Source organism: Pseudophryne corroboree, chromosome 6, assembly GCF_028390025.1.
Source record: "Pseudophryne corroboree isolate aPseCor3 chromosome 6, aPseCor3.hap2, whole genome shotgun sequence".
Classification (NCBI taxonomy): Eukaryota; Metazoa; Chordata; class Amphibia; order Anura; family Myobatrachidae; genus Pseudophryne; species Pseudophryne corroboree.
The window spans coordinates 321,792,623-321,914,498 of record NC_086449.1 but is presented as its reverse complement, the minus strand read 5'-3'; the positions used below and the strand labels follow the sequence as shown (position 1 = coordinate 321,914,498).

At 46.3% G+C, this 121,876-nt stretch overlaps 1 protein-coding gene across 2 annotated transcripts; it reads right to left on the bottom strand.

The window, feature by feature from the left end:
• Positions 1-26,458: 26,458 nt before the first annotated feature.
• On the bottom strand, positions 26,459-92,418 carry LOC134935233 (uncharacterized). 2 transcript variants are annotated; one of them, XM_063930423.1, is made up of 9 exons: positions 92,400-92,418; positions 74,651-74,714; positions 73,517-73,620; positions 72,388-72,530; positions 61,700-61,888; positions 54,432-54,614; positions 38,397-38,556; positions 30,134-30,251; positions 26,459-26,776 (listed from the first exon to the last, which is right to left on the bottom strand). In XM_063930423.1, the coding sequence occupies exons 3-9, from the start codon at positions 73,617-73,619 to the stop codon at positions 26,674-26,676; spliced, it is 999 nt and encodes a 332-aa protein (XP_063786493.1). In that variant the 5' UTR covers position 73,620; positions 74,651-74,714; positions 92,400-92,418; the 3' UTR covers positions 26,459-26,673. The 2 variants fall into 2 exon arrangements, with proteins under 2 accessions (XP_063786493.1, XP_063786492.1); XM_063930422.1 differs by lacking the exon at positions 92,400-92,418 and adding an exon at positions 75,171-75,203.
• Between the last annotated feature and the right edge of the window lie 29,458 nt (positions 92,419-121,876).

The following is a 121,876-nucleotide window of genomic DNA, read 5'->3' as shown; positions in this document are numbered from 1 at the left end:
ACAGGATGGTGCTCCTCTGATAATCGGATCCAGCTGGGCTGAATAGTATGCCACTGGTCTTTGTTTTGGTCCGTATTTCTGGGTGAGCACCCCTAAAGAATGCCCTCTGTTTTCATGGCAGAATAGGTTAAAAGGCTTTTTGTAATCAGGCAATCCCAATGCTGGGGCTGTTAATATGGCTTGCTTTAGTTTTCTTACTGCTTCTTCAATGGTGTTCCTGTTTTCTGCTGACGCCTCCTTTTTTTTTTGTTAATTCATATAGGGGATGCATCAGTAATGAGGCTGAGGGTATCCATTCTCTGCAATAACCAATAAGGCCCAGGAAAGCTCTGATTTCTTTTAATGTTCTTGGGGTTTTTGCTTGAGTTATTGCTTTTGTTCTTTCATCAGTAAGATGCCTTGTTCCTTGGGATATGCAGTGTCCTAAAAAGATAACTCTTTTCTGTACTAGCTGTAGTTTGGCTTTTGACACTCTGCAATCTTCTTCTGCCAAAAAGATGAGTAGTGATGCTGTTTCCTTTTTGCATTTCTCTTCTGTCTGTGCAGCAATAAGCAGATCATCGACATATTGAACTAACTGGGTGTCTGTAAAGTGCGGTCTCCATTTCTGCAGGATTAATGCCATTGCCTCTGAGAAATCTGATGGACTGGTTGCTCCCCCTTGGGGTAATCGTGTCCAACAATATCGTTTACCTTCGTGAGTGAATGTTAGAAACTTCTGGCTTTCCCATTCATCAGTAGATAATCTGTTTTTCCCTCCTTTTGAATCTTGAGATTCAACACCTTTATTGATTAATGTTGGGAAAGGGTTGCTGAGTTGAGGGTAATACATCTTCTGATGGTTACTTGTCGCACTTTGGCAGTGCTACTTCATACATGGTCAGCCTTGCCACTGACAGGTGTTTGTTTCTTGCTTGTTGAAGCTTCTCTGTACCTGCATGTGGACCCTGGATGATAAGTTCATGATTCAGCACTATGCCTGTGCTCTTGTCCTCTTCTAGGACTACTGATTCAGCACTGTGTCTGTGCTCTTTGATTACTGCTGTCAAGCTTGCTTGAGTTGTAGGCCACTGGTCTTCACCTCAGTCCATGATTTTGCGTAAGGACTTCTATGTATGGCCTCTTTCTTTAATAGTCAGGTAGTTCTAGGGCTTGAGATGAGGCAACTGCTGTTTCCAATTGTTTAATTGCTTCATTCATCTGTTGCTGTATGTAGGATGCGGACCCTCCTCCCTTTCAGTGTTGTCATACAATGCTTGCATGTAGACTGGTGCTAGAGGTATCCATGTTCTGTAGTGTCCTACTAGGCCCAGGAATGATCATCTGACTTGCTTGACACTAGTTGGCATCTTAGCTTGCAGTATAAATCTTTTCCTTCTCACTTTTGTTAGATGTCGGGTACCTTGAGTGTCCTAGGAAGATTAACTCTTGCTTGACTAGCTGCAATTTCTCCTTCTGAGGCTCTGCAGTCTTGTTCTTCCAGAAACTTCACTAAGGACACTGCCCCTTCTTGGTACTTCTTTTAGTAGTGGTGGCAATCAGCAGTTCATTCACATCCTGTATTTAGCTGTGTGTTTTGTGGATAAATTACTTGGTGATATAGCCCCTCCACAGGGCTATCCTGGTCCAGTAGTATTGCTTACTTTCTTCTACAACTGGTACTGCAGGAATGAGTCAATACTGAACTTCTGTTCTAACTTGCTTCTAAATGGCTTTTTTTGTTCTTTCCTTTGATAAGTTTGCTAGAAAGTTAAACTTCTGCTGGTGTGTACTGTATTCTCCTTGGATAAGCTTTAGTACATTGTGCTTCAGCAAAGTCACTGGACATGTACTCCGAGGTCAAGAACTGGGCTGGTATTGGTGACTGTAGTTCTTGCATCTCCTGTCCTTTTAAGAATTTCTGATATCATCAGGTCTTGTGGTATCTCCCTCTGCTGTCTTCTGCGTGTGCTGGCTCCAGTATTCATTAGGCACAAACATATTTCTCCAGTGGGCAAGGTGACTGTAATCATACCTTCTGCTGTTTCCTCTGGAGACATTATGTTCACTGGGGAGTACCTGAAGAAGCTTGTACTTCATATTGGCAGAAGAAGCATCATTCATTTGTACTGTAGTTCTTTCTTTACTTGCATATTCTTTCTCACTGCTGCTGGCATGTCATCTTCTTAGTCCAAGTCCACCCAGGCTGGTGTTCAACATAATGATGTTCATGCTGGGAGTTGTTGTTCCTCTTTGTCTTACTTTTCCTGTGAGAGCTAGACTTGTATAGTAGCTTGTATTTCAGGTTACATCTTTGCTTTCTTGCAGGGGTAGGGCTTAACCTCCCAATCCAGTCGTTGCAATGGCCTGATCTGTAAGTAAACGTAGAGGAATCTGGTTGTGCATAAAAACAGCTCTTGAAACCCTTGTGTCTCCTGTGGGTAAAGTCACTTTTATCGAACTGCCAGTGGTGACTGAGTACACTGTTGCCGACACAGGAGTTGCACACCCTCATATTCTATCATCTTGTGTGTCGTATAGTGACTTTATCATAGTAAGTTCTGATGGACTCAGTCTTTTCCTGTTTCAAATCTGGGGCTGTTGGTGCCCTGAGTGTCTGTGCATGAGCATGGCGGTTCATGTAATGAAATCCAGTTTCCACAATTTGGGCAATGTTCATATCCTTCTGAAACGCAAAACTGACATACCAGACACAATCTTTCTGGAAAATATGTCAGTTTATTCTGTACATTATGCACCTGGGCATGAAAAGCTGTAGAGGCTGTGTCTTGATCCCTTGCTTCTCCTCTCCGCCTGATTTGCACCCTTTCGTCTATAGTTCCTGATTGTGGACTATTGTTTACTGGACTCATAGCTTGATTCCAGGTGTCCACCACTCGTTTAAACATGAGGGGAGCTTTAGGTGCCCAGTTTCTTTGGTTTGATCTTGTTGGGGTTTCTTGTGATAAAGTATCAGGACACTGGGGCATACTCTGTACACATAGCTCAGGTAAATCATTCGGGTTTTCAACCACAGATCCTTCCAAGATAGGGCTGATTATTCGCCACTCTTTTCCTGGTTCATCTCTTTTCAATTTCACTGTTAGTGAGCTTGCAGATGATTCAATTCTGTTCATACTAGGGGTACCTGGGTGTGCATGCATGTCTGGGTATAGGGGTGGGGTATAGTGTGGAGGTGCTGTTGCTGGAATCACAGGCAGTGAGTTTAACGCTGGTTGTGGTGCTATTGAGTAGCTTTCCTCCCCTCCCTGTTACTAACAATATCCACGGGTTTGAACCCATCCTGATGTGGTATTTTAGTAACCCCTTATGAGGGAATTAAAATCATCTCCTTTCAGAGCTTTCCTCCCCTCCCTGTTACTAACAATATCCATGGGTTTGTCGGGCCCTGACATCTTTACAGACCGCGCTCCCATGCCTGGGTGAACGTGCGCGGAACCCCTCCTGATGTGGTATTTTAGTAACTCCTTATGAGGGAATTAAAATCTCCTTTTGAGACGCTGACTCTGAAGAATCTCTTCTATCCTTGTACCTAAAGAGCTCCTTAAATCCGTCTGTGGACAAATGACTGGGGTTGTAGTGTTGCCCTTCCTCCCTGTATTGGTGGAAAATCTGTTAGTACTGCTCCCCAAGTGAGACCTGCATAATAGATAATTTCTTCTGGATCACTGAGATGCGTCCCTAATATTATTGTTAAGTCACTCCAAGGGTCTATCCCTCTGCATATATAGACTCCTGCTTGTGTGATAGCCGGGCAGCGGCAGATCCATCAGTCATTTTAAAACGCATTGCACACCAGGCCGTCTCATCACATAAGCAAGCAGTTTATTCACAGTTCAGACAGGGTTATCACGACAGTAACATTTAACTCCTTGTTCTCCTCTCCAGCGCAATATTCATATGGGTTACATCAAGTTACATCTCCTTTCATTTGCTTCACGGGCAATAACAGCATTTACAGTGATGTGACATCATTACAGTACAGTACATACCAGCGCAGTCTCTGGGAATCAGTAGTGCGGCTTTCGCAAACTGAAATTCATTTTAGTGTGCTCTCCCCCATTCGCTAGGGGCTCCATCTAAACGGGATCTCATGTACACGTTACTGGGGGCCTTCCGCCAAACGTGGTTCCTACCACTCACCCAGCTCGTCCTATCCCGCAGACTCACACCTCCCGTCCTGCTTCTTGGGTACCCCTGAAGGTCCTTTGTTCCTGGTTCCTTCCACTGTACTCTGCATACTGTGGCTCTCACACTGCACTCTCCATCTCTCGCTGAAGCTGCTGGCTCTCCTGTCACACTGCAGATATGGGCTCTCCCTCTCTTCATAGCAACACCCACACGCTGCTCTTCTTTCCATCATGCCAGGGACTGTGGAGTGCCATTCTTGTTCCACAGTCCCCAGCCTGCGTTTCTCCTGGACACTTAGCCTATGCCTTCCATCCTCAGTCCTCAGCTCACACTGCACTGTCCTGTGCTTTGTTCCTTTTTCTAAAATCCCCCTGCACTTCCTGTCCTAACCCCCTACATGTGGCAGGGTCTGCTAGAACTGGTTTGGGGCCATAAAACTCCCCCACTCACTGATAAGAATTAAAAGGCTTTTGGAACTTTCCAATATCTCTTGTCTACTAACATTCCAGTATGCCACATACACCCCTGCTAAAATCTTGCGTGTCCCCACGCAATATAACTATGAGCTTGCAAAAAGTCTCGCAAGGAACAGTCTCTTCCTGTATACTCTACAGCAAGGTCAAAACATAACACACAATAAACAAGCATAATTGCAGTATACATCACACACAGTATAACAATCACATGAGCAGAAAAACATGGCATGCAAACACACAATATAACAATCACATGAGCAGAAAAACATGGCATGCAAAACATCACATGAAATACAAATCACATATACTGCTGCCTATTTCTTGTGAATTACAGTCCTGGGTCACAGATGATCATGAATGTTCTAACATCTTCTGGCAATTGTGCCAAACACTTAGAACCTGCCCGTGCCGGCCCTTGTCTCCCCCAGTTTGCTGGGTCAAAAGAGATAGGTGGCTTTCATGGGCCCCTCCCAATAAAGTTTTCCCCAAATTGTCAAATAAATCTTCGGTACCAATCCTGTTCGCGGACGCCAAATTGTGATAGCCGGGCAGCGGCCGGTCCATCAGTCATTTTAAAAAAGCATTGCACACCAGGCCATGTCATCACATAAGCAAGCAGTTTATTCACAGTTCAGACAGGGTTATCACGACAGTAACATTTAACTCCTTGTTCTCCTCTCCAGTGCAATATTCATATGGGTTACATCAAGTTACATCTCCTTTCATTTGCTTCACGGGCAATAACAGCATTTACAGTGATGTGACATCATTACAGTACAGTACATACCAGCGCAGTCTCTGGGAATCAGTAGTGCGGCTTTCGCAAACTGAAATTCATTTTAGTGTGCTCTCCCCCATTCGCTAGGGGCTCCATCTAAACGGGATCTCATGTACACGTTACTGGGGGCCTTCCGCCAAACGTGGTTCCTACCACTCACCCAGCTCGTCCTATCCCGCAGACTCACACCTCCCGTCCTGCTTCTTGGGTACCCCTGAAGGTCCTTTGTTCCTGGTTCCTTCCACTGTACTCTGCATACTGTGGCTCTCACACTGCACTCTCCATCTCTCGCTGAAGCTGCTGGCTCTCCTGTCACACTGCAGATATGGGCTCTCCCTCTCTTCATAGCAACACCCACACGCTGCTCTTCTTTCCATCATGCCAGGGACTGTGGAGTGCCATTCTTGTTCCACAGTCCCCAGCCTGCGTTTCTCCTGGACACTTAGCCTATGCCTTCCATCCTCAGTCCTCAGCTCACACTGCACTGTCCTGTGCTTTGTTCCTTTTTCTAAAATCCCCCTGCACTTCCTGTCCTAACCCCCTACATGTGGCAGGGTCTGCTAGAACTGGTTTGGGGCCATAAAACTCCCCCACTCACTGATAAGAATTAAAAGGCTTTTGGAACTTTCCAATATCTCTTGTCTACTAACATTCCAGTATGCCACACTTGTACCAGTGCCCCTGTTGTTCCTTGTGTTCTTGGTAAACTCCCCACTATTCTTTGAATATGTTCACCTTGTGTCTCTTTCAGACAGTAGCTGTTCTTTATTACTGACCCAATCCTACCCCTTAACTGTCTTGCATAGGGACATACAATATATACAGTACAATGTGTGCAGGAGAATCTAGTTACTGACACTGGTTTCATTATTCAGCAGACACCCGACTCCCCCCCACCTTTTCAAAAGCATATTGACAGAGTACATACAACAGTGCAAAGATCCAAAAACAAGGATGACAGTAAATGCTATATCTGTTATCTGTGTGCACGGCACAGCTGTTTGAGGCTGCACGGGCAAATGGGTCTTAGACCTGGGATTATGTGGTTCCTAGGCCAATAGGTTATGATATTAGACCAATCATTCTCAATGTAATGTTCCAACAATTCCCTTTTTTTAAAATGACAACCTATTGTACAATAAAATTCATCATCATTTTCCACATAACCAAATGAGACTTCAGTGCTTGTAATTGCCACCAATCTCGGTGCTACAGACCCTTTGTATTTTCTTAACACAACAACACAGGTACAAGATTTGCATACACCTCTTTGGTTATTTATCAATTCAAACTGTTTATCAGCATTAGAATACACCTTGGCCATACGCCACCTTTTAAAAATGTAAAATTTTTCTGGATATTTGATTAATTCCCCCTGTACACTTGTGACAAATTAGCTGAAGATATTTACCCACAATTCAACAATATAACATAAATGTATGGTACCTTAAAAAATTTCTTCTGACTGACACTGGGCTCTTTAAGATATTCTCTGATCTTCCCGACTGGACTTCCCCAGATGTCAAGAAACGCTGATTCAAATGAGCAGGTAGAAATTTACACATTTCTCACTTACCGGTTTTTTTTTATCAGCGGTTCCTGAAAGATCAGAGGATTTGTTGCCAGTGGAGGAGATGCTGGAATATCCCGGACGAGCCCCCAAAATGTTAGGGTATGTTAACCTGTTCAGGTCTGGTCTATAAACTCTCTGCAGTCATCAGTCAGAATTCTGTTCAACCGGTTGGAGGTCAGTAAATGAAAAAAGGACACAGGATCATGTGTAACCTTAATCAAATCATAAATGACCTGCTAGGGGCCGTCATAGGTTTATTATTTATAGCTTAAACAAAATCACGCTTGCCAATACATTTTAGCCAATCAGAATACACCATGTATGTCTTGAAATACATCGATTGTCATACAATGTTCCAAGTGGCAACTAGAACAGCCTTGAAAATGGTTATTGTTTCGTTTATCAGTCTTTCGAACATAAACTCAAAAGATTTCTTTCAACATTCTTCTCAATTAGCCTTGGATATATCTGGTGTTGCTTTGTCCGCCTTGGATACATTTAATGTTGCATTGTCCTTGTACAAGTCATGCTTTAAAACAAGATATTTAGCAAATACAGTTTTTTGATTATCTGTGCAATATTTTTAAGGACACATGAACACATTTTGTGATTAACAGTAAATATCTTAATAAATGCGAAAAAGCGTGAATCAATATTTATTTGCTATATTGCGGAAGCTCCTACACCATCAACTGCATGTCTCCCAAGTATTAATCCTTCGACTCCGAAGGTTAAGAGTACCAACTTTCGTTCCTTTCCACCTCCAGGTAAAGCAAAGGGTCAGGCGTACACGAGACAAGCTCACGCTTCCAAAACCTCTAAGCCCAAACCTAAATGTTTTGGGCCGCCCACCAGCCTGCTTCCAAATCAGACAAGCCTGCTGCATGACAGGCCGGGCCTCCCCCTGGGGGACCCCAGGGTAGGAGGCCGACTTCTGCAGTTCACCCAGGTATGGTTACAGATCACTTCAGACGCCTGGGTGCGGGAAGTCGTCTCTCAAGGATATGCCATCTCTTTCAAGACACGTCCCCCTCGCCACTTGTGCTCGACGGTTATTCCTTCGGATCCGTTAAAAGCAAAAACTCTACATTTGGTTGTACAATCCCTCCTGGGCACAGGAGTGATAGTGCCGGTGCCTCAGTCTCAGAGAGGAATGGGGTACTATTCAACAATGTTCCTTGTTCCAAAAAGACGAATGGATCCTCCCGGCCCATTCTCAACCTCAAATCTTTGAACAAATTTGTGAAGGTATCCAAATTCTTCATGGAAACTCTTCGCTCTATTGTTCTAGCTTTGGAGCCCAAGAACTGTATGGTATCCCTGGACATACAGGATGCTTACCTGCACATACCTATTGCCATCAGCAATATATGCGGTTTGCTATTGGCAACCTACATTATCAATTCCAAGCCTTGCCTTTTGGACTGACTACAGCTCCTCGGATCTTCACCAAGGTCATGGCAGTCATGACGGCCATTCTCCATCATCAAGGCATCATGATCCTGCCGTATCGGGACGACTTGCTGATCCTGGTGAATTCCCCAGGGGTTCTCATCCGTCATCTGGAACTGATGGTCGAATTCCTACAAGCCCAAGAGTGGCTCATCAATTGGAAGAAATCCTTGCTGGTCCCTGCTCAAAGCATGGTGCACCCGGGGGCATTACTGGACACACACAACCAATGTTTGTTCTTGTCTCCAGAGAAGGTCCTGAAGCTTCAGGATAGGATAAGATGCTTCCTTTCTCGCCCACGAGTGTCGATACACTCGGCGATGCAAGTACTAGGCCTCATGGTGTCAGCTTTTGACATGGTAGAGTGTGCTCAATTTCACTCTCGCCCTCTGCAGAAGCTAATCCTTGCCAAGTGGGATGGTCTGCCTCACCGGATCAGATCTCACATGATCTCCTTGACTCCGGAGGTTTGTCTGTCACTGAGCTGGTGGCTACAGGACCAACAATTGAGCAGGGGTCGTCCCTCCTGGATCTCCAACTGGGTCCTCCTAATGACGGATGTCAGTCTGCGGGGTTGGGGTACAGTGTTTGTCGCAACACTCTCTTCAGGGTCGGTGGACCAGGGAGGAATCTCTCCTCCCGATAAATATTCTGGAGTTGCGGGCAATGATCAATGCTCTGAAACATGCTCTGCCTCTGGTACAGAAAAGGCCTGTTCAAGTACAGTTGGACAATGCCACCACGGTGGCGTCCATAAATCATCAAGACGGCACGCAAAGCCGCATGGCAATGTTGGAAGTGCCAAAGAATCTTCAATGGGCGGAACACCATCTGCCAGCCATATCGGCAGTGTTCATTCCGGGGGTCCCCAACTGGGAAGCAGACTTCCTCAGTCGTCAGGACATACACACCGGAGAGTGGAACCTTCATCCAACTCCTAGTGGACAGGTGGGGCCTGCCAGATGTAGACCTGATGGTGTCTCGACACAATCACAAGGTTCCGGTTTCGGAGAAAGGACAAGGAATCCTTGTGCAGTGTTCGTGGACGCACTGGCAATTCCATGGAACTTTCAGCTGCCGTACGTGTTCCCTCCGGTGTCACTCCTGCCCAGGGTAATAAAGAAGTTCAAGCAAGAAGGAGGAATACTACTCTAATCGCTCCAGCTGGGCCCAGACGGCATTGGCTCTCAGACCTGCTGGGTCTCTCGATGGAACATCCTCTTCTGCTTCCGCAACACCCAGACCTCCTCGTTCAGGGCCCTTGTGTCCACCAGGATCTGGCCCAACTGGCTTTGATGGCGTGGCTCTTGAAGCTTCACTCCTGAGGGCCAAAGTATTTTCTGAGGCGGTCATTCAAACTATGTTGAAAGCCCGTAAACTAGCTTCGGCTTGGATTTATTATAGGGTCTGGAATTCTTACTTCACCTGGTGTGCGGCTAAGAATTACGATGCATACAAGTTCAGTACCGCCAAACTTTTGGCTTTTCTGCAACAGGGCCTGGACTTAGGCCTTCGTCTGTCCTCCCACAAGGTTCATACATCTGCCTTGTCGGTGTGGTTTCAGAGAAAGATTGCGTCTCTTCTTGACTGTCACACTTTCACTCAGGGTGTTTTACGGATTCAACCTCCCTATGTCCCTCCTGTGGCTCCATGGGATTTGTCTGTTGTTCTGAATGCCCTAAAAGAGTCTCCATTTGAGCCTCTTGAGTCTGTGGACCTTAAATGGCTTACACTTAAGGTCTTATTTTTGCTGGCTATTGCCTCTGCTTGACGGGTTTCAGACTTGGGTGCCTTATCATGTCAATCACCCTTTCTGATTTTTCACCATGCCTTACGGTTCTTTGAACTCGCCCTGATTATCTACCTATGGTGGTGTCATCTTTCCACCTTAACCAAGAGATTGTGGTTCTGGCCTTTATCTCTCCTGGTTTGTCCTCCAAAGAGTGGTCTTTGGATGTGGTACGGGCTCTCCGTATCTATGTGAAGAAAACCGCCTCCCTTAATAGATCTGATTCTCTCTTTGTCCTTTTTTGGTTTTCGCAAACGTGGCTGGCCTGCAAATAAGCAGACTTTGGCCAGATGGATTAGAATGGTGATTGCACAAGCTTATGCGCAGACTGGACTTCGAGCTCCTGCTGCTATCAAGGCCCATTCTACTCAGTCTGTTGGACCTTCATGGGCGGCCCGCAGTGGCACGTCCCTAGAACAATTGTGCAAGGCAGCTACATGGTCCTCAGTGAACACGTTTATCAGGTTCTATGCCTTTGATACTTCCGCCTCCTAGGATGCCTCCTTTGGATGCCGGGTTCTTGTGCTTGCTACAGTGTGTCCCCTCCCATGAGGAACTGCTTTAGGACATCCCTGATGTTATTCCCTGTGGAATACCAGTGTACCCCGCTGCAGAAAAGGAGATTTATGGTAAGATGTACCATTGTTAAATCTCTTTCTGCGAGGTACACTGAATTCCACAGGGCGCCCACCCTGACGCACTTAGCTTCTTTGGGTTTGTATGGCATTAGCCGCTGGTACCTTCTCCTGTTGTGAGAATGTGGTTCTCTGTGGCTACTAACTACTATCGTCTCTTTTACCTGCTACTGCATTGGACTGGTTAACAAAACTGAGCTCCAGTGCCTGGACGCGGGGCTATAGAGGAGGCAGTGCAGTGCATCCTGAGAACGGTCAAAGCTTTACCCTGTTGGTGCCTTGAATCAAGATCCAACTCTACACCCCCGATGTTATTCCCTGTGGAATTCAATGTACCTCGCAGAAAGAGATTTAACAATGGTAAGTCTTACCATAAGTCTCCTTTTTTTATTCTTTATCCTTAAACATTCCATGTGTTAAAAACTGAGAGTACTTCATAATTAGGTGTCATACCCTTTTCAGACATGCATCAAAATCCCGGGTTGATGCATGTGAATGCACATCAACCTGGGATTTTGGTATGTCTGAATGCATACAACCCAGGACCAAGTCCCGAACCGCGACCCTTCTCCCGACCAGGGTCATGGAGATCAGACCCGGGAATTAGCCAGCGTGCTAGGCCTGCCAATTTCCCGGGTCTGATGTCTGTAATGGGTATAAGCGTTCTATTTACTAAGCCCAGAGCAGAGGTTCCCAAACCTGGTCCTTAAGGCATCCCAACAGTCCAGGATTTAGGCATAGCCATGGCTCAGCACAGATGGTTAAATCAAATTGACTTAGGTGCTAATTAAATCACCTGTGCCTTGAGGCCCGCGTTTGGGAACCTCTGGCCTAGGGGCTAAATTTACTAAGGATTCTAAAACAGATAATTGGTGATGCTGTCTATCATTTTCTAAAAGGGAATAGAGAACGAATAGACAGCATCGTATTGGTTGCTATGGGCAACATCACCAATTCTCTGTTTTAGAAGCTTTAGTAAATTTACCACTTAGAGAGAGATAAAGTGGACTAGGGATGGCCATTGACCATCGATGATTCAAAATCATTGATGGTCTATGACTGATGTCAAATACTTTTACCATCGATGGGGTAGAACCAGACGGATTCCCTGCCATCGATGGGTCAGTGGTACAGAATTTTTTTCCTCTCAAAATGTCAGGGCACGCAACTTAGCCACTCCCCCTGACACCGCAAAGTCATGCCACCAGGCTCTGATTGGCCCGCATTTCATTGTTCAGTAATGCAGGAGTGACTATTGATGGGTAAAACCATCGATGGATCCCTTCCAGATGGTTTTACACCATCGAGGTTATCCATCAATGGCACAATCGATGGTGATCATCGATGGATAACCCACCGATGGCCATCCCTAAAGTGGACAGAGATAAAGTACAAGCTAGTAAGCTCCTAGCTGCAATAGTGAATAGCTGTCACTGCTCACAGTGAATGTGGGAATGTGTGCTAAATGACGGGGGCCTGTCTATAGCCATGCTGCTTTCTACAAGATAGCGCGCCAATGTGTGGTGATGTGCTGTGCGCTCAGGTGGGGATCACCAGAGGGGTCGAGTTTTCACTACCGCCGCTCCGCAAAGAGATGTTCATACATTTCATTGGTTCACTTTCTGCTACACCTCGGTAAAGAAACAAAACAGGAAGCACGACACAATATGTGCTGCTTTAATACATCTCCCCCTCAGTACTGTAAATGACATACATTTCCAGGAATAACCTTTAAACTTGATGACTCTCCCTTTAAATTAGGTACTGTGCAGGCACAGTTGCAGACCCTCCAACATGACCCCTTCCATCACGTATAAAATGCTCTGCTCCTGGACATTTCTCTTAAATTATAATTGTTGTCACCTGTGTTGAACTAGCTAATTGGTAATAAAGGTGTTTCATTGCAGGTGACAACAATCATAAATTAAGAATAGGCTGCTTTCCATGATATCACTTTAATCCAGGACACCTATGATATAGGGCTGTAACACACTACCCCGTTTTCCCCAGATGGCAAAAAGCCGGACAAAGTTTGTCCGGCATTTTGCCATCCGGCAGAGTCTTTCACACACAACGGCTTTGAGCCTACAGTACCAGAAGGTCTTGGAGACCCCACATTTTTGGTACTCCGGTAGAAGAGACATTCCTCCTGTATCCTGTCCACTTCACTTCACAGTGAATCATGGCCCTCATTCCGAGTTGTTCGCTCACTAGCTGCTTTTAGCAGCATTGCACACGCTAAGCCGCCGCCTACTGGGAGTGTATCTTAGCATAGCAGAATTGCGAACGAAAGATTAGCAGAATTGCGAATAGAAAATTCTTAGCAGTTTTTGAGTAGCTCGAGACTTACTCCTACACTGCGATCAGTTCAGTCAGTTTCGTTCCTGGTTTGACGTCACAAACACACCCAGCGTTCGCCCAGACACTCCCCCGTTTCTTCAGACACTCCTGCGTTTTTCCCAGAAACGCCAGCGTTTTTCCCCACACTCCCATAAAACGGCAAGTATCCGCCCAGAAACACCCACTTCCTGTCAATCACACTCCGATCACCAGAACGATGAAAAATCCTCGTTAGGCCGTGAGTAAAATACCAAACTTTTGTGCTAATTTACTTGGCGCAGGCGCACTGCGAACATTGCGCATGCGCAGTTTGCGACTAATCACTCCGTAGCGAAAAAAAAGTAACGAGCGAACAACTCGGAATGACGCCCCTTGTCAACATGGCCCAACCCCCGCTGCTCGATGGCATGAATTGTAATACAGGTTGAGTATCCCATATCCAAATATTCCGAAATACGGAATATTCCAAAATACGGACTTTTTTGAGTGAGAGTGAGATAGTGAAACCTTTGTTTTTTGATGGCTCAATGTACACAAACTTTGTTTAATACACAAAGTTATTAAAAATATTGTATTAAATGACCTTCAGGCTGTGTGTATAAGGTGTATGTGAAACATAAATGAATTGTGTGAATGTACACACACTTTGTTTAATGCATAAAGTTATAAAAAATATTGGCTAAAATTACCTTCAGGCTGTGTGTATAAGGTGTATATGAAACATAAATGTATTCTGTGCTTAGATTTAGGTCCCATCACCATGATATCTCATTATGGTATGCAATTATTCCAAAATACCGAAAAATCCGATATCCAAAATACCTCTGGTCCCAAGCATTTTGGATAAGGGATACTCAACCTGTATTGCTCAGCAGAGCAAAAGGTCGACATGGACAAAAGGTCGACATATGAAAGGTTGAAACTGGAAAAGGTCAACAGGTTCAAAAGGTCAACGTGGAAATGGTCGACACTAAAAAGGTTTTGCATTTTTGGAGTTAGTTTTTTCATCTGGGGCCACCATTTGTAAAACATGTCCCCTCGCAGGCTCTCTTCACTCGCTGTGCTTCAAGCGCGGTGTCTCGCTCCGCTCCACTTTGCTTAGCACAAGGTTACTAAAGGTTATGATTTGTAACATAGTCAAGGATGGAAAAAGTAAAAACACATGAACCCCCCTCCCCCCCAAAATATAAAAAAAAGCGTTGATCATACGTGTGTTGAACATTGCCATGCTGATGATTTGAGCCATTGAACTATTTGAGCCATGCTGACCTTTTGCCCATGTCAACCTTTTGTCAATGTCGACCATATGACTGTTGAACTAGACATTGTAGAGCTATAGGTGGTCATTACGAGTTGATCGTTAGCTGCTTTCGTTCGCTGTGCAGTGATGAAGCAAAAAAAGTCACTTCTGCGCATGCGTATGCGGTGCAATGCGCATGCGCGTCGTACCATTACAACGGCCGAAGTAGTTTCACACAGGGTCTAGCGAAGCATTTCAGTCACACTGGTGGCCGCAGAGTGATTGACATGAAGTGGGCGTTTCTGGGTGTCAAGTGACCGTTTTCAGGGAGTGTACGGAAAAACGCAGGCGTGCCAGGAAAAATGCTGGCGTGGCTGGGCAAACGCAGGGCGTGTTTGTGACGTCAAATCCGGAACTGAACAGTCCGAAGTCATCGCAAGTGCTGAGTAGGTATTGAGCTACCCTAAAACTGCACAAAAAAACTTTGTAGCCGCTCTGCGATCCTTTCGTTCGCACTTCTGCTTAGCTAAAATACACTCCCAGTGGGAGGCGGCATAGCGTTTGCACGGCTGCTAAAAACTGCTAGCGAGTGAACAACTCGGAATGACCACCATAGTCCGGATCCCAACTGCAAGATAGAACACAATTGTGTATAAAATTCAGTCGCTGACTGGAAGACATTTTTTTTTCTTTATAAAAATTTGCATTTCAAATACTGTATAAAAACGAGTTTTATGGTAAGAACTTACCTTTGTTAAAACCCTTTCTGCGAGGTACACTGGGCTCCACAAGGATTAGACAATGGGGTGTAGAATAGGATCTTGATCCGAGGCACCAACAGGCAGGGCTGTTTCTAGCCAATTTGGCTCCCAGTGCGAGATTTAAAAATGCGCCCCCCATGACATAAAAAAATGTGCCCCCCCACACACACACACCTAGATAAAAAAAAAACTTGCGCGCTCAACCGACAAGGGGGCGTGGCCTCATCTAAATGGGTGTGGTCTCATTTAAATGGGCATGGCCTCGTCTGAAAAGACTACCTCACAATCCAGTTTTTGACCCTGCTCCAACAGATCACGACCACCACAGGAAAAAGAAATTCTACCATATTAAGCCCCACACAGTAATGCCCCCTGCACCATATTATGCCACACACCGCAATGCCCTTGATACATTAAATCCCCACACTACGGCAGGCAAGAGTCCCCATTTCACACATTACGGCAGGTGTCCCCATTTTACACATTGAGAGAAAGAGAGAGAGAATACTTACAGAGGCGATTACCGCTCTTCGGCCCGCCTCACCAGTCGCTCCTCGCGCCGGCCTTTCCCTCTTCCTAACTTGGATGCCCCTCTGTACCCCGCTTGGGGGGGGGAGTTTCGCGGAGTGACGGGGTTGCGTTGTGACATAACGACGCAAACGCGTCAATCCGTGAAACTCCGCCCTCCCCGAGCGGGTTACTCTGGGAGAAATAAGAGGGGGAAGCAGGGAGCCACAGTTAGTGCCACGGCGGGCTCCCAGTGCGGTTGCACTGCTCGCCTGCCCCAAGAAACTGCCCTGCCAACAGGCTCAAAGCTTTGACTGTTCCCAGAATGCACAGCGCCGCCTCCTATATCACCCCGCCTCCCAGCACAGGAGCTCAGTTTTTAGTTAACCAGCCCAATGCAGTAGCAGGAAAAGAGACGACAACGGTTAGTAGCCACATACACCACACTCTCACGACAGGAGAAGTGTCAGCGGCTAATGCCATACCAACCCAAAGAAGCTAAGTGCGTCAGGGTGGGCGCCTTGTGGAGCCCAGTGTACCTCGCAGAAAGAGTTTTAACAAAGGTAAGTTCTTACCATAAAACTCGTTTTCTGCTGCGGGGTACGCTGGGCTCCACAAGGATTGGACAATGGGGATGTCCTAAAGCAGTTCCTTATGGGAGGGGACGCACTGTAGTGGGCACAAGAACCCGGCCTCCAAAGGAAGCATCCTGGGAAGCGGCAGTATCGAAGGCATAGAACCTTATGAACGTGTTCCCTGAGGACCACGTAGCCGCCTTGCAAAATTAATCAAGAGTCGCACCAAGTTGGGCCGCCCAAGAAGGTCCAACAGACCGAGTAGAATGGGCCGTAATGTGAGCAGGAGCAGACAGACCAGCCCTCACATAAGCATGTGCAATCACCATTCTAATCCATCTGGCCAGGGTCTGCTTGTGAGCAGGCCAGCCACGTTTGTGAAATCCAAACAAAACAAAGAGAGAATCAGATTTTCGAATAGAAGCAATTCTCTTCACATAGATACGGAGAGCCCGTACAACATCTAAAGACCACTCTTTGGGAGACAAATCGGGGAGACAAAGGCCGGAACCACAATCTCCTGATTAAAGAAACCACCTTAGGTAAATATCCGGGACGAGTTCTAAGAACCGCCCGGTCACGGTGAAAAATCAGATATGGGGAACTACAAGACAGGGCACCCAGATCCGACACTCTCCTAGCAGAGGCAATAGCCAGCAAGAACACCACCTTAAGGGAAAGCCACTTAAGGTCAGCTGAACCAAGGGGTTCAAATGGAGGCTCCTGCAACGCCTCCAAAACCACCGACAAGTCCCAAGGAGCCACAGGTGGGACATAGGGAGGTTGGATATGCAACACAGCCTGAGTGAAAGTATGAACATCAGGTAAAGTCTAAATTTTTCTCTGAAACCACACTGACAAGGCAGAAATATGGACCTTGAGGGAGGCCAGACGCAGGCCGAAATCTAGGCCTTGCTGCAGAAAAGCCAAAAGTTTGGCTGTACTAAACTTGGAAGCGTCATAATTGTTAGATGCGCACCAAACAAAGTAGGAATGCCAGACCCTATGATAAATCCGAGCAGAAGCCGGTTTCCGGGCCCGCAACATAGTTTTAATGACCTCTTCAGAAAAACCCTTAGCCCTCAAGACGGAAGCTTCAAGAGCCACGCCGTCAAAGATAGCCGGGCTAGGTCCTGGTAGACACAGGGGCCCTGAACAAGGAGGTCTGGGCGTTGTGGAAGTAGAATTGGACAGTCCGACGATAGGCCTTGCAGGTCTGAGAACCAGTGCCGTCTGGGCCACGCCGGAGCTATGAGAAGCAGATTTCCTCTTTCTTGCTTGAACGTCCGAATTACCGTGGGCAGGAGTGACACCGGAGGGAACACGTATGGCAGCCGAAACCTCCACGGCACCGCCAGCGCATCCACGAATGCTGCTTGAGGATCCCTTGTCCTTGCTCCGAAGACCGGAACCTTGTGATTGTGTCGAGACGCCATCAGATCTTCATCTGGAAGACCCCACTTTTCCACTAGGAGTTGAAACACTTCTGGATGGAGGCCCCACTCGCCGGCATGTACGTCCTGACGACTGAGAAAGTCCGCTTCCCAATTCAGGACTCCCGGAATGAATATTGCCGATATGGCCGGTAGATGGCGTTTCGCCCAACGTAGAATCCGTGAGACTTCCTTCATTGCCAAACGGCTTCGAGTGCCGCCTTGATGATTTATGTAAGCCACTGTGGAGGCGTTTTCCGACTGTACTTGAACAGGACGGTTCTGAATTAAATGCTGGGCCAGGTTCGCATTGAAGACCGCCCGCAATTCCAGAATGTTGATTTAGAGGAGAGATTCCTCCTTGGTCCACTGACCCTGAAGGGAGTGCTGCTCCAGCACCGCGCCCCATCCTCTTAGACTGGCCTCTGTCGTCAACAGGACCCAGTTGGATATCCAGAACGGACGACCCCTGCACAATTGTTGGTCCCGGAGCCACCAAAGCAGCGACAGATGGACCTCCGGAGTCAATAAGATCATTTGAGATCTGATCCGGTGAGGCAGGCCGTCCCACTTGTCTAGAATCAGCCTCTAGAGGGGGCGAGAGTGAAATTGAGCATACTCCACCATGACGAATGCTGATACCATGAGGCCCAGCACCTGCATTGCCGAATGTATCGACACTTGCGGACGAGAAAGGAAGCAACGAATCCTGTCCTGAAGCTTCAGGACTTTCTCCTGAGAAAAGAACAACCTCTGGTTGTGAGTGTCCAACAGCGCTCCTAGGTGCACCATGCTCTGAGCAGGGACCAGGGAGGATTTCTTCCAGTTGATGAGCCACCCGTGGGCTTGTAGAAACCGGACCGTCATATCCAGATGACGCAGGAGAAGATCTGGGGAATTTGCCAGGATTAACAAGTCGTCCAGATACGGCAGTATCCTGACCTCTTGGCGGCGGAGTACCACCGTCATCACCGCCATAACTTTGGTGAAGACTCGCGGAGCCGTTGTTAAACCAAAAGGTAATGGCCGAAACTGGTAATGGATGTTGCCAATAGCAAACCTCAGGTATTGTTGATGTGACACTGCTATAGGAATATGCAGGTAAGCATCCTGTATGTCCAGGGAGACCATGTAGTCCCCAGGTTCCAAGGCCAGAACTATAGAGCGAAGAGTTTCCATACGGAACTTGGAAATCTTCACAAACCTGTTCAATGCCTTGAGGTTGAGAATGGGCCGGGAGGACCCATTCGGTTTCGGGACTAGAAACAGCAGAGAATAGTACCCCCGGCCCCTCTGAACAAGAGGCACTTGTACTACGACTCCTGTATCCAGGAGGGTCTGTACCACCAAGTGAAGAGTTTTTGCCTTTGTCTGGTCTAAAGGGACGTCTGTCTCGCAAAATCGATGAGGGGGTCGGTTTTTGAAGGCTATGGCGTAACCTCGAGTGACGACTTCCCGTACCCAGGCATCTGAAGTGGTCTTCAACCATTCCTGGGTATACCCTAGAAGCCGGCCCCCCACCCTGGGATCCCACAGGGGGAGGCCCGCCCCGTCATGCGGCAGGCTTATCGGTCTTGGCAGCTGGCTGACGAGCAGCCCAGGCTCTTTTGGGCTTCGGCTTGCCAGGTTTGGAAGTGCAGGCCTGCTTATGGTACGCCTGACCTTTTGCTTTACCTGAAGGACGAAAGGGGCGAAAGGACGTACCTTTAGCCTTCGACACAGAAGGAGCGGTATTAGGCAGACAGGCAGTTTTGGCAGTAGCCAAGTCAGCCACTATCTTATTTAAGTCCTCCTCAAACAGAATATCTCCCTTGAAAGGGAGTACCTCCAGGGTTTTTCTAGAGTCCAGATCCACAGACCAGGATCTCAGCCATAATATCCGGTGAGCCAGGACTGACGTAGTAGAGGCCTTGGCTGCTAGGATACCGGCATTAGAAGCCGCCTCTTCAATATATCGAGAAGCTGTGACAATATATGACAAGCATTGTCTAGCATGGTCATAGGAGATTTCAGCTTCTAACTCCAAGGCCCATGCTTCAATAGCCTCTGCAGCCCATGTAGCTGCAATAGTGGGCCTTTGTGCAGCACCCGTGAGGGTGTAAATCGCTTTCAGACAACCCTCCACACGTTTATCCATAGGCTCTTATAGAGACGTGACGGTAGTGACAGGTAGAGCTGAGGAAACCACCATCCTAGCCACATGTGAGTCCACTGGAGGAGGCGTTTCCCAAGTCTTAGACAGCTCTGGCGCGAGGGGATAGTGAGCCAGCAACTTCTTTTGAGGCACAAACTTCGTACCTGGGTTTTCGCAGGGTTCCTGACGTATATGCACTAGGTGATCAGAGTGAGGTAAAACTTGTTTAACCACCTTCTGACGCTTGAACCTATCTGGTTTCTTAGGAGGGACGGATGGCTCGGGATCATCCGTAATCTGCAGAATTAAGTTAATAGCCTCCAAAAGATCAGGAACATCCACATGTGAACTACCCTCCCCATCAGCCGTATCTGAGTCAGAACCTGTGGGGTCAGAATATGTGCCGTCTTCATCAGACGAGGTGTCAGTGACGGCAGTGGATTGTGAGGAGACAAGCGCTCGCTTAGAGGACCTCTTGGACTTAGGCGAGCGTTGGTCAGACTTTTTAGTAGTCAAGGACTGGTTCAACTTCTTTAATTGAGCAGATAAAGCATCCACCCACGGCGGGTTAGCTGCAGGGACCACATACGGATGTACCGGCATTGGGGGTCCCATAGGGGGTGTTAGTTTATGAACTAGCGTATGCAGAAGCGTGGAAAAAGCGGCCCACGGTGGGTCAGTATGTGCCTCCGCTGCCACAGCCCCACTGGGGGGCAAGGAGCCCCCAGAACCAGAGCCCACAGCTGCTATATTCTCCCCATATGTGCCTGTGGCTTCAGCAACACCAGCAGTGTGTTCCGCCCCAGAACCGTTACCCTCAGAAGCAGACATGATATAACTTGCAGTATGAGGTAACACAGTACAATTATCAGCAGCACTATACCTCTAAACCCAAACCCCTGCGCAGTGTAGTCAGCACTAGCAGAGATAAAGGAGAGATATGGTAACTAAATCACAGAGAAAAATACGTAATACAGTATATCCTTGTGAAAATCCTATATTAGATAACACCTGACGCACCAAGCCCCCTCAGGTTATGGAATATAGGGATAGCAAGATGAGTGAAAGACACGAAATGGACACCACTCAGCTATTAAATGCACACACAAATAGTCACAGTTTGTACAATGCAGAGGTTATTACTGACAATAATACTGCACTGGACTAGCTTACACAGCTATATAACAATAGATACTGTATAACAGTACACAGTAAGAACTGGATGTATATCACAGGGTAATTGTACTATAAAACCCTGACTAATTGCACTCTTTCTTAACTATCATTGTCTAAAAAGGCAGGTAGAATACTTAAGTGTCATGTAAAGGCACAGCGCTGACAACCAGGCGGCTTTACATAGGAGGATTTGCCCAAGCAGTCCCAGGAACAGTGAGCTGAGGGATAATGGCGCCGCAGACACTGACTGGGAGTGAGGAAAAGACAGATATGCAGCTACAGGGCGGGAACACTTGCTGGAAATGGCGCCCTGGGGCTGGGGGAGGGACTTCAGGTCTAAGCCTTATCCCCTCTGCTGGCAAAACCACCGGGTACTGTGGGTGATATAAGAATTGGTTTAGAGAGAAAACCTGACCTGCGCCCATGCCCTGGTGAGCTAGTGGGATCGCCTGTACTGCCACAGTGTCCACCGCCAGCGCGCGCGGCCCGCCTCCCACTGATCGCGCCGGATCGCGATAAAGATCGGGTCCCGCAAGCGGGACCCACTTACCACCTCCCAAAGCGCGGCCACGCGATCCTGGAGAGCCCCAGCCGACGCCGTGTGTGTCTAACGTGAAGAAAACCGGAGCCTCCGCTGTAGGTACCCGGCAATCAGGGCTCGGGAGTGTACAGCGCCGCTGGGGAGAGCTGGAGCTGCAGCAGTGAATGTCACAAGACATTTCCCACCGCTGCTGCCCTTGAAGTCTTCACTTTTTACCTCATAAAAAGCTTTTCTTAGTGCTGCTTGGAGCAGCCCCTCAGTTAAGTGCCTGCTTACTGCAGCACCAACTTACAAAACTGAACTCCTGGGCTGGGAGGCAGGGTGATATAGGAGGCGGCACTGTGCATTCTGGGAACATTCAAAGCTTTGAGCCTGTTGGTGCCTCGGATCAAGATCCTATTCTACACCCCATTATCCAATCCTTGTGGAGCCCAGTGTACCCCGCAGCAGAAAAATACATAATAACCAATTTCAGCAAATGTATCCTATTTCCTATGTCTTTGATGTCTCACTAGGCTCATTTAAGCTGTTTACACAATATAAACCATATTGTACAATATATATATAATTCTGACGAAGATTGGAACAATATATTGTGCACATCCTATTGTGTTTACCCCGGATCCATCATTTCAACCAATCATATTCTAACTTTTACTTTCTAGAAGGTGCTAGATAGAAGAGTAGTAGAATCTGGTTGCTATTGGCAACAACTCCACTTCTATAAACTTGCACCTTAGTAAATATACCCGAGTGCTCCATATGACAGGCAGCCTTGTTGCCTTGCTTTCTTAAGGTGCATACACACTGGGGGTAATTCCAAGTTGATCGCAGCAGGATTTTTGATAGCAATTGGGCAAAACCATGGGGGTCATTCCGAGTTGTTCGCTCGTTATTTTTTTCTCGCAACAAAGCGATTAGTCGCTAATGCGCATGCGCAATGTCCGCAGTGCGACTGCGCCAAGTAAATTTGCTATGCAGTTAGGTATTTTACTCACGGCATTACGAGGTTTTTTCTTCGTTCTGGTGATCGTAATGTGATTGACAGGAAGTGGGTGTTTCTGGGCGGAAACTGGCCGTTTTTTGGGTGTGTGTGAAAAAACGCTACAGTTTCTGGGAAAAACGCGGGAGTGGCTGGAGAAACGGAGGAGTGTCTGGGCGAACGCTGGGTGTGTTTGTGACGTCAAACCAGGAACGAAACTGACTGAACTGATCGCAGATGCCGAGTAAGTCTGGAGCTACTCAGAAACTGCTAAGAAGTGTCTATTCGCAATTCTGCTAATCTTTCGTTCGCAATTTTGATAAGCTAAGATTCACTCCCAGTAGGCGGCGGCTTAGCGTGTGCAAAGCTGCTAAAAGCAGCTTGCGAGCGAACAACTCGGAATGACCCCCCATGTGCACTGCAGGGGAGGCAGATATAACATGTGCAGAAAGAGTTAGATTTGGGTGGGTTATTTTATTTCTGTGCACGGTAAATACTGGCTGCTTTATTTTTACACTGCAAATTAGATTGCAGATTGAACACACCCCACCCAAATCTAATAGGCCCTACACACATGCCGATTTGTTTGAAAGATATGAACGATCTCGTTCATAAATGAACGAGATCTCGTTCATATCTTTCAGTGTGGAGGCTCCAGCGATGAACGATGTGCGGCCACGCGCTCGTTCATCGCTGGTTCCCCGTCGGCTGTGCATGCAGGCCAATATGGACGATCTCGTCCATATTTGCCTCCACTTCAATGGAGCCGGGTGACGCGGGGAGTGAAGAAACTTCACTCCCCCCGTCACTGCCCCCCCGCCGCCGGGTCGCCCGTCGGATGTATCCGCCGTCGGGCAGCTCGGCGGCGGATCGGCATGTCTGTAGGGCCCTTAACTCTCTCTGCACATGTTATATCTGCCTCCCCTGCAGTGCACATGGTTTTGCCCAATTGCTATCAAAAATCCTGCTGCGATCAACTTGGAATTACCCCCACTGTGCGATATTTTAGTCAATATCGCTCATTTTACCCCTTCTGAGCGATATTGACTAAAATATCGCACAGTGTGTATACCGCAAATGGCGGCTGATGCGTGTTCTTGGGAGTGGCTAACGACTTCCTCTGTTGGCTGCACATGCAGGTCAATTTTGGCTATCTCGGCCAAAACTGCATGTACGGGTCAGCCACGGTATGATGTCAGCCACGGTATGATGTCACTGAGTAATACCAATTTTGAACCTCACAGTCCAGAACAATGTCCTGTCTACCAATTTTGTACCTTGTCTGCATGACTGTTACCAATGTGGATGCTCTGAGTCTCCTTATTGGCAGGGCCGGTTCTACACCTTGTGGCGCCCAGTGCAAAAGTTTCCACTAGCCCCCTACCCCTAGTGGTAAAACAGTTAGTGTCAAAAAATAGGGGTGTGGCTTCATAGGGGAGGGGCATAGCCACAGTTATGCCCCCAGTAGAAATGCCCCAAGTAGTTGTGCCCCCAGTTGATTTGCCCCCAGTAGCTATGCCCCCAGTAGCTGTGCCCCAGTAGATTTGCCCCAGTAGTTGTGCCCCCTATAGCTATGCCCCCAGTAGATTTGCCCCAGATGTAAGCTGACTATAAGGGGTCATTCCAAGTTGATCGCTAGCTGCCGTTGTTCGCAGCGCAGCGTTCAAGCTAAAAATCTGCATTTCTGCGTATGTGTATGGGCCGCAATGCGCACGCGCATCGTACAGGTACTAAGTCCATTGTGGTTGTGCACAGGCTCTAGCGAAGTTTTCCTTTCGCACTGGCGGCCGCAAGAAGATTGACAGGAAAGGGGCGTTTCTGGGTGTCAACTGACCGTTTTCAGGGAGTGTTTGCAAAAACGCAGGCAAGTCTGAAAAAACACAGGCGTGGCTGGGCGGGTGTATGACGTCAAATCCGGACACGAATAGGCTGAAGTGATCGCAAGCGCTGAGTAGGTTCAGAGCTACTCTGAAACTGCATAATCTTTTTTTTGCAGAGCTCGGCCGCACATGCGTTCGCACTTCTGCTAAGGTAAAATACACTCCCCAGCATCTATCCTTGTGTATCAATACCTACTTCCCTATAGATTGTAAGCATGCGAGCAGGGCCTTCCTACCTCTATGTCTGTCTGTTATTACCCAGTTTTGTTTTATAACTGTTGTTTTCAATTGTAAAGCGCAACAGAATTTGCTGCGCTATATAAGAAACTGTAAATACATAAATAAATAAATAAATAAATAAATAATACTACACAACAAATACACTGTCTTTATCAAGAGTAGATTATTGGTGTTTGCATGTTTATGCAGAATAGTTTTTGTCCATAATATCTTATCTTTAGGACTTTAAATATTTTGCTGTGTTTTTGCTGGTTGTGTTTATAAATCACACCAATAAAACATATTAAGTTTTGTTATAGGAAATATCAACAATTTTCTTGTCCTTCTTTTCTTGTATATATACTTTGCAACTCAACATGCCAGGTTTTGCCTTTAAAAAATATGCTGTTTTAAATACAGCTGGCAAAATTGTTACTTAAAATATTAACCCATAGTTCAATAGAAGATACAACATAAACTCCTTTCACTCCTAAAGTTGAGGTTAATACCACTTTCACACTGCACAAATAACCCGCCATATTTCTGGGTCGACACGGGTCAGCATGCGGTGTGAAAGTGCCATGGTCGAATTCCCGGGTCACCTGAACCGGTAATTCAACTCGGGAATAAAGCAGTGTTATTCCCGGGTTGAATACCTGGTCAGTGGCAGCGTGAATGGGTTCCCCGGTCGATGTGACCCAGGACTGGTTCACTAGGGAAAGGTGGCATGAAGATGAGCTCATCTCCCAGCGCCGATTCCCGCCCCCACTGCTGGCTCCATCCCCCCGCCGCTATGGCAACCGACCCGGTATATTGCTGGATCGGGAAGCCTGGCGTTAGGGTCCAATGCCGGATCTCACCCGGGAAGGACCCGTTTCCAATTCCCGGGTGGGATCCGGCATTGGCGATGTGAAAGGGGTATAAGACACAAATGCAACATTGTTATTATAAGTGGGATCCCTGATACAATATTTTATCCAAATACAACTGTATTTCTCTCAGTACAATTTGTAGAGTGATATGAGTGGGAAGTAAACAGCATAGGCAGTTACATTAAATCTTAGGATTTAACTTTGGATCCATAGATCTAGCAAGACAAATTAAACTGCTGCTAATATAAAAATGACAGATCACATTGCTAGCGCATTGGTATTCAGTGAGGACACTGTGAAAAGGAATTTACAGATTTTTTTAAAAACTGTCTTATAGACTGCTGACGAAACTACCTTACGCATTGTATAATTTTATTTAACATAGGCAGAACATGACAATTGCACATTTAGGGGCCTTTATCAAATATTAAAGTTATGGTAAAATAGTAAGTATCTCCAAGGACCGCAGCAGATACTACAAATGCAGCCTCCCCATAGAAATCTATAGGGGCTGCTTTCTAGCCTACTATACCTGCGGTGTGTAGGAATTGAAGGAATCACATTTGAGACCCATTCATTTCTTTTCCAGGAGCTGTGCACACTACTGCACATGTGTTGTCTGCTGGCCAAGCATGCGCTAGTACAAAGTGCCACGGAGGGATGAAGAAGTGAAGGTATTGCTTAGCGCCCAACTGAGAATCAGCCCCATTAACTCACAGTAGCTGCTTACCGCCTACAGTATGCATGTGCGAGTAGAAATCAACTATCATTACAAGCATATGTGCAACACTAGCACATGGCTAATTGAACTAGCCCATAGATTTTACAACCAAAATACATTATGATAAAGCATTATGACTCTCCAGCTTCAGTTAACCAGTTTAAAACTGTGAATTCTGCATGTTATTCCAGCACTCCTACCCAATGATGGTGGTTAAAAAAATACATAATTAAAAATGCCAACTTTGCTTATATATGATTTTCTTTAATTAGAAACAGATTTTCAACCAATACATATAGCCATCAATTGATGGAGGTCATATAACTTTAATGACAAATCTATAGAAATAAACAAATACATACAGTATAGCCGTGGTAACAAGGAATTTCTTTATAAAATTGTGAGTTTTAGCACATTCATTGACTTTAATTGATTCTGTAATATAAGACACTAGGCAACTAGTGTACCAAATCCAGGGAGGCTGCCATCGATGTTATACCACACAGGTTCTCGTTCCGCTGCATCTTTATATAACCATTATCTCCCCACCCCTTGCCCCAGCTGTGTGAACAAAACATAAATGAAAAATGTATTATTTTTACATAGCACTTAACTAAACAAACAGACAGAGAGCAAATACAGAAATTCAGAATATGGGATCATATTTCTCAATCTAGAAGTGATCCTTATAGGTCCATAGTTTTTATTAACAATTTGCTGCAAGACTAGAAGCTGATTTTAGTGTTTATGTGACAGAATAGGGTATTTACACATGCAAATGGTGCTGAGGTGTCCTGTGAAAGCTCACCATCATGTGTATTTTATACTGCATAATTAAAGGTAATTGGTGCACGTCTGTAAATGAATCCTTTACTGAGATGATGGCTGGACTGTCGTTATGTTGCTAATTTCTCAGTGGTGAAATGACAGACTGCATGGTTTCCCTGTGCGTTATATCTGTGTATGCAATATCCTATATAATAAAAGGCTAACGTTGTTCCTCATGCTCCTCTATGGGGGGAATTCTAATGTTCTGCATGCCGGCGCCCACTAGATGGCACCCGATGAAACACTATTCATGTGTTGCTGCGTTCGGGCGCGCACAGCCGCTGGTACTGACATTACGGCTATGTTGTTCCGTCATTCTGAGGGGCTGGTCACTAGCATTGTTTATAATTCAAACCAGAAATATGTAAAATTGTTTCTTAACATCCTAAATTATATGTCTAATGACCCTTCTGTGCATGTACTGAAACAGTGTGCGAGTCCCTATGTGACTCTACCAGGAGCCTTTGTATATAAAATCTGCCTGACACTCAGTAAAGCATTCCACATTCCCTCTGACTAACCCTAACAACAGGACTATCTTATCTTAGCAACATTGCAGACCCTGGACAATGCAATGCACTGGGGGCCCTATGCACCCATTAACGGGAATACATTAAAAAACAAAATCATAACTTACCCCTTCTGCGGTCCCGCACCTTCTCTCCACATGCTTCCATATAGTGAATGTCAGTCAGTACTCTGATTGGTGGATAGCTCCAGCCATCTACCAATCAGCATTCACTGGCTAGCTGCAGGCTGACAGGTAGAGAATACTGACTTGCTGCTCAGATTGTGTATAATTCACATTCAGAGCGCTGGGCAGCATTCTCTACCTGACTCCCTTGGAGCACTGGAGACACCAGCCCCCCCCCTTCCCCCACACATAGCAGTTTGGAAAGCTAATAAGTTCATATTAGAATAAAAAACACACTGAGAGTAATAAGAATTGACCCTGATTTAACTGAACATCATATTGGTATCAATTATCCTGACCTTGTGTGAAGTAATCTGATTACATTCATTGTGGCCCCATAAATTGCTGCTCATTTAGGGGTATATTCAATTGAAGTCGAAAACTGACGTCTGTCGAAAAGACGGCAGTTTTTGACTTTTTAAGTCGAATCCAGATTCGACCTATTCAATATATCCGTAAATTTTTCGACAAGTAGATAAATTCGACGATCCACATGCTTGTGTCGAAAACGGGGCCAAAACAGACAGGTTTTGGCCCCCTTTTCGACCATCTCAGTCCGACATCAAAAGATGTCGGACTGAGGTGCGGATCCAGAGGAGGAGAGGGGGAAGAGCCGCAGGGAGATGGGTGGACAGCCGGCAGGCATACAGGGGAGATCAGCGCTATAGTAGCGCTGCAGCAGGATGTCACACAGCCGCGCCGCTCACCGCAGCTTCCACCCAGCTCCAGCACGCTTGCTGGAGCCGGATGGACACTGCCGTGAGGTCGGGCGGCTGTGTGACATCCTCCTGCAGCGCTACTGTAGCGCTGATCTCCCCTGTATGCCCGCTGGCTGTCCCCGCTGGTCTCGCTGCAGCTCGCCCCCCCTCTCCTCCTCTGCATCCCTCATCTCAATTCGACTTGAAAAAGTCGAATTGAGATGAGATTGAATAGGGGTTGTCGGATCCATTCCGACAAATACATGTCGGAATGGATCCGACTTTAATTGAATATACCCCTTAATGTGTGGAACAGCCAGATTTACCCAATTTAACCACATGTGTAGCCCAAATGATTCCAGGCACTCTTAGTCATGTCTGAGCAGATATCTGCAAGTCTATAGCCCCCTCTGATCTTACCCCTACAATACAATCTGCTTTTCCTGGTGTCAGCTTTTCTAGTCCCACCCACGGCTCCATGAGCTATGAGGTTCAGTCCGACTGTGGGGACTTGTGTGTGGGGTAATCCCCGCTAATTGAATACCTCTGGCATGGCAATTAGCCACGGGATAACCAACCCCCACCCCGGCTAACTGGTCTAAGAAGTATGTGATTTTAGATAAGAGTCAATTACAGAGCATACAAAACTCATAATTGGTGAAAAAACAGTTCTATATATAATATTGTTCCTCTGATATTACATTTTGGCTTTATATATAATAAGCATAAATAGTGTTAAATAGAATTAGCACAAATAGTGTATTTTTGTGTATGAAATGTATGCTTAGTAAGACATTTGTAGAAGAGATTTTAAATTATTTTGAGTGGTATGTATATAGTTGTCCTATATAAAAGGGGATACATTATATCAATTGTTAAATAATGTAGCTATTATGGTATGTACACACGGTGCGATGCGCTGTATGGCCTGACATTGACTATTCGATGTGGCCGGAGCCCAGCCGCACTGATATAGTCAATGTTTGGCTGCCTGCACAGTCTATTTTACCTTGCGATGCCGAACCCGCAGGACAGCGCATCGGCATCAGAAGGAATATACACACAGTGCGATATGCACTATATTTTCTTACGACTTTGACTATATAGTTTAAATCATAAGAAAAATCGCACCGTATACAGGAGCGTTTTAAGAGAGGAGGAGGCCAATGTGCAGCCTTCTACATCAGGGGCCCCCTCCTCTCTGACCGATGCCAAGGTTTTAATACTTACCTCTCTGGCGTCCCCCAGCGGTGCCATCCTTCCCCGCAGCGGCAATAGAGTCTGAGCACAGACTCTATTGCGCATGCGCAAACCTCCAGGAACACGGTGCAGTGGCCATTTTCTGGAAAATGTTCCTATTGTGCATACGCAAAACTCCGGAAAAATGGCCGGTGTTTTCAGCAGGCACAATAGAGTTTGTTCCCCCTAGTGTTCAGACTCTATTGCGCTGCTGAGAAGGGATGGCTCTGATGGGGGACTCCAGAGAGGTAATTATTAAACAAATGGGTGCAGTGTATGCGGGGTGGGCCCCTCTGGACCCCAGGGCCTGTGTGCCCCGCACACACTGCATTCATTATAGATACACCAATGATCGTGTGTACACACCTTTAGAGCTTTCATGTTGACTAGCTGTTCTATAACATTGCATATTTGCTCTAAGAAGAGCTAATATTCTGTAGTTAGCATTAAGATACATACCTGTTTCTTATGATCCAGTAATCTATATCCTTATTCTCCTTGTCATCGTGCTCTGTGCCATATCCCACAATAATGACTGCATGATTTGGATTTTCAGTACATTTACCAGTAAAAACACCTGGTATAACAATGTATATTATTTGGATTACTATGAATTATTACTGTTACAACATATACCACACTGCTGTACAAAATGAGAACAGAACAACATCATGCATATACTGTAAATTCTATTATCTTCTTTGTCTGCCAGAGGTTTCTGGCTACCTAGTTTGCCACTGCACAACTGATGTGTGATGAAACCGAATGCGTCCCTTTCTTATCTTTAATACACACTACAATGTATGCATTGTACACTTTATATTTGTAGAAATCATTTTAAGCATTTCTCTGTCTGACAAGGCAAATACAATGAAAACAACTCTGGATTTACTGGTAGAAAATATAAATGAGCATATGCAAAATGAGAGACAAACTCAAAGAACGTTCATGCAACAATCAGTTCTAGTGTAAGAAACATTATAGATGAGAAGTAATAACTCCTTTTGCTGCACAGTTGCGTAGTCTCTGGATTGGAGCCAGTAACATAGCTCTAGGAGGGTGGGGGTGCCCTGAGATTGGGGAGGGCAGTCTAGGGCACTGGTATTGGCTGTGCGCTGCCTATAGCTTTATAGAGATACCACACTGTGTGTGCCAGTCCTTCTCCACCCCCTCCTGCACTTGTGCTGATTTACAAGCTGGCATCAGGGCTTATGTTCTGTCATTGATTGAAGTTGTCAGTTTCACAAGCCACAGGCGTTTTAGAGGGTCAGGAAGAGGGTGGTGAATATATATACATAGTGTCACAATTGGGATTTAATATGTTTGTGTTGTCGGACTAGGGTTGGAGCTTGGGAGTTGATGGAGAAGCTGCATGAAGAAAATTGGGCAGTTTGATAAAGCTTTTGCACGTGTGCAGAGTCAGGAATACTATAGGTATACTAGCAGATGCTGTGAGCAAAAGTCCAGAGGAAACGAGGACTGAACACTGTGTTGGCACCAAATAGCGGATACTGTATTGATACTGTGGTACTGGAACTGGACGTTGGACAGGTACTAGAGATTCAGGGGACTGAACTGGTTACCGCAGTATAATGGATAAGCAGGTATTGGAGATACAGAGAGAGCTGTGACTGATATCTGGAGTAGTGCAGGTGGTTTGTAACAAAACACAGAATGGATGTCAACGAGACTACGGCCGAACACAGGCAGATGCCAACTGTACTGTAACTATACTGGTACTGGTTGGGCTTTGGCTAGCCACTGGGCTGGAACTGATTTTACTTGATCTGGAGTCACTGGACTAGTATCGGTGAAATTTTGGTTGGACACCAGACTGGACTGGTGAGACTGTTTCTGGACACTGGGCTGGTACCAGTGAGATTCTGGCTAGACACCAGGTTGGTACCAGTGAGACTGGAGGGACATCAGGATTGTACTGGTGAGACACTGCCTGGAACTGAGAACAGCAATACAAGGCTTGAAGCAAAGACAAGTATCTTTGGCAGAAATTACATTGTGAAGAAACTGAGGAGCACATTCACGCGCCTCATGCTGTGGACTGTGAGATTTGTTGAACTGGCAGTTTGCCAGCACTCCAGAAAGTCCTTTTATAGGAGCTAGAACCTGTGGATTGGCCAGAATCACTGGAGAGACCAGGCCCGGGTTCATATTGGCTGTGCTATGGTCAGCTGACACAGGTAAGATGACAGAGGCAGATCCCGAAAAAAATTACAGATGGGGCACTATAAGTGGTTGGGCTATCAAGGAGGGGTGGAGTTAGAAGTGGAGTAGGTGTGACCAAGTATCAGTGGGTTTGACCAATTGTGTGAGGGGGTGTGGTCAAGTGCTTAATGTGAATATCTGCAGGCACCCTGTTCACCCTCCTTCCCTCCATACACAAACAGTGCAGGCACCCCCCCTCCTCCCTCCATACACAGACCGCGCAGGAACCCCCCTCCCCCCACACACAGACAGTGCAGGTACCCCCCCCCCTCCCTCCACACAGTGCAGGCACCTTGATCCCCCATTCAACACCTCCCCAGCAGCAGTCTCCCCTCCAAAGCAGCAGCCTAGCTTCCAGCTACTTCTCACTGCAATAGACAGCTCAGCTCCTCGGTTCTCCCTCCCAAGCAGCACCCGGCCTCTGTCCTCACCACTTGAGACTCCCAGTCCCCACCTCAGCAGCATGCGGCTCCTAACTTCCTGGGCCTTCTACCCTCACACAGCGCTCACCAGACACTGACAAAGAGAGTAGGGCCAGGCTTCTTCTTGCTTGCTTGCCTGCATCTGGGCGTCCTTGTGGTGTCTGCCTGGCTGGGAGTACATTGTCCCAGACCCCTCAGTGCGTGATGTCCCGGACCCTCAGCGGTGGTGCACAGTAACTTGGTGAGCTGGCGGTGCGCTGTCCCTCATTGGCAGTGGTGCGCTCTCCCTCAGCGGCGCGATGTCCGGACCCTCGGCGGCGATGTGCTGTAACTGGATGGGCTGGCGGTGCGCTGTCCCTCAGGGGCGGCGGTGGGGCTGAATCTGGGATGCTCCTGCTCGGCTCCTCTGGACTGCACGGTACTGCATGTCACATGTCTCCACGGAGCCAATCAGGAGGGACACTGGCCTGGAAATCATGCAGCAAGGTGGAGAAGCTAACAGGAGAGGGATACCAGTGTCGGGCGGGTGGGCGGCCATTATCTAACTGCGCAGTGTAAAAACGTGCCTTGGTGCCCCCCCTCCTAAATCTGCCACTGTAAGATGAGTATACCCATGCACCGGTGGGAGAGTCAACATGGAGAACGCCAGCAACACCCCCACATCCAGGATGCAGAAGCCAGCGAGCAGATCGTACACTAGCAGCTAAGCAGCAGTGAGAGCGACCAGCTGCTAATGGAGACCCGACATTGCATGGACAGTTAAGCAACAAGGTCTGTGCCTGGGGTTTCTGGAAGCCGTGACGTGTAGGAACAAGCAAGCACAAACAGATCAAAGGGTAAATGTAATAGAGTACTAAATAAATAGTTCTAAAAAAGTGTGTGTTTAGCACTAAACTCGCACATGTAATAGGGTGCGAGAACATGTAAACTCACATGTTTCTCATACTCCTGCAACTCGCATGGCCGAACATCACATACAGATGTTTTTCACATGGAAAACATACGACTTGGCCAATGTAATAGGGTGTGAGTTATAAACCTGCACAAAATTTATTAAAAAAATAAAAAAAAATTTCAAAAAACAGTTTGACTGGCAAGATTGACAGAAGCCTGTACATATCAGCAAAATCCATGCATGCTTTTGTGTATGAAAGTTGAGAAATAGTTACAAGAAAAAAAAAAAGAAAAAAAAAGGAAAACTACCAGACTGAGCCATTTGGTCTACACTGGTTCATATAAATCATTTGAGACATTGTCAGAGGAGTCAGGCCTGACTAAAGTAGATTATTGGTTTTACCTACAGGTTCGTCATTTTGCCTCATCTTTAGGGGGACCTATTATACTGGGCAAGGATTTGACTCCATTTGAAAAGATTTGTTCTCAAACACATGTTATATCTGGCACATACCAGAATTCTCCTAATGGAACTCCTACAACCCGCACTTCCAAGAATCCTGGGAAAAAGAACTTGCTTCCAGGGGAATCCAGATTTATTGGGAAAATGCCAGTACAACCAGTATGGAAGTAGTGGAGACTCAATATAAAATACTGTTTGTCACGATCCGGGTATCTGGACGCCATTACTTGCCTTTCAGATGTCTCCTCAGGCTGGCTCAGCGTTCCAGGGCCGGATCTCATCTGTGTCTACACTCTGCATATCCCTCCTGTCACTCTGAGATGCTGTCATAGCGGCGCCATGTTTGAATCTAGCATGGCGTCTCCCGTCCTCCGCGGCCTCCGCCGCCGCTCCTGTGTTCCAGTATGCAGGTTGTCAGAGTGGTGCCCCATGCCTGCCGCGGCCTCTGCTGTCATCCATGTGTCTCAGTGTGCAGTTGTCAGTCTGACGTCTCCTGTCCTCCGCGGCCGGCGCCGCCATTGCTGCTGTATTTCCACATAGTTTTCCAAACCAACTTTCCCTCCAAGTACTAACATGGGCGCAGCCATGTTGGTTCCAGTCACGGGTTCAATCTCCACCAATCCGCTGCGCTGTGGAATCTGCATAATTGGTCAGCCAATGCCTGCCTTGCAGCAGGTATAAGTATCCTGTGCCTGAACCAGGAAATGGTCAGTGCTTTGATTGTCAAACCTAGTTCCAGTCTCTCTCTCCTGTGGTTGTTTCTCCAGGTTCCAGCTCCTGTCTCCAGCATCCACTACGAGACCCGCACCTGCCTTCCATCCTGCGGTGCAGCCTGACTCTGCAGTCCTCCGTGGCTATTCCAGCTTCCAGCTATTAACCCATCTGCTTCCAGCGGTCAGCTGCCAGCAGTATCCAGTTTCCTTAAAGTGCCGGTGTTGTTCCAGCGGATCCCTACTTCTAGCAGTATCCACAACCACCGGTAACCTCTTTTCAACTCTTCTGTTTCCACGCTCCCTAGCATCTTACAGTATCCACTCCGTGTCTTCATCACCTGGCTGGTTCTATCCAGCATCCACTCCGTGTCTTCATCACCTGGCTGATTCCATTCAGCATCCACTCCGTGTCTTTACCATCTGGCTGGTTCCATCCAGTATCTACAACAGTCTATTCAAGTTACCAGCTTTATCTAATACATCTACTGGCGTGTTCCTCGGCTACCTTCACTACTACAGCCAGGCATAGTAAGGTTATTCCATCAAAGGACTCTAACATCTGTTCCTCAACCTACCAGTGCTCTGTGATACCTTCTACGGTTATAGTGATCCAGGAACTGTATTATTTGCCACTGATTATTATCAACTGTGAATACTGTTGTTTGAATACGGAGCCTGTTAATAAAGCTTTTATTGACTTTTAACCTGGTTGTCATGGTCACACCTTCGGGTAATCCTTCTACACTTACATGTCCAGGGGTCTGATTAAACCTCCCAAGTTTAATTTAATTTCAGCCCCTACAACTGAGGCTTCCTCCTGTCAGCCTAAACCCTCAGTTGTGACACTGTTGAGATTGAACCAATGCCTAACTATTCTACATAAGTTCTATCAAGGCATGTCCCCTCTTTGCTGGAGATGCCGTCAGGAACAGGGCTCACTGCTTCATATTTGGTGGGATTGCCTTTTGATTTTACCATACTGGAATAGAATTAGACAATTAGCTGCAGAGTTATTGGGCTTACCTGTCCAGATGGGACCTAATGTTTGGTTATTATCCCATTCAGACATAATTGTATCTAAATATAAAAAGTCCTTACTAAGGCACATGAATAATGCAGCTAAAGCTGTACTTCCAGTGCGCTGGCGCCCGACTTCTCCACCTATTGGGTGGAATTGTTGCAAGCGTATGAACTTTTACATGGCTGTGGATGATATCTATTATCCTACCCCTGAGAAGCACACCACCTATGTGGCTGTATGGATCAGATTGTTGGAGTTTAAATTTACTTCCTCCTAGGAGGCCTTGGTACCCATAGACCCTGAATGATTGATATTGATAGCTTTTGATATTGTTTTGGATAGTGATGATGATATTCCTGTAAACTTTTTTTAATTCCAACTTTCATTGTTTTTTTTGACCGTTTTGAGAAATTCCAGCACTTAGGAACACCTGCCAGGTGGAAAATCCCTCTTCTTGTCTTCCTCCCGCTCTTTGACATCTCTTTAAGTAGGCCTTCCTTTAGGTAGATGTTCAATTGTTCCATTATGTCATTGTGCTTTTGACAGTAGTTTTTGTTGTTGTTGTTGATGTCTGTTTTGATTATTGTCTATGGGGGTCATTCCGACCCGTTCACACGCTGCTGTTTGTCGCAGCGGTGCGAACGGGTTGGTTCTGTTTATGCACTGCGGCCAGATTGCACAGGCGCATCGTTGCCCGGCGACAGCCATCGCCGGGCAGCGACACCGCTAACGACAAAAGCGGTCGCCGTAAGAAGATTGACAGGAGGAAGGCGTTCCGGGGCATCAACTGACCATTTTCCGGGAGTGGTTCGGCGAACGCAGGCGTGTCCAAGCGTTTGGACGGCGGATGTCTGACGTCAATTCCGGGACCTGCATCGCTGGAACGATCGCACAGGGTAAGTAACTCATACCCTGGTCTACTTCTGCACAAAACTTTTTTTTGCATAGCAGGGCTGCACAAGCGATCGCAGCCTTGCTATGCAAAAATCCACTCCCCCATAGGCAGCGTCTAGTTGATCGCACGGGCAGCAAAAAGTTGCTACGTGCGATCAACTCGGAATGACCCCCTATGTGATATGACATTCTTTCTTGTAATTTCTTTACATTATTTTCTATATTTGATCTGTGTACTGATTTTCTGTTCTGAAAACGATTCTTGAAAATAAAGAATTTATTAAAATCAAACAGAAAAAAACGACGTAGGGTCCCCCCAAAAAAGCATAACCAGCCCATGGCTGAAATATTCAGCACCCATAACTAGTCAGCCCAGGCCAGGGATTCCCGGGGAAGTTGGTACCTCCCAATAAAGGGGTCCCCCCTCCTCCAGGGCACCCAAGGCCTGGGCTGAAGCCTATCCCCGACACGCCTGGGCAGTGGGTGCTGACTGGATAGCATTCTGTTTATGTTAGATAAATATTGTCGAGTGACCTCAATTAACCTTGCGGTCAGCAGTAGACCACTGGTTCCCACCACAGACTTCAGTGGGGATTTTATCCCCATTATAGTCTATAAGCTCCGCTTGAGTGACAGGCCAGGAGCACACAGCCATGATGTGGTACTCCCTGATTGGCTGGTGGGTCTCCAAGTGACAGAAGTCTTGAGGAGGCCCGGTATTCGGGAAAAAGGGATCCATGTGTATACGTAAGTGTGCATGTATGTTTAATTAAAGCTATACTGTCACGGTGTGCATGTCTTGTCTTTATTGGAATATTTTTTTTACAGGTGGAACTACAGGTACCAGCAGGACCCTTAATCATACTTGCCAACCTGACCCTCTCCATGAGGGAGAAAATGCTCTGTTCCTGGACTTTCCTGGTAATGTATGATTGCTATCACCTGCGGTGAGCTAGTTAATTGATAAGAAAGGTGTTTCACCACAGGTGATGGCAATCATACATTACCAGGAAAGTCCAGGAACAGAGCATTTTCTCCCTCATGGAGAGGGTCAGGTAGGCAAGTATGCCCTTAATGCCCCCCATGCTGGTACTTGTGGTTCTACACGTACCAGCATGCGGAGGAGGCTTGCTGGGACCTGGAGTTCCACAAGTAAAGGACAATATTATTCTTAATTTATTTTACACATTGGCTATCAGACCAGCACCCACCAGCAACGGGTGCTGGGGACAGCCTCGAGCTTCAGCCTTAGCCCTTGGGTGCCTGGAGGGGGGGAGGAGCTTTATTGAGGGTCCCCTAGGGAACCACGGCCAGGGCTGACTAGTTAGGAGAGTGATGTGGGACCAATATAAATGTGTCCTCCGGCTGTGGCATTACCCCCCTTGCTAGTGGAGCCCGGTGCTGGTTTAAAAAATATAGGGGACCCCTACGTCTTTTTTTACCCGTGTTTTTGGAACCAGGACCGGTCCAAGAGCCCGGTGCTGGTTGTTAAAATACGAGTGACCCCTATTCAATTTTTTCCCTGTATTTTAGAAACTAGGACTGGCTCAAAGAGTCCTGGCTGGTTATGCTTTGGGGGAGGGGGAGCTGCATGTCTTTTTTTTTTTTTTTTAACTGTTTTAGTACTTTTACAGAAAGAAGCATGCACAGATCTCATGCTTCCATCAAACTCGCCAGCAGGAGGCTGGACTATTTATTGGAGAGATTTTGGCAATGTTTTAGGTGAGAATTATAAACTTGTACCCCATTACGTTGCCCGAGTTGTATATTTGCAATGGCAATACATCTGGATACAAGTTTTGCCATTGTGAGTTTTGAGATTGCCGGAAACATGCGAGTTTGCATGTTCCCGCACTCTTTTGTATTGGTCAAGGTTGCAAAATGTATGAGGTTAGCGCCAAATTTGCACATTGATACAAACTTACAACCTATTACATCCCGCCGCAAGTGTTGTTTACAGTGAAATTAAATAAAAAAATAGAACCTTCTCACAAGAGCCATAAGCATATGAATGGGCTTTTCTTGAGCCTCACAGAAGTAGGTCAACAAAGTAAATCAAGGGTATCATTTTCTCTTACACAATGTAACTTACCATTTTTGTACAAGTGAAACTGATCACTTGCATCAATTCCAACTACAATTGGTCCATCAAGTGCCACAGATGATGCCATACTGTCTTCCCCAGGCAAAGCGTAATACTTGGTCACATTAAACTTGATTGCATCATCTGGTTTGTATAGACAGTTGAATTGCTGAGTAAGATAACATGGAAAACACGTTTTTGATCAACTAACATATTTTCATCAAGATTTTTAGCTCTGTGGATTAATCCACAGAGATCAAACAGTTTGTGCATGAAAATAAGATGTCCAGCAATGGCAGATGTAGTACGTTTGCTTGAGAATGAAACTTTAGGGATCCTCTAACTACATAAAGTATATTTGTCCTGTAATGCCAACTGCATCATATTGTTATATACGTTATTTTATGTGTCAGGCTTTACTGGGTTAAAATTGCAAAACTAATACATGCAAAATCTACTAAAGTGGGTTTGGGAGGAATACGCACTAAAATACACTATAACCTTTGTCCATTATGAGACAAAATACTGTAAAAGAAAAAAGCCAGATTTTGTGATTTCCTCTCAATTCCAAAACCCTGGAGATAAAGCAACTGTTGGTTTCTACAGGAAATCATTCAAGGTATATTGTTAATTTTCTTATGTTTGTTAAAAACTCTGACACTTAATTTATGGAGTTTCTGCAAACACTACTTTTGTTCTATTCAGCAGCGACAGACAGACAGAGACAGACAGACAGAAACATCACCCCCAAATACTCACTATCTGTCACTCAATCTGCTTCCATATCCTCACTAACACTACCATCCTAAGGGGTCTATTCAGACCCGGATGCATCCGCGCTTTTGTATGCAGCGGCTGTTTCCAACGGTTTTGCGCACGAGCACCAACCACACTGCATTTGCGTGACCCTTCACCATGCGGCCGCAAGGTGATTGTTAGTGGTGGTCATGGGGGGGGACGTTGCCGCTGTGTTTTGCGGCCTTGCCCTATGCTAGGTGGCCCCCAGCATGTGCGTAGATGGACGTAGATCTTGCTGAATAACCCCCCAAATCCATTGCGGCACATGTGCAGTGCAATGATGCATACTCAGTAGAGAAAACATTGGCCTTTGTGAAAACGGGATCGGGTCTCTAGGTCGACAGTACCTAGGTCGACAGTGTCTAGGTCGACCACTATTGGTCAACAGTAACTAGGTCGACAGGGTTTCTAGGTCGACAGGGTCTCTAGGTAGACAGGGTCAAGGTCGACAGGTCAAAAGGTCGACATGAGTTTTTCACTATTTTTTTCTTTTTTTGAAGCTTTTCATACTTAACGATCCACGTGGACTACGACTGGAATGGTAATCTGTGCCGAGCGAAGCGGTAGCGGAGCGATGCTCCTTGCCTGAAGCATGGCGAGCGAAGCGAGCCATGTGAGGGGACACTGTGCACTAATTGGGGTTCCCGGTCACTCTACGAAGAAAACGACACAAACCCCCCATTAAAAACTTATGTCGACCTTTTGACCTGTCGACCTAGACTGTGTCGGCCTAAAGACCCTGTCGACATAGAGACCCTGTCGACCTAGTTACTGTCGACCAATAGTGGTCGACCTAGACACTGTTGACCTAGTTACTATCTACCTTCCATACCACACTCTGTGAAAACATGGCCATTACATACACCTCTGAATCAGGGACAGTACTTGGATGAATTTGCCTGTTACTTTTAGTGTTTTGTGTTTTTCGTGTTTTGTGTTTTGGTTTTGGATTCGGGTCCGCGGTCGTGTTTTGGATTTGGACGCGTTTTGGCAAAACCACCCTTTCGGGTTTTGGATTCGGATGCGTTTTGGATTTGGGTGATTTTTTTAAAAAAACTCAAAAACAGCTAAAATCATAGAATTGGGGGGTAATTTTGATCCTATAGTATTATTAAGCTCAATAACCATAATTTCCACTCATTTCCAGTCTATTCTGAACACCTCACAATATTAATTTTAGTCCTAAAATTTGCACCAAGGTCGCTGGATGACTAAGCCAAGCGACACAAGTGGGTGGCACAAACACCTGGCCCATCTAGGAGTAGCACTGCAGTGTCAGACAGGATGGCACTTAAAAAAATAGTCCCCATACAGCACATGATGCAAAGATAAATAAAAAAAGAGGTGCAAGATGGAATTGTCCTTGGGCCCTCCCACCCACCCTTATGTTGTATAAACAGGACATGCACACTTTAACAAACCAATCATTTCAGCGACAGGGTCTGCCACACGCCTGTGGCTGAAATGACTGGTTGGTTTGGGCCCCCACCAAAAAAGAAGCAATCAATCTCTCCTTGCACAAACTGGCTCTACAGAGGCAAGATGTCCACCTCATCCTCAGATTCCTCACCCCTTTCATCCTCCTCCTCACAGAGTATTAATTCGTCCCCACTGGAATCCACCATCACAGGTCCCTGTGTACTTTCTGGAAGCAATTGCTGGTAAATGTCTCCACGGAGGAATTTAAAATTAATTTTGATGAACATCATCTTCTCCACATTTTCTGGAAGTAACCTCCTACGCCGATCGCTGACAAGGTGACCGGCTGAACTAAACACTCTTTCGGAATACACACTGGAGGGGGGGGGGGGGCAACTTAGGTAAAATAAAGCCAGTTTGTGCAAGGGCCTCCAAATTGCCTCTTTTTCCTGGCAGTATATGTACGGACTGTCTGACATGCCTACTTGGATGCTGTCACTCATATAATCCTCCACCATTCTTTCAATGGTGACAGAATCATATGCAGTGACAGTAGACATGTCAGTAATCGTTGGCAGGTCCTTCAGTCCGGACCACATGTCAGCACTTGCTCCTGACTGCCCTGCATCAACGCCAGCAGGTGGTTTTGGAAATTTGATCCTTTTCCTGGCAGCTCCAGTGGCGGTAGAAAATGAAGGAGGAGCTGTTGGTGGGTCACGTTCCGCTTGACTTAACAATTGTCTCAACAGCAGGTCTTTAAACATCTGCAGACTTGTGTCTGCCGGAAAGAGAGATACAGCGTAGGCTTTAAACCTAGGATCGAGCACGGTGACCAAAATGTAGTGCTATGATTTCAGCAGATTGACCACCCGTGAATCCTGGTTAAGCGAATGAAGGGCTCCATCCACAAGTCCCACATGCCTAGCGGAATTGCTCCATTTTAGCTCCTACTTCAATCTCTCCAGCTGCTTCTGCAAAAGCCTGATGAGGGGAATGACCTGACTTAGGCTGGCAGTGTCTGAACTGACTTCACGTGTGGCAAGTTCAAAGGGTTGGAGAACATTGCACAACATGGAAATCATTCTCCACTGCGCTTGAGTCAGCTGCATTACCCCTCCTTTGCCTATATCGTAGGCAGATGTATAGGCTTGAAGGCCTTTTGCTGCTCCTCCATCCTCTGAAGCATATAGAGGGTTGAATTCCACCTCGTTACCACCTCTTGCTTCAGCTGATGGCAGGGCATGTTCAGGAGTGTTTGTTGGTGCTCCAGTCTTCGGCATGCGGTGGCTGAATGCCGAAAGTGGCCCACAATTTTTCGGGCCACCGACAGCATCTCCTGCACGCCCCTGTCGTTTTTCAAAAAATTATGCACCACCAAATTAATTGTATGTGCAAAACATGGGACGTGCTGGAATTTGTCCACATGTAATGCACGCACAATATTGGTGGCGTTGTCAGATATCACAAATCCCCAGGAGAGTCCAATTGGGGTAAGCCATTCTGCGATGATGTTCCTCAGTTTCCGTAAGAGGTTGTCAGCTGTGTGCCTCTTATGGAAAGCGGTGATACAAAGCGTAGCCTGCCTAGGAATGAGTTGGCGTTTGCGAGATGCTGCTACTGGTGCCGCCGCTGTTGTTGCTGCGGGAGGCCATACATCTACCCAGTGGGCTGTCACAGTCATATAGTCCTTAGTCTGCCCTGCTCCACTTGTCCACATATCCGTGGTTAAGTGGACAGTGGGTACAACTGCATTTTTTAGGACACTGAGGATACTTTTTCTGACGTCTGTGTACATTCTCAGTATTGCCTGCCTAGAGAAGTGGAACCTAGATGGGATTTGGTACCAGGGACACATTACCTCAAGCAATTCTCTAAGTCCCTGTGAACTAACGGTGGATACCGGACGAACGTCTAACACCACCATAGTTGTCAAGGCCTGAGTTATCCGCTTTGCAACAGGATGACTGCTGTGATATTTCATCTTCCTCGCAAAGGACTGTTGAACAGTCAATTGCTTAATGGAAGTAGTACAAGTGGTCTTCCGACTTCCCCTCTGGGATGACGATCGACTCCCAGCAGCAACAACAGCAGCGCCAGCAGCAGTAGGCGTTCCACTCAAGGATCCATCGGAGGAATCCCAGTTAGGAGAGGACTCGTCAGTCTTGCCAGTGACATGGCCTGCAGGACTATTGGCGTTCCTGTCTAAGGAGGAAATTGACATTGAGGGAGTTGGTGGTGTGGTTTGCAGGAGCTTGGGTACAAGAGGAAGAAGGGATTTAGTTGTCAGTAGTGATGAGCGGGTTCGGTTCCTCGGGATCCGAACCCTCCCGAACTTCATCCATTTTACACGGTTCTGAGGCAGACTCGAATCTTCCCGCCTTGCTCGGTTAAGCAGAACGCCCCCGAACGTCATCATCCCGCTGTCGGATTCTCGCGAGATTCGGATTCTATTTAAGGAGCCGCGCGTCGCTGCCATTTTCACTCGTGCTTTGGAGATGGTAGCGAGAGGACGTGGCTGCGTTCTCTCAGTTTCTGTGTTCAGTGTGCTGCAAATATCTGTGCTCAGTGTGCTGCAAATATCTGTGCTCAGTGTGCTTGCAAATATCTGTGCTCAGTGTGATGAAAATATCTACGTTCTCTGCCTGAAAAACGCTCCATATCTGTGCTGCATTGTAGTATATAGTAGGAGGACAGTGCAGAATTTTGCTGTGACCACCAGTATATATATAGCAGTACGGTACAGTAGTCCATTGCTCTACCTCTGTGTCGTCAAGTATACTATGCATCCATACCTGTGCTGCATTTTAGTTGTGCGCAGTATATAGTAAGAGGACAGTGCAGAATTTTGCTGTGACCACCAGTATATATATATAGCAGTATGGTACTGTAGTCCATTGCTCTACCTCTGTGTCATCACGTATACTATGCATCCATACCGGGTGGTCTTCTGTTTGCCGGCGGTCGGGCTCCCGGCGCTCAGTATACCGGCGCCGGGAGCCCGACAGCCGGCATACCGACACTTATTTTCCCTCGTGGGGGTCCACGACCCCCATAGAGGGAGAATAAAATAGTGTGGCGCGCGTAGCGCGCCACCGTGCCCGTAGCGTGGCGAGCGCAGCGAGCCCGCAAGGGGCTCATTTGCGCTCGCCAAGCTGTCGGTAAGCCGTCGGTCGGGCTCCCGGCGCCGCTATGCTGGTCGCCGGGAGCCCGACCGCCGGCCAGCCGTAGTGAACCCTCCATACCTGTGCTGCATTTTAGTTGTGCGCAGTATATAGTAGGAGGACAGTGCAGAATTTTGCTGTGACCACCAGTATATATATAGCAGTACGGTGCAGTAGTCCATTGCTCTACCTCTGTGTCGTCAAGTATACTATGCATCCATACCTGTGCTGCATTTTAGTTGTGCGCAGTATATAGTAGGAGGACAGTGCAGAATTTTGCTGACCACCAGTTTATATATAGCAGTACGGTACAGTAGTCCATTGCTCTACCTCTGTGTCGTCAAGTATACTATGCATCCATACCTGTGCTGCATTTTAGTTGTGCGCAGTATATATTAGGAGGACAGTGCAGAATTTTGCTGACCACTAGTATATATATAGCAGTACGGTACAGTAGTCCATTGCTCTACCTCTGTGTCGTCAAGTATACTATGCATCCGTAACTGTGCTGCATTTTAGTTGTGCGCAGTATATAGTAGGAGGACAGTGCAGAATTTTGCTGACCACCAGTATATATATAGCAGTACGGTACAGTAGTCCACTGCTCTACCTCTGTCGTCAAGTATACTATGCATCCATACCTGTGCTGCATTTTAGTTGTGCGCAGTATATTTTAGGAGGACAGTGCAGAATTTTGCTGACCACCAGTATATATATAGCAGTACGGTACAGTAGTCCATTGCTCTACCTCTGTGTCGTCAAGTATACTATGCATCCATACCTGTGCTGCATTTTAGTTGTGCGCAGTATATAGTAGGAGGACAGTGCAGAATTTTGCTGACCACCAGTATATATATAGCAGTATGGTACAGTAGTCCACTGCTCTACCTCTGTGTCATCAAGTATACTATGCATCCATACCTGTGCTGCATTTTAGTTGTGCGCAGTATATAGTAGGAGGACAGTGCAGAATTTTGCTGTGACCACCAGTATATATATAGCAGTACGGTACAGTAGTCCATTGCTCTACCTCTGTGTCATCAAGTATACTATGCATCCATACCTGTGCTGCATTTTAGTTGTGCGCAGTATATAGTAGGAGGACAGTGCAGAATTTTCCTGACCACTAGTATATATATAGCAGTATGGTACAGTAGTCCACTGCTCTACCTCTGTGTCGTCAAGTATACTATGCATCCATACCTGTGCTGCATTTTAGTTGTGCGCAGTATATAGTAGGAGGACAGTGCAGAATTTTGCTGACCACCAGTATATATATAGCAGTACGGTACAGTAGTCCATTGCTCTACCTCTGTGTCGTCAAGTATACTATGCATCCATACCTGTGCTGCATTTTAGTTGTGCGCAGTATATAGTAGGAGGACAGTGCAGAATTTTGCTGACCACCAGTATATATATAGCAGTACGGTACAGTAGTCCACTGCTCTACCTCTGTGTCGTCAAGTATACTATGTATCCATACCTGTGCTGCACTTTAGTTGTGCGCAGTATATAGTAGGAGGACAGTGCAGAATTTTGCTGTGACCACCAGTATATATATAGCAGTACGGTACAGTAGTCCATTGCTCTACCTCTGTGTCATCAAGTATACTATGCATCCATACCTGTGCTGCATTTTAGTTGTGCGCAGTATATAGTAGGAGGACAGTGCAGAATTTTGCTGACCACCAGTATATATATAGCAGTACGGTACAGTAGTCCACTGCTCTACCTCTGTGTCGTCAAGTATACTATGCATCCATACCTGTACTGCATTTTAGTTGTGCGCAGTATATAGTAGGAGGACAGTGCAGAATTTTGCTGTGACCACCAGTATATATATATAGCAGTATGGTACTGTAGTCCATTGCTCTACCTGTGTCGTCAAGTATACTATGCATCCATACCTGTGCTGCATTTTAGTTGTGCGCAGTATATAGTAGGAGGACAGTGCAGAATTCTGCTGACCACCAGTATATATATATAGCAGTACGGTACAGTAGTCCACTGCTCTACCTCTGTGTCATCAAGTATACTACAAAAGTTCAGTAAAATGACCCAAAAATCAAAATTAAAAGCATCTGATGAGAAGCGTAAACTTGCCAATATGCCATTTACGACACGGAGTGGCAAGGAACGGCTGAGGCCCTGGCCTATGTTCATGGCTAGTGGTTCAGATTCACATGAGGATGGAAGCACTCATCCTTTCGCTAGAAAACTGCAGTGCCACTCCTAGATGGGCCAGGTGTTTGTGTCGGCCACTTGGGTCGCTTAGCTTAGTCACACAGCTACCTCATTGCACCTCTTTTTTCTTTGCATCATGTGCTGTTTGGGGACTATTTTTTAAATCTGCCATCCTGTCTGACACTGCAGTGCTACTCCTAGATGGGCCTGGTGTTTGTGTCGGCCACTTGGGTCGCTTAGCTTAGTCACACAGCTTCCTCATTGCACCTCTTTTTTCTTTGCATCATGTGCTGTTTGGGGACTATTTTTTAAATCTGCCATCCTGTTTGACACTGCAGTGCCACTCCTAGATGGGCCAGGTGTTTGTGTCGGCCACTTGGGTCGCTTAGCTTAGTCACACAGCTACCTCATTGCACCTCTTTTTTTCTTTGCATCATGTGCTGTTTGGGGACTATTTTTTAAATCTGCCATCCTGTCTGACACTGCAGAGCCACTCCTAGATGGGCCAGGTGTTTGTGTCGGCCACTTGGGTCGCTTAGCTTAGCCATCCAGCGACCTTGGTGCACCTCTTTTTTTCTTTGCATCATGTGCTGTTTGGGGACTATTTTTTTTAAATCTGCCATCCTGTCTGACACTGCAGTGCCACTCCTAGATGGGCCAGGTGTTTGTGTCGGCCACTTGGGTCGCTTAGCTTAGCCATCCAGCGACCTTGGTGCACCTCTTTTTTTCTTTGCATCATGTGCTGTTTGGGGACTATTTTTTAAATCTGCCATCCTGTCTGACACTGCAGTGCCACTCCTAGATGGGCCAGGTGTTTGTGTCGGCCACTTGGGTCACTTAGCTTAGTCATCCAGCGACCTCGGTGCAAATTTTAGGATTAAAAATAATATTGTGAGGTGTTCAGAATAGACTGGAAATGAGTGGAAATTATGGTTATTGAGGTTAATAATACTATGGGATCAAAATGACCCCCAAATTCTATGATTTAAGCTGTTTTTGAGGGGTTTTTGTAAAAAAAAACACCCGAATCCAAAACACACCCGAATCCGACAAAAACATTTTCAGGGAGGTTTTGCCAAAATGCGTCCGAATCCAAAACACGGCCGCGGAACCGAATCCAAAACCAAAACACAAAACCCGAAAAATTTCCGGTGCACATCACTAGTTGTCATTGGACTGCTTCCGCTGTTAACCAAAGTTTTTGAACTTGTCAATGACTTCTGATGAATGCGCTCCAGGTGAGGTATAAAGGAGGATGTTCCTAGGTGGTTAACGTCCTTACCCCTACTTATTACGGCTTGACAAAGGCAACACACGGCTTGACACCTGTTGTCCGCATTTCTGTTGAAATAATTCCACACCGAAGAGGTGATTTTTTTTGTATTTTGACCAGGCATGTCAATGGCCTCATTCATCCCATGGACAACAGGTGTTCCCCCGGGTGCCTGACTTAAACAAACCACATCACCATCAGAATCCTCCTCGTCAACTTCCTCCTCAGCGCCAGCAACACCCATATCCTCATCCTGGTGTACTTCAACAGTGACATCTTCAATTTGAATATCAGGAACTGAACTATGAGTGCTCCTTCCAGCACTTGCAGGGGGCGTGCAAATGGTGGAAGGAGCCACCTCTTCCCGTCCAGTGTTGGGGAGGTCAGGCATCGCACCCGCCGAAACATTTGGACTCTCCTTGGGGATTTGTGATTTAGAACGCACAATTCTTTGCTGTGCTTTTGCCAGCTTAACTCTTTTCATTTTTCTAGCAGGAGGATGAGTGCTTCCATCGTCATGTGAAGCTGAACCACTAGTCATGAGGAACATAGGAGAGGGCCTTAGCCGTTCCTTGCCACTCTGTGTCGTAAATGGCATATTGGCAAGTTAACGCTTCTCCTCAGACGATTTTAATTTAGATTTTTGGGTCATTTTACTGAACTTTTGATTTTTGGATTTTACATGCTCTTTACTATGACATTGGGCATCGGCCTTGGCAGACGACGTTGATGGCATTTCATTGTCTCTGTCGTGACTAGTGGCAGCAGCTTCAGCACTAGGTGGAAGTGGATCTTGATCTTTCCCTATTTTACCGGTCAAATTTTTGTTCTACATTTTTTAATGTGTGGAATTATATGCCAGTAATATATCTGGAATTAGACGGCAGTAATGTCTGGAATTAGATACCACTAGATAGATACCAGATACCACTGTGACTGGAATGATGATGACCTATGCACAGTGACAGGACACTACCACAGCATCCTACAGCAGCAAGATGCAGCACAAGACACTGAACACTGACCAGTGATACTGAGCACTGATGATACTACTGAGCACTGATACTGAGCAGCAGGGGCGGATCCAGAAGAAAATGATAGGGGGGGCACCATGGAAGGGGCAAGTACATTTGCGTGCGGCTTCGGTGCATGTGAGGTGGCGCTTCTTATATAATGCCCACAGTTGTAGCGCTCATTATGCAATGTCCACTGTACTGGTAGGGCCCCTTATATAGACCCCATAGTAGTGGTGCCCCCTTATGCAATGCTCGTATTGCCCCCAGTAGTAATGTTGCCTGTAGTAATGCCCCCAGTCATTTAGCGCCCTAGTAGTTATGCCCCCAGTGGTAATGCCCCTGCAGTTATGACCCCAGTAGTTTACCCCCGCCCCCTTTAGTTTAGCCTCCCAGTGGTAATGCCCCCAGTAGTTTGCCTGCTTGTAGTTTAGCCACCAGTAGAAATTCCCCCCTGTAGTTTGCCCCATTGTAGTTTAGCCCCTGTAGTTATGCCCCCCTTGTAGTTTAGCCCCCAGTAGTAATGCCCCCAGTAGTTTGGCCCCTGTAGTTATCCCCCAGTAGTTTGGCCCCTGTAGTTATGCCCCCAGTAGTTTGGCCCCCCTGTAGTTTAGCCCCCAAGTAGTAATGCCCCTGTAGTTAAGCCGCCAGTAGTAATGCCCCTGTAGTTACGCCGCCAGTAGTAATGCCCTCCTGTAGTATGCCCCCAGTAGTTAGCCCCTTTGTAGTTGACCCCCAGTAATAATGTCCCCCAGTAGTTTGCCCCCAGAAGATGCCCCCCAGTAATAATGTCCCCCAGTAGTTTGCCCCCAGTAGATGCCCCCCAGTAATAATGTCATCCAGTAGTTTGCCCCCAGTAGTAATGCCCACTAGGAGTTTGCCCCCAATAGATAACCCCCCAGTAGTAATTCCCCCCAGTAATAATGCCCCCAGTAGATGGCCCCCAGTAAAAATGTCCCCCAGTAGCTGCCCCCAGTAGTAATGCCCCCAATAGATGACCCCCCAGTAGTAATGCCCCCAGTAATAATTCCCCCAGTAGTAATGCCCCCCCCAGTAGTAATGCCCCTTGTTGATGCCCCCCAGTAGTAATGTCCCCCCGTAGTTTGCCCCCATTAGATGCTCCCGCTGCATTAAGGAAGAAAAAACCATCATACTTACCGAGCCCCGTTCCCACTTCCAGACCGCTGCAGTCCTCCTCTTGGCGTCAGCTCCTCAGCACTATGAGAGAGACGTCATGACTGACGTCTCTCCCATAGCGCACGCCGCACAGTGACAGCGCCGGAAGACGGAGCTCAGTACTGAGCTCCTGCCTCCGGCTGCCGCTGTGCAGGGAGACGGGCGCCCGCTGGTAACACAATCTCAGCGGGCTCCCGTCATCTCCCTGTGCGGCGCCGGCGCCGGTGGGGAGACGGGGGACGGAGGCCACAAATGACAGGGGGGGCACGGGCCCGAGTGCCCCCCCTGGATCCGCCACTGCTGAGCAGCACAAGACACTGTACTAGTATTAGTATTGTAGTATTACTGAGCATCACAAGACAATGAGCAGTGATACTGAGCACTGATGATACTACTGAGAACTGACACTGAGCAGCACGATGCAGCACAAGACACTGTGCTAGTATTAGTAATGTAGTATTACGGAGCACCATGATGCAGCACAAGACAATGAGCAGTGATACTGAGCACTGATGATACTACTGAGAACTGACACTGAGCAGCACAAGACACTGTACTAGTATTAGTAGTAATGTAGTATTACTGAGCACCACAAGACAATGAGCAGTGATACTGAGCACTGATGATACTACTGAGCAGTGATACTGAGCACTGATGATACTACTGAGAACTGACACTGAGCAGCACGATGCAGCACAAGACACTGTACTAGTATTAGTAATGTAGTATTACTGAGCACCACGATGCAGCACAAGACAATGAGCAGTGATACTGAGCACTGATGATACTACTGAGAACTGACACTGAGCAGCACGATGCAGCACAAGACACTGTACTAGTATTAGTGAGCAGCACAAAAGCACTCTGGAATTGTCACCCCCCCAGATACCACTGTGACTGGAATGAAGATGACCGATGCACAGTCACAGGACACTACTACCACAGTACCCTACAGCAGCAAGATGCAGCACAAGAGAGACACTGTACTAGTATTACTGAGCAGCAATAGGCACTGATATTGAGCACTGATACTGAGAACTGACACTGAGAGAACGTAGCCACGTCCTCTCTGTACCCTCTACAATGCCCGAGTGAAAATGGCGGCTACGCGTAGCTCTTTATATGGAATCCGAATCTCGCGAGAATCCGACAGCGGGATGATGAACGTTTTGCCTCGTTCGGGTTTTCCAAGTCAGGCGGGAATAACTGAGCCGGACTCGGACCCGTGTTTGACACGTGGAGTTCGGTGGGGGGGGGGGGGGGGGTTCGGTTCTCGGAGAACTGTACCCGCTCATCTCTAATATATATATAATTTTTTTTTGTATTTTTTTTTTTTTTACAATTTTTATTTTGCAATTGATGGGGGGTAGAACAATGGGCAACAAATTGTGGTTCAGGAGTTGGTAGTAGGGTGAGGTTGGGGCTACTTTAGTGGTCTCAAGGCATATGGTCTGGCACCCGAAATTAAAGGGGGGGGGGGGGCAATAATGTGCCAGGGGGCGGGGGCGGCCTGACCCCTAAATTCAGCCACACTGGGCACATTGTTTTTATGAACTAAACATCTTATACTGCTAAAAACAGATTGACATACTAATCATCCTCCTGCACTAACCACAATACAGGATGTGCTTGCAATGCAACATGCAAATGACTGCGGGCCTAGGTTTCTATTCAGACCTGGATGCAGCCGTGCATATGTACGCAGCAGCCGCGTCCATCGTGTGCATGTGCGACCCTTCCAAGATGCGTTTGCACGGTGATTGACAGCGGCAGTCGTCGTGGGGGCATCGAAGCAGCGTTTTGGTGGTGCAGTCAGGACAACGCAGATGTGTCAGGACCATTTTTGGGACAGCTGAGTGATGTCACCCTAATTCACTAAGGATTACAAATGCAGCTTTACAATTGCAGCCCTTCTCAATGCAAATGCAGGAGGAGGTGCATAGCACCTCCTCTCTGCATTTACAATGCAATCGCATCTGTGATGAACATTGTGACCATCGGTTGCGATGTTCATCAGCGACGGCAGGCTGAGTAATTCTAAGCTTTCTCAGCATTGCCATTGCAGTGCGGCTTCCGAGGCCAAGGAAACTGTGTCTCGCAACGTAGTCCTAGGCCTTGCCACTCCCGGAAAATGGGGGCGACACGCAACATTTTTCCCAAATGCCGGCTGGCCCCACCCATGTATCACCCCCGAACCCCACTGCCTGTCACTAAGGCAGAGGCATTTGCATTTTAGAGAAGTAATCGCAGGACCCATTCTGTACATGCGCGGAACAGGTCCTGTGTGTGCGCAGTCCCGAACATCGGCTAAATGCAGTATGCTTTTGCGATCCTTACTGAATTTGCCCCTGTGTCACTAACTACTAACTTTTTAAAGGCACGTTTTTTAAAAGTCCATGATATAATTCATTTGGGTGATAAAGTTGAACTGTGGTTCTATCTATTTCAATGCCAATATTAACTGGCTGGAAAACATAATAGTGGCATATCTTCAGGATGGACATTTATTATATTAAGATATACAAAAAGTATGTGCTTGTGGGCTAGTGTTACAGCCCCATCAGGTGTTTATTATCGCCTATGACTAATAGCCTATGATATGACATCTGAAACAATGGAGTTTGCTCTGGTAGTCAGATTTTTATGTGTGTATTATATACTTTAAGTGTATGTTTTTGTCTGTGCAACATTTGAATGGTTGTTTAGTCCAGTCAGTGCTGCTATTTGTTTCTTTGCTTACTCTTTGTAATTATAGTTCCTCATAAAGACTGTTTACCAGACAACATGAAAGACAGATAAAACCTATTTCCCTACTTGACAGATGGAGAGCCACAAGATACAGTATTTAATAATAATAATAATAATAATAATAATTTTATTTATATAGCGCCCTTGCTCCAATAGGACTCAAAGCGATTAACAGATACATAGTATAATATAGTACAAAAATAATGAAGTACAGAGCAGCTTTTCATAAAATACAGAAGCATGGAGATACTAAAGGGACATTATGGAAATGCTTGAGTAAACAGGAAAGTCTTGAGTCTACTTTTGAAGGATTCGATAGTTGGGGCCTCTCGCACTGTGCAGGGAAGTGAGTTCCATAGAGTCAGAGCCGCATGACTAAAAGCTCGACCACCAGATGAATTACGGGAGATTCTAGGTATTGCTAAAAGTCCTTCATCTACAGATCGCAGTAATCGAGTGGTGCAGTATGGAATCAGAAGCTGCTTCAGGTACCTTGGGCCCTGGTCATGTAATGCTTTGAAACTCAGTAAACTAATCTTGAAGATGATTTACCATCTTACAGGCAGCCAGTGAAGGGAGTAGAGGATGGGTGTTATGCAGAGCTGTCTTAACAGCAGTGTAGGCCCCTGGGCACAGCAATCCACTGGGCCCCCTACCCATCCTCCAGCGGTAGGGGAGGGGGGCGCTATCAGCGGTAGCATTGATGTCCCGCGGGCGGTAGGGGGTGTTCTATCTTCCGCTCAGCTTGTAGGACCTGGAGCAGTAATTTCTGCTAATTACTCCTTTACTGCACAGATGGGGCTAAACTGTAGAAGGGGGCATTGGGCTGAATGAAGGGGCCCTGGTACATGACTTCCAGGGTGATAGGGGGTGTTTAATACGTAGGGGAGGGGTGGCTAGTGGCGTGGGCTTAATATTTATCATTTTCCGGTGGGTGGGCAGCTTGCTTGACTGCAGATATCTCAAGTTCATGAAAATAGATTTCTTAGATTTGAATGGGATAAAAAACTAGAGAGTCCCACCTTTCAGAAGGTTCTGGGGACTTGGGGATCAGAGTTCAGGATCCAGAGCAATTCACCAATGAAAATCTAAAACTGCATATTAGGCGTGAGGAGCTGGAGCAGGGACCAGCTGCTTGAAGGCTGATATATCTGGTTCTGGGCATAGTAGAAACAAGCTGCCAGTGTCAACTAAAAGGGAAGAGTCACAGCTTTTGGCTAATCCCCTCAGAAATACTCTTAGTCAGACAGAACCCGAGATATCTGGCTGGGAAGAGCAATTAACAGGCTTGGATGGGACCACTGCTTTCAAGTCTGATATCTCCGATTCCCCAGGGCCGATTTTCAAAAATATGGTACCCCTGGAAAGAGGGGACTCTCAGCTATCAGCCTAGGGCCCTTATTCTCTTGGGGCCCTTGGGCAAGAGCCCATTGAGCCCATACGAAAAGACGGCCCTGGTGTTATGTGGCTAGAACGGGGCTGGTTGGTTGCACCTCCAGACAATGTAAACAGATATCCACATTTAATGCTGCCTTGGGGCTAGTCACAGGTTGACCATGGGGCTCTATCTGAATAGCCCTCAGAACTTTACCAGGAGCAGCAGCAGCAACACAGTACAACCTACGGCTAATTGCATTTCTATGTAAGGTGGCAATCCTATTCCCCATGAAGAGTGCTAGAAGCAGCTGCAGCGGCATGTAAACATCAGCAACAGCACCTGAACTCACACCCCTCATGGTCCCTTCTAATGCCAAACTCGCACGTTTCTGCTTTCTACAAGTCGGCTGTACCGTAAGTGCATCATACTGCCACATTTACTTGCACTCACAAATTCATTGCAGGAAATAGGATTCCCCCTAAGGTTTGCATCCAGAGATGTGATAGGAGAGTACTGGATATATAACATATTTAGCTCCATTCATAGGGAAGACTGATGTTTTTCTAACCAAGCTTCCTATTTTGTTAATAGTGTATATGGCTCAGCAGCTGCTCAGTTCAACTGCATACTAATGATAAAAGAAACTTACCATGGTATTATTATTATCCGGGGAAAGCAGAGAAAGAATGTGTGGTTGTAAAATATATTCTTATATTTGGTGTGCTCTGACTGTCCTACATAATAATATAAATATATATCTGGGTTATAGTGGCCAGAAACCCTTTACTAGAACACTGCACTGTAATGCTTGGCTAAGGATCTTAGTATTGATCCACGTATTGATCCTCAATACTTATGGCTGCTCATAATTGTACGATAAATAAATGATCCTACCTTTTCAGAGTACTCATAATCTTTGGCCAGCATGACACCATGACGTGCAACATAGTCCAAAGCATTTGTTGGAATTCCTCCACAGCAGCCTTTATCTCCACCATCACAGTCTACAAGCTGCTGCTCGCTCAGCACATATAGCTCCTTACTCTTGATGCAAAGACGTGACTCAACTACTCCCACCTTAAAACATATATTCCAGCATTTTAGAGTATACTTTTGTAACGATGGGGAAAAAATAGTACATTTTCACAGGTATCATTCATCATTGATTGTAAATAGATTTTCTGGATGCTTGTCATCATAGAAACAGTAGAAGAGTAGAAAACATTTTTTCAGAGGTGCATAATTATATCAGCCATATACTTTAAATCAAATATAATAAATTGGGTAACAATGTAGTATAATTTGTCACAAAGTGACATGTCAATTTAATAGAAAAAAATAATAACATGTAAGAAAATGAGAGAAAAAAATCACAGGGTACATTGTATATCATTGTGTATCTGAACAGGGAACACAGGAGATGTATGGAGATACAGCAGCCACCCCACCAAGCACCCTCATTAAATAGTAACTCATTAACTGCATTGTCCAGGCCTTTTGAGGGGAGCATTACGCCAGAGTAAACAATACAGCAGAAAAGTTAGAACACATGACGTAATTGTCAACCCACTAGGATGGACACATAGGAGGGGCAGACACATATACCGCAGACACTAGTTCATCATAACAAGATTGAGTCCATCTGTGTCATATATAATCACATTTTTATTCTGCATTTTCAGTCAGATACATATATTTCGCATGACTGATTGTGGCATTGACCAAGGACATCCATGCATCAAAGGCCAGACCCAAAGGAGCTAACCAGGAATGGGCTATGCAAACTTTACCGACCATACAGATGTTAATATTATGTCCTGTAATCTAGTATATTTGTCAAGCAAATCATCTGCCAGAATCCCCAGGGAGTACACTACAAATGCTGGTATTGCCAAGGACACTGAGTGGAGACTACTGCCTAGTGAACCTTAGACCAAAAGGCATTAAGAGTAGGACAGTCCCATAGTAAACACTAGAATGATCCCCAGGTTCCCTGGCATTTAGGTCACAACTGAATTTGTTGGTGCTGAGATAGCAATGGGCTCTCCAAAGTCATATCCCACTCTCCATCTTGAAGAGGGCCTACATCTCCCTTCCAAGAAAGCTGGAGATTTGGTAGGGAAGTTAAGTTGTGTGAAGACAAATAGTATGAGTATAAACATGGGAGGGGCCAAGTTATGCTAATAAACTTCTCTGCGAGAAACATTTTTAAGGGATACAAGGGAGAGTGATAAAGTGAAGAGATATAAACTACCAACCAATTCAGCTCCTCGCTGTCACTTTTCAAAAACAGCCTGTAACATTGCAGTTAGGAGCTGATTGGCTGTTGCTTTGTCTCTCTTCACTTTATCACGCTCCAAGGCTTAATACATATCCTCCACACTGTTTTCTTCATCAATATGTTCTGTTACTTTTGGTTTGTTTCTGTGAAGCTTTTTCCTAAGTAGAACCATGTACACTTAATTCATTAACTGTGCATATCTCCTTCAGAGGGAGATGTACTAAGCCTTGGTCATTGATAAATTAGACAAAGTACCAGTCAATCAGCTCCAAACTTCCATGTTCCAGACTGTGTTTGAAAAATGTCAGTTAGCTGATTGGTTAGAGGTCTCTCTCTCTCTCTCCACTTTATCATTCTCAAAGGCTTATTACACCCGCCCCCCAGTTCTCTATTACCACATAACTGGTTCATCCATCTGAAGCAGTGACAGACTGGGCCTCCATTTTGAACCGGGCACTCGTGAACGAATGCGCGTGCTTGTCACGGGGGGCGCAACGTCACAATGTACGGGGCGTGCCGCAAGTCATGGGGGTGTGGACTCGTGGCATGCCCATTATTCACAGTTAATAAGTATCATATTTCTTACAAACCCCGGGATGGATTGGGATGGAAAACCAATCTGGGAAATTTATGGAAGCAGCCCTAATGGGGGTGGGGTCTACCTAGAGGGGGGGGGGGGGGGGCAGGATCCCTCCTCATAAGGCCTGATTCTGAGTTGGACACAGTTGCAGCCTTCATTGTGTTTTTTTGCTGCAGTTGCATGTGGACTTCATGCTAATGCAGCTACACTGCCCTTCCCTATTGTACATTTGTGTGTCCAAATATGTGTGTACTGAGATGCCCGCTGTCACTGAGTACAGACGCTGCAATCATGCTTGGTATTTGTCTGGGCACTCAATTATTGCACCAGAGTGTGCTAAGTGGCTTACCGTGATCATTGGGTCTGCATATATGTCTGAAGGGAATACATACGATTTGCCGGCGGAGGCATGTCGGCTGTTAATATCCCGACAGCAACATCCACCTGCCAGAATGCCAGCAGTGGGGCGAGTGGTAAGAGTCCCCTTGCAAGCTCGCTAGGGGTGTCGTGGACATCCAAGAGTGGGAATAGCCCTGTTGAGCCGAAATTTTAGTCTGTTGGTATTGTGGGGTGTTGGGATTTCGGGATCGGTATTCTGAATGCTGGGATCCTGACAGCCAACATGTTAAGCACAACCAGTCTGAAGTACAGTACTGTATTACATAAACTGCACTTCGGGGCAGACTACAACTTGTTAAATGCGAATTATACATCCTTCATGGGCTGGTGACACTTGATCTAATTTGGAAACCCCCCTACAGAAATCCTGTGTTTGCCCCTGGCAACTGTGTATGAACACAACTGGGATGCATGTGTGGTGCAACACAAACACCACAAAAGAATGAAAACACACACATTGGCCCCCACCAGGAAAACAAAACACACTGACCACCACAGAAAGCCATAAAAACACATTGGCCCCCAAAGGGAAAAAACACATTAGCTCCCACAGGAAAACACAAAACACATTAGCCCCCACAGGAAAATGGGGGTAATTCCAAGTTGATCGCAGCAGGAATTTAGTTAGCAATTGGGCAAAACCATCTGCACTGCAGGGGAGGCAGATTTAACATGTGCAGAGAGAGTTAGATTTGGGTGGGGTGTGTTCAATCTGCAATCTAATTTGCAGTGTAAAAATAAAGCAGCCAGTATTTACCCTGCACAGAAATAAAATAACCCACCCAAATCTAACTCTCTCTGTACATGTTAAATCTGCCTCCCCTGCAGTGCACATGGTTTTGCCCAATTGCTAACTAATTTCCTGCTGCGATCAACTTGGAATTACCCCCAATATACAAACATTGATTCCTGACATGAAACAAAAACAAAATTGACCCCTACAGAAAACAATAAAACACATTGGCCCCTAAGAAAACACTAAAAGACATTGGTCTCCACAGAACAAAAACTCTGAAACACATTGGCCTAAGATAAAAACATATTGACCCCCTGACAGGAAAAAAATAAATATATTAGCCCCCACAGGAAAATAAACACATTGGCTCCCCACAGAAACCAATAAAAACATTGGACTCCAAAGGAAAATAAACTAACACATAGACTACCAACAGGACACATGAAAACTGCATAGACCCCCACAGAAAACTATAAAACACATTGGCCCCAACAAGAAATAAATAAAACACATTTCCCCTTAAGAAAACAATAAAAGACATTAGCCCCACAGGAAAAAAAAGCACAGCTCCCACAGGAAAAAAGAAAACACATTGACCCCCCACAATCAAAAAATACAAACATATTGGCCCCCACAGGAATAAAATGGGGTAGATAGGGTATGTACCTGGGTTATGGGGTACTGTGTCTAGGTGGAAGAGGGTGTTAGGGTGGGGAGTGTATGTACCTGGGGCAGGAGGGGTACTGTGTCTAGGGGGCCTTGGGGAATTGTGGACAGAGTATGTCTCTGGGGCCAGGGGGTATGGTGGACAGTATATGTCTCTGGGGCCAGGGGGGTATGGTGGGTAGTGTACATCCCTGGGGCCAGGGAGGGGGTGGTAGGGTGGGTAGTGTATGTCCCTGGCCTTATGAGGTGCTGCACGTCTAGGGGACCAGAGGGATAGGGTATGTTCTGGATGCCGGGGAGAGGGGGGAAGGTGGATTGCAGCTATGTATTTTGGATAGGGTGGGTACTGTACTTTGAGGCCTGAAGCACGAATTCCATACACTCCACCACTGTCAGAGATAGGAGTAGTAGTAGTGAATATCAGGGAACAGGATGGATGTAGTAGTAGTGTGGAGCAGGGAACAAGCTGGGAGTAGTAGTGGGAAGAATGGGGTAGGGTATGATGGGATTATTAGTGGGAAGTGGTGGGCAGGATAGTAGCGTTCATCAGGGGTGCAGTATGTGAGTAATAGTAGTGCAGAGCAAAAGGGAAGGCTGGGAGTGATAGTGGCGGAGAGTAGGGGAAGGATGGGATAGTAGTGGGAAGCAGGGGGAGGCTGGGAATAGTAGTGCGAAGCAGGGATCAAACTGGTAGTAGTAGTACTAGTAGTGTGGATCATGGGGCAGCATCACCGTAGTAGTGCAGAGCGGGGGGTGGGGGTGGCTGGGAGTAGTAGTGGTAGTAGTAAGGGACAGGATGGGAGAAAAAGTGGAAGGGGGGCAGGATGGAAGCACTAGTGGTAAGAAGAAGCGGGCTTGTTGGGAGGGGAGTGGACGCTGAGGAAATAAGTCAGATACTGTGCAACAAGCATTTTAAATCCTCTCTTCAGTTTCCGGGTCCTGGCTTCAGTCACTCCTGTGCGCTCCTTGACAGCATCCCACACACATCTGCTGTCTGTGTACTGTGTACTTCAGCTGTCCTCCTCCACCAGCAGTAACAGGAGACGGCCCGTTACATCTCACAGACACGGAGGGCGGACCGGCTTGGGATGGCTGAGGTAGGGGACACCATACGCACGGCACAGACAGTTATAGCATACCTCCATACCTCCCAACATGACCCTCTCCAGGAGGGACAGAATGCTCTGCTCCTGAACTTCCCTCTTAATGTATGATTGCCAGCACCTGTGCTGAAACACCTTTCTTATCCATTACCCTGTTCAACACAGGTGCTGGTAATCATAAATTATGAGAAAAGTCCAGGAACAGAGCATTGTGTCCCTCCTGGAGACGGTCATGTTGGGAGGTATGTACCTCCCAACTGTCCAATTTTCATAGAACAGTCACGTTTATTTGGGACTGTGCTGTTGTCCCACTGGCAAGCCGCGGTGTCCCGCAGTGGGGGGGGGGCACTTGGGAGGCTTCTGTTACAGGTCTTTTCACAGGTGACATTGGGAGAGGGGGCATGCCAGCAGCTCAGTGAGCGCTGGGCTTGTCCCCTCATTGACGATAAAAGGGGGCATGACTCACGAGAACGGCTCTGTCTTGAGGCCACACCCCTTTCATATAGGTCATGCCCCCTTTTCAGGCAGGCGCGTGTGCCCACCAAGGTCCCTCTTTATGCTTTTAAAAAGTTGGGAGGAATGGTTACAGTGATGAATAATGTATAGCTAGGAGCTTTCAGTTTGCATTCCAAGTTCCGGGCCGACAGGCAGTGTCAAGGTCAGCCAGGCCAGCCAGGCATAGGAAGAGCAAGGTACCGGCACAGCAGAACCTTTCCCAGTATCCTGGTGGTCCAATCTGCAGTTAACATTCTAGTATGACCAATTTAACCTGTACCCTTATACTCGCCTATTGTTTGACCTAAAAGCTCTGTAGTCTAATTGTAATTTGATTTTTCTTCTAAATTAAATTAAATAAATTACCAATTCAAGTGATTGGGACAGAAATACAAGAAACATATAAAGTATAAAGTATAGATCAGTGGCTAGGGCAGAAGTAATTATATTAACAATAGGGGTGGAGCAGTCAAGTCTTGCAGTTTACACAAGGCATCCAGATTCAGCCCTGGCACACATTGCATGGTTGTCTTCTGTATCAGCTCACATATCATCTCCTGGCTTTCTTATCTACCATCTGATAATATGTCATTGCATGTTAAACAGTATATGTAGGGCATATCTATAATAGATGCAGGGTGTATAGTGCACATGGATCCAGGGAGGCCCTGCACTCATAACCAGGCTCATGGTGGTACAAGGAGGACACTTGTTCCAGGCCCCAAGATTTCAAGGGTCCCAGCCAACTTGGTTTTCAACTTTTCTCCTTGTAGTCCAGGACATTCTAATATTTCCATAAGTGTTCAACTGCTCTGTGCCTGTTCCACTGGAGTAATTTTATCAGGTCCAGGCATGAAAGGGTCAAGACACCACCCAGTGTAATAAAGTTTTCTTTTGTTGCGCACATGACTTCATGACATCTGCACCGCTGTAGCTCAAGAACAGAGGAGTAGCCCCAGCTGCAGCAAAGATGAACAGAGCAAGCAGAAGATCTAGGGAAGGCAAGTGTAGCGGCTGAATATATACACAGCGGGTGTGGGTAGCTGGGTACAAGAGAGACACAGAGGGTCAGTTGAGGCCATTGAGAGACACAGCATGGGGAAGGTTGTTTGAGGCATTAGATAGACACGGTTGGTGGGGGTGGCTGAGGCAATGGTGAGACGTGGGAGAGCTATGGACACAGGGTTGGGAACTGAGTCTGCTGAAGACAGGGGTTGTTTGCATTTATGCCTAATATTTAAAAAAAAGCAAGTCACAGCTAGCAAAAGCTGATAGCATTGTCCTTTTAAACATCTGGTGGGAGGAGACTGCTGAAGATACACAGGGGAAAGAGGATAGAGCATTTCCCGATTAGCAGTAAAAAGGCTGGGGCACGGTAAGCTTCAGTAAGACAGCAAATCTATAAAAAATATTTTTACTTCTGTTGTATGCTGATGATATTGGCTATATCACTATGCAAACTGACATCTTCAGGTATGTGTGTGTGGCGGGGGAGGGGGCGGTGTCTAAAAACATGTACTAGGGCCCAATATTCTGTTGCCGGCCCTGCCCCTAACAAACTGTACATGTTCTGTGCAGCGGTCCTCTCCCTTTGTAAAGTGTTGGCGGTGCTGTCTTTCAGGTGAGATCTTCAGAAAGATGGTGCTGCACAATGATAACCTCTTAAAATATTCTGTGCATGCACCATCTTCCTGAATAACACTGGAAAAATAGCACCCTGACAGAAAGTAAGTGGGGGTACTGCCATTCCCCCCCGGGCGTTAATATACTACTGAGTATATATTTGTTTTATCTCCATATTGTACATTGTGGTAAAATGAGTACGTTTTTTTTTTACTATATAAAGTAGAAATTATTATATGTCTATGGTTAATTACATCTATGCAGATAAAGTTGTATTACCGTTGCAAATGCCCAGCAGGATCCACACAGTCCTTGATTTTTAACCTCTGTGACACATTTTGCATCTCTCCAATCAACTGATTCTGGTATGTTATCGTTGTTTGCATAAACCTGCACCGGAACATTTTTTTTTACCGGCAAACGTTTTTTTGTGCAAAGACAATTCCTGGAGTTACGTTCCTCTGTTGTCTGAAACAATTAAAAAAGAAATCAATAATTACGTACAGCATATATATGTATATATGTATATATCAATATATGCAGGGTCCCTGGCACTCCGGACTTACGTATGTCTTGCTCCGGTGCCCTCCCAGCAGATCAGCATCTGGAAATATCTCCTTTTTTGTGGGCGGCACTCAGAGACTTTTACCAAACAGGATAAGTGCAAAAAAGACCCCACCGGGCCGTTTAATTGGTAAAGTTTCGGGGTATAATCCCCTTCCTCAGGTCTGTATATATAAAATAACCAAATTGCGCTAATAGATGATCCGCCTTAGACACTATAGTCTTTGGGGAGAATCGGCCGCTAATCTCCAAATCAAGTCCTCCTGCCAGTCGAGAACCGATGGTTAAATAATGTAGATGGTTGTATGGAGAGCGCTCAAATAAATGTTATTTGTCTCTTTGCAGTTTTTTCTAGGGTAGTCCTTCAATTTGGAAATAGCCACGGATAGTTGGATGATTCTGAAAAATACCCTCTCACCAGATTCACTCAGACGGCAACATCACTCGTTAGTCCATAATTTCCATAAAATTTATTAAAAATCTTTTTGTGAAAAGTAATGTATGACTCTTACATCGGTCTTAACATTCGTGGGATATGATCTTACTGGGACTTGCTGTCCACCCCAGCCGGGGAGGAGCTCCTACGACAGCCTGTCCACCCACTATGTCTATTCACTGTCGACCTTTTCACCTGTCGACCTAGTACACGTCAACCTAGTGCCCTTGTCGACCTAGTGCATGTCGACCTAATGCCCATGTCGTCCTTCAGTGGTCGACCTAATGACTGTCGACCTAAGTTGTGTCGACCCATACCCGTTGATGGAACTGTGGGCTACAGAGTAGATTGTAAGTGTACATATGTCTGTTTGCAGGGGGTTGTGTATGAAATTCCGGCAGTTAAAATCCCGACAACCAGAATCCCACCAAGAATTTCTGCCGTACTCCTAACCCTAACCCACCACTTCCACAGCCTAGCACTACCTCCCACTCCCACAGCTAAACCCTAACCTCCCTCTCCCTCAGCCTAAAACTACCCCCCCACAGCTTAACCGTAATCACACCTACCCCCGCAGCCTTACCCTAACCTCCCCCTTACTTCCTAATCCTAACCCCCAGCGGAGGGAACTCTCTCTCTCTATTATAAGCAAAACTATCTAAAACCAACATGCAGTACTGTAGTATTCATAGTGCTTCACTTTTCTCTTACATCCTAGAGGATATTGGGGTCCACATTAGTACCATGGGGGTATAGACCAGTCCACTAGGAGCCTTGGGCACTTTAAGAAATCAGTAGTGTGCACTGGCTCCTCCCTCTATGCCCCTCCTACCAGACTCAGTTTAGAAAATGTGCCCGGAGGAGCCGGTCACGCTTAGGGAAGCTCCTGAAGAGTTTTCTACATTTATTTTTTCTGTTTGTTATTTTCAGACAGGGCTGTTTGGCAACAGCCTGTCTGCTTTGTGGGAGTTAGGGGGGGGGGAACTCCCCAACCTCCTCCAGGGTTAATGGTCCCGTTCCCCGCTGACAGGACACTGAGCTCCTGAGGGTCCTATTCGCAAGTCCCACCACGGCGAGCGTACGGTCCCACAGCACGCAGCCACCCCTAACAGGGCCAGAAGTAAGAAGAGTGGTGAGTAGGCGTAAAATGGCGGCATAAGGGTATGGAGCGCAGCGCTGACATGCAGGCTGCGTTTACAGGCTCAGGATTACATACTGTGTGTGTGTGTTCCGCTGTGAGGGGCGAGCTGAGCCACTACAAATTACTCTACACTGGCATTACAGCTTACAGGGATTCTAACCCATTGTTAAGCATCATGAACACCTCAGCCAGTATAAAAAACCGGGAAGACTGTGCGCCATTACGGGGGTGGGGCTTCACTATGAGTGGATCCAGCAGCTCACCAGCACCATTTTTCCTCTGCAGCTATACACAGACAGACTAGCAGGGAAGCCAGCTCCTCCATAAGGACTCCAGATTGCCTCAGCGGTACCAGGGGGTCATAGAAAGGGAGGGGGGGGGGGAGCAATATTAGAATACTATGCCCTTTTTAAGGATACTTCGTTTGTGACCCAGTTAAACTTGTAATTAGCTATAAGGGCGCTGTGTGGCTGGCTCCATCATACTCTGTGTCTCCCTAGGGGGTCTGTGTGGGTTAACTGTGCTCTTAACCTATTCTCCTGTGTGTGTGTGTGTGTGTGTGTGTGTGTGTGTGTGTGTCCTTTTACATTTTACTATGTAAAGGGAGTGTGTTTCATGCACGGCAGAGTGTTTTTCTCACTCAGGGGCATCATTACAGTGTACTCAGTATAGTACACATTCTCAGGCTAGTGGGCCCGAACCAGTATGGTTGGATTCATTGCAAGGGATGATCTCAAATATTTCAAATAAATTATCCCAAAATGAGAAGGAGACGCAATACTGAAGACAATCTGTAGATGACGTGATGAATAGAGATTCAGTGGCCATTCCAGCGTCTCAGACCCCTGCCATTTGTACAAAAAAGCGTATACTGGCCCAAATCCTGCAGACTGATACTGATGATAATGTATCAGACGTTGAGAAGGGTGAGGTGGACTCGGCGGGGGGGGGGGCTTTGTCACAGGGAATACAGGACCTGATAGAAGCTATTAGAGATGTCCTGCACATTCCTGACAAAGCGACAGAGGATGAGGAGGAATCTTATTTTAATGTGAAAAATAGATCTTCTGCTACTTTCTCTGCATCTAAGGAATTAAATTCCCTATTTGAAGAAACTTGGACTAATCCTGACAAGAAGTTTCAGATCTCTAAAAGGTTACTGACATCCTTTCCTTTTCCTCAGGATGATAGGAAAAAATGGGAAAACCCACCGATTGTTGATGCATCGGTATCTAGGTTGTCATGTATGATAGTCTTACCGATCCCGGGGGCAACCTCCTTAAAGGACGTGGCAGACTGCAAGATTGAGTCCACTCTCAAATCTCTATACACAGCTGCGGGTGTGGCCCAGAGGCCCACTATTGCTTGTGCTTGGATCACTAGGGCCATTGCAAAATGGTCCAGTAACCTAATTGAGGGGTTAGATTCCTTACGCAGAGGTGAGATGACACTGTAAGGGACTTATACAGCAGCACTGGACATATGGCAGCTGAGGACACAACCACTGTGACTGGACAGATGCAGCACAAAACACGGACACTGAGGATGGAGACACGTCCTCTCTCTACACTCTCCAATGCCGGAGTGCAAATGGTGGGGACATGCGGCTCCTTATATGGAATCCAAACCCAGCGAGAATCAGACAGCGTTATGATGACGTTTTTCCTCATTCTGGTTTCCGAGGGAGGCGGGAAAACCCGAGCCTGACTCGGATCCAGGCTTGAGTGGTGAAGTCCGGTAGGTTTCTCTGAGAACTGAACCCGCTCATCTCTAATCCTAACCCTAAGGGCCTAATTCTGAGTTGATCGTAGCAGCAAATTTGTTAGCAGTTGGGCAAAACCATGTGCATTGCAGGGAGGACAGATATAACATGTGCAGAGAGAGTTAGATTTCAGTGGGGTGTATTCAAACTGAAATCTAAATTGCAGTGTAAAAATAAAGCAGCCAGTATTTACCCCGTACAGAAACAAAAGTACTCACCCAAATCTAACTCTCTCTGCAAATGTTATATCTGCCCCCCCTGCAGTGCACATAGGCCCTCATTCCGAGTTGTTCGCTCGCTAGCTGCTTTTAGCAGCATTGCACATGCTAGGCTGCCGCCCTCTGGGAGTGTATCTTAGCATAGCAGAATTGCGAATGAAAGATTAGCAGAATTGCTACTAAATAATTCTTAGCAGTTTCTGAGTAGCTCGAGACTTACTCCTACACTGCGATCAGCTCAGCCCGTTTCGTTCCTGGTTTGACGTCACAAACACGCCCTGCGTTCGGCCAGCCACTCCCCCGTTTCTCCAGCCACTCCTGCGTTTTTTCCTGGCATGCCTGCGTTTTTCCTCACATTCCCAGAAAACGGTCAGTTTCCACCCAGAAACACCCACTTCCTGTCAATCACACTCCGATCACTTCAACTATGAAAATTCTTTGTTCGGACGTGAGTAAATCTACTAAGTTTTGTGCTAAAATACTTAGCGTATGCGCACTGCGTACCATGCGCATGCGCATTTTAGCCTTAATCGCTCTGTTGCAAAAATCGGCAACGAGCGAAGAACTCGGAATGACCCCCATGGTTTTGCCCAATTGCTAACAAACCTGCTGCTGCGATCAACTCAGAATTACCCCCTAAATGCAGATTTACCGTAACTGCAGTCTAACTATAAACACTGGGAAAGAGGGAGCAGGAGAGGGGAATTTGTATTTGGGAGGGGGGAAAAGGTGTTACTGATAGCACTGGGAATACTTGGAGCTGTGAGGGTATTCTGTGTGGAGAAGAAGGGGGACTGCCGTGGATGGGAGTGAGCGGGCATTTGGTGCTGTGAGGGAAGAGAGAGCAGGAGAGGGGACATGTGTGTGTGTGTGTGAGCGAGTGTTGGGAGGTTCTGAGAATGGATGAGGGAGGTTTGGAGCTGTGAGGGTAAAGAGCCGGTTATAAAAGAGGTTGGAGCCAGGAGGTGAGAGGGAACCTGACGTCAGATTTTATTGTACTACATGCTTCTTATGTTTTTGTTCCTGTGAGTGCACTGTGTTTTTATTAAAACCTATCCCTATTGCAAAGGGTCTATGCACTACTGATTTCTCTCTTTTCATGCCTTTTGCCTCCTCATTTCTTATATATGAGTGAGGTAGACAAAAGGGGCATTTATTTTTTAGGTTGAAAACAGGAGGTAGTGGAGCTTTTGCCTACCTATGTTACTAAGGGGGTCATTCCGAGTTGATCGCATGTAGCAACTTTTTGCTGCTCGTGCGATCAACTAGACGCCGCCTATGGGGGAGTGTATTTTAGCATAGCAGGGCTGCGATCGCTTGTGCATCTCTGCTATCCTAAAAAAGTTTTGTGAAGAACAAGACTAGCCCTGCAGTTACTTACCCTTTGCGATGGATCCAGCGATGAAGGTCCCGGAATTTACGTCAGACAACCGCCCTCCAAACGCCTGGACACGCCTGCGTTCGGATCTCCACTCCCGGAAAATGGTGAGTATCCGCCCCGGAATGCCTACCCGCTGTCAATCTTCTTGCGATCGCGCTAATGATCACTTTCTTCTTTCTTCTGGTCGTTGCGTCGCCGGGCAACAACACGCGTTCGCATTGCGGACGCGGCGCATGCGCATTTCTGACCCATTCGCACCGCAGCGATGAACCGCAGAGTGCGAACGGGTCGGAATGATCCCCTATATTCCAAGTATAGCTACTGCCTGTATGAACTCTGGACTTCATGTTAATATAAGAAAGTGCCAAGCTGGAAATATACTACCCCTCTGTATACATATATGTCTATCACCTTCCACATACCCTCCAACATTGAACACTCAAAAACTGGTACAAATTAGGAAAGGGGTGTGGCTATGGGTAAAAGGGGCATGGCCACACCCCCTTTCCTATACTTCCTATGGAGATTTAGTGAGCAAAAAATCGGTACAAAGCCCTTTTTGTCCGGTACAGACCATAAAAAAACGGTACTGTACCGGCCAAAAAGGTACAGTTGGAGGGTATGCTTCCACACATACCCCTTATATACATATATACCTATCACCCCACTCCCCAAACACATCATTATATACAGATATGCCTTTCACCCCCCACCACACATATCCCTTATATACATTTATGCCTATCACCCCCCACACACATATTCCTTATATACATTTATGCCTATCACCCCAACACACACAAATGCCCAAAGAAACCAATCAAATTGCAGCTTGGAACTGTTATTTAAAGTGCCAGATACACATATGCCAGTGCCAGATACACATATGCCCCCACAGTGCCAGACATGCCGCCACAGTGCCAGATATGCCCAATTGCGAGCCATGCGAGTGGACACAGTGCAATAATTGGGGTTCCCTGTGATCTTACAAAGAAAACAACACCAAAAAAGTCCAAAAACTTATGTCGATCTTTTCACCTGTCGACCTAATGCCCATGTCGACCTTCTGTGGTCAACCTAATGACTGTCGTCCTATGTTGAAAAATGAGTTAGGAGCTGACTAGCTGGTGCTTTATCACCTTCCACTTTATCACTTCACCAGGCTTAATAAATCTGCCCCAGAGTTCCTGGGAGCATTACCAAGGAACAAACACCGGCTCCGACATATGACATCACCACGCCATGCCCAACACGTTTCGTCACCAGCCGGACTTCGTCAAGTGGTGTGGCCACAAGGTATCATTGCTCCCTTTTATTCTCCCATCCATAATACAATGGCAGGGGCAGCGTTCATGATAAAACATTTAAAATAAACATAAAACAACACACTACATCATCCACTCATATCTATAAAATGTATATGTACATCAATCATAAGGCATTGATGCACTGGAACAGCTACCAAATCACGTATCTTAATATAGATATTTGCTACAATAAAATACCCATACACACACACACACACACACACACACACACACACACACACGTTTGGTAGGTTGGCACACTCTATGTTACGTTCTCTGTACTTGGAACCCAGGAGATAGGGTGGCAGCAGAAGAGTTCCAAGTACAGATGCGTGAAGCTGCAACAGAACTGGGGTAAGCAGCAATACCTAGCGGGAAACCCTAACTCCGTTGTCCCTCCCTAGTGGTCGGTTAACGCCTGCGAGACTATGGTTTCTTGGGCCCACAGCAGCCGTGTTTGAATGGGTCGATTAGGTCTGCCTGAACTCCGATACCCCCCGGTCTTAGTTGGTGACAAGGCGTTAACCGAGACAGAGAGAGAACAAGGGGAAAACTAATTAAGACAGACACAAAAGCGAAAGGGGAAACCACAGAAAATAATAAACTAATTTATGTGCGGCGCGGCCGCTAAGAAAAACCATAACCAAATGCCAAATACGAATCCGTCGTAGTTTGGCAAGGACAACAGTGGCGGAACCTCCACAGAAAACTCAACGGCAAGATGATTAGAATAATACGGCTTCAACCGTAAGGTGCGGCAGAGTTGCTACTCACGACACCACGGAGGGTGCGTGCAGGAAACGACCAGAACCCCGAGGCTTTGGACACCAGACCACTCCACTGGAAGACAAAGTTGGAGGACAACAGGAAACGATCCCTCAGACCGTACTGTGGAAACTGGACACAGGACACTGGAGTACACAAGCTGGATGCAGGAACACACCAGAAGCAGGAAGACAGGCTCCACTGGAAGCTGACGACAGGGACCAGGAACAAGCTTGCAGGAAGCTAACCAAGAACTGGAACATACAGGTATCATAGCAAACTTCTAGCACCAGCCCTGGACTGCAGGGCTAGCTGGGTAATAAGGGAAGCACGTCCCAATCAGGGTGGCTGGAAGCCAGGCACAAGGTAATGGCCAAAATACTGGCAGGTGAAGTTACGCAGACAAGAGCCAGACTGCAGTACACAGACTCACCACATAATGACCAAATATCTGACAGGTGAGGCTTAGCACATAGAAAACAGGCTGCAGTTACACAGACTCACCACCGGCGGCCAACAAGAGTCTTCTAAACAAGTTCAAGAGAAATCCTGGCATGCAAACAGAACTATAACATAAAATTCATGAGCAGAAAGCAAACAGGAACTGCTTGTAGTTCATAACAGTACCCCCTCCTTAAGGATGGACTCCGGACACCCCATAAAAGCCAAGGGGAACAGAACAGAAGTAAAACATAAAGTACATAACCAAAATGCAAAACATGAATGAGCCACTGCCGTGGCTCATAACACTCTAATTTATCAATCCATCTGCCTGGGGTGCACCTTCAATGTATTCCATAGCAGAAGCCATATATAGAATCCATATATACATCATATATATGACCCCTTGATGAAGTCTGTGAGACGAAACACATTGGGATAACCCTAGATGACCTCAGTCTGAGATAAGATATACATATATCTCTTATTTATATATACACTCTTATTTATATGTATGCTCATTTTTATCTCATCTGTGTTCTTAAAAATGATTTTTGAATTTTATATATGTCAGATTTGAATATATATATGTCAGATTTGAATATATGTCAGATTTGAATATTTTCTATTACTCATCTTATTTCTTAATGCTCCTGTCGTCATAATAAATTGTATATATATTTTTATATACGTTATATATATATATATATATATATACATACACACATATATATATATATATATATATATTAATGCTCATGACTAAGGTGCAGCAGAAAGCACCAAAAAAGCTGTTGAGCTGTAAACCTATCTTTACTGGATGACTGGCTTTTTGTTACCACCCTGACATCTACAGTATGGATAAGTACTCATTTGGTTCATTATGCTGCTAATCGAGATATGTACTTCAGTCTCCAGTCTCATGCACTTTGTTTTTGAAATGCACAGCAGTTTTCATATATATTATGCAGTAATACATTTTTAATGATTTTTTTTAAATGGATGTTGCTGGCTTCTTGCTAATTAGTAAAAAATATTCCTATATCCGCTTTTTGCGTTCCACCGTTACTGTGACCGGAAGCCCTGGGGTTCTGACACGCGGAAGTGATATCCGCGCTGATGATCGAGCTCCACTGCCTAACACTAGGATGTCCTGATGTCTTAACTGGAAGGGACGTCTCAAATTAACTGGAAGTGACATCGCGATCGGCGGGTGGAAGTGACAGGTTGCATTCCACCCACGTTCCACTGCCGGTCCTGGCGAGTTTAAATCCTCCGTTTTGTTTTTTTTCTATTCTCAATAAGGGAAATTAACTGTATGCAATTGAGCTATATTTTGTAGATACCTATATTAATAAGATATTTATTTTTAATAGTCTTATTCACTCCTGGAGAAACGGATACAGGAAGTGATGTGATTTCCTAAGGGCCATACACAGCCCTCATGTTATTAACCTCTAGCTAAAAATAGATTCAATCTGTCCCACAACTATCCCCTTGATGAAGTCCATATTAAGGACGAAACGCGTTGGAACCAAATGCTGTACCTAGGAATGCCACCTGGACAGATAACCTTTTATTGATTTTTTTTCTTGTATGTGTGCTACTTACTATTTCCTGCTGTGATACATTTGTTTATGCTTTTAATTGAATTAAATCTATTTTAAAGTAAAACTTGCTTATAGTGGTGATAAGAAAGTATTTTAGTCTGGGACTGCTTTTCCCAGACAACATGCAATTTTGTAGACAAATTAATAGATGTTTTTAAACGAATACGCAGCTTTAAAGCATTATACACAATGTTTTTCTTCTTTTCTTTTTTTATGAGGTTAAGCTGATGGTCATGTGACCGAAAACACAGAAAAATAAGCTAAGTTTTATCCCAAAATATTTATTCACTGTGATACTTTTGTACTTTTTTGAAAAGTCACTTTATTTTAAAATTTGCACTAATCAAGTGCTTGAAGCATACACCACAATATATATATATATATATATCTATATCTATATATATATCTATATAATATATATCTATCTATCACTTCCTTAAGAGCCAAGACATCCCAATATTTATTAAGAATATCTCTGATTCTGTCACTTTCAACATTATATTTAGTAATAAAGGGAACAATCAAATTATTATTCCTTTTAGCCCGCTCTTGTATGTCAAAAGGGATGGCCTATCTAGTTTTTTTGCATTCTTCCTACATCTGTTAACTAATGGCTTCGGATAATTTTTCTCCAAAAATCTATTGGCAAAAACGTCAGCCTGTTCATCGAATTTCATATTATCGTGACAGTTTCTCCTAACCCTAATCAACTGTAAATATGGTATATTGGAGACCCATTTCTTAAAGTGGCAGCTCTCATAATGAATGCAACCATTACTGTCTACTTTCTTTATATGTTTGTAAGTGGTCATTCTATTATCAACATTATGCTCCCAATTTTCAGAATCTAATACCAAGTGTAAGAATTTAATTTTATCTTTAAAACATTTTAAGTGAATCTAAGGTTATAGGAGTTTATATTAATGAGGAAAATGAATACATTAAACAATAACACATCTCCTTGCCAAACAATCAATATATCGGGCCGGATGTAATGAATAAACCCCTCAGTTCAAATGTTTTATAAAATAAATACCATTTAGTTTTTATAAGGGTGTCATATATTATGTCAGTAAAAGGACTATTTCATATATAATTGTAACCATAAAGGTTCACTTCGTAGACTGTTTGCACTTCATATTTAATTCAGACTCTCTTAGACATCTCATATATATACATTTGTGCATAGCACCTTGAAAAAAACACCTATTAATACAAAATGAATATAAAAATGTGTTTCACTCAATCCGATGAGTCCCCTCTGGTTTCTGTCAGTGTGATTGTGTGGACATGCCAGTCATGTGGGCATTATACAAAGGTGGTTTGAAAACGATAAACTCACCATATCAGCAAACTGGTTCACGGCCATCGTATATTTAGTGAGACCTTGTTCAAACAATTGATTGTGATTCTGCACCTTTTTCCAGGTCTCCTCCCAAGCTTTCCTCCGAAACTGCTCATCATGTACAGTGACATATTTCTTTTCTGAATACAATGTATTATATACAGTCAGTAATGAGAGGATTGTATCATTATTGTCTCAATATGATAATTACTTCATACTTGATAGGTATCTGTTACATACATTTGCTGTTACAGTGGGTTAAAGGTCATTGATGAGCAACTTGCATTTGCAGCACCATAACCTTTAAATGGGTCACACATTACCCTTCTTTAAACAAGCTAATTACTAACTTTCTGTAATGCTTGTAAAAGCATGTAAACTGGTATGTAGATGAAACTGAATGATTCCAATCACCCCATGCCCACTTACACAGTGGGTTGTGGTGGCATTGCTACATGCCTACATCTTTTTGATGCTTCCAAAAAGTGAACACAAGAAAGTCAGTGGAGGGTCACACCACTTGTCAAACACATTGATGCAATTCCACTACTGTTATACTAATGCCATATGGTAACCGCCCTCATAGTGCATTCTCTGATACCTAGTCTGCCACAATAGGAACTTTTTTTATGTACTTCTTCCTTGTTACATTACATAACTTGTGTAAATGCATACTACTAACTGCTTTTCATTTTTAATTGGATTACAGTTGTGAGTTTAGGGCTAATTTATCACCTAGTGCAGTGGTTCCCAAACTTTTTTGAGTAATGGCGCCCTAGAGTATCAAAACAAATTTCACAGCACCCCTAGGTTAAACATTTCCTATGGATAAAGTCAGATAAATATTAACTTAAGTAAATGTGTTTATACAGTATGTCTTCCTTAGGGTCAGTTATGTAGTGACAGACTTGATTTGCTTCTGTCTGCCCACATATTTTATGATATTCAGCCACCAGCACTGGTTTTGTCTATTACATTGACCGTAAATAATTTGATTTGGTCCTGGTCCACCAACCTAGGGCACCCTTGCAAGTGTCCCGAGGCACCCCAGGGTGCCGCTGCGCACAGTTTGAGAACCACTGACTTAGAGCCATGAGTACATCCAAAACACGCAAAAAATAGTTACCGTATGTGGATTTCCATGCGTCCCACTCTTGGTCAAGGAAATGTGAGGCAGAGGCACAAATGATGACAGCAGCCACTATGCACAGCTGCTTATCCAAATGCATCCTGAAAGTGACATTTACCAGCAAATTAAACCAAGATGTAAGTTGCTGTCACAATAAATAGGATAATATCCATTTAGGTGAAAAATGCATGCTTTCCTATGTCAAAATATCTTCCCTTTTATGGTATTTAAGTGCTTTGTATTATGATGGATTATCTATATTGCTCACTGAGATTGTGTCATTGTTACATTTATTTTTTGATACACTGTTCTTGGAGTGACTAATTGGAGTCCTGCATATGCGCAGTCTGATGACCATGCATGCACAGCGCCCATTGCTGGGGAGGGTTCCGGATCTGTAGCTCATACGGTACAGCGGCTAATGTCATCTTCAGATGGTGTTGGCTGCGGAGGCCAAACTCCAGAATACAAAAGCATTCCGGAGCTTGGTAAATCTGACAGCATTGCATCACACATGGAAACCTATGGGGGATGTACATCCACTGTGGTCCTTCAGTCATAAATTATGATCAGGCTGATACAAAATATTTGCAGATATCCCCAAACAATGGGTATTTACGAGGAATAAGCCACAAATATTTAATGATAAATGGGCCCCTAAATCACTTAAATGTTTTCAGAAAATAAAGCAAAAGAATGTACAATAGAAAAATAATATCTCTGGAAATTTGTATTTATAGTATGATTTACACTTGCTCACAAAGGGGGAGATGTACTAACCACTGGAGAGTGATAACATGGAGAGAGATAAACCACCAACCAATCAGCTCCTAACTGTCATTTTTCAAACACAGCCTGTAACATGGCAGTTAGGAGCTGATTGACTGGTACTTAATCTCTCTCCACTTTATCATGCTCCAAGGCTTAGTACATTTAACCCAAAGTGAGTAATATGAAATGTTTTTGTTGCTAAGCAGATCTCACCCAGCAGAGCCAGAGCTGCGGCTGGGAAGGAGACACTAAAGGGACATAATATATCATTTACATGCATTGGGCATTATTTTATTTTTCTGTAGACGTTTAGTTAAGCAGATGGTCAGAATCATTCTGCACACATAGAGGATTACTTGCCTGAGTATTGCACTGGATTATACAGAGTCCACCAGAAAATCCAGACTGACGAGTCAAGTTGTGACTATAAAATAAATCATATATGTTATACCATCAGGGTGCAATAATATGAAATATGGACAGATTTATTTACAGGTTTTTTTTTTTTTTTTAATATCAGATGACATTTTACCAAGTTCTCCTTATATTAATATAGTCAATCCTCTAAGTAACCTCAAATGGCTCCATGAACCTGCATATCCTGCAGGGATTTTGCACCTTCATATGAATTAAATTCATAGGCTTACACATGCCCTTCTCCAAATTTTATAATTAATTATTTGCTTTGGTAAAATGTAATTCCAAATGTAATAGCAAGCGCAAAGGTTCAGACACATAAGCAGATTTGGAGATGTCAGTCAAACTGTAGATATCAATGGAACAATGCCATCTAGTGGCCAAATGTTATATCACCCACTGACTGTTCAGCAAAGACACCCAAGGCACACTGTAAGTACGATTATTTTTCAAGGAAACTGACCTGAAGGTTGTGCGTCAAGCAGTGTTAAAAGCTGTACATGAACAGATCAATCTTTATATATATATGTTTTCAAATGTCATCTATAATTTTATCAACATTATCTCTCAACCAGTAATCGGTGCGGTCCACTGTACAATCAGATAACTGGCAGCAGTTAAACATGCAATAGTGATAAGATACATGGTTTAATATAGGACATGTCAGTTAGAACAACATTTATATAATGGGGCTGATAAAGTGCTGAACGTGCTCAAATTTGCAGAGCATTTCCGTGAATTCGCTATGTATTTGCACAGAAAATAAGTTAATGTTCATATTGATGATATGGAGACATACTGTAAGCATTCTCCTGCTGGAGAAAAAGCACTATATAAATAAAATTATTATTATTATTATTATTATTATTATTATTATTATTCGTATCTACACTTGTTACAAGTTGTGAGAAATTATATATGAGAGTGCTACAAACAAATAAAGCAGCCCCTATTTTGTTTTATCCTTGTTTTATAGCAAAAACATCTTTGGGGCAGATGTACTAAGCCTTGAAGAGTTATAAAGTGGGGAGAGATAAACTACCAAACAATCAGCCCCTAACTGTCATTTTTTTCAAACACAGCCTGTAATATGGCAGTTAGGAGCTGATTGACTGGTACTTTATCTCTCTCTCCATTTCATCACCCTCTTAGGCTTAGTACATCTAGTAACAACAGTAATAGAATGTGGGGAAAAAATGCTTGGCACTTATTCAGAGTTGTTAGCAAACCAAAAAAGCACACTAATGGGCAAAACCATGTGCACTGCAGGTGGGGCAGATGTAACATGTGCATAGAGATTTAGATTTGGGTGGGGTGTGTTAAAACTGAAATCTAAATTGCAGTGTAAAATAAAGCAGCCAGTATTTACCCTCCACAGAAACAAAATAACCCACCCAAATCTAATGGTGCCCATACACTTGTGCGATTGCATGCAATGCGATATCGGGCCCGATTTCCCTTGAAGCTTAACTTGCGCTAAATCGCATTGAACGTGTATTTTTTGTGCATTCGATGCACATACAATCTTTATCACATGCCTCTTATGACCAGAAATGGGTGGAGGGGAGTGTCCAGGAAGTGAACTAAATAACTCACAGATCTCACATCGCAGTGCGATAAATCAAATGTGGTAAAACAGCATACGATCGCAAGTGCGATCCGATAAATATTAAATGCAGCACATAAGATCTTGAGACGTGAAATTCGACTGGCGTGTCCGCGCATCGCGTCACATGGTACATAAGATGTGCATACAATCCTGCTATTTATCACACAGATGCGGTTGAAATCGAAGGATTGTACCAGATATCTCACAAGTGTATGGGCACCGTAACTCTCTCTGCACTTGTTACATCTGCCCCACCTGCACTGCACATGGGGGGTAATTCAGATCTGATTGCAGCAGCAAATTTGTTAGCTAATGGGCAAAACCATGTGCACTGTGGGGTGTGGGGGGGGGGGGCAGATATAACGTGCAGAGAGAGTTAGATTTGGGTGGGTTATATTGTTTCTGTGCAGGGTAAATACTGGCTGCTTTATTTTTACACTGCAATTTAGATTTCAGTTTGAACACACCCAACCCAAAACTATCTCTGCTACATCTACCCCCCTGCAGTGCACATGGTTTTGCCCATTAGCTAACAAATTTGCTGCTGCAATCAGATCTGAATTAGGCCGATTGTTTTGCCCATTAGTATGCTTTTTTGGTTTGCTTGGAGCACCATTTATCACGTTTTAGCACTCGTTGATAAATGAGCCCCTATATATGCTTCAATCAGACAACACGTGAGAGAAAATGCCATGCTATTTCCATTAACAACGACACAGGTTATGCTGAAAGTGTTTTGAAAATATACTGTATAGGTTTAATTTCATATGATTTTCTGCTATTGGGTAGTTACTTCTACTAACTACAACTTTCTGCATACCCCCCAACATGACTCTCCAGGAGGTACAAAATCCTCTGTTCCTGGACTTTCCTCTTAATTTATGATTGTCATCACCTGTGTTGAACTAGTTAATTGATAAGAAAGGTGTTTCACTACAGGTGATAGCAGTCATAAATTAAGAGGGAAGTCCATGAACCATACTTGCCTACTCTGCCGGAATGGCCGGGTGGCTCCCGAAAATTGGGTGAAGCTCCAGGTCCCCCCAGGAAAGTAGGCAAGCCTCCCGGATCCACCCGCACTGCGCTAAACCTGCCACCACGCAGCCCATTTACATAGTAAAATGGGCAGACCTGGAGGCCGATTACGTGATTTGCATGGAATCGCGTCATCGTAGCCATGCTCCCCGCTGTTCATTGCCAGTAACCGTGGCATTGCATAGTGGGGGGCATGGCTTCGATAATGCAATAGCGTAGCCACGACCCCATCCATAGCCTTTCCAGCGGTGTCCCGTCCCATCCCACCTCCTATTTGTAGACACACCCAGTGTTGGACTGGCACACAGGGTTACTGGGGAAACACCCAGTGGGCCCTACTGCATGTGGGCCATCATATTGGGATCAGGTTCCAGACTGAGCACTTGAATTATACATTATAAATATATTACCTTATACTGCACAGGACTAGGGTGTATTCTCTACAGTGTCTTTCTGATACAGTATCATGCATGTACTAGTATTTAATGTATATATTTATCAAGGGGCCCAGCCGATGCACTCTATACTGGTTGGGCAAACCAATATGATAGCTGGACACACCCCCTCTGGAGATCAGCCACACCCCTAAACATGGGCCCCTGCCACTGCATTCCCCCTGTGGGCCCTTCATGCCCCAGTCTGACATTGGCCACACCCCCGGACTGATCGATGTACTGCCAACCTGGCTGTCCCCTCCTGGATATTTAAAATATATTCTTTGTGTTTTTCATCTACGGTACTTTATATATTCTAAACTCTGGCGTATACTGGAGTATGACAGGAAAGGCTCCGCCTCACCTGTCTCACCTCACCGCACGTCAATTAGGGTTCACCCGGCCCTAGAAACATGTTGCGAGGCAAAATGCATATGATTACCTTTAGGAACTGTGCTCAATACTACCCTCATAACAATTTCCACAGGATCACTAACCATTGGTATATGTCCTCCCAGATGACATGTTATATGTTTCCCTGACACCAGCATATATTTCTATTTATCTTTAAAGAAAGAATAGATGGTGAGGACGGGATGAGGTCTTGTGACTGGCGCATGGGATCCCAGCGGTCACCATGCAGACGCCGGGATCCCAAGCGATCAAACACCTGACAGGGGCTATTCCCACTCATGTGAACAGAGTGGGAATAGAACCTGTGGCGAGCGCAGTCAGTCACCAGGCCCGCTGCGCCGCAAGGGGCTCTGTTGCGATGCCCCCTCCCCACCGGCATTCTGTGGTCGGGATCCCGGGGTTAGTACGCTGACCTCCAGGATCCTGGCTGTCGGTCTCACAGCCCAAACCCAGTGAGGTCATGTGTAAAGGCACACAAGATTCCTTACTCTTCTGCAGTATGATCTGTGAATAATACTTCTGTAAAGATACACTGGGGGAATTCAATTGTTTGAAAAGTCAGTTGGATGTATGTTTTTTTCCTGTCTATTAGATAGGAAAAAACAAATACCCAACTGACTTTTCAATCTGTTGAATATCCCCCATTAACTGTAGGATATACAGCACTTTCCTTAAATAAATGAGTACCTGGGATCTTTATTAATAAACAATTATACAGTGATTCAATTGCAGTAACCATAATATTTCACTAAGTGCCTGAAAGAAAAATAGTTTTATACCACATATGTTTATATAAACTGTCTAGAGAATTTTACTCTTTACATAATATTTAGGTCATAGTTGCCTACCCTCCTGGATCCTACAAGAGAGTCCCATTTCAAGCTCTTATCTCCTGCTGCCCTGCATTTATTTATACAGTAAATGAAATCTCCCAATTCTTTGGATTCTTCACTGCTGCCAGGGAACCAGCAATACATTTCTGGGCAAGGACAGTGATTTGCTGCAATCACTGTGATGTCTGTCTGGACTCATCAGCCTCTGCTGTTGACTCTCAGCAAATCCTTATGGGACCTCGGTGGCGGGGCTGCTATCATAAATTGTTGGGCCCAGGACTGACAATATAGGCAGGGCCTCCCTACCAACACATAGCCACACCCAGTGACGTGCGGTGGCGTGAGGCAGGTGAGGTAGAGCCTTTCCTGTCATACTAACGTTTGTGCCAGAGTTTTGACTGCGTAAAGTATATGAAAAATACAAAGTATATGTTTGAAATATCTTCTTTGCATTATTCTAATCATTTTTATAGCCAAAACTCTGTAGTAAAAAGTCTATGGCAGGTGAGGCAGTGCCTCACCTGGCTAACTTTTCCTCACATCTCTGATCAAAACTCACCAAATTTCCAGAAGTTTATACTGCTGCACCCGTGTGTAATGCCCAGATGTATGTTTTAGCTCATATTTTGCATGTAAATCTGGCTCTGGTGCTAGCCAGTGCCTCCTGAGCTATTTAGTCCAACGCACATCCCTGCCACACACGCATACTGCCCCATAGCCTGATTGGCTCCTGGCTGGAATTAAATTCAAAATATAGCCAGCTCTGACCGTCCATGGCTGTGTGCTAGCTGTAACCAGCTGGCAGTCTGGCCACTATCCCACAGTTGCCACCCAGGCCCCCTCTTGGTCTGGGCGACTGGGCTGCTGCTGTAAACTTTATTGTACAGCGGCAGCCGGTGGGCTCTTCTAATAGTTTGCTGCATGGGCAGTGAATGGCGGGAGATGGGAGAACGGGAGCCACCATCATCCTGGTGGTGGTGGGTGGTATGAGAGGCCCGAGCTCTCCACTCTCTGTCAGAGTGGCCGGGCCTGGGACAGTTGTGCCCACAGTACACCCTTGATAGCGGCCCTGCCTGATGGTATAGAACACAACTTATCTGACCCTTGTGATCTGCGTCTTATCTCAGCATCTGCTACTAATGTTAGCTAGTGTGTGTGCTGTGGAATGTTTTATTAGTAATCTTTGAGTATATTGCATAGGCATCACATTTATCATGTATATTGTGCTGAGTGAGAAGAAAAGAAATATCACAGAGAATAGTTTGAAGCAAGAAATCCAGTACAGGCAGCAATGTTAGCATCAATACTTGCTAAATTTTCCCAAATATGTTGTTACTAATGTTACATAGAAATATCTCACAACAAGCATTTAAGCACATACAGTTGTGCTCATAAGTTTACATACCCTAGCAGAATTTGAGATTTTCTGGCCATTTGTGAGAGAATATAAATGATAACTCACAAACTTTCCTTTCACTCATGGTTAGTGGTTGGGTGAAGCCATTTATTGTGAAACACCTGTGTTTACTCTTTTTAAATCATAATGACAACAGAAACTACCTAAATGACCCTGATCAAAAGTTTACATACCCCAGTTCTTAATACCGTGTATTGCCCCCTTTAACATCAATGACAGCTTGAAGTCTTTTGTGGTAGTTGTGGATGAGGCTCTTTATTTTCTCATATGGTAAAGCTGCCCATTCTTCTTGGCAAAAAGCCTCCAGTTCCTGTAAATTCTTGGGCTGTCTTGCATGAACTGCACGTTTGAGATCTCCCCAGAGTGGCTCAATGAAATTGAGGTCAGGAGACTGAGATGGCCACTCCATAACCTTCACTTTTTTCTGCTGTAGCCAATGACAGGTCGACCTGGCCTTGTGTTTTGGATCATTGCCAGCAGCTTGCTCTCCAGGCAATGAGCAACTTCCTGTCCAGCCTGAGAAGCTTTTATTACACCCATGCAGGTGTTAGCACTAATTAACCTTCGTTAAGTCTGAGTTGCAGAAACAGACCTTTATACCCGCCAACTGTACCTTTTTGTCCGGCACAGTACCTTTTTTTATGGTCTGTACCAGTCAAAAGGGACCTTATATCGGTTTTCAGAGTCTTCCATTCCTATGGAAGCCTATGTGAGCACCGCTTAGCCATGCCCCTGTACCCATGGCCACGATACTTTTCCGATTTTGGATCGGTTTTCAGCTGGGCAGTGTTGGAGGGTATGTACCTTGTCCTGGGGTTTTAAACTCAGAGGACAGAAATCTTGGACATATATACCAGCCCTCAAACACAATTCCACTGCTTTTATCATAAATGTTTGAACCATTCTTTGTTCAAAAAGTACTTTTAGTACACTGATGATTAAGCAATTTGGGGGTCTATTTCTAAGCAATGGATGAAGAGAAAGTGGATGGAGATAAAGTACCAACCAACCAGCTCTTAACTGTCATTTTTCAAACCCAGCCTGTGACTTGGCAGTTAGGAGCTGAGTGGCTGGGACTTTATCTCCATCCACTTTTACTCCATCCAAAGCTTAGCAAATAGATCCCCCCCCCCCCCCCCCCAATTCTTAAGTAAAAAAAAAACAGGAGTGTTATGGTAGACCTACCATGGTTAACACTCTTTCTGCGAGGTACATTGGGTTCCACAGTGAAACATCAGGGTGTAGAGTGGATCTTGATCCAGAGGCACCAACAGGCTAAAGCTTTAGGCTGTCCCAGGATGCATTGGGACCTCCTCTATAAACCCGCCTCCAGGCACTGAGAGCTCAGTGTTGTTAACCAGTCCAATGCAGGAGCAGGCAAGAGAGAAGGCAGCTGTTAGTCACATAGAACCACATTCTCACGACAGGAGAAGGGACCAGTGGCTAATGCCATACAAACCCATAGAAGCTAGGTGAGTCAGGGTGGGCACCCTGTGGAACCCAATGTACCTCGCAGAAAGAGATTTAACCATGGTAGGTCTACCATAACACTCCTTTTCTGCAGCAGGGTACATTGTGTTCTACAGGGAAACATCGGGATGTCCTCAAGCAGTTCCTCAAGGGAGGGGATGCGCCTTAGCGGATGTGAGAATCCGGCGTCCAAAGGAAGCATCCTGGGAGGCGAAAGTATCAAAAGCATAGAAACTAAGAAACATGTTCACTGAGGACCACGTAGCCACCTTGCAGAATTGTTCTGTGGATGCGGCACAGCAGGCAGCCCAAGAAGGTCCAGCAGACCGAGAAGTATGGACATTAATAGCAGCAGGAGCTGGGAGACCAGCCTGCGCACAAGCTTGTGCAATCACCATTTTAATCCATCTGGCCAAGGTTTGCTTATTCGCAGGCCAGTCACGTTTGTGGAAACCAAACAGGACAAAAAGGGTTTCTGACCTCCTGATAGAGGCAGTGCTCTCCACATAGCCCTTACTACATCCAAAGACCACCCTTTGGGAGATAAGTCCGAAAAGATAAAGGCCGGAACCACAATCGCTTGGTTAAGGTGAAAAGATGACACCACCTTAGGGAAATAACCCGGTCGAGTTCGTAGAACTGCCTGGTCATGGTGAAATATCAGAAAGGACGGACGACAGGACAAAGCACCCAAGTCCGACACCCTTCTTACAGAGGCAATAGTCAGCAAAAACAGGACCTTGGCCGTGAGCCATTTATGTTCACCATCTCAAGAGTCTCAAATGGAGCCACTTACAACAGTGCAACATTCAGTACAACAGTCAGATCCTATGAGCCACAGGAGGGATATAGGGAGGCTGAATCCGAAGAACATCCTGAGTGAAAGTATGAACGTCAGGTATAGATGCAATTTTTCTCTGAAACCATACCGACAAGGCAGACATGTGAACCTTGAGGGAGGCCAGACGAAGACCTAAGTCAAGGCCTCATTGCAGAAAATCCAGAATTCTGGAAGTTCTGAACCTAGAGACATCATAATTTTTATCAACACACCAGGTGAAGTAAGAATTCCAAACCCTGTAATAAATCCGGGCAGAGGCCGGTTTGCGGACTTTCAACATAGTCTGAATAACCACCTCAGATAAACCTTTGTCCCTCAGGTGTAATGCTTCAAGAGCCACACCGTCAAAGCCAGTCTGGCCAGGTCTGGGTAGACACAAGGGCCCTGTATGAGGAGGTCTGGCCACTGAGGAAGTAGAAGGGGATGCCCTGTCCACAGACTCTGCAGGTCTGAGAACCAATGCATTCTGGGCCATGCTGGAGCGACTATCAGTAGTGATTCTCCTTATTTGAACTTATTATTTGAACCCTGGGCAGAAGTGACACTGGAGGGAACACGTAGTGCAATCGAAAGTTCCATGGAATTGCCAGTGCATCCACGAATACTGCCTCAGGATCCCTGGCCCTTGATTCAAAGACCAGAACCTTTTGATTGTGTTGAGACACCATCAGGTCTACATCTGGTAGGCCCCACCTGTCCACTAGGAGTTGAAAGACTTCTGGATGAAGACTCCACTCTCCGGTGTGTACGTCCTAACGAATGAGGAAGTTCACTTTCCAGTTTAGGACACCTGGAATGAACACTGCCGATATAGCGGGCAGCTGGCACAGACCGTCATAAAACACTTCCCCCTCTGGTAAATCCCTGGAGCATAAAGCTGGGGATAAAGCTGCCATTTGGAGTGCCGCGAAACCGGTCAGGTGCCTGAGTTACCAAGCTACAAGTACGCTGGAGAAAGGACCCGAACCAAACCCTGGACACCACTACCCATCGCATCTTAAGAGGAGCCCAGTAACAGTTTGGTTTAGGAGGCTTCAGACTGTACTGCATGAGGAGCCCATCACTAAGGGACACTTGAAGCAAATCAACCTCTAACGGTCAAAATCGCAGTATTCCTCCACTGGACTCCCACCCAAGCTGGCTAACCATTGCATTGGACTTTACCATCTGCTACAGGGGTGCTAATAGGAACAGACTATTCCAGCGTAAATCCTTTGCTGCAGACACACATGGATGGTAACAATTTATCAATTCACTGCATGAATTTGCAATTTTTTAATTTAATGTGACATGAATGTTTTTTACAAAGTGTTATTAATTGTGTAATAAATTTTATTAGAGATATTCATTTGCTCTCTCATATTGTACTATACAGCACAGTCTTCTTTTCTCTGTTGGTTCTCATAATTGTGGGAGTGACTTCCCCGGTGTTTGAGACAACTGCTTAGCAAAGCACCTCACGTCTACCTTGCCCAAACATACCTAGGTATACTACTCCACAAATCCCTGGAGCATGCCTGCATGATGCAGGAGCTTCCACTGATTTACTGCCCCTTCTGTTAGACATTATGGAAAATGCAACAGAGCGACTTAGTACGATATTGCCAGACAAGGTACAATACCTGCGAATAAATCCAGTATTATGTGACTGAGTACACAGTAGAATATACATATTAGATAAATACTGTGACGCAATAATAAGATTTTACTTACCGGTAAATCTATTTCTCGTAGTCTGTAGAGGATGCTGGGACTCCGTAAGGACCATGGGAATAGACGGGCTCCGCAGGAGATAGGTCACTTTAAGAAAGCTTTGGATTCTGGGTGTGCACTGGCTCCTCCCTCTGTGCCCCTCCTCCAGACCTCAGTTAGGGAAACTGTGCCCAGAGGAGATGGACAGTACGAACAAGGATTTTTGTAAACCTAAGGGCGAGATCCATACCAGCCACACCAATCACACCATATAACTTGTGATAAACTACCCAGTTAACAGTATGAACAACAACATAGCCTCGGGTCAACCGATAAACTATAACATAACTCTTATGTAAGAGCCCAGCATCCTCTACGGACTATGAGAAATAGATTTACCGGTAAGTAAAATCTTATTTTCTCTAACGTCCTTGAGGATGCTGGGACTCCGTAAGGACCATGGGGATTATACCAAAGCTCCCAAACGGGCGGGAGAGTGCGGATGACTCTGCAGCACCGATTGAGCAAACAGGAGGTCCTCCTCAGCCAGGGTATCAAACTTATAGAACTTTGCAAAGGTGTTTGACCCCGACCAAATAGCTGCTCGGCACAACTGTAATGCCGAGACCCCTCGGCAGCCGCCCAAGAAGAGCCCTTCTTGCTAGTGGAATGGGCCTTAACCGATTTAGGCAATGGTAATCCTGCCGTAGAATGCGCCTGCTGAATCGTGTTACAGATCCAGCGAGCAATAGTCTGCTTTGAAGCAGGAGCGCCAACCTTGTTGGCCGCATACAGAACAAACAGAGCTTCAGTCTTCCTGATCCTAGCCGTTCTGGTCACATAAATCTTCAAAGCCCTGACCACATCCAGGCACTCGGAATCCTCCAAGTCCCGTGTAGCCACAGGCACGACAATAGGTTGGTTCACATGAAAAGATGAGACCACTTTTGGCAGAAATTGAGGACGAGTCCTCAACTCTGCCCTATCCACGTGAAAAACCAAGTACGGGCTTTTATGTGATAAAGCCGCCAGTTTGTGAAACACGCCTTGCCGAAGCTAATGCCAACAACATGACCACTTTCCACGTGAGGTATTTCAACTCCACTGTTTTGAGTGGTTCAAACCAAGGTGACTTGAGGAAACGTAACACCACGTTAAGATCCCAAGGCGCCACCGGAGGTACAAAGGGAGGCTGAATATGCAGCACTCCCTTCACAAAAGTCTGTACTTCAGGAAGAGAGGCCAATTCTCTTTGAAAGAAAATGGATAAGGCCGAAATTTGGACCTTTCTGGACCCTAATTTTAGGCCCAAATTCACTCCTGTTTGAAGGAAGTGAAGTAGACGGCCCAACTGGAACTCCTCCGTAGGAGCAGCTCTGGCCTCACACCAAGAAACATATTTTCGCCATATACGGTGATAATGTTTCAACGTCACGTTTTTCCTAGCCTTGATCAGGGTAGGAATGACCTCCTCCGGAATCCCTTTTTCCGCTAGGATCCGGCGTTCAACCGCCATGCAGTCAAACGCAGCCGCGGTAAGTCTTGGAACAGACAGGGCCCCTGCTGCAGCAGGTCCTGCCTTAGAGGAAGAGGCCACGGATCTTCTGTGAGCAACTCTTGCAGCTCCGGATACCAAGTCCTCCATGGCCAATCTGGAACAATGAGAATTGTTCTGACCCTGCTTATTCTTATTATTCTCAACACCTTGGGTATGAGAGGAAGAGGAGGAAACACATAGACCGATCTGAACACCCAAGGTGTCACCAGAGCGTCTACCGCTACCGCCTGAGGGTCCCTTGACCTGGCGCAATACCGCTTTAGCTTTTTGTTGAGACGGGATGCCATCATGTCTATTTGAGGCAGTCCCCACCGACCCGTGATCTGTGAGAAGACTTCTTGATGAAGTCCCCACTCTCCCGGATGCAGGTCATGCCTGCTGAGGAAGTCCGCCTCCCAGTTGTCCACCCCCGGGATGAACACTGCTGATAGTGCGCTTACATGGCCTTCCTCCCAGCATAGAATCCTGGTCGCTTCTGCCATGGCCACTCTGCTCCTTGTTCCGCCTTGGCGGTTTATATGAGCCACTGCCGTGACATTGTCTGACTGAATCAGAACCGGTTTTCCCCGAAGCAATTCCTCCGCTTGACGCAGGGCGTTGTATATGGCCCTCAACTCCAGGACGTTGATGTGGAGACAAGTCTCTAGATTTGACCAGAGACCTTGGAAATTTCTTCCCAGTGTGACTGCTCCCCAGCCTCGGAGGCTTGCGTCCGTGGTCACCAGGACCCAGTCCTGAATGCCGAACCTGCGACCCTCTAGTAGGTGAGCACTGTGCAGCCACCACAGGAGAGATACCCTGGTACTGGGAGACAGGGTGATCCTTTGATGCATTTGTAAATGGTACCCGGACCACTTGTCCAAGAGGTCCCATTGAAAAGTCCTCGCATGAAACCTGCCGAAGGGGGTGGCCTCGTATGAAGCCACCATCTTCCCCAGAACCCGTGTGCAATGATGCACTGAAACCTTTTTTGGCTTTAATAGGTTCCTGTTTTTCTGGTCTGTGTCTAGAATCAGGCCCAAAAAGGTCAGACGCGTTGTAGGGACTAGCTGGGACTTCGGTATATTGAGAATCCAGCATTGTAACTGCAACATCTTCATGGACAGAGACACGCTGTCCAGCAACTTCTCCCAAGATCTCGCCTTTATGAGGAGATCGTCCAAGTATGGGATAATTGTGACACCCTGCCTGCGCAGGTGGCACCATCATTTCCGCCATTACCTTGGTGAAAATTCTCGGGGCCGTGGAAAGCCCAAACGGCAACGTCTGAAATTGGTAGTGACAGTCCTGCACTGCAAATCTCAGGAACGCCTGGTGAGGGGGGAATATCGGAACATGAAGGTAAGCATCCTTTATGTCCAGGGACACCATCCAATCCCCCCCCCTCCAGACTGGCGATGACCGCCCTGAGTGATTCCATTTTGAACTTGAACCTCTTCAAGTACAGGTTCAGGGATTTTAGGTTTAAAATGGGTCTGACCGAACCGTCCGGTTTCGGGACCACAAACAGGGTTGAGTAATATCCCTCTCCTTGCTGGAGATGAGGAACTGTGAGAATCACCTGTTGAATATACAATTTTTGGATTGCTGCCAACACTAGCTCCCTCTCTGACGGGGAAGCCGGCAGAGCCGATTTGAAAAACCGGAGAGGAGGCAAGTCTTCGAATTCCAGCTTGTATCCCTGAGAAACAATCTCTAATGCCCAGGGATCCACCTGCGAGTGAACCCAGACGTGGCTGAAAAACTGAAGACGAGCCCCCACTAGATCTGCCTCCCGCCGGGAAGCCCCAGCGTCATGCGGTGGACTTTGCAGATGCAGGGGGGGACTTCTGCTCCTGGGAACTAGCTGTGTGCAGCTTTTTTCCCTTGCCTTTTCCTCTGGCAACAAAGGACGATCCCCGTACCTTCTTGCTCTTATTGGAACGAAAGGACTGCATTTGATAATGAGGTGCCTTTTTTGTATGCTGCGGGGGGACATGAGGTAAGAAATTTGACTTACCAGCCGTAGCAGTAGAGACAAGGTCCGAGAGGCCGTCTCCAAACAACTCCTCCCCTTTGTAAGGCAAGGACTCCATATGCCGCTTTGAATCGGCGTCTCCCGTCCACCTGTCGGGTCCACAAGAGCCGCCTAGCAGAAATAGACATAGCGTTTATTCTGGAGCTTAATAAACAAATGTCTCTTTGAGCATCTCTCATATACAAGGCAGCATCTCTGATATGCTCTATGGTCATTAAAATGGCATCCCTATCTAAGGTGTCAATCTCCGTAGATAAGGAATCTGCCCATGCCACAACAGCACTACAAACCCAGGCCGACGCCATAGCTGGTCTAACAATAGTACCTGAATGAGTGTAAATGTGCTTCATGGTAATTTTCTGCCTGCGATCAGCAGGATCCTTGAGGGAAGCCGTATCCTGAGAAGGCAGTGCCACCTTTTTGGATAAGCGTGTCAGCACCTTGTCTACTTTAGGCGAAGATTCCCATCGTATCCTATCCGTTTGTGGAAAAGGATACGCCATAAGAATCCTTTTGGGAACTTGTGGTCTCCTATTTGGAGATTCCCAAGCCTTTTCGCACAATTCGCTCAGCTCAAATGAGGACGGAAAGGTGACCTCAGGCTTTTTCCCTTTATACATGTGTACCCTCGTGTCAGGGACAGGGGGTACTTCAGTAATATGCAAAACCTCTTTTATGGCAATAATCATGTACCGAATACCTTTTGCCACCCTCGGCTGTAATGTTGCATCTTCATAGTCGACACTAGAGTCAGTATCCGTGTCGGTATCTGTGTCATCGATCTGGGATATGGTGCGCTTCTGAGACACCGAAGGTCCTGGCGCCACAGGGACCGGCGTGGTCTGGCTACCTGACTGATCCCTAGCTTCAGCCTTGTCTAACCTTTTATGCAGTAGATTGACATTTGCATTTAAGACATTCAGCATATCCACCCATTCCGGTGTCGGCGTTGCCGACAGCGACATGACATTCAAGCACTCCCCCTCCACATTAAGCGAGCCTTCCTCGTCAAACATGTCGACACACGCGTACCGACACACTTCACACACACTGGGAAACTCTTTTCTGAAGACAGTATCCCCTTTAAGGCAGGGCCGGCTCTACCATTAGGCAGCTTTAGGCAGCTGCCTAGGGGCGCCGTCCTCTGGAGGGCGCCACTGAATTCATCTAACAAAATACTGAATGATATGAATGTGACCTCCTCCTTTTACACTGCGCTGGCCACTGCTGTGGGTCTAATCAGGTACAGCCGCCACTATCAGGCTGTACCACATAATGTCTCAGAGTTTTGTCTGTGCTGACACGTGTAACATAAAGTCATGTGAAGGCACATAGGGGAGGATGTAACTGTGGATCCCGGGGGGGGGGGGGGGGGGCACCCCTACGTCCGCTTCTCATAGCCCTGATGCACCTCCTGAAGGCCCCTAGATCCCGGCTCTCCATCAGCAAGCAGCATCTGACTACACGTTGGCTCCCAGCAGCGTTACTGTAATGCTGCTGCCGCCTGTAAGAGGAACCAGTTACCAGGGAAAACAAGGAAACAACGCTCAGGTAAGTAACCCATGGGTGTTCTGCGGGACCACAGACAGTACACATCTTACAGCCCGATGGGTGGTTTGCACTTGTAAACAGCATAATAGGGAAAACACAGGCACTGGGGGCACAATGCAGTACATGTGGCGGTAGGGGGGTCAGTAATAAATTTACAGATGGGGGAATGGAACACAATAAGGAGCAAACAACTATATTTGTGTGTGTCTATATATGTATGTATACACAAATAATTAAATATCCCCACCAGACCCCATATGCGGATGCATATCTCGACACTTTGCGAAAATGTGAAATTGGCCTCAGTGTACTATACAATCCTTAACATGCCGGCTAGCATGTATACATAGGCAGAAAGAATGGTTGCCACTCAAGGATTTGAAAGTGAAAGTATACTGCGAACAAAGTCACAAAATGTTGCGACTGTGATTACAATATACTTTTTCACCTTAAAAGTCCTTGAGTGTTGTCCCTTTCCAGAGGTGTATCTAGGGGTCCGAGCGCCCCTGGCAAAGTAAGGGACTGGCGCCCCCCCCCATATTTGTAATGGCGAAGGCTGAAAAAAGCGCGTGGCCACTCAATAGTACCCCAAATTCAAATGACACCACACAGTAGTGCCCCTTACTCACATTACACTGCATTACATTCATCTAAGTGTGAAGAAATGATGTATTTTGGAAGGTGAATAGTCAGAAGGTATCTATAGCCATTATAGCGGTTTGTGGCACACACATAGTCACTGCAGGGGCTATGTAGCCTCCAGTTACGGAATGAGCAAGAAGTTGGTAATGAATGAGTTGATAATCCTAGAACTTGGTATTATTAAAGGCAACAGGTAAGGAGCAACAACTCGCAGCCATAATGTCAACTGATTAGGACTGGAGCTGAGCAGCTGATATACCCAGGGCTGGCACGAGCAAAAAAAACTTTGGTAAGTGAATATATATTTTGGCGCCCCTTAGTGAAATATATTAGGGCATGGCTTCATATGGAAGGGGTGTGACCACAGAATAGTATCGTACCAATGCACACGGAGGGAGGCGGCAACGGTGGGCAGTGAGACGGGACGTTTATAGTTTACTTTTTATGGCACTGGGCAGCAGGCAACCCCCTCCTCTCAGCCAACAGCTGCCTAATCACCAGCAGCAGGCACATGGCACAGAAAGTACACAGCAGGCACTCACCTCAGACTGGGAGCAGAAGCACAGTGCCCAGCAGAGCTCTTATGTTCTTTCCGGCCATGTGACCCTCCTCCCTAGCTCCGTCCACTCCGGCTCTCTCTGTCATAGGTATATACTTGTGGGCAAGGTGATAGACGTGTGCGGTCATCCGTGCATTACAGTGCTGACTGCTGTGCTTATTGCGAACATGGATGTTGGGCAGGGACTCTTCTAGCCAGTAGGTCACTGATCCTCCCGGACTCTGCCTGCAGGGGTATCCTGCCGTCTCTCCCCACAGAACCCGCCCAGCACCGACTCACTCTCTTCCCTGCGTCTGCACTCATTCTCCCCCTGCACCTACACTCTCTCCCCAGCACCTATACTCACACCCTGCACCTGCACTCTCTCCTCTGCACTCTCTCCCTTGCATCTACACTCTCTCACTGCACCTACAGTATATCTCTTGCGCCTGCACTCTCACCCTGCGCCTACACTCCATCCCTTGTGCCTGCACCTACATTTGCTCCCTGACACCTACATTCTCTCCCCTGTGCCTTCACTCCCTCCCCTGTGCCTGTACCTACACTCCCCTGTGCCTACAGTTCCTCCCCTATGCCTGCACTCTCTCCCCTGTGCTTGCACTCTCTACCCTTCACATCATCAGACCTGGTGCTCTTTGCAGCCGCATACTCTGCCTAATGGTAGAACCGGCATTTGATACTGTATTGCACTCTGAAAGCAGGGACATAGTAAAGGTGGGTACACACTGGCCGATATATCGGGCGTTCTATTGAATGGCTGATATATCGCGGGTCCGTCGCCCATTGTGTACGGCCGATATGTCTGTGAACACCGTCGTTCACAGACATATCGCGTCGGCCATGCAGCACAGCCTACGGCCAATATATCTGCTGATATATTGGCGCATCGCTGTGTGTGTACGGGCGACCAGCCGGCCGCCCGTACACATGCTGCAGTGGCCAGCGGTGATTGACAGCTGAACTGGGCGGGAGTGTGTACACGCCTGCCCAGTTCATGACGTCAGTCCCCGACGGATCGGGCAGTGTGTATGCACAGCACACTGCCCGATACGTCCATAAATATATCTGCAGACCAATTGATCTGCAGATCTATCTATCACTGTGTACCCATCTTAAGACATGTCTAATAAAGAATAAGAATATATGATTGCTTAGAAGCAGGTAATACAGAAAGGGGCTTGCCTGGGCTGTGCAATGGTCAGTGTATAAACTGTGTCAAACCAGGTGTCTCAGGCTTGGAACTCCCACTCCACCCATCATTATCCCCCCTCCTCAATTCCCTCCAACCCTCACTTGCATTTACTATCACCAGCAACATCCTGTCCTGACAGAGCACACTGCACCCGCCACCCGTGACCAGATCATGCCCCAGCCAGAACGATAACAGTTTTCTCGTAACCCCTTCCCTACCAGGCAGCACAGACTATGTGCTCGCCTCCTGACTAGTAATAAAGCAGCACAGCATTCACTGCACACTCGCTGCTGCTCGCCTCTCACCATCCATCACTCGTGCCTGTGCTGAAATACAGGCTGTGAGAGGAGGGAAGGAGGGGGTAAAGCTGACAGAGGATTAACCCTGCCACTACCCTATTATATTTTTACCACCACTGCTGTACTCACAAGTTACAGCGGGTCACGTCACTCACTGTCTACTGCTTAGCTTCCTTGAACATCCCGCGGCTGCTGACAAGTACAGTACATGCCTACTCTGGGCATACAGCCAATAGGCATGCAGCTGTACCAGGCAAGGTGGCTTCTGGGAGTTGTAGTTTGTTTAGTTTTTTTTCACTTTGTGCGGCCGCGGGTGGCACTGCTGGGTGGCGCCCTTCCTCTGCTGGCGCCCCTGGCGAGTGCCATCCTGGCCAAAGCATAGATACGCCCCTGTCCCTTTCCTCTGTATATGTATAATGATGCAATTCACCCCAGACCACCTAGTGGCAACCTGCATCTACCCTCCAAGAGGTGGTGGTGTTTTTGTTTTTTTTGCTGGTTAGGGGGCGCCAGGCTGAAGCTTTGCCTAGGGTGCAGAGAGACCTTGCACCGGCCCTGCTTTAAGGCCCTTTGGAGAGACAGAGATAGAGTATGCCAGCACACACCCCAGCGCTATACCCCTGGAAAAAATAACACAGAATGCCCTTTTCCAGAAGCGCTGAGTAGTAATAAAACGCCAATTATGTGCCCCCCCCCTCTCCTTCAAACCCCCTTTCACCATGTGTAAAGCAGGGGAGAGTCCGGGGAGCTTCCTCTCAGCGGTGCTGTGGAGAGAAAATGGCGCTGGTTAGTGCTGAGGGAGAAGCCCCGCCCCCTCGGCGGCGGGCTTCTGTCCCGCTCAAAGTTATAAAAAAATGGCGGGGCTCTTATATATACATGTACAGTGCCCACCTGTACATGTATATTGTATTTTGCCATAAGAGAGGTGTTATATTGCTGCCCAGGGCGCCCCCCCCTGCGCCCTGCACCCTTACAGTGACCGGAGTGTGTGAGGCGTATGGGAGCAATGACGCACAGCTGCAGTGCTGTGCGTTACCTCAGTGAAGCTCTGAAGGCTTCTGCTGCCTTCGTTTCTTCTGGCTCTGTGAGGAGAACGGCGGCGCGGCTCTGGGAGTGAACGCCCAGGACGAACCTGTATTCACCCCCTCTGGAGCTAATGGTGTCCAGTAGCCGAGGAAGCAGAGCCTATCATTTAAGAAGGTCTGCCCCTCTCTCCTCAGTCCCTCGATGCAGGTAGCCTGTTGCCAGCAGTGCTCCCTGTAAAAATATAGAAAAAATCCAAACAAAAATGCTTTCTAGGCAGAGAACTCAGGGGAGCTCCCTGCAGTGCACCCATTTCCCTCTGGGCACAGTGTAAAACTGAGGCCTGGAGGAGGGGCATAGAGGGAGGAGCCAGTGCACACCCAGAATCCAAAGCTTTCTTAAAGTGCCCTATCTCCTGCGGAGCCCGTCTATTCCCATGGTCCTTACGGAGTCCCAGCATCCTCAAGGACGTTAGAGAAAAATAAATATATATATATATATATATATATATATAGTACATTGGAGTGAATATACTGCCTAATGGTGTGGAAAAATAATAAAAAAAATGGGATACAAAGCTACACTTAGCTTCCTTTATATTGAAGTATTCAGTCAAATGACCATGGTGGAATTCAAGTTATATGCAAAACAAACAAAGAACAATAAAAACATAGTGCAACCTGTTATGGTGCAATGAATGGCTGTTCATATATACATTTTTCTCATATAAAGGAACTGTATTTAGAAACTGTTGCAAGTTCCAAAAAAACAGTGTAGATGTTTTTATATATAAAAACTATTTCATCAATATAATATTCCAAGTAGCAACCAAAAGGTATTGCACGTACAAGATAAAAAATAATAACAAGCTTATCTGCCCAAACATTGGGTCCAGAGACAACCGGTACTTTGACCACAGATATTCCAAACGGTAACCAATAGGTAGAAAATGTACAAGAAATAAGTTAAAAGAAGGCTTATCTGTCCATCAAAAGGGATCCAGAAGGCATAAGTCCTAATGCGTTTCATCCTAGCTTGTGGACTTCATCAAGGGGATGGTTAAGTGTTTGCCAGATCTGCTATATATAGCAGAGGGAATAGGAAGTGTACCATTACCTCACTTCCTGTTGTGTGAATAGGAAGTGTAATATTATCTCACCTCCTGTTGTGTGAACGGGAAGTGTACTATTACCTCACTTCCTGTTGTGAGTGATAATTAAAAACTTCATATATATCATAAAGAAAGTCTATATATACATATAGTGGTGAAGACGTGAAAGAGGTATCCATAGAAATATGGTAACTAAGAAGGAGTAGTGATCAGAAGTGTAAAAACCCGCAGTGGAACGCATATGACACGCAAATGCGTCCCTTCTGGTTCCGGGTTCTAGAACACTATCTATTAACCAATGATCAGTAATAAATACAAATGAGGTGACTGACTTGTGGGAGTGCTATTGTGCCTGAATAGAGTTGCAAAGTGCAGAAGATTGAGAGGGTGGTTTAACTAGCTGCCACCTTTTGCCACCTCCGGACCAGAAGTAAACAAAGTCCGAGGGGCAGAAACTTATGGTGGTGGAACGCATCTGGACTGCACCACGTGACTTCCGGTCACAATATTTTTGCTTATAAACGTGAATGACTAATATATTTAACTACTAGCTGGAGTACCCGGCGTTGCCCGGGATTTTAAGAATGTTTGTTTACAAAAATGAATGTAAATATTAAACACACAGTATAAATAACATAGTATAAAAATGCATGTCAAATGTTATACACATCAATAAAATGAAAATACAATTTAAAAATATATACATTTTCGCTTTTATATATTAGATAAGTACCTGGATAAATCCTCCTCCCCCAAACACTCCACAGTTTGTTATATAGCACAGCACATTATGTATCTCCTGATATACTCTGTGCTGCTGGGGGACCATGCTACTTCCACTATATAACTTTCAGTGTGTGGGTTCGTGCTACCTCCATTCCCCTCCTCACATCATGTCAATGCCCCTGTCACATGCAGTCCTGTCATCACTGACATATCATGAATGTCCTGATATAGTCTGTGCTGCTGGCCCACCCCTAGGAGTGCTAGTGGTGTGTTACCCCAACAGTGGGGGTGATTCTGAGTTGTTCGCTCGCTAGCTGCTTTTAGCAGCATTGCACACGCTAAGCCGCCGCCCTCTCGGAGTGTATCTTAGCTTAGCAGAAGTGCGAACGAAAGATTAGCAGAATTGCGAATAGAAATTTCTTAGCAGTTTCTGAGTAGCTCCAGACTTACTCAGCCATTGCGACCAGCTCAGTCCTTTTCGTTCCTGGTTTGACGTCACAAACACACCCAGCATTTGCCCAACCACTCCCCCGTTTCTCCAGCCACTCCTGCGTTTTGCAACTCGAACGCCTGCGTTTTTCCGCACACTCCCATAAAACGGCCAGTTTCCACCCAGAAACACCCACTTCTTGTCAATCACACTACGATCAGCACAGCGATGAAAAAGCTTAGTTATGCCGTGAGTAAAATACCTAACTTTTGTGTAAAATAACTAAGCGCATGCGCTCTGCGAACCTTGCGCATGCACAGTAAGCGACTAATCGCAGTATACTGAAAATCGGCAACGAGCGAACAACTCGGAATGACCCCCAGTGTTTGTTCCCAGAGTGTAAGTAATATGTGTAGCAAGTTTGGTGTAAATTGCTCCAGGCATTCCACAGGTGCTAGGGGTGTCTTACCCCCACAGTGTTTGTTCCTAGCTTGTAAGTCATATATGTACAAAGTTTGTTGTAAATTGGTCTAGGCATTATGGAGTTATGCTGTCTCCTGAAATACTCTGTGCTGCTTTCCCACCCCTAGGAGTGCTAGGGGTGTCTAACCCCCACAGAGTTTGTTCCCAGATTGTAAGTCAGATGTGTACCAAGTGTGGTGTAAATTGCTCCGGGCCTTCCACAGTTATGCTGTCTGCTGACAAACAATGTGCTGCTGTCCCACCCCTAGGGGTGCTAGGGGTGTCTGACCCCCACAGTGTTTGTTTCCCGAGTGTAAGTCATATGTGTACCAAGTTTATTGTAAATTGGTCTAGCCATTCGGGAGTTATGCTGTCTCCTGAAATACTCTGTGCCACTGTCCCACCCCTAGGGGTGTCTAACCCAACAGGGTTTGGTCCAAGATTGTAAGTTAGATGTGTACCAAGTTTGGTGTAAATTGCTCCGGGCCTTCCACAGTTATGCTGTCTGCTGACAAACAATGTGCTGCTGTCCCACCCCTAGGGGTGCTAGGGGTGTCTGACCCCCACAGTGTTTGTTGACCGAGTGTAAGTCATATGTGTACCAAGTTTATTGTAAATTGGTCTAGCCATTCGGGAGTTATGTTGTCTCCTGAAATACTCTGTGCCACTGTCCCACCCCTAGGGGTGCTAGGGGTGTCTAACCCAACAGGGTTTGGTCCAAGATTGTAAGTTAGATGTGTACCAAGTTTGGTGTAAATTGCTCCAGGCCTTCCACAGTTTTGCTGTGTCCTGCAATACTCTGTGCTGCTGTCCCAGCCCTAGGGGTGCTAGGGCTGTCTAACCCCCACAGAGTTTGTTCCTAGATTTTAAGTCACATGTGTACCAAGTTTGGTGTAAATTGCTCCAGGCCTTCCACAGTTTTGCTGTCTGCTGACATACTCTGTTCTGCTGTCACACCCCTAGGGGTTCTAGGGGTGTCTGACCCCCACAGTGCTTGTTCCCAGAGTGTAAGTCATTTGTGTACCAAGTTTGTTGTAAATTGCTGCAGGCATTCCAGAGTTATGCTGTCTGCTGAAATACTCAGTGCTGTTGCCTCACCCCTAAGGGTGCTAGGGGTGTCTTCCTCCCACTGTGTTTGTTGCCAGATTGTAAGGCATATGTGTACCAATTTTTTAATTACATTGCTCCAGCAATTCCGGAGTTATGCTGTCTCCTGATATACTCTGTGCTGCTGTCTGCCCCCCTAGGGGTGCTAGGGATTTCAAATTGTTTTAGTTGCCTCCGCCATGTTTTAATACGCTTGTATGTAAAATTTCACGATTTTCGCTTGTAAACTATGGATTTGTATAGAAAGACAGGAGGACAAATTTCCATTTTTATATATTTGATAATAAGTGATAGAAAGATCCTAAATAAGGATCTAAATGCCGGTAAAAAATAAGTTTACAAAAACCGTGACTGGAAGTACACTGAGTCTGTGGAGCGGAAACTTATAATGGTGAACAGTGACGTTTTAAGAGAGGAGGAGACACGGGTGTATCCTCCTCCATTCGGGGCCCCTCCTCTCTGCCGCCAGGGGGGAGAGTCTGAGCACTAAAGCGCTCAGACTCTACTGCGCATGTGCAGATCCCCGGGAAAATGGTGCAGTGACCATTTTCCCTGAGATTTCTCTACTGCGCATGCGCAGAACTCCGTGAAAATGGCCGCAGGGCCATTTTCACAAAGTTTTAACACTGCCATGGACGTCGCCGCGGGACTACGGAGGGGTGAGTATTCACAAAATGGGTGAAGCATGTGCGGTTGGGGCCCCCTCTGGACTCAGGGGCCCGTGTGCACCGCACACACTGCACCCATTACAGAAACGCCAGTGATGGTGAAACACAAGTGAACCGCAACATATGACTTCCGATTTCAGTGTTCTAACTTATTAAGTGATAAATGTGAATGAATATTGGTGGTCATTCCGGGTTGATCACAGCCAGCAACTTTTTGCTGCTGCTGCGATCAACTAGTCCACGCCTATGGGAGAGTGTATTTTAGCTTAGCAGGGCTGCGATCGCTTGTGCAGCCCTGCTAAGCTAAAAAAATTTCAAGGAAAAGAAGACTACTCCTGGACATACTTACCCTGTGCGACGATCTCTGCGATGCAGGGGCCGGCTTTGACACCAGACATCCGCTCTCCGTTCTGCTGGACACGCCTGTGTTTTCTTCTCCACTCCCCGAAAACTGTCTCCAACGGTCCGGTGACGCCCAGGTACGCCTTCTTTCTGTCAATCTTCTTGCGGTCGGCTCTGCGACCACTTTCTTCGTTCTTCTGGACGTAACCCGGCGACCCCTGTCGCGGGGCAATGTCATGCACGCACATGCACATTCCGTACCCGTTTACACCGCAGCGACAAAGCACTGCATGCAAACGGGTCGGAATGACCCCCATTGTTCAAATTCAACTGAGATGAAGGGTAAAAAGATCCTAACAAGGATCTAAGTGCCGGCATGGAATGAGACTTAGTTTTAAAACCGTGCACAATAAGGGGGAGTGAAGTGTGGAACGCACAGCCATAATTGCGAAACAACCAAAGCAGATCTTGTGGAACGCACGGCCATGATGAAACATCCATATCTGTATATTAAAATGAATAAAGTCTTTTAGGAATCTGGATAACATTTTCATCTGTGTTCCAAGAAATCTTTCGCAGAGACTTTGTTGGTTTAATGGGAGAACGCAACTTCCAATATTCGTTGTATCACATTTTGCTATTGTGACCGGACGGTCTTGTACGAAAAGCTGTCACCGCTTTCGAGTCCCGTCCCCAGTACATAGATTGGAGGTTCAGGTCACATGGGACCTGGCCACATAGGGGATTCCCGCTTACCGTCAGTAACCGCCTGTTACTGACTCCACCCACTGCGCTGTGGGCGGGTTTATGCTGCCACCACCAAACTCCTAACCTGCCGTGGCGTTTGGAACCACGGTTCTGCTCTGTATGTGCCGACACACTGCCTTACCACACCTGTGTGGTATGGACGAATCCCCACTAGTCCTCTACCGGTAGCTGGAAGAAGGCGGAACTTGGAGACGTTGGGGTGCTCCCTGGACAGCCGGAGGAAGGGGCTATGTTTTGCATAGGCCTGCAGGTCACAAGATGACGCAATCTTCTTGAGGCAGATGATGTTTTAATGCCAACAAATAGTTCTGAAAAGAACTTCAGCAATACAGCGAGATGTTTACAGCAGAATGAAGATGGTACAATACACTTTTCATGGGGCAACTGCCCTCCTTTTATCCTACTCCAATACACAATACCACAGGAGGTAAGTCCGCCCTGTGGTTTACAACCAATCATTGTTTACCAATGGGCTGTGCATGCCTTGGTCACATGCACAGCCACCATTGTCCTCTATGGACAGTGGGGAGTGGTCACTCTCCTTTAACCGTCCCATCCTGGAGGATCAGGATACGCCCCGGTGCCGTTCAGTGTAGGTTGGGGGAAGTTTTCCCGCCTAAACTGACTTCCAGAAACCTGCCCGGGACCTAGCCCACTGTCTGCAGCCTGGATTCGGGCTCCAGAGCTGGGCAGCCTAGATCCCCGGTCAGGGTTTCCTGGCCATTACGGGTGATCTCCATGGAGCTCCAGAAAACCACTCAGCTTGTTTCAAAGCTGAGCTTCTCCTCTCTCTTCCAATGCCACTTTTAAGTCTGAGGCTGGAAGGGAAAGTATTCCGTTTTTGGGGAAAAGGTCTGGGAGAATCCCCCTCCTGGGACACACAACCAAGTAAGTGCATTTTACCTTTAAATACATTACATTTAAACACATGTATTTCCCTTTAAATACAGGCCAGTGGTGCACCCAGGAAGGGGGGGGGGGGGGTCTCCGAGCACCCAGAAATCCCCCTCCACCTAAAAAAAAATATATATATATATTTTTTTGGCTGCATGAGTATTATTAATGTCTGTCTAGCATCCTCTGCAGCCTGCTGTATTCCTGGTTGCAGTTGTAAGTGCTTAATAAAAGTTTACTTTATTTTAATTATAGTACATATATATCCATGTGCATACATATATAAACACACACACACACACACACACACACACACACACACACACACACACGATATATATACATGCGTATATACGTGTACTGTATGTATGTATATATATATATATATGTGTATGCATGTTTAATATGCTATGTGTATATGTACAGTATATGTGTATATATATATATATATATATATATATATATAGATAGATAGATAGATAGATGTATATACGGTATGTATATATGTGTAGAGATATATATATATATATACAAACAGAAAGTTCAGCACTCACCATAGCAAGCTCACTTATCCTCACAACATCAATAAATAAATGATGGGGGTTTAGTTAGTGAATTGGCCAATGCACGGAAGCCTGTAAACTGCTCGCCAAGGTACCCCACCTTCTCGCAGGTCCTACACTAAAGTCTCAAAAATTAAAACCTGGCAACTGTATCACACATAATATAACTGCAAACATGCCCACTAGGTTTAATGTATGCCTGCCACAAATCTTATGGATTTTAAAGGCATACTAGTCACCTGACACTGGCTGATAAATTACTAAGGAGCAGCTGACACAGGTTTAGAACAAATGAGATTACAATGCAAAAAAATGGTGAACTGCTCAATCAGATAGTGATGTCACTCAGGTGCTAAAAGGGAGGGGTAATTCTGTGAAGGAAAAAACAATGGTTCCCTAATGCACACTGAGTGAATAATATTCCTACATAATAGTCAGATAATACGGAGATCTTGGTTGCGTATATCTGCAGATATAGGGTTAAGCCCCCAGGCCGATCGACAAGGCCTCTCCGTCACTGGGGGTCCCTAATATTAGGTATGGGTCCGGGGTGCAGGACCCCATAATGTCGGCACAGGTCGGCTACCCCAGGTCAGCACACGGGTGAGAGTTAATAGGGTTAATAAGAAGCACAGAAGTGCTATGTGAGTGGTGTGATTAAAATAATACAAAAATATATACAAAGTGATAGGGAAACTCATAAGTGTTAATAAAGTGTTAGGGTGTGCCGACCTGAAGCAGCCCAGCGATACCGACACAGGGGCCACCACACCCCACACCCACCCCACAAATAATTCCAAATATGTCTGGGTTGAATTCCCAGTGTAAGGCCACATGGTAATGGCTCCTACAGCATCTGAGAGCCAGCTTACCTGGGGATACCCCTGACTTCCCCCTATGGCAGTCTAGAGTCAGCAATCCCTCCTAATGCTGACCCGTTCATGCCTCTCAATACAATGCAAAAAAATGGTGAACTGCTCAATCAGATAGTGATGTCACTCAGGTGCTAAAAGGGAGGGGTAATTCTGTGAAGGAAAAAACAATGGTTCCCTAATGCACACTGAGTGAATAATATTCCTACATAATAGTCAGATAATACGGAGATCTTGGTTGCGTATATCTGCAGATATAGGGTTAAGCCCCCAGGCCGATCGACAAGGCCTCTCCGTCACTGGGGGTCCCTAATATTAGGTATGGGTCCGGGGTGCAGGACCCCATAATGTCGGCACAGGTCGGCTACCCCAGGTCAGCACACGGGTGAGAGTTAATAGGGTTAATAAGAAGCACAGAAGTGCTATGTGAGTGGTGTGATTAAAATAATACAAAAATATATACAAAGTGATAGGGAAACTCATAAGTGTTAATAAAGTGTTAGGGTGTGCCGACCTGAAGCAGCCCAGCGATACCGACACAGGGGCCACCACACCCCACACCCACCCCACAAATAATTCCAAATATGTCTGGGTTGAATTCCCAGTGTAAGGCCACATGGTAATGGCTCCTACAGCATCTGAGAGCCAGCTTACCTGGGGATACCCCTGACTTCCCCCTATGGCAGTCTAGAGTCAGCAATCCCTCCTAATGCTGACCCGTTCATGCCTCTCAATACAATGCAAAAAAATGGTGAACTGCTCAATCAGATAGTGATGTCACTCAGGTGCTAAAAGGGAGGGGTAATTCTGTGAAGGAAAAAACAATGGTTCCCTAATGCACACTGAGTGAATAATATTCCTACATAATAGTCAGATAATACGGAGATCTTGGTTGCGTATATCTGCAGATATAGGGTTAAGCCCCCAGGCCGATCGACAAGGCCTCTCCGTCACTGGGGGTCCCTAATATTAGGTATGGGTCCGGGGTGCAGGACCCCATAATGTCGGCACAGGTCGGCTACCCCAGGTCAGCACACGGGTGAGAGTTAATAGGGTTAATAAGAAGCACAGAAGTGCTATGTGAGTGGTGTGATTAAAATAATACAAAAATATATACAAAGTGATAGGGAAACTCATAAGTGTTAATAAAGTGTTAGGGTGTGCCGACCTGAAGCAGCCCAGCGATACCGACACAGGGGCCACCACACCCCACACCCACCCCACAAATAAATCCAAATATGTCTGGGTTGAATTCCCAGTGTAAGGCCACATGGTAATGGCTCCTACAGCATCTGAGAGCCAGCTTACCTGGGGATACCCCTGACTTCCCCCTATGGCAGTCTAGAGTCAGCAATCCCTCCTAATGCTGACCCGTTCATGCCTCTCAATACAATGCAAAAAAATGGTGAACTGCTCAATCAGATAGTGATGTCACTCAGGTGCTAAAAGGGAGGGGTAATTCTGTGAAGGAAAAAACAATGGTTCCCTAATGCACACTGAGTGAATAATATTCCTACATAATAGTCAGATAATACGGAGATCTTGGTTGCATATATCTGCAGATATAGGGTTAAGCCCCCAGGCCGATCGACAAGGCCTCTCCGTCACTGGGGGTCCCTAATATTAGGTATGGGTCCGGGGTGCAGGACCCCATAATGTCGGCACAGGTCGGCTACCCCAGGTCAGCACACGGGTGAGAGTTAATAGGGTTAATAAGAAGCACAGAAGTGCTATGTGAGTGGTGTGATTAAAATAATACAAAAATATATACAAAGTGATAGGGAAACTCATAAGTGTTAATAAAGTGTTAGGGTGTGCCGACCTGAAGCAGCCCAGCGATACCGACACAGGGGCCACCACACCCCACACCCACCCCACAAATAATTCCAAATATGTCTGGGTTGAATTCCCAGTGTAAGGCCACATGGTAATGGCTCCTACAGCATCTGAGAGCCAGCTTACCTGGGGATACCCCTGACTTCCCCCTATGGCAGTCTAGAGTCAGCAATCCCTCCTAATGCTGACCCGTTCATGCCTCTCAATACACTGCAAAAAAATGGTGAACTGCTCAATCAGATAGTGATGTCACTCAGGTGCTAAAAGGGAGGGGTAATTCTGTGAAGGAAAAAACAATGGTTCCCTAATGCACACTGAGTGAATAATATTCCTACATAATAGTCAGATAATACGGAGATCTTGGTTGCGTATATCTGCAGATATAGGGTTAAGCCCCCAGGCCGATCGACAAGGCCTCTCCGTCACTGGGGGTCCCTAATATTAGGTATGGGTCCGGGGTGCAGGACCCCATAATGTCGGCACAGGTCGGCTACCCCAGGTCAGCACACGGGTGAGAGTTAATAGGGTTAATAAGAAGCACAGAAGTGCTATGTGAGTGGTGTGATTAAAATAATACAAAAATATATACAAAGTGATAGGGAAACTCATAAGTGTTAATAAAGTGTTAGGGTGTGCCGACCTGAAGCAGCCCAGCGATACCGACACAGGGGCCACCACACCCCACACCCACCCCACAAATAATTCCAAATATGTCTGGGTTGAATTCCCAGTGTAAGGCCACATGGTAATGGCTCCTACAGCATCTGAGAGCCAGCTTACCTGGGGATACCCCTGACTTCCCCCTATGGCAGTCTAGAGTCAGCAATCCCTCCTAATGCTGACCCGTTCATGCCTCTCAATACAATGCAAAAAAATGGTGAACTGCTCAATCAGATAGTGATGTCACTCAGGTGCTAAAAGGGAGGGGTAATTCTGTGAAGGAAAAAACAATGGTTCCCTAATGCACACTGAGTGAATAATATTCCTACATAATAGTCAGATAATACGGAGATCTTGGTTGCGTATATCTGCAGATATAGGGTTAAGCCCCCAGGCCGATCGACAAGGCCTCTCCGTCACTGGGGGTCCCTAATATTAGGTATGGGTCCGGGGTGCAGGACCCCATAATGTCGGCACAGGTCGGCTACCCCAGGTCAGCACACGGGTGAGAGTTAATAGGGTTAATAAGAAGCACAGAAGTGCTATGTGAGTGGTGTGATTAAAATAATACAAAAATATATACAAAGTGATAGGGAAACTCATAAGTGTTAATAAAGTGTTAGGGTGTGCCGACCTGAAGCAGCCCAGCGATACCGACACAGGGGCCACCACACCCCACAAATAATTCCAAATATGTCTGGGTTGAATTCCCAGTGTAAGGCCACATGGTAATGGCTCCTACAGCATCTGAGAGCCAGCTTACCTGGGGATACCCCTGACTTCCCCCTATGGCAGTCTAGAGTCAGCAATCCCTCCTAATGCTGACCCGTTCATGCCTCTCAATACAATGCAAAAAAATGGTGAACTGCTCAATCAGATAGTGATGTCACTCAGGTGCTAAAAGGGAGGGGTAATTCTGTGAAGGAAAAAACAATGGTTCCCTAATGCACACTGAGTGAATAATATTCCTACATAATAGTCAGATAATACGGAGATCTTGGTTGCGTATATCTGCAGATATAGGGTTAAGCCCCCAGGCCGATCGACAAGGCCTCTCCGTCACTGGGGGTCCCTAATATTAGGTATGGGTCCGGGGTGCAGGACCCCATAATGTCGGCACAGGTCGGCTACCCCAGGTCAGCACACGGGTGAGAGTTAATAGGGTTAATAAGAAGCTCAGAAGTGCTATGTGAGTGGTGTGATTAAAATAATACAAAAATATATACAAAGTGATAGGGAAACTCATAAGTGTTAATAAAGTGTTAGGGTGTGCCGACCTGAAGCAGCCCAGCGATACCGACACAGGGGCCACCACACCCCACACCCACCCCACAAATAATTCCAAATATGTCTGGGTTGAATTCCCAGTGTAAGGCCACATGGTAATGGCTCCTACAGCATCTGAGAGCCAGCTTACCTGGGGATACCCCTGACTTCCCCCTATGGCAGTCTAGAGTCAGCAATCCCTCCTAATGCTGACCCGTTCATGCCTCTCAATACAATGCAAAAAAATGGTGAACTGCTCAATCAGATAGTGATGTCACTCAGGTGCTAAAAGGGAGGGGTAATTCTGTGAAGGAAAAAACAATGGTTCCCTAATGCACACTGAGTGAATAATATTCCTACATAATAGTCAGATAATACGGAGATCTTGGTTGCGTATATCTGCAGATATAGGGTTAAGCCCCCAGGCCGATCGACAAGGCCTCTCCGTCACTGGGGGTCCCTAATATTAGGTATGGGTCCGGGGTGCAGGACCCCATAATGTCAGCACAGGTCGGCTACCCCAGGTCAGCACACGGGTGAGAGTTAATAGGGTTAATAAGAAGCACAGAAGTGCTATGTGAGTGGTGTGATTAAAATAATACAAAAATATATACAAAGTGATAGGGAAACTCATAAGTGTTAATAAAGTGTTAGGGTGTGCCGACCTGAAGCTGCCCAGCGATACCGACACAGGGGCCACCACACCCCACACCCACCCCACAAATAATTCCAAATATGTCTGGGTTGAATTCCCAGTGTAAGGCCACATGGTAATGGCTCCTACAGCATCTGAGAGCCAGCTTACCTGGGGATACCCCTGACTTCCCCCTATGGCAGTCTAGAGTCAGCAATCCCTCCTAATGCTGACCCGTTCATGCCTCTCAATACAATGCAAAAAAATGGTGAACTGCTCAATCAGATAGTGATGTCACTCAGGTGCTAAAAGGGAGGGGTAATTCTGTGAAGGAAAAAACAATGGTTCCCTAATGCACACTGAGTGAATAATATTCCTACATAATAGTCAGATAATACGGAGATCTTGGTTGCGTATATCTGCAGATATAGGGTTAAGCCCCCAGGCCGATCGACAAGGCCTCTCCGTCACTGGGGGTCCCTAATATTAGGTATGGGTCCGGGGTGCAGGACCCCATAATGTCGGCACAGGTCGGCTACCCCAGGTCAGCACACGGGTGAGAGTTAATAGGGTTAATAAGAAGCACAGAAGTGCTATGTGAGTGGTGTGATTAAAATAATACAAAAATATATACAAAGTGATAGGGAAACTCATAAGTGTTAATAAAGTGTTAGGGTGTGCCGACCTGAAGCAGCCCAGCGATACCGACACAGGGGCCACCACACCCCACACCCACCCCACAAATAATTCCAAATATGTCTGGGTTGAATTCCCAGTGTAAGGCCACATGGTAATGGCTCCTACAGCATCTGAGAGCCAGCTTACCTGGGGATACCCCTGACTTCCCCCTATGGCAGTCTAGAGTCAGCAATCCCTCCTAATGCTGACCCGTTCATGCCTCTCAATACAATGCAAAAAAATGGTGAACTGCTCAATCAGATAGTGATGTCACTCAGGTGCTAAAAGGGAGGGGTAATTCTGTGAAGGAAAAAACAATGGTTCCCTAATGCACACTGAGTGAATAATATTCCTACATAATAGTCAGATAATACGGAGATCTTGGTTGCGTATATCTGCAGATATAGGGTTAAGCCCCCAGGCCGATCGACAAGGCCTCTCCGTCACTGGGGGTCCCTAATATTAGGTATGGGTCCGGGGTGCAGGACCCCATAATGTCGGCACAGGTCGGCTACCCCAGGTCAGCACACGGGTGAGAGTTAATAGGGTTAATAAGAAGCACAGAAGTGCTATGTGAGTGGTGTGATTAAAATAATACAAAAATATATACAAAGTGATAGGGAAACTCATAAGTGTTAATAAAGTGTTAGGGTGTGCCGACCTGAAGCAGCCCAGCGATACCGACACAGGGGCCACCACACCCCACACCCACCCCACAAATAATTCCAAATATGTCTGGGTTGAATTCCCAGTGTAAGGCCACATGGTAATGGCTCCTACAGCATCTGAGAGCCAGCTTACCTGGGGATACCCCTGACTTCCCCCTATGGCAGTCTAGAGTCAGCAATCCCTCCTAATGCTGACCCGTTCATGCCTCTCAATACAATGCAAAAAAATGGTGAACTGCTCAATCAGATAGTGATGTCACTCAGGTGCTAAAAGGGAGGGGTAATTCTGTGAAGGAAAAAACAATGGTTCCCTAATGCACACTGAGTGAATAATATTCCTACATAATAGTCAGATAATACGGAGATCTTGGTTGCGTATATCTGCAGATATAGGGTTAAGCCCCCAGGCCGATCGACAAGGCCTCTCCGTCACTGGGGGTCCCTAATATTAGGTATGGGTCCGGGGTGCAGGACCCCATAATGTCGGCACAGGTCGGCTACCCCAGGTCAGCACACGGGTGAGAGTTAATAGGGTTAATAAGAAGCACAGAAGTGCTATGTGAGTGGTGTGATTAAAATAATACAAAAATATATACAAAGTGATAGGGAAACTCATAAGTGTTAATAAAGTGTTAGGGTGTGCCGACCTGAAGCAGCCCAGCGATACCGACACAGGGGCCACCACACCCCACACCCACCCCACAAATAATTCCAAATATGTCTGGGTTGAATTCCCAGTGTAAGGCCACATGGTAATGGCTCCTACAGCATCTGAGAGCCAGCTTACCTGGGGATACCCCTGACTTCCCCCTATGGCAGTCTAGAGTCAGCAATCCCTCCTAATGCTGACCCGTTCATGCCTCTCAATACAATGCAAAAAAATGGTGAACTGCTCAATCAGATAGTGATGTCACTCAGGTGCTAAAAGGGAGGGGTAATTCTGTGAAGGAAAAAACAATGGTTCCCTAATGCACACTGAGTGAATAATATTCCTACATAATAGTCAGATAATACGGAGATCTTGGTTGCGTATATCTGCAGATATAGGGTTAAGCCCCCAGGCCGATCGACAAGGCCTCTCCGTCACTGGGGGTCCCTAATATTAGGTATGGGTCCGGGGTGCAGGACCCCATAATGTCGGCACAGGTCGGCTACCCCAGGTCAGCACACGGGTGAGAGTTAATAGGGTTAATAAGAAGCACAGAAGTGCTATGTGAGTGGTGTGATTAAAATAATACAAAAATATATACAAAGTGATAGGGAAACTCATAAGTGTTAATAAAGTGTTAGGGTGTGCCGACCTGAAGCAGCCCAGCGATACCGACACAGGGGCCACCACACCCCACACCCACCCCACAAATAATTCCAAATATGTCTGGGTTGAATTCCCAGTGTAAGGCCACATGGTAATGGCTCCTACAGCATCTGAGAGCCAGCTTACCTGGGGATACCCCTGACTTCCCCCTATGGCAGTCTAGAGTCAGCAATCCCTCCTAATGCTGACCCGTTCATGCCTCTCAATACAATGCAAAAAAATGGTGAACTGCTCAATCAGATAGTGATGTCACTCAGGTGCTAAAAGGGAGGGGTAATTCTGTGAAGGAAAAAACAATGGTTCCCTAATGCACACTGAGTGAATAATATTCCTACATAATAGTCAGATAATACGGAGATCTTGGTTGCGTATATCTGCAGATATAGGGTTAAGCCCCCAGGCCGATCGACAAGGCCTCTCCGTCACTGGGGGTCCCTAATATTAGGTATGGGTCCGGGGTGCAGGACCCCATAATGTCGGCACAGGTCGGCTACCCCAGGTCAGCACACGGGTGAGAGTTAATAGGGTTAATAAGAAGCACAGAAGTGCTATGTGAGTGGTGTGATTAAAATAATACAAAAATATATACAAAGTGATAGGGAAACTCATAAGTGTTAATAAAGTGTTAGGGTGTGCCGACCTGAAGCAGCCCAGCGATACCGACACAGGGGCCACCACACCCCACACCCACCCCACAAATAATTCCAAATATGTCTGGGTTGAATTCCCAGTGTAAGGCCACATGGTAATGGCTCCTACAGCATCTGAGAGCCAGCTTACCTGGGGATACCCCTGACTTCCCCCTATGGCAGTCTAGAGTCAGCAATCCCTCCTAATGCTGACCCGTTCATGCCTCTCAATACAATGCAAAAAAATGGTGAACTGCTCAATCAGATAGTGATGTCACTCAGGTGCTAAAAGGGAGGGGTAATTCTGTGAAGGAAAAAACAATGGTTCCCTAATGCACACTGAGTGAATAATATTCCTACATAATAGTCAGATAATACGGAGATCTTGGTTGCGTATATCTGCAGATATAGGGTTAAGCCCCCAGGCCGATCGACAAGGCCTCTCCGTCACTGGGGGTCCCTAATATTAGGTATGGGTCCGGGGTGCAGGACCCCATAATGTCGGCACAGGTCGGCTACCCCAGGTCAGCACACGGGTGAGAGTTAATAGGGTTAATAAGAAGCACAGAAGTGCTATGTGAGTGGTGTGATTAAAATAATACAAAAATATATACAAAGTGATAGGGAAACTCATAAGTGTTAATAAAGTGTTAGGGTGTGCCGACCTGAAGCAGCCCAGCGATACCGACACAGGGGCCACCACACCCCACACCCACCCCACAAACAAGCGTTGAAAAAGCTACAAAGTAATGAGCACATTACAATCAAGCCCGCTGACAAGGGGGGCGGGGTGGTTGTAATGGACACAGGGGCTTATGAAGATAAAATGAAAGAAATGCTTTCTGATCAAACAACATACATGGTGGTTAAAAAGAACCCGATGGAGAGGGTGAAGAATGACCTGTATGCCTTGGTGGACAGATATTTCAACTTGGGGGTGCTTACTGAAAAAGAAAGAGATTTTCTTAAAATAGAGGATCCAGCACTCCCGGTGATCTACAGTCTACCTAAGGTTCATAAGGACATTACTAATCCCCCGCTACGCCCGATTGTGGCAGGTGTGGAGTCAGTGACTTCAAACTTGTCACAAATGATAGACTCTCATTTACAGCCCATGACCTGTAGAGGTAAAGCATACCCAAAAGACACCACCGATATAATAAATAAATTGAAAAATATACAATGACAGTCAGGGGATATATTAGTGACTGCCGACGTGGGATCTTTGTATTCAATAATAGAACATACCTGCAGTTTGCAGGCAGTAAAGATTGCTTTATCGAAAAAAAGGATTAAGGAAGAACTTAAAGAATTTATAATGGACAGTATTAATTTCATTTTGAAAAACAATCACTTCTTTTTCAAGGATACGCATTACATACAGCGTCTCGGGACCGCGATGGGTACGATATTCGCTCCCAGCTTCGCGAACATATTTATGAATATGTGGGAGGAGCAATGTGTGTGGGGCGAGCTGGGGGCGGGTCTCGTACAGTACCACCGGTACATAGATGACGTCATTTTTGTGTGGAGAGGTGGGGAGGAATCCCTGAAGCGTTTCCAGGATGAATTAAATAGAAATGACTTTGGTGTATTTTTAACATTTTCGAGTAGTGAACAGGAAATAAACTATTTAGATTTGACCATTTATATAGAAAATCAAACCATTTCCACAAAGAATTATAACAAACCGACAGACAGCAATTTGTTTATTAATAGGGAGAGTAACCATCATCCAAGTTGGTTACGGGGGGGTCCCTGGGAGCCAATTCCGACGCCTGAAAAGGAATTGTTCCAATAACATGGTGTATAAGGAACAATCCTTGCGGATGAGGGAACAGTTTTTAAACAAAGGGTATATTCAGGAAAGCTTGGATAATGTCCTAAATGATATAGAAGAAATAGAGAGAGACACTTTATTATGTAAATCTTTGGCGAAGAAAAGAGAAGACTTTAATGTGCCGTTTATAACCACGTATAATAGTGATTATAAGAACATTGAAATTATTTTGAAGAGACATTGGGATATTTTAAAAACAGATTCCACTCTACAAAAAATACTCCCCAGTGGACCTCGAGTCATATATAAACGGGCCCCGAATTTAAAATCATGTCTTGTAAAAAGTGCAATTGCACCTAAACCCACCATGATCACTAGGATTAAGTCCAAAGGTTTTTATAGATGCAGTTTGTGTGTAGGATGCAGGCATTTTAAGAGTAAGGAAGGGAGCAAAATAGAAACATTTGTATCTAACATCACAAAGAAAGAGTACAAAATCGAACACTTTGTAACATGTGGAAGTAGTAACGTGGTCTACCTAATAGTGTAAATGTATGAAACAATATGTGGGAAGAAATAGCCGCCCTTTTAAAATAAGGATGGGTGAACATGTTAAAAATATTAGAAAAGGATTGGAGAATCACTGTTTATCAGCACATTGTGCATGAATGCTCTGTTGATAGCATAATAAGCTGCAAAATAATTGATCATGTGAAAGGGAATTGGAGGAGAAACGATACAGCTGCAGCTCTAGCTAGAAAAGAGATGTGGTGGATACAAGAACTTAAGACACTACAGCCGAGGGGCCTGAACGGGAATTTCGAGATAAAATGGTTCTTATAAAAAATCTCCTTGTTTCATATTTATTTATTATGATTATTTTTGTGTTTTTAGAAAAGGACGTTATAGAGAGATATTGTTGTGACTTTAAAAGTAAAACCCTGTAATCTGTATTTAAGTACCCAGGAACGAGCACACCAGACTCTTGGGAGATGGTATAAAGCTTGTGATTTGACCAGTTTCACCTGTGCCTCGACAAAGACCCGCTGAGGGTAGAAACGCGTCGGCAGCCGTAGGTGAACCTGGTCATTATCCGTGTGCAGCAGGGAGCAACGAACGGGGGAGAGCGGAGGAGTGTGGTGGCGTCTGCAGCGCCTGGAGGGTCCGTGATCTAAGGACGGCTAGCGGTGCATGGATAACATCTACGGGAGAGCAAATCCCGTAATAGGAAGCACCGCGATTAACAACAGCGTCCTAAGGGTCTGGTGAGCTCCACTGAGTACATTTAAAATCAAACACTTGTACCGCTTCTCTTGCCGGAATTGCCCTGTGCCTGTTTAAAGAGACTTTTTAATGGATGTTGAAAATAAAGTAAGGATCGTTTTTACCTATACGGATGTGGTATAGTGTCCTTCCTATATGTGAAGAATTTGGACAGTACATTCTCCTGTGAGATTTAGTAAATTAGAAACAGCGCTGTGACTCTCTTTGATCTAATCCCTTTTTCCCATGTTCCCTATCTGGTCTGTCCCCTCCCACTTTCCTGGCTACCCTGTACCTTAACCCTTCTAGCCAGGTCAAACTTCCTGCCCCAACTCTGTCAAGGCCGCTGCCAGAGTGGCGCTTCATGCCTTTCAGGGATGGATCAGAGAGTTGAGCCTCCCTAAACTCCTGCCTGTGGCCCTCAATCTCTCCTAAATTGGCACACTCTACAGGGGGATCTAGGTGGGTACTACTAGGGTCAGTCTGGTAGGGGTCAGTCACGGAAAAGTCTGTGGTTTCTCATACTCACCGCCGGAGTTGGCAAACCACTTGGGTCAGGAGCATCATTGGGCACCCCCACAGGATCAAACGAGCTGGAACCAAGATCCTCTGCGTTGCTAGGGGATGTAGGCATACCAGAGGCAAAAGGCATACTGGGTCGATGTACAGATCTAGCCGCTGTAATCTTTTCCTTTGGGCTGGTTGATGCTGTGGTTGGCTGTGCTGGCAGTTGTCTAGCAACTGTAGTCTTTTCCTCTGGGCTGGGCGGTGCTGGAGTAGCTGATGTCAACGGTGGTTGTGGAACTTGACTCCGGGAAATGGCGCCAGCATACGTGGTGACGATCCCACCACCCAGATCATTTCCTAGGACCACATCAGTTGGGAGACCATCCATGATGGCAACTTCTCGCAACTCTGGTCCAGCTCCCCAGTCTAGGTAGACTCTTGCCATGGGAACCGCTTTCTCCGTTACATCTGCCAGGGTGACCTTGGCAGTGCGACCCTGCAATAATGCAGCAGGATCTATAAGGTGGGGGCTCACTACAGTGATTGAGGCCCCAGAGTCTCTTAGGCCTTCCCCCTGCAGGGGTCCCACGTGAACCTGCTGCAGGTGCCTCCACATGTTGTGTAGGGGCTGTTTGGCCATGCAGGTGCCTCTCTCCGCAGAGTGCACCTGTTTCCCGCCACACTCCATCGGACTGACTGGAGGGGGAACAGTCTCTGTAGGCTCATCTCCACTCGTCAAACAAGCGAGCCGGGCTCCAGCACTCAGATTTGGGGCACGAGTCTGGTGTGCTTGGGATGCCGGACAGTTCATCCTCAGATGTCCGATTTTCCCACAGCCGTAGCACTTCTTCTCCAGTCGTGGCACCGATGATCTCTGATCAGTTGCAGGGACGCTGCGGTGCGGTTGCTGGCCAAGAGCACCCTGGTTGGAAGATGCTTGTCTTTGGGGGTGATGAGCTGAAGAGGGGTGTCCCCCTGGTGGTACAGTCTTTTGGAGCTGGCTGCTGGTTGCGCGCTTCTGCCCCTGTGGCCGCATTGCTACATACTTGTCGGCTAACTGGGCAGCCATCTTTAAGCTGGGTGGCTCCCGGTCTAGCACCCACTCCTTCACTTCTGGGGCGCACCTGCGGTAGAACTGCTCCCTGCAGATCAGGTCGATCAGTGCGTCCCATGTAGTGGCTTCAGAATCCTTCACCCACTTCACCACGTACTGCCGCAGCTGGGTGGCGAACTGCTCATGGGTGCTGCTAGGTTTCTTGGGCAAGAACTTTTTCCTGTAAGACTCTGGAGTGATGAAGAATTGCTGGAGGAGGGCCCGTGAGACTTCGTTGCAGTCCCCACAGTCCTCCGTGGCCACTCCTCGATAGGCCTCCAAGGCCTCTCCATACAGAGTGGGCCCAAGATGTCTCACCCACTCCGACTTGGGCAATTCATGTAGTCTGCAAGCCCTCTCAAAAACTAGTAAATGTCCATCAATATCCCCATTACTGTCTGCAAACTTGGCAAACTGAATGCGTCCCGATCTGTGTACAACAGCTGACAACGGCTCCTGGGGTACCACGGCCTGTGGTGCCTGCTCATCACGCCACATCTTGATGATGATCAATCGCTCTTGCTCCGTTGTCCTTTCCCCCAATTCCGCTAGCCGATCCGCTAGGCTATCCGTGCCGCCTTCCCTAGGACATTGGGATCCTGGCCCTGCTATGGATTGCTGGGAAACATTGCTGCAGTGAGAGGGGGCGGGGCTTGTGGGTCTCACCGGTTCCTTACGAAGGTCCACTGTTTTGTCGTCCTCTGCGATGCTGACGCCGTCAGTGCTTTCCACCTCCTTCCGACTTGACTCCTCCAAGCTTATGAGTGCTGCCCTCATGACGCTCTTGGATGCGTTGGAAGGGATCTCCACACCCTTCTGCCGACACACGACCTCCAAATCGTCCTTGGACATTCCGCTGAAGTCCACTATCTTGTGCGTTCTCCTGCGCTGCAGTTACTCCTCTCCTGAGTAACTCGGCTTCTCCAATCAGGTGACCGAAAAGCTGCCTGGTATTATCCCACCGCTATGCCACCAATTTCTGTGACCGGACGGTCTCGTACGAAAAGCAGTCACCGCTTTCGCGTCCCGTCCCCAGTACACAGATTGGAGGTTCAGGTCACACGGGACCTGGCCACATAGGGGATTCCCGCTTACCGTCAGTAACCGCCTGTTACTGACTCCACCCACTGCACTGTGGGCGGGTTTATGCTGCCACCACCAAACTCCTTACCTGCCATGGCGTTTGGAACCACGGTTCTGCTCTGTATGTGCCGACACGCTGCCTTACCACACCTGTGTGGTATGGACGAATCCCCACTAGTCCTCTGCCGGTAGCTGGCGGAAGGCGGAACTTGGAGACGTTGGGGTGCTCCCTGGACAGCCGGAGAACGGGGCTATGTTTTGCATAGGCCTGCAGGTCACAAGATGCCAACAAATAGTTCTGAAAAGAACTTCAGCAATACAGCGAGATGTTTACAGCAGAATGAAGATGGTACAATACACTTTTCATGGGGCAACTACCCTCCTTTTATCCTGCTCCAATACACAATACCACAGGGGGTAAGTCCGCCCTGTGGTTTACAACCAATCAATGTTTACCCATGGGCTGTGCATGCCTTGGTCACATGCACAGCTACCATTGTCCTCTATGGACAGTGGGGAGTGGTCACTCTCCTTTGACCGTCCCATCCTGGAGGATCAGGATACGCCCCGGTGCCATTCAGTGCTTCTCCTCTCTATTCCAATGCCACTTTCAAGTCTGAGGCTGGAAGGGAAAGTATTCAGTTTTTGGGGAAAAGGTCGGGGAGAATCCATCAGTTTGCACAGCCATGGATTCCCCCCTCCTGGGACACACAATCAAGTAAGTGCATTTTACCTTTAAATACATTACATTTAAACACATGTGTTTCCCTTTAAATATACACTGAGCCTGTGCCCTACACAGGCTCCACATAACCAGGCACTGCAGTGCCTTACATCACAATATATTTTTCATTACATTTAAAACAATGTTTTTTATGCTGTGCCCAGCGCTCAGCGCTGGGCTCCCCGAGCCCTGCAGCCTGGCTGCTAGGGCTCTCTCAGTGCTGGAGGTATGGGGCTGACTTCCCCCATCCTCCAGCCTGCCTGCCTGCCACTGGGGTCCAGGGAGCTGGCTCTCCCTGTCCCCCCAGTGTGGCACTCATTTGGTGGCCTCGGCGCATGGTGCGGCACACCCCCCTGAACGGAAGCCCGGCGGCTCAGGACGCTTGTCCCAGCCGCCGTGGCTCTGCCCTTTGTAGCGCTGAGGTGCCGGGAGCGTAGCTCCCGGACCCCAGCACTCACCAGCCTGATCCTCCCCCCGCCGCTAGGGAGCCGGCTAGCCCGGTCCCCCATGAGTGGCGCTGAACTATGTGGCCTCGCTGCAGCGTCCGACAGTGATCCAGGCCGCTGCGCACCCCTCCTGCTGCCTAGCAGCCCGGGACATTCACCCCGGCTGCCGCGGCTGGCCACCTCCGGTGTGCTGAGGCGCCGGGAGCAGAGCTCCCGACCCCCGCAGAGGCACCATAGAGCGCGCTGAAGTGGAAGCTGAGCTCCCAGCCGCAGCGGCTCCCCCTTCTCCCCCTGGCGCGCACACACAACTAGTGCGCCGGGGGCTGTGCTCACTGCTGCTGGGAGCAGAGCTCCCGGACCCGGCGGTCAGCGGTGCACTCCGATCGCTGCAGCGGGAGCTGATCTCCTGGCTGCAGCGGTACCCCTCTCCCCCGGCGCGCACACACTGCTCAGTGCGACAGGTGCTGCCCTCACTGCCGCGGTCGCCGGAGAGGTCCGGGACCGCGGCACACACTAAAAATATTTTTTTAAACATTTTTGAACACACGGCGCCTAGCGCGGACAACATTTTAAATATGGCGCCAAGCGCCCATTGTCCCCATAATGGCACCGGGCACTAGGGGTTAACCCCTTCAGTGCCATGGCCGCCATTAACCATGTGGCCACTAGTGCGGTCCGGCCACAGCTATAAAATAAAAAAAACATTTCATCAGTGGAGATAGCCTCCAAAGCGTAAAAATGTTTGCACAGTGTTATCTATATATATATAGGTGCAAAATATTTATGAAAAAGGACTTGTGCAACTGTATAGTATGTCTTACTTAAAGAAGTCACATAAAATATAGAGGGTCATTCTGAGTTGTTCGCTCGCTAGCAGATTTTAGCAGCATTGCACACGCTAGGCCGCCGCCCTCTTGGAGTGTATCTTATCTTAGCAGAATTGCAAATGAAAGATTAGCAGAATTGCGAATAGAAAATTCTTAGCAGTTTCTGAGTAGCTTGAGACTTACTCCTACACTGCGATCAGCTCAGCCCGTTTCGTTCCTGGTTTGACGTCACTAACACGCCCTGCGTTCGGCCAGCCACTTCACCGTTTCTGCAGACACTCCTGCGTTTTATCCTGGCACGCCTGCGTTTTTCCGCACACTCCCAGAAAACGGTCAGTTTCCGCCCAGAAACACCCACTTCCTGTCAATCACACTACGATCACTTCGACGATGAAAATTCTTAGTTCGGACGTGAGTAAATCTACTAAGTTTTGTGCTAAAACACTTAGCGCATGCGCAATGCGTACCATGCGCATGCACATTTTTTCCTTAATCGCTCCGTTGCGAAAATCTGCAACGAGCGAACAACTCGGAATGACCCCCTTTGTTAGCAGTTGGGCAAAACCATGTGCACTGCAGGGGGGCAGATGTAACATGTGCAGAGAGAGTTAAGGGGGGTACACACGGAGAGATCCGTGCTTAAAATCTAAGCAATCTTGCTAGATTGCTTAGATTTTAAGCACGGATCTGCCGTGTGTATGCCCTCCAGCGATAGCGATGCGCGTCCCCGCGCATCGCTACCGCCGATGCTAGACTGAGCTGCATGCAGGCTCAATCTAGCGGGTCGCTCACTTCACCGTTGTGTGAAGTGAGCGGCCCCCCCGTCGGCTTTCCCCCTCGCTCAGCACATCGCGCTGTGCTGAGCGGGGTGAGAGATGTGTGCTGAGCGGTCTGTGTTAAGATCGCTCAGCACACATCTCTCCCGTCAGTACCCCCCTTTAGATTTGGGTGTGGTGTGTTCAATCTGCAATCTAAATTGCAGTGTAAAAATAAAGCAGCCAGTATTTACCCTGCACAGAAACAAAGTAACCCACCCAAATCTAACTCTCTCTGCACATGTTATACCTGCCTCCCCTGCAGTGCACATGGGGGGTAATTCCAAGTTGATCGCAGCAGGAATTTTTTTAGCAATTGGGCAAAACCATGTGCACTGCGGGGGGGGGGGGGGGGATATAACATGTGCAGAGAGAGTAAGATTTGGGTGGGGTGTGTTCAAACTGAAATCTAATTTGCAGTGTAAAAATAAAGCAGCCAGTATTTACCCTGCTCAGAAACAAAATAACCCACCCAAATCTAACTCTCTCTGCAAATGTTATATCTGCCCCCCCCTGCAATGCACATGGTTTTGCCCAATTGCAAACAAACTTGCTGCTGCGATCAACTCAGAATTACCCCCATGGTTTTACCCATCTGATAACAAAGTTCCTGCTGCGATCAACTCAGAATTACCCCCATAGTGCGTAAATGAGATAAGAAAAAGAAAGGGCAGAAATTGGGAGGGATGAAAAGAATAAGTAACCACATGAATATATAGGGGGTGATTCCGAGTTGTTCGCTCGCTAGCTGCTTTTAGCAGCATTGCACACGCTAAGCCGCCGCCCTCTGGGAGTGTATCTTAGCTTAGCAGAATTGCGAACGAAAGATTAGCAGAATTGCGAATAGAAATTTCTTAGCAGTTTCTGAGTAGCTCCAGACTTACTCTGCCATTGCGACCAGCTCAGTCCTTTTTGTTCCTGGTTTGACGTCACAAACACACCCAGCGTTTGCCCAACAACTCCCCCGTTTCTCCAGCCACTCCTGCGTTTTGCAACTCGAAAGCCTGCATTTTTCCGCACACTCCCATAAAACGGCCAGTTTCCGCCCAGAAACACCCACTTCCTGTCAATCACAGTACGATCAGCACAGCGATGAAAAAGCTTTGTTATGCCGTGAGTAAAATACCTAACTTTTGTGTAAAATAACTAAGCGCATGCGCTCTGCGCACCTTGCGCATGCGCAGTAAGCGACTAATCGCAGTATAGCGAAAATCGGCAACGAGCGAACAACTCGGAATGACCCCCATAGTGTAGACGAGAAAGGATGCTATGTAAACAATGGTATTAGGATTCTGAAGCCATCAGGTTGATTCAAGTTTATAAAAAAGGGATGATCTCGAAACTGTTGTTGATTCCAAAGGGAGCTAATGTTGAAAGTTCATAAATCCAAAACATTTCACGTCTTGAGAGTTTGTTTAGAATGTCTCCTCATCTTTCATTCACTTTGACTAGTTCTATTGCTTTGAATGTCAAAAACTCCGGGTTGGAATCCTGTTTTTCCTGAAAGTGTCTATACAGTGCGTGATTAGTGATCTTGTTTTTTATGTTTCGGACATGCTCCTGAATTCGAAGTTTGAGTACTCGTTTTATTTTTTCCACATATTTGTAGTGGCAGGTACATTCAAGCATGTAGATCACCATAGTGGAATTGCAGTTTATAAAGTCTTTGATTTTGTATTCTTTAGTATCATCATAGTTATGAAAGATTTTTCTTTGTGGGTGTAGAAATTTACATATATTGCAGCTACCGCATTTGTAGCTTCCATGGCATTTGCTGTGTAGGTTTGTTCTAGAATCCTTTATATCCTATGTCTTCAATAGACTTGATGTTAGAATATCTTTTATGTTCCTAGATTTACGGAACACTGGGGGTCATTCCGAACCGATCGCTCGCTGCAGTTTCTCGCAGCGCAGCAATCGAGTTGGAACTGCGCATGCGCCGGCACCGCAGTGCGCCGGCGCATGCCAGCTGTCGTTGCCTAGCAATCGCCTCTGAGGCAGAGGTGGTCGCTGGGCGGGAGGGGGCTGGACGGCGGCGTTAACCCTCCATTTAGGGGGTGCTGTCTGGCCAATGCAGGGGGCGCGGTCTGCCTAACGCAGGGCCACGGAGGCTGCGTGACGTCACACGCAGCCGCTGCGGGCCGGGGAGCGATGAGTAGATCTAGGCCAGCACGCTAGAGCTGCGCTGGTCGGGAGCTACTCTTGAAGTGCAAGGCATTGCCGCTGTTCGATGTCTTGGCACTTCTGCGGGGCGGACTAGCCCTGTGCTGGGCATCCCCCCCGCATGTCAGTGTGAATGATGTAGCTGTGCTAAATTTAGCACAGCTACGATCAACTCGGAATGACCCCCACTGTCTCTGGTCTTGATGGTAATAAATCCTTTAGGATAGGATCTATAAGTTGCACATTCCAATGTTTATTGAATGATTCTTTTATCTGTTTCTCCTGACAGTTGAATGTGGTTATAAAGGGTATATATTTCTTCCCTGTGGAACACAATGTACCCTGCTGCAGAAAAGAAAAATCAAATCAAATGATACTCCCCCCCCCCCCCAGTAGCCTAAACCAACCCCCTACCCCCGTGGTTTACCTGATTCTCAGCACAGTGCAGCCTCCTTCGGGTTTTTTGTTTTTGTTTTGGATCTGGATTATTTTTCAGGAAAAATAATCAAAACAGCTTAAAAAACAGAATTTGGGGGTGTTTTTATTCCTACAGTATTATTACCCTCAATAACATTCATTTCCACTCTTTTCCAGACTATTCTGAACACCTCACAGCTCACAATATTGTTCACAATATTGTTTTTATCCAGTTTAGCCCAAAAGGTTGCACCAAGGTAGCTGGACGGAGCAGCAGCAGCCATTGGATGTAGAGATGAGCGAGTTCGGTTTTACTCGGATTTACCCGGATCTTCTTATTGGCTCTCGGATGTCACGTGTTTTGGTTAGCCAATAAGAAAAGTCAGTAAAATCAGAACAGGGTAAATCCGAACCTGCTCATCTCTACTTGGATGTATAAACTTGGAGGACAAAATATTTTAAAAAATAATTTATTTAAAAAAAGACGCATTAGGCAAGGCTCAATATTTCAGTTCACAAAAAGATGATGAAGGCAAAGAAGTATAAAAAAGACAATATTTTAGATTTAATTTATTTTAATTATTTTATTCAATTTATTGTAATTTCATTTATTTTATTTTATTTATTTAGAATCAAATTCATCATTTCCTCCAAGATATCATTGGTATGGCCTCATCTGGAATACTGTGTCCAGTTCTGGAGACCATATCTCCAGAAGGATATAAATACATTAGAGAGTGTACAAAGAAGGGCAACTAAAATGGTGCATGGCCTAATCATAAAACTTACCCGGAAAGGCTAAAAGATCTTAACATGTATAGTTTGGAGGAGAGAAGGGAAAGCGGGGACATGATAGAAAGTTTCAAATATACCAAGGGTTTTAACAAAGTTCAGGAGGGAAACATTCTTCAAAGGAAGATAAGTATTAGAAGTCGAGGACATACACTGAGACTGGAGGGGGGGAGGTTCAGGGGAAATTTAAGAAAAATTACTTCACAGAAAGGGTAGTGGATAAGTGGAATAGCCTCCCATCAGAGGTGGTAGAGGTTAAGAATGTAGAACAATTTGAACATGCTTGGGACAGGCATATGAATATCCTTACAAAGAATTAAGGTTCAAAAAGGGTTGAGATTACCTAAAGCACAGGTTCTCAAACTCGGTCCTCAGGACCCCACACGGTGCATGTTTTGCAGGTCTCTTCACAGAATCACACGTGACATAATTAGCTCCACCTGTGGGCCTTTTAAATGTGTCAGTGAGTAATTAATACACCTGTGCACCTGCTGGGTTACCTGCAAAACATGCACTGTGTGGGGTCCTGAGGACCGAGTTTGAGAACCACTGACCTAAAGGATAAAAAAGGGGCAGACTAGATGGGCCAAGTGGTTCTTGGCCCTCATTCCGAGTCGTTCGCTCGGTATTTTTCATCGCATCGCAATGAAAATCCGCGTAGTACGCATGCGCAATATTCGCACTGCGACTGCGCCAAGTAATTTAACAATGAAGATAGTATTTCTCTAACGTCCTAGTGGATGCTGGGGACTCCGTCAGGACCATGGGGAATAGCGGGCTCCGCAGGAGACAGGGCACATCTAAAAAGCTTTTTAGGTCACATGGTGTGTACTGGCTCCTCCCCCTATGACCCTCCTCCAAGCCTCAGTTAGGTTTTTGTGCCCGTCCGAGAAGGGTGCAAACTGGATGGCTCTCCTAAGGAGCTGTTTAGTAAAGTTTTTTTTTAGGTTTCTAATCAGTGATTCCTGCTGGCGACAGGATCACTGCAACGAGGGACTTAGGGGAGAGACTTGCAACTCACCTGCGTGCAGGAGGATTGAAGTT

Bases quoted from the DNA above. Each gene is read 5' to 3' on its own strand.
- LOC134935233 (XM_063930423.1), bottom strand. From the start codon at position 73,619: ATGCATTTGGATAAGCAGCTGTGCATAGTGGCTGCTGTCATCATTTGT. The intron at 72,531-73,516 runs GTAACTATTTTT...CATTGTATTCAG, and splicing joins CGCATGGAAATCCACATACG to AAAAGAAATATGTCACTGTA. The intron at 26,777-30,133 runs GTATGTATCTTA...TTGTTCACACAG, and splicing joins TACTGGATCATAAGAAACAG to CTGGGGCAAGGGGTGGGGAG.